Source organism: Macaca fascicularis, chromosome X, assembly GCF_037993035.2.
Source record: "Macaca fascicularis isolate 582-1 chromosome X, T2T-MFA8v1.1".
NCBI lineage: Eukaryota > Metazoa > Chordata > Mammalia > Primates > Cercopithecidae > Macaca > Macaca fascicularis.
The window spans coordinates 114243822-114388000 of record NC_088395.1 but is presented as its reverse complement, the minus strand read 5'-3'; the positions used below and the strand labels follow the sequence as shown (position 1 = coordinate 114388000).

At 45.4% G+C, this 144179-nt stretch overlaps 2 protein-coding genes across 16 annotated transcripts; one reads left to right on the top strand and one right to left on the bottom strand.

The window, feature by feature from the left end:
• Positions 1-24966: 24966 nt before the first annotated feature.
• NCBP2L (nuclear cap binding protein subunit 2 like) lies at positions 24967-42332 on the bottom strand. The gene is made up of 2 exons (XM_015443849.3): positions 42207-42332; positions 24967-26670 (listed from the first exon to the last, which is right to left on the bottom strand). Exon 2 carries the CDS (start codon positions 26596-26598, stop codon positions 26137-26139), a length of 462 nt encoding a protein of 153 aa, XP_015299335.1. The 5' UTR covers positions 26599-26670; positions 42207-42332; the 3' UTR covers positions 24967-26136.
• A 652-nt stretch (positions 42333-42984) lies between these two features.
• Positions 42985-107131, top strand: TSC22D3 (TSC22 domain family member 3). Of its 15 annotated transcripts, none has more exons than XM_045384139.2 (4): positions 42985-43099; positions 44566-44977; positions 104388-104439; positions 105589-107131. In XM_045384139.2, exons 2-4 carry the CDS (start codon positions 44658-44660, stop codon positions 105817-105819), a joined length of 603 nt encoding a protein of 200 aa, XP_045240074.1. In that variant the 5' UTR covers positions 42985-43099; positions 44566-44657; the 3' UTR covers positions 105820-107131. The 15 variants fall into 15 exon arrangements, with proteins under 15 accessions (XP_045240074.1, XP_015299595.1, XP_045240077.1 ...); XM_015444109.3 differs by having other exon boundaries at positions 44552-44977; XM_045384142.2 differs by lacking the exon at positions 42985-43099 and adding an exon at positions 43383-43538.
• The last annotated feature ends 37048 nt before the right edge of the window (positions 107132-144179 follow it).

Sequence of the window (144179 nt, the reverse complement as noted above, 5' to 3'; positions counted from 1 at the left end):
CTCTTTGGTACCAACTTTCTGTATTAGGCCATTGTTGCATTGCTATAAAGAAATACCTATGACTGGGGAAATCAGACATCTCATATGGTGGGAGTAGAAGGAAGAGAGAGCAAACAGGGAAGTGCCATACACTTTTAAAGGACCAGATTTCACGAGAGCTCACTATTGTGAGGACAGTACAATGGGGGAGATGATGCTAAACTATTCATGAAGGATCCACTCTTATTATCCAATCACCTCCCACCAGGCCCCACCTCCAACACTGAGGATTACATTTCAACATGAGATTTGGTGGGGCCACAGATTCAAACCATATCACCTTGCTATTTTTTAGTCTTCTTTGATCTATATTTTGCTATTGCCTTTATCTATTTTGAACTTGCCTGAATTACATTTGTTATAATAAACATGTATGTTGGATAAGTATATTACATTGGTAAACACTTTTCTGGAGTTTTAATGTGTCTTCAACCTAAACCTTACAGCTGGCCATGCCTTCCTAACCAGCAGCACCCGGTCACTTAGAATCTGGCTTTCATGATTCTACATCCTGCTGGTTTTCCTCTCATCTCACTGCCTATTCCTCTGGTTCTGTTGCTTCCTCCTCCTGCTCTTCTATTGTACCCGTGAAGGTTAATGTGCCTCAGGACTTAGTCCTTGACTCTCGTCTCCATCTACACTCACTTCCTAGGTGACCTCCTATAGTCCCATGATTTTAAGTATAATCCATAAGCTTATGGATCCCAATTTTACCTTTTTAGCTCAGATTTCTCCCTTGGGTCCAGACTTGCATATCTACCTATTTTACTTCTCCACCTGACTATCACACAGACAGTACTAACTTAATGCAACCAAACCAGAACTCTTGGTTTCTATTCCTCTCCATTTCAGTAAATGGCACCATCCAACTGCATAAGCCAGATACTGGGATGTCCTTGACACCTTACTCTCCCCAGTGTCCAACATTCAATACATCATCGAGTCTTATTTTGGTCTCTCTACTTCCACTTCCAATCAGTAATGCAGCCAAAGTAATCTTTTCAAATGGAAAGCTGATAATTTTATCCTCATCCCCTGATTGAAACCCTTCAGTTTCAATCAGTAAACTGCAATTAGAGTAAAATTCAAATTATTTAATGTGGTCTATAAGACCTGGCATTAGCTGGTCCTTGCCTCCCTCTCTGAACTCATCCTATTCCACTCTCACCCTTGCTCACTACAATCCAAACACACTAGCCTTCTGACATCCCTTGAACCATGTCATGATCCTGGCTACCCCAAGAAGTTTACATGTTCTTTTCCTTTTGCTAGAGTGCTCTTCCTTCTGATCTTCTCATGGCTATCTAGTGCATTCTCTCAGGTTATACACATCACCTTCTCAGAGAAGCCTTCCCTAACCACCCTATATAAAGTAACCCTTCTACATTATTCTCTAATATAGCACTCCATTCCTTTCCTACAGATCACTTATCACTAGCTAAAATTATTGTATGTGTGCCCATGCACACGCGCACACACACACACACACACACACACACTAAATATACATATCATGAGAGCAACAACCTTGTCTGTCTCTATCACTAGTATATCTCCAAACCTAAAGCAGTACCTGGCTCACAGTAGGTGCTGATATTTGCTGGATGAACAGCAGTAAACAGAGGGAAAAGTACGGTTCAGAGATGATTTTCACAACCCTGATATAGACTTACCCCAATCTTCAATCTGCAGTAAAAATATCACACTCAGAGATGTCCTTTTGGCAGAACTAGTGCATTTACAGCAGGTTCATGCCGGGAGGTCAGACACATTACTCAGGGCCTCAACTCCCTATATACCAGCAATTCTCAAACTTACTCAAGAAACACTAGAGTCCCTCAAGATATTAACTGGTGTTCTGAGGGAAAAAAATGACTTGATCTAACATGTTTAGGGAATGCTGCAGACTGAATCTTTCTCTTGGAGACTCACAGTACACATTAGCATATTAAGGCTCTAAGGAGTCCTGTCAGAAATAAAACGCATTGTAAGTTTGTTTAGCATTTCCCAAACGTATTTGACCATGGAACATTTATGTTCTACTCACTTATTAATATCTCACAGGTCACTAGTGTCTCTCAAACTATAGTTCTGGAAGCACTGCCTAAATATATAGTATAAAGATGGAGATGTGTGTATATGTATGTGTGTGTTTGTGTGTGCATGTGTGCATGTGTGTGTGTCTATATTATGGATATTAATCAAAGTGAACTTAAGACTCGTGGCAATAAATTCCAACTCAAAGATGTCCATGAGATGAGATGGAGGAAATTCAAGTTTACGGTAAGGCAACAATTGGAGATAGTGCATTCAATTAAAAACCTTTTAGGAGGATATTGGCTTATAGTTAGTTATGAGTATTGCTCTAAATTAGTTCCAATATTCTGGCCTGAATGAATTACCCCTAGGCCACTGAGAACCTGTAAATAAGATTGATGAATCCCTGTCAGTGATTTCTGGGGAAATATACAACTGGGAGAAGTATCAGTATCAGATCCCCAAAGACTACAAATGACCAGCTTTCAAAATGGGAAAGGTGGATTCTACAAACAAAAGACCAGTGCAGTGGGCTTAATGTTGATTTGAGACAACATTCATACCACTCTTCCTCTCACCCATTCCAGAGCTTCTTTCTCTTCCTTGATCCCTCTGTGCTCATCCTTGCCTAGGGTTTTTGCATTTGCTGTTCACTTTACATACAGCAGGGATCAGCACACTTTTTCTGTAATAAGCCAGTGGTAAATATTTTAGGTTTTGTGGGCTATATGATCTCTGGCCCAACTACTTAGCTCTGCTGTTGAGTGCAAAAGCAGCCATAGATAATACATAAACAATGAAACTTTATTTTCAAAAACAGGCTGTGAACCAGATTTGGCTCAAGGGCCATAGCTGTTCCATCTGGAGTGTACTTTGCCAGGACCCTCACATGAATAATCTTTTATGTTCATAATTCAGCTCAAACATCATTTTCTTAGATTACATCGCCCAATCTAAAGTAATTACACACTGAGTTGCTTTCAAATATTCCAATTTTAATTATCTCCACTGCACATATCACTAACTGATATTTTGTTGTTTATTGACTTGTTTCCTCCCCACACACAAACCAGAATAATAATTAACATTTATTAAGCTCTTATTATGTACCTGGCATTGTTCTAAACACTTTATATATATTAATTCTTTTCATCTTAATAGTAACCTCCTGACAATAATCCTTAATCTCCCCATTTTATAGGTGAAAAAACAAAGGCTGCGAGATTAACTATTTTATTCACAACCAAATATGTTAGCCTGGTGATTTCAGGATTTAGGTCCAGGCTTATAAGCATTGTTCTATACTACAACTCAATTATAAGCTCCACAAGAACAGAGATTTTGTCTTGTTTACTGATGACCCTAGAACAGAGCCTAGAAGAGTGTTTGACGTATAATAAGTGGTCAATAAATATTTGCCAATTTAATAAAAATTCTAAGACACTCAGATAACTAAAGGGAGACAGTATTTACCAAGAATGAGTCACACTAACCTGATTTCCTTCTTTGATGAGGCTAATAGATACAGGAAACAAGGAAATGGGAATAGAATCCCATTTCTTTGGATTTTAGAAAAGCATTAAACAAGATCTTTCCTGAAATCTTTTTTTTTTCTTTTTTTTCAACTTTTATTTTAAGTTCTAGGGTACATGTGCAGATGTGCAGATTTGTTACATAGTTAAACATGTGCCATGGTGGTTTGCTGCACAGATCAACCCATCACCTAGGAATTAAGCCCAACATCCATTAGCTATTCTTCCTGATGCTCTCCCTCTCCCAGCCCTCTACCCGACAGACCCCAGTGTGTGTTATTCCCTCCACCACCGTGTGTTCTCATTGTTCGGCTCCCACTTATAAGCGAGAACATGTAGTGTTTGGTTTTCTGTTCCCGTATTAGTTTGCTGAGGATAATGGCTTCCAGTTCCATCCATGTTCCTGCAAAGTATATGATCTTGTTCATTTTTATGGCTGCATAGTATTCCATGGTGTCTATGTACTACCTTTTCTTTATCCAGTGTGATGTTGGTGGAAATTTGGGTTGATTCCATGCCTTTGCTATTGTTTTTCACTGCAATGAACATACATGTGCATGTATTTTTATAATAGAATGATTTATATTCCTCTGACTATACACCCAGTAATGGGATTTCTGGATCAAATGGTATTTCTGCTTCTAGATCTTTGAGGAATCACCACACTGTCTACCACAATGGTGGGACTAATTTACATTCCCACCAACAGTGCAAAAGTATTCCTTTTTTTTTCCTGCAACCTTTCCAGTATCTGTTGTTTCTTGACTTTTTAATAAGCGCCTTTCTGATTGGCATGAAATGGTGTCTCACTGTGGTTTTGATCTGCATTTCTCAAACCCTTTTCTTACTAGAACTTTCTTTGTCATTTAATGCTGTTAAATTTATTGCTGTTAAATGTTTAATGCTTTCTTTATTGATTTCCATGACACCACACTTTCCTAGTTTCCTGAACACCTTACTGTTCTTACCTTGTCCTTCGTGTGATCCTCCTTCATCATCAGCCCCTAAAATGTGGATGTTTCCATTTTTACCCTCATCCTGATGACACCTCAATGTATAACTCCAGGCCTGAACTTTACTCCAAGCCTAAAAATTCACACAGGGACTTCAAGTTTAACATGTCCAAAACCAAACTCATGATCTCTTCCTCAAATCTATTCCTTTTCTTATATTCCCAGTCTCAATTAATAGCATCACTCAGTCGCCCCACACTAGAACCTGAAAGTCATGTTTGCACCCTCACCTCTCTCACTCACTCCATATCTAAACACCGACCCAAACTAAATGATTTTTACTTCTTAAATATTTCTCAGCTCCACACACCTACTAGCCGTAACCAACTCTTAACCAGTCTCTCTGCCTCTTGTTTTGACCCTATCCAATTCTCCACACAGTCATCAGAATTTTTAAATGAAAACATGATCATGCAACACCTTATTGCCTACAAGATGGAGTCCAAGCTACATCAGGACCATATAAATCTCCTCAAACTTGCTGGCTACTATTAAAACTGCCTTTGAAAAATTACAACAGCGTGAAAATTATGGTAGTGGAGGAGATCTGATCTGGCCAACCCCCATCTTGCCTTTGACCTTCAAGCTGCCCTTAATTATTTCTGGACTTGGGCCGAGGTAACTTTGGGAAACATTTAGTTTATAGTTTAAATGATAAAAGCACTTCCCCAGAACTCAGCCAACCGCCTTTGTAAAGTTAATGAGAGACCAACAGTTTAGGAGGATAGAGGAGCTTGAATTCTGCTAAGGTGTAGACATAAACAATTACAAGTCATTATTTCAGATGTCACAAGATATGCAACTTACCTAATTACTCCTGCAGATAACATCACAATTGTAGAACCTAAAATCGGTTTTTTGAGATATGTTTTCAGGTTTTTTGCAGATCTGACCACGGATGGCTCCACCTGGATCCCCCAACTGCTCCTGTGGCCCCACAGAGGAGTGACTCAAGGTGCAAGAGGATCATTTCCCACCCCCATATGATTGCATCCCCAACCAACCAAGAGCAAGCACCCATAATCTAGCCACTCCCACCCCCTCCCCAAAACTGCCTTTAAGAACTCCTAATCTCTGAGCTTTCGGTGAGGTTGATTTGAATAATAACTCTGTCTTCCAGGTGGCATAGCTGGCCTCTCATCAATTAAACTTTCTTCACTGTAATGCCATGGGCTCTGTGAATTGATTTTGTTTGTGCAGTGGGCAGGAAGAATCTGTCGGGTTACACTAGTTTACTCACAGCTAATGTTTCCACAATTCCAAACTGCATGCAACATTGCAATTCTCATGTAGGTACTTCTCTGCCTTTGTTTATGCCATAGCTTCTATACTGAGGCTCATCCCAACCCTTACCACTTACTCCCATTTTGCCTGGCTGACTTCTTATCATCGTTTCAGATTGAGCCCATGCACTATCTCCTCCAGGAAGGCTTCCCTTAACATGCCCCATCCTGGGCTGGGTTAGGTGTCCATCTTCTATGCTTTCAAGGCATCCTTTTTTGAGGGGTTGGGGGGATGGGGTCTCACTCTGTCACCCAGCCTGGAGCGCAGTGGTGCAATCTAGCTCACTGCAGCCTCAAACTCCTGGGCTCAGGAGATCCTCCCACCTCAGCCTCCTGAGTAGGTGGAACTACAGACATGCACCACCATGCTCACCTAATTTTTTAAATTATGATTTGTAGAGGCAGGGTCTCATTATGTTGCCCAGGCTGGTCTGGAACTCCCTGGCTCAAGCAATTCTACCACCTCAGACTCCCAAAGTACTGGGATTATAGGAGTGAGCCGCCATGCCCAACCGAGACATTCTAAATTTGCCTTTATCACAGCACTTATTCTTCTGTATTTTTCTTGCCTGTTCACATGTCTGTATCCCTCATTAGACTATGTAGTTCCTGAGAGCAAGAACTATACCTTATCCAAAGTTGTACCCACAGTGTTACGTACAGTACCTGGCACACAGACAGAATTCAATTAATGCTTAATGAGCCAGCTATTTTATGACCACCATACACTGTTGCCTCATTTCATTGACTTATAACAACTTTAATTCTCTTTCACACATGTAATTATTACATAGTGTGGTAAGTACAATGATAGAGGTAAAGCAAAACAACAGAAAAGAGACACCTAACTTGGCCTGAGGTGAGTGGAATGGAAAGAAGAGGAGATACAGAAAATACACTAACTCAAACTTAGGCAGCAGTAATAGAAATAGAGTACACAAATCCAGGGAGGAAACAGTGTGGATCTATCCTGCATGGCCAAACTACACCTGAATAACAGGTAAGTTGGATTATTCGATAAATGGCAGTGGTTCAGAAAAAATAAAGCTAAACCTCAGAAATGGTTGAAGGGGCTGGGTATAGTGGCTCAGACCTCCAATCCCAGCACTTTTGGAGGCCAAGGTAGGAGGACTGCTTGAGCCCAGGAGTTTGTGAGCTGGGCAACATAGTGAGACCGAAGCTGCTCTACAAATAATAAAAAAGTAACTGGGCATGGTGGTACATGCTTGTAGTCCCAGCTACTTGGAAGGCTGAGGTGGAAGAATCACTTGAGCCTGGGAGTTCAAGCCTGTGCTGAACCATGATCTCACCAATGCACTCAGCTTGGGTGACAGAGTGAGACCCTGTCTCAAAAAAAAAAAAAAAAAAAAAAGGGTTGAAGGAACAGGGAAGGTTTAGCCAGGATAAGGGAAGACTGTGAGGTATTTGATGGTTTTCTTCAAATATTTGAAGGGCTGTGTTATGAAGGGAATTGTGTGCCCCCTGCAAAATATGTGGATGTCCTAACCCCCAGAACCTCAGAATGTGACCTTATTTGACAATGGGGTCTTTGCAGGTATAATTAGGTAATAATATAAGGTCATATTGGAAGAGGGTGGTCCTTTACGCCAATACGACTGGTGTCTTCATGAGAAGAGGGAAATTGGGACACAGACATAGAGCGAAGACAGCCATGAAAAGATGGAGGCAGAAATTGGAATTACACTGCCACAGGTCAAGGAATGGGAGCCCCCCTACAAACTGGAAGAGGTAAGGAAGGATTCTCCTTTAGAGCATTCAGAGGGAACATAGTCTTGCTGATACCTTGATTTCAGAATTCCAGCCCAGTCTCCAGAACTGTGAGATAATTAATTTCTGTTGTTTTAAGTCATCAAGTTTGTAGTACTTTGTCATGGCAGTCACAGGAAACTAATATAGGCTGTCATGGAGTGGAGGGAGCAGATTTGTTCTGTGTGACACCCAAAGGATGGGAGATATAGGAAGACAAAAATATTTATTTATGCTGAATGAAAACCTCATAGTCATGCTATCTAAAGATTAAAATGAGCTGTCATGGGACCTAGCAAGCTCCGTGTCACTAGAGGTCAATGTATAGGCTAGAAGTTTCTTTGGCAAAGGTTGCAATGATAATATGATCTGTAATAATAATACAGATACCATCTTTATCCTGATTCAGAAATTCGTAATTGTCATAAACATTTTTCAAGACAACCTTGAAAAGGTGTTTATAACAATTGGGAATTTTATTTTTATATTTATTTATTTATTGAGACAGCGTCTCACTCTGCCGCCCAGGCTGGAGTGCAGTGGCGCAATCGCGGCTCACTGCAAGCTCCACCTCCCAGGTTCCAGCCATTCTCCTGCCTCAGGCTTCCGAGTAGCTGGGACTACAGGCGCCCACCACCACCCCCAGCTAATTTTTTGTATTTTTTTTATTATTATTATACTTTAAGTTCTAGGGTACATGTGCATAACGTGCAGGTTTGTTACATATGTATACTTGTGCCATGTTGCTGTGCTGCACCCATCAACTCGTCAGCAGCCATCAACTCGTCATTTACATCAGGTATAATTCCCAGTGCAATCCCTCCCCCCTCCCCCCTCCCCATGATAGGCCCCGGTGTGTGATGTTCCCCTTCCCAAGTCCAAGTGATCTCATTGTTCAGTTCCCACCTATGAGTGAGAACATGCGGTGTTTGGTTTTCTGTTCTTGTGATAGTTTGCTAAGAATGATGGTTTCCAGCTGCATCTATGTCCCTACAAAGGACACAAACTCATCCTTTTTTATGGCTGCATAGTATTCCATGGTGTATATGTGCCACATTTTCTTAATCCAGTCTGTCACTGATGGACATTTGGGTTGATTCCAAGTCTTTGCTATTGTGAATAGTGCTGCAATAAACATACGTGTGCATGTGTCTTTATAGCAGCATGATTTATAATCCTTTGGGTATATACCCAGTAATGGGATGGCTGGGTCATATGGTACATCTAGTTCTAGATCCTTGAGGAATCACCATACTGTTTTCCATAATGGTTGAACTAGTTTACAATCCCACCAACAGTGTAAAAGTGTTCCTATTTCTCCACATCCTCTCCAGCACCTGTTGTTTCCTGACTTTTTAATGATCGCCATTCTAACTGGTGTGAGATGGTATCTCATTGTGGTTTTGATTTGCGTTTCTCTGATGGCCAGTGATGATGAGCATTTTTTCATGTGTCTGTTGGCTGTATGAATGTCTTCTTTTGAGAAATGTCTGTTCATATCCTTTGCCCACTTTTTGATGGAGTTGTTTGTTTTTTTCTTGTCAATTTGTTTGAGTTCTGTGTAGGTTCTGGATATTAGCCCTTTGTCAGATGAGTAGATTGCAAAAATTTTCTCCCATTCTGTAGGTTGCCTGTTCACTCTGATGGTAGTTTCTTTTGCTGTGCAGAAGCTCTTTAGTTTAATGAGATCCCATTTGTCAATTTTGGCTTTTGCTGCCGTTGCTTTTGGTGTTTTAGACATGAAGTCTTTGCCCATGCCTATGTCCTGAATGGTAATACCTAGGTTTTCCCCTAGGGTTTTTATGGTACTAGGTCTAACATTTAAGTCTCTAATCCATCTTGAATTAATTTTCGTATAAGGAGTAAGGAAAGGATCCAGTTTCAGCTTTCTACTTATGGCTAGCCAATTTTCCCAGCACCATTTATTAAATAGGTAATCCTTTCCCCATTTCTTGTTTCTCTCAGGTTTGTCAAAGATCAGATGGCTATAGATGTGTGGTATTATTTCTGAGGACTCTGTTCTGTTCCATTGGTCTATATCTCTGTTTTGGTACCAGTACCATGCTGTTTTGGTTGCTGTAGCCTTGTAGTATAGTTTGAAGTCAGGTAGCGTGATGCCTCCAGCTTTGTTCTTTTGACTTAGGATTGTCTTGGAGATGCGGGCTCTTTTTTGGTTCCATATGAACTTTAAAGCAGTTTTTTCCAATTCTGTGAAGAAACTCATTGGTCGCTTGATGGAGATGGCATTGAATCTATAAATAACCTTGGGCAGTATGGCCATTTTCACGATATTGATTCTTCCTATCCATGAGCATGGTATGTTCTCCCATTTGTTTGTGTCCTCTTTTATTTCACTGAGCAGTGGTTTGTAGTTCTCCTTGAAGAGGTCCTTTACATCCCTTGTAAGTTGGATTCTTAGGTATTTTATTCTCTTTGAAGCAATTGTGAATGGAAGTTCATTCATGATTTGGCTCTCTGTTTGTCTGTTACTGGTGTATACGAATGCTTGTGATTTTTGCACATTAATTTTGTATCCTGAGACTTTGCTGAAGTTGCTTATCAGCTTAAGGAGATTTTGGGCTGAGACAATGGGATTTTCTAAATATACAATCATGTCATCTGCAAAGAGGGACAATTTGACTTCTTCTTTTCCTAACTGAATACCCTTGATTTCTTTCTCTTGCCTGATTGCCCTAGCCAGAACTTCCAACACTATGTTGAACAGGAGTGGTGAAAGAGGGCATCCCTGTCTTGTGCCAGTTTTCAAAGGGAATTTTTCCAGTTTTTGCCCATTCAGTATGATATTGGCTGTGGGTTTGTCATAAATAGCTCTTATTATTTTTAGTAGAGATGGGGTTTCATCGTGTTAGTCAGGATGGTCTTGATCTCCTGACCTCGTGATCCGCCCTCCTCAGCCTCCCAAAGTGCTGAGCTTACAGGTGTCAGTCACCGCGCCCGGCGACCATTGGGAATTTTTGAATGCTGATTGGATATTTGATTATATTAAGGATTTTGTGTTAATTTTTAGGTGAAAATAATAGTAAAATGGTTATAATGAGAGAGAAGGAGGGAGAGAGAGAAAAAGGGGGAGGGGCTTCATCTTTTAAAGATATACACTGAAGTTTCCATGGAGGAAATTATATGGATGTCCAGTATTTGCTTTAAAATAATTCAGGGGATGCCAGGCGCTGTGGCTTATGTCTGTAATCTCAGCACTTTGGAAGGCCAAGATGGGCAGATTGAGGCAGATGTATTCTTTAAAAGGCATTCAATGTTTGCATTCCTCACATGATACTTTTAGAAATATTTAATTCGTCATCACAATGATATTTTCCTCCAAAACCTTGGAGAAAAATTCAAATGTGTCAGGAGTATGGGCCACATTGTAACTGTGGCTTTTCGTGTCTGCCAGAACATTGCCACATGCTCTGCGGGCTCAGACCCCAGGTGGAGGAGCACAGGGAGTCCCATAACAATGGGCAGATGGTAGAGTATGAGGGGACCACCTGGGAGCCACATGCATATTTTGAAGGCTGCTTTTTGACATAACGCTCAACCCACAAATTTCCATGCACATATGCTGTTTCATCCCTGGCTCCCTCTGAGAGGCATGTGGTGCAAGGGCAGAGCAGCAAAGATAGGTTAGGGGACAGGTGGGCTTGCACTCACACTCCAATGTTATAGGCCACCTGTTACACACAGGTTGCCTGGACCCTGAGCAGCAATTACAAGTCATCTTCTGATGAGTGTGGCTGCATCCATGCCTCTGTTTTCAGGGAAAGTGATTCATAGGTAGGGTTGAAGCCAGGAGTGGTGGCTTATGCCTGTAATCCCAGCACTTTGGGAGGCCAAGGTGGGCAGACTGCTTAAGCTCAGGAATTCAAGACCAGCCTGGGCAACATTGTGAAACCTGGTTTCTACTAAAAATACAAAAAATTAGCCGGGCGTGGTGGTTAGCACCTGTAGTCCCAGCTACTTTGGAGCCTGAGGTGGGAGGATTGCTTGAGCCCGAGTGGTTGTAGTGAGCTGAGATCGCACCACTGCACTCTAGTACCTAGGCGGCAGAGTGACACCTTTCTCAAAAAAAAAAAAAAAAAAAAGTTACCTGCTACCATGTAATGAGCACCTGTGATGTGCTAGGAACCATACTAAGTGCTTTTAAAGCATTATCTCATTTAATTTAATCATAGCACATAAAAAAGACTTCAATAAAAAGAGACATATTCTTGTATTAAAAGACACAGTATTGTAAAGATATTTCTTACAAACTAGTCTGCATAACTAAGATGAAGACAGAGTCCACTTTGTTTGAATTGCTATAATTTTCAAAAGAATATATGTGTGTCAATTTGTATACTTTAAAACAGTCTCCAGGGCAGCTCAGTGAGGCACTATTGTATCACTTTTAGAAATAGGGAAACCGGCTGGGCATGGTGGCTGCTGCCTGTAATCCCAGCATTTTGGGAGGCTGAGTTGAGAGGATTGCTTGAGTCCAGGAATTGGAGACTAACCTGGACAACATACGGAGACCCTGTCTCTATAAAAAATTTTAAAAAGTTATAAAACAAAACAAAGAAAGAAATGGGGAAACTGAGGATGAGACAAATGGAGGAAGTAGGATTTAAACCCAGGTTTCTCTGACTCCACTGTTGTGTGCTTTTAATGCCTTACTATTCAAAATGTGACCCAAGGACCACCAGCATCCTATTACAGGATAGTTTCCCAGAAATGCAGAATATCAGGCCCTTACTCAGACCTACTAAATGAAATTTCACATTAAGATTTCAGAAGAATTGCATATGCTATATTGTTGTCCCTCGGGTAGCGTGGAGGATTGCTTCCAGGGCCTCCTGCAGGTACCAAAATCTGTGGATGTTCAAGTCTTTGATATAAAATGGTGTAGTATTTGTACATAACCTACATGCATCCTCCTGTATACTTTGAATCATCTCTAGATTACTTATAATAACTAATACAATGCAAATGCTATGTAAATCATTGTTACACTGCATTGTTTAGGGAATAATGACAAGAAGTCTGTTCAGCACAGACGCAATTTTTCTCAAATATATTTTTTAATAGAGATGGGGTCTCACTATGTTGCCCAGGCTGGTCTTGAACTCCTGGGCTCAAGTTATTCTCCCACCTCAGCCTCCTAAAGTGCTGGGATTACAGGCATGAGCCACCATACCTAGCCCTCAAATATTTTTGATCTGTGATTGGTTGAATCCACTGATGTGGAACCTATGGCTGTAGAATGTTGAGTGTACTGTTATCTAGGGTATGTAAGCCCTGGCAGGATGGCTAGACCAGCTGAAGGTTTCTAAAAATCAGTTGTTCATTTGGACTTATCAAGGGAAATTTAGAAATACTGGTCTCAGGTTGCATAGCATTGTATCTCTGCGATGGGGCTTGAGAATCTATATATTTACAGACTCTTTCTGATGAACTATCATGTTGGGAAACACTGAAAAATTAGACCAATAAAGGTCGTTTTCAACCCTCGGAGTCCCTAATTTCTGACACATTTTCAGGAGAAGATGAAGAACCCAGTTATGTGTAACTATGAACAAATATACCTGTTCACCGAAGATAATAGTTTCGAAGTGACTTTAAGTTTCTTTCTAAGGAAATAAAAGTTTCAAGGAGTGGAAATGCAGTGCAGATGGACAGAATTAGAGGATTAGAAAATATAGTATACCAAAAATATGACAATTAATATATCAATCTTTTATTTCAAAGAATTTTTAATGTATGTATATGTAATAAAACAAGATATAAGCTTGTGATTCCAAAGCAATTTCATTGGTTCTCCTGGATGCCTTACATAAATCAAACTCGTTATTCTGGAGTTTAATTGTTCAATATATATTGGATCCCTATCCTCAAGGAGCCCACATTCTAGTAGAGAAAAGATAAGTAAACAGACAATTGCAATAAAGTGTGATGAAATACTGAGATATCAATACGAGCTTGTGGATGGTGTCATAACAGGCCACGGAAGTAGCAGAAGGGTAGTCAGGGAAAGATGAGTCCTGAAAGTAGAGTAGCGGTTATATAAGGGAAGAAGGACATTTCAGAAAGATAGCACAGCATGCCCAACAGCACAAAGGCCAAAGAGAATGTAACAACTTCTGATAATATTGTAGGAACATAGGTTGAGTGTGGAGTGCAATGAAGAGAAAAGGTAGATGAAATAGTCAGAGGATAGATCACAAACGTTCTTTATGCCATTCCAGAAAGTATGGACATTATCCAGTAACTATGGATAGAATTATGAAATTCCAAGGATTATGAACGTTATCCAGAATCTTTGAATGGTTTTAAATAAGAGAATGGCACGATGAAATTTTTATTTAAAAAAATTTACTCAGATAGCTGCGGGAAGGGTGGATTTGAAGGGAATGAGAATGAAGCAGGAAAGATGTTGAGAAACAATTGCACTATGTTAAGCAAGAGATAAAAAGGAGAACATATATTTGAAAGAAATGGCCGGGCGCGGTTGCTCACGCCTGTAATCGCAGCACTTTCGGAGATCGAGGCGGGCGGATCACGAGGTCAGGAGATCGTAGCCATCCTGGCTAACACGGTGAAACCCCTCTCCACTAAAAATACAAAAAGAAAACTAGCCGGGCGCTGTGGCGGGCGCCTGTAGTCCCAGCTACTTGGGAGGCTGAGGCAGCAGAATGGCGTCAACCCGGGAGGCGGAGCTTGCAGTGAGCCGAGATCGCGCCACTGCACTCCGGCCTGGGGGACAGAGCAAGACTCTGTCCAAAATAAATAAATAAATAAATAAATAAATAAATAAATAAATAAATAAAATTGTAAAAGTTGAATGGAATTTTGTGACGTATTAAGTGAGGGAAGCCGGGCACGGTGGCTCACGCCTGTAATGCCAGCCCTTTGGGAGGCTGAGGTGGGGGGATCACTTGAGGCCAGGAGTTTGAGACAGGACTGGCCAACATGGCAAAAAGCCTGTCTCTACTAAAAATACGAGAATTAGCCAGGCATGGTGACACATGCCTGTAATCCCAGCTACTTGGGAGGCTGAGGCACAAGAATCGCTTGAACCCAGGAGGCGGAAGTTGTGGTAAGCGGAAATCATGCCACTGCCCTCCAGCCTGGGCAATTGAGTGAGACTCTGAAAATAAATAAATAAATAAATAAATAAAAGTGAAGAGTCAGTTTTCTGATTGGGTACTGGAGGTGGTGCCACTAACTGGGATAGGGAATGCAGACAGAGGAGCAGACTTTCAGAAGAAATGGGAATAGGAAAAAATAAAACTAAAATAAATAGAATTTTAAAAAGAAATGGGGATGGGGAAGGATAATGAGATCAGTTTTGGACATGTTGTGTTTGAGCAGTCTATGGAACAACTAAGTAGAATTGTTGAGAAGACAAATGGTTATTTGAATGAGTTGCTCAGAAGAGAGATAAGAACTAAAGACATAGATGTGGATGTCATGAACATGCACACTGGAATTATGAGAGCAGATAAATTTACCTAAGAAGAGACTGCAGCCAGGTGCAGTGACTCAGACCTGTAATCCCAGCATTTAGGGAGGCAGAGGTGGGAGGATAGCTTGAGCCCAGGAGTTCAAGACCTGCTGGGGCAACATAACGATACTCCATAGAAGTGTATATGATGTATTGTGGATAACAGGAGTCAGGTTTCTCACTGTTGGTGATGAGAGTGAGTGTCTGTTCATGTCCTTTGCTCATTTTTAAATGGAGTTCCTTGGTTTTTGCTTGTTTTTTGTTTGTTTGTTTGTTTTTTGTTTTTTTTTGAGACAGGGTCTCGCTCTGTCGCTCAGGCTGGAGTGCAGCAGCATAATCATGGCTCACTGCAGCTTCAGCCTCCCAGGCTCAAGTGATTTTTTCACCGCAGCCTTCTGAGTAACTGGGAATACAGGTGCATGCCACCATTCCCGGCTAATTTTTGTATTTCTTGTAGAGACGGGTTTTCACCATGTTGCCCAGGCTGGTCTCAAACTTCTGGGCTCTCAAATGCCTGCCTCAGCCTCCCAAAGTGCTGGGATTACAGGCGAGAGCCACTGCTCTGGGCATGTTGAATTGTTTAACTGGTTTATATAATAGATTCTGGTTATTAGACCTTTGTTGGATGCCTAGTTTGCAAATCTTTTCTCCCATTCTGTAGATTGTCTGTTTACTTAACCATTCTGAATCCATGTTTCATCTTTGTGAATACACACTTAACTCCCTTGCCCAATTCTCCATTTTACTCCACTGGCAAAGCTCCAACACTATATGAACTTTGTAATTTGTCATTTTGGAGCCTGCACCCAAACTGCTGAATAGTGCAGGAGAATATCACACAATTGAGCTGATTGGTTTCATTTTAAGTTAGATCCATGAGAATGGATCTTAAGTGTCCCTTACAGTCCATGAAACACAAAGGTCAAGAGTTCCTCGATTGTGCTCTGAATCCCATCCCTCTTTTTCTCCTCAAGGAATCTGTTCCTTCAGTTATCTTCTTTCTCTTCTGCAATAACAATATCTCCTTCTCCTTTGGATCATTTCCATCAGAGTTCAAGCAAGCTCTAGTACTGCTAATCTTAAAAAACAGTCTCCCTTGACCAAGATAAATCTACCTCCAACTTCTATCCCATTTATTTGTTCCTCTATATTACCAACTTCTCATATATAAAATTGTCAACATATGTTGTCTCCACTTCCTGCTGTCCCATTAAATCCTCAATCCATTTCAGTCAGACCTTCACCCCCTTACCATTTCACCAAAACAGTTATTGTCACCAATGACCTACATGTTGCCAAATTGAATGGGCACTTATCTGTCCTCATTTTACTCACACTGTCAGCAGTATTCAGCACGGTTGACCACTCCTTTCATTTTGAAGTACACTTTCCTTTTGCCTTTCTTGACACCATAATGTTTTGGTTTTTCTCCTAACTTCTTAACTACTCCTCACTCTCCTTTGCTACCTGTTCTTCCTTTACCTTATGTTTAAATATTAGTATTCTTCAGTGATTTGCCCTATACCCTCCTCTTTTCACTCCACATTCTTTCATTGGGTGATCTCATCCATTCTCACAAATTTAATGCATTTATTTATTTATTTATTTATTTTTATGACAGGATCTTACTCTATCTGTCAGGCTGGAGTGCAGTGGCACCATCCCAGCTCCCTGCAACCTCTGCGCCCTGGGCTCCAGAGATTTTCCCACCCCAGTCTCCTGAGTAGCTAAGACTACAGGCACGTGCCACCACATTAAGCTAGTTTTTGTATTTTTTTGTAGAGATGGGGTCTCACCATGTTGTCCAGGCTGGTCTCGAACTCCTGGGCTCAAGCTATATGCCTGCCTCAGCTTCCCATATTGCTAGGATTACAAACCTGAGCCATCATGCCCAGCCAATTCTCATGGATTTAAATGCCATTTTTGCCACTCTAAAAGGAAGCCTTGGCATGGTGGCTCACACCTGTATTCCCACTACTTTGGGAGGCCAAGGTGGGTGGATCACTTGAGGTCAAGAGTTTGAGGCCAGCCTGGTCAACATGGTGAAACCCCCTCTCTACTGAAATAAAAATTAGCCTGGTGTGGTGGCAGGTGCCTATAGTCCCAGCTACCTGGGAGGCTGAGGCAGGTGAATCACTTGAACCCAGGAGGCAGAGATTGCATTGAGCCGAGATTGCATCACTGCATACTCCAGCCTGAGTGACAGAGTGAGACTCCATCTCAAAAAAAAAAGGAAGCCTTATACTCATTAGTGGTCACTTCCTCCCCTATCCCCACCCCTGGCTCCTGGCAATTATTAACCTGCTTTCTGTCTACAGATTTACCTACTCTGGAAATTTCACATAAGTGGAATCATACAATCTGTGGTCCTTTTTGACTGCTTTCTTTCATTTAAGATAATATTTTAAAAGTTTATCCATTTTGTGGCATGTATCAGTATTCCATTCCTTTTTATGACTGAATACTATTCCATTATATTGATATATCACATTTATTTATCCAATAATCAGTAGATGGGCATTTGGGCTGTTTCCACTTTTTGGCTATTATGGATAATGGTGCTATGAACATTCATGTACAGGTTTTTGTGTGGCCATGGAATACCACACATCCTTTAAAAAAGTGAAATCATGTCCTTTGCAGCAACATGGATGCAGCTAGAGAACATTACCCTAATATAACTAATGCAAAAACAGAAAAACAAACACCACATGTTCTCACTTATAAGTGGGAGCTAAACATTTGGTATTAATGGACATGAAGATGGCAAAAATAGACAATGGTGACTTATCAGTGGGGGGAAGGGTTGAAAAACTATTAGAAACTATGCTCAGTACCTGGGTGACAGGACCAGTTATACCCCAAACCCAAGCATCATGTAATATACCCAAGTAACAAACCTGTACATGTAACCCCAAAATCTAAAATAAAAGTTGATGTTATAAAAATAAAAATGAAATAAAAAATTTTTGTGTGGACATTTTTTTTTCATTTCTCTTGAGTATATAACTAGGAGTAGAACCGTTGGGTCATATGGTCCTCCATGTTTAACATTTCAAAAAACTGCCAGGCTGTTTTCAAAATGCTGCACCACTTTACATTCCCATCAGCAGTATATGAGAGTTCCAATTTCTCTACATTCTCAACACTTATTATCTGACTTTTTAGTTACATTTATCATGTGGGTGTGAACTAGTATCTCATTGTGATTTTGATTTGCATTCCCTGATAGTTAATGATGTTGAAGATCTTTTTACGTGTTTATTGGCTATGTGTATGTCTTTTTTGAAGAAATGTCTATTCAGACTCTTTTCCCATGTTTAAATTGGGTTATCAGTCTTTTTATTGTTGAGTTGTAAGAGTTCTTTACATATTCTAGATACAAGTCCCTTAACAAACATATGATTTGCAAACTGTTTCTCCCATTCTGTGGGTTGTCTTTCTACATTTTTTTTTTCTTGAGATTGAGTCTTGTTCTGTCACTCATGCTGGAGTGCAGTGCCATGATCTCGGCTCACTACAACCTCTGACTCCCAAGTTCAAGCCATCCTCCCACCTCAGCTCCCGAGTAGCTGGGACTACAGGCATGTGCCACCACACCTGGCTAATTTTTGTATTTTTGTAGAGATAGGGTTTTGCCATGTTGCCCAGGCTGGTCTTGAACTCGTGAGCTCGAGCAGTCCACCCACCTTGGCCTCCCAAAGTGCTGGGATTATAGGCATGAGCCACTGCACCTAGCCCAAGATCTTGAAGATTTATATCTACGTTTTCTTCCAAGAATTTTATTGTATTAGCTCTTACATTTAGCTCATTTATCCATTTTGGGTTAATTTTAGTATATGGTGTGAGGTATAGACCCAAATTTATTCTTTTGCACATGTGTATCCATTGTCCACCCTGTGTATACCCAGTTGTGCACCATTTGCTTAAAAGGTTCTTCTTTCTCCCATTTAATGGTCTTTAACACTGTTATCAAAAATCAATTGACTGTAAATGTGAAGGTTACCTCTGGATTGTCAATTCTATCCCATTGATCTACATGTCTATTCTTATGCCAGTTCCATGCTGTCTTATGTATTGTAGCTTTGTAGTAAGTTTTGAAATCAGGAAGTGTGGGTTCTCCAACTTTGTTCTTCTCTTTCAAGATTGTTTTGGCTAAGCTGACTATTGTATTTCCATATGAATTTTAGGATCCGCTTGTCAATTTTTTTTCCTAGTAGTTTGAAAAAACACTTAAGAGCCTATCAATTCCTACAAAAAAAAAAAAAAAAGCCAGCTGAAACTTTTGATAGGAATTGCATTGAATCTATAGATTAATTTGCAGGTTATTGTCCTCTTAACAATATTAATTCTTCCAATCCATGAATATGGAATATCTTTCCATTTATTTAGGTCTTCTTTAATTACTTTTGACAATGTTTTGTAGTTTTCAGAGTATACGTTTGGCGCTTCTTTTGTTAAACCTGTTTTTAAGCATTTTGTTCTTTTTGACGCTATTGTAAATGAAATTGCTTTCTTAATTTGATTTTGGATTTATTGCTAGTGTATAGAAATACAGTTGATTTTGTATATTAATCTTGTATGACACATTGCTGAACTATGAGCTCTAATAGACCTTTTTGTGGATGCCTTAGAATTTTCTATATACAAGAGCATGCCACCTGTAAATAAAGATAATTTTGCTTATTTTTTCCAATCTAGGTGTCTTTTATTTCATTTTCTTGCCTAATTGTCCTAACTAGAACCTTCAGTACAATGTTGAATAGAAATGTCTTCTTCCTGATCCTAGGAAAGCTATCAGTCTTTCGCAATTGATGATGTTAGCTGTGGGGTTTTCAGATGCCCTTTATCAGAGTGAGGAAGTTCTGTTCTATTCCTAGTTTGTTGAGTGTTTTTATCATGAAAAGGGTATTGAATTTTTTCAAATACTTTTTCTGGGTCTTTTGAGATGACTGTGTGGTTTTTATCCTTTATTCTATTGATGCACTCAGCACGATTTTGAAGAACATATTGTAAGAACTACTGGAGGAGTCTTCTAGTCACACAGTAGGAAAGTCCCTTTACTTAACCAAAAATATGTTTCACAAGACATTGTTAAAAGCTTTTTCTGAGCCTAGGAAAACAATTGCTCTTCAGGAGCAATCCAAGTGGACAGCCACTAGAAACAGTGGTTGAAAGATACTCCAATATACCCCTCAAGAAACACTCTGTGATAACAACAAATTTTAGTTGTGTGACTTTGCAAACCCCTTTTTTTATTTTGGGAAAGTTACAGAGGAGAGATACTCAAACATTAGTAAACTCCATTACTATATGCAGAATAAGCTAAATTGGCCAGAAATACAGTTAGATGTTCTTCCTTCTCCCACTAGATTGTGGAGTCTGAGTGATTCTGGATGTCAAGGCAGAAAGGAGAGCACAGTTAAGAAGTTTGCTTGAAGGAGACAAAGCTCAGATGCAATATAGTCAGTGGGATAATTCCCTGAGAAAAAGGAAACTCAAAGAGAGGCTTGCATTTACGGCGTGAGTGAAGGAAAGGGAAAGAGACAATATAGTACCTTGATTAAGGGCACCAGCTTTGACACAGACTCCTTTGGTTTGAATCCCAGCTCTGCCACTTCCTAGTTAGTGACTTTGAGCAAATTACTTTACCTCTTCAATCCTCAGTTTCCTCACCTATATAATCGGCACAGAGTGGTTAAGAATAAGATATTGTGTTTTAAAGCCTCTGGCAAAATGCCTAGCACATAATAGTTATTCCATAAAAATTGACATTCCAATTCCTCCCTGATTCAGAAAAAAAAAGTTACTGATAAGAGAGAATTAATTCAAGTTATAGAGTAAAGGATTCAGGAGCTAGACATTTATTTTTTCAAACTTTCCAGACAAAAGGTCATGAACCTGGAGATACATGCTTGGTTTCATGCGGTATCAATTTAGTTTCTTTATACAAGGATTAAGCTAAAGGGAAAGTGTGTAAGTCTTGGTATCAGAGTGCTTTTTTAAAATTTAACTTAATTTAATTTTAAGTTCCAGGATACATGTGCAGGACGTTCAGGTTTGTTACATAAATAAATGTGTGCCATGGTGGTTTGCTGCACAGATTAAGCCCCACATGCATTAGCTGTTTATCCTGATGCCCTCTCCCATCCCCCACCAACAGGTCCCAGTGTATGTTGTTCCCCTCCCTGAGTCCACGTTTTCTTATTGTTCAGCTCCCACTTATAAGTGAGAACCTGTGGTTTTTGGTTTTCTCTTCCCGCGTTAGTTTGCTGAGGATAATCGCTTCCAGCTCCATCCATGTCCCTGCAAAGGACATAATCTCATTCTTTTTTTTATAGCTACACAGTATTCTATGATGTATATGTACCACATTTTCTGTATCCAGTCTATCATTGATGGACATTTGGGTTGATTCCTCAGAGTGCTTTTGACTGTATGTTAACAGAAAATCCTGCCACAAGCTGGCTTAAACAATAAAATATAATGTATCATCTCATATACAGAACATCCAGACATAGTGCATGCTGCAAGGTTAGTTGACTCAGCAACTAGATAATCTCATGAGCAATACAGGTTCTTTGGTCCCTCTCTCTGCCATCTAAAATGTCCTATTCATCCTAAAGCTAGTTTATTTTGTGGTTTTAAGAAAGCTGTCTGCAGTAATCACTACATGCATGCTTATTCATATCCAATAGGAAGGAGAGATACAGCCTCTCCTTCATGCTAAAACTAAAAATCCTTCATTCGAGCTCACTGGGGTCTCCATTGGTCGTTGTCCATCCCTCAACTTATTAATATAACTTTAGAATTGTCCACTTCTGATTGGCTTAAGCCTAGGTTCCTAAACCAATCACTAGCAAGAGGGAGAGGATTATCATAACTGATTTACACTAATCAGGACCATGAAAATTAGGGAATTAATCCAAAATGTCCAGTATCCAGCTAAGAGGGGTTACAGAAACAGCAGAGGAAATGGAAGGGAAGAAACTACAAGTAAGTGATCCGGGGCTTAAGATTTAATGACTGTCCTACTGGGTTTCAGACTTGCATGGGACCGGTAGGCCCTTTGTTTTGGCCAATTTCTTCCATTTTGAATGGGAGCATTTATCCGATGCCTGTACCCACATTGTATCTTGGAAGTAATTAACTTGTTTTTGATTTTACAGGCTCATAGGTAGAAGGGACTTATCTTGTCTCAGATGAGATTTTGGAATGTGGACTTTGGAGTTAATACTGAAGTGAGTTAAGACTGGGGGACTATTCAGAAAGGATGATTGTATTTTGCAATGTGAGAAGGACATGAGATTTGGGAGGAGACAGGGGTGAAATGACATGGTTTGAATTTGTGTCCTGTCCAAATCTCATGTCTAATTGGAGGAGGAGGCCGGGCGCGGTGGCTCAAGCCTGTAATCCCAGCACTTTGGGAGGCCGAGACGGGCGGATCACGAGGTCAGGAGATCGAGACCATCCTGGCTAACACGGTGAAACCCTATCTCTACTAAAAAATACAAAAAACTAGCCGGGCGAAGTGGCGGGCGCCTGTGGTCCCAGCTACTCGGGAGGCTGAGGCAGGAGAATGGCGTAAACCCGGGAGGCGGAGCTTGCAGTGAGCTGAGATCCGGCCACTGCACTCCAGCCTGGGCAACAGAGCCAGACTCAGTCTCAAAAAAAAAAAAAAATAATAATAATAATAATAATTGGAGGAGGGGACTGGTTGGAGGTGACTGAATCATGGGGGTGGATTTCCCCCTTGCCGTTCTTGTGATAGTGAGTTATCATGAGATCTGATGATTTAAAAGTGTGTGGCACTTCCCCCATTGCTCTCTCACTCTCTCTCCTACCCCACAATGGTAAGATGTGCTTACTTCCCCTTCCCCTCCTGCCATGATTCTAAGTTTCCTGAGGAATCTCAGTCATGCCTCCTGTTAAGCCTATAGAACTGTGAATCAATTATACCTTTTTGCTTCATAAATTACCCAGTCTCAGGTAGTTCTTTACAGCAGTGTGAAAATGGACTAATATAGGAATAAACCACAAAAGGGATAAACACAGGATCCATGAAATAGTCAGTCCAATTCAGGACTACAGTGAAGAAAAATCTCTGGATGGGAACTATTGCCGAGGGCAGTGGTTTGCAGCCAGTTGTGATTTTGCCTCCCCACTGGCCTGGCAGAAACAATTGGTAATGTCTGGAGACATTTTTGGTTGTCACAAGTTGGAGTGTGTGTGTGTGTGTGTGTGCGCACAAATGTGTGCTACTATATTTAGTGGGTATATGAGGCCAAGTATACTGAATTCTACAATGCACAACACAGCCTTCCACAACAAATAATTCTCTGGTCCAAAACATCAGTAGGGCTGCGATTGAGAAATCCTGGTCTAGAGAGTAACAAATCCAGATCAGAATAGGAGAACAGACAGATCATGGAGAGGAAAGTAGGAGAATTGTCAGGCGCGGTGGCTCACGTCTGTAATCCCAACACTTTGGGAGGCCGAGGTTGGCGGATCACTGTTCGAGACCAGCCTGGCCGATATGGTGAAACCCTGTCTCTACTAAAAAAATACAAAAATTAGCCGTGTGTGGTGGCACGCACCTGTAGTCCCAGCTACTCGGGAGGCTGAGGCAGAAGAATTGCTTGAACCCAGGAGGGAGAGGTTGCAGCGAGCTGAGATCGTGCCACTGAACTCCAACCTGGGCAACACAGTGAGACTTTGAAAAAAAAAAAAGTAGAATATCCACGGAAAGCTTAATTTTTTACAGAGTTTGAAGGAAATTAAGGGGTGCAATAATGGCAAATAAAAGAAATAGAGAATGGTAAATAAAATTTCCAGAAGAAAAGATACAGTTGTTAGACTCTCCCTGGCTTTGCAGGGAACTTTATTTATTTATTTATTTACTTATTTTTGAGATAGGGTCTCACTCTGCCAGCCAGGCTGGAGTGCAGTGGAACAACTTCAGTTCACGGTGACCTCCGTCTCCTGGGCTCAGGAGGAATCACTATCCTACTACCTCACCCTGCTGAGTAGCTGGGACCACTGGCACATACCACCATGCCCAGCAATTTTTGTATTTTTGATAAAGACAGGGCTTCGCCATGTTGCCCAGGCTGGTCCTGAACTCCTGACCTCAAGTGATCTGCCTACCTCAGTCTCCCAAAATGCTGGGATTAGAAGCATGAGCCACTGCACCTGGCCAGGGAACAATATTTATATAGTCACAGTAATAAAATACTCTTTACTAATTGTAAACTTCTGGAATTAACAGAAAGACAGAGCACAGACAACTTTATCATCAACTTTGACAATGTAAAAACACAAATGTAGATGAAAAAAGCCAGAAAGTAGAAGGGGGAGGAGGAAAGATGAAGAAAAGGCAAAAGGACATTAACATCTTCATCTTACAAAGTGGGGAGTACTATATGGTGGAACAAAACAAAAATGGAGTTATATTTGTATATATTAAAGTTATAGGAGGACCTGTAGTAAACTGTATAACTCATCACTAATATTCAGGGTCTCTTCCTACAGATCCTTCTCCACTCCCTCAGAATCAGTTTTGACAACATGTTTTGAGAATGGAAATGTGAGCAAAAGTGATGGATATCATTTCTGGGTGGAAACTTGAGGAGCCAGGACATGATTTGTCACTCTGTTTTTCCCTCTGTCACCATCCTTCCAGATAGTGATTATACTATTAGCCTGGGCCCCAGAAGGAGGACAATCATGGCATGGAGCAGACCCCCGCACCATGTAATCAGCAATGGGAATGTAGTGGGAGGAACAGAGCTTAGTAATTTTAAGCACTAAAATTTTTTGATTGTTTATTACTGCAGCATAACCTAAGTTATGCTATGTAACAATAAAGAAAGTAAGTACAGATGCTCATTGACTTATGATGGGGTTACATCCTGATAGGCTCATTGTAAATTGAATATATTGTTAAGTTGAAAATGCATTTAATGCATCTAACCTCTCAAATATAGCATAGCATAACTTACCTTAAACGTGCTCAGAACACTTTACATTAGCCTACACTTGGGCAAAATCACCTAACCCAAAGCCTATTTTATAACAAAGTGTTAAGTATCTCAAGCAATTTGTTGAATACCATACTGAAAGTGAAAAACGAAATAGTTGTATGGGTACCTGAAGTATGGTTTCTACTGAATGCATATCACTTTTATACCATTGTAAAGTCAAAACATTGTAAGCCAAGCCATTGTAACTCAGGAACTGTCTGTAAAGTGTTGTGAACTACATTGAGAGGATGGAGAGTAGAGAAGTGCAAATGGGGGTGTAAGTGAGCTAAATCCTCATCTCTGAAAGCAGGAAGTCAGTAGATAGCATTTAAAAAGAAAGTAAGCAGTCATGTTATTTGGAGATATGGAGGAAACTACAAAGAAACAAACAAACCAAAAACTAATAAAAAATAATTAAGCGTTATCGTCCAGGGAATAGGCGTAGGATAGGAAGAGGTGGGGCAGGAGGATTTTTGTTTTTATTACAAATTCTTCCAGACTTTTCTATGTTTTCAAATAACAGTGCTTGTGTTTCTCTTGATAATTTTTTAAAATTTCCAATTATTTAACTGTGTTTTATGCAAGCTCTTAAAAAAATTATAATTTCGGGCTGCAGGAACATGGCCATAGAATCCTATGGAAATCTTCTTAAAAGGGAAGTTGTGCTTTGGTTGACTCTGATCTTACATACCTAATTTGTTCCCGAAAAACACTTCACTTTAGACCACCTAACAGTCAAACTGGTAATCTGAAAAGCACCTTCAAAATTCAGACAAAAGCAAATGGATTTTTTTTTTGTTTCTGCCATTTAATAAATTTTCAGAGAAAAAAATACATCAATAATAAGGTAATTTAAACTTGAAATTGGCTATTTGCAGACTTGAGGTTGGTCTATAACACACTTTTCAAGGGGTTAGAGTTAAAACTTTTTCTCTATGGATTGTTTTAGATCTGACTCTGTCTTCCAAAGCCTCCTCTACCAGAATGAAAATCTTCACGAAACTCATCCCTTACCTGACCGCCAGATTTACCGCGACCATACTGTTGACCTTCTCTAAAACCTATATCCCAATCAGTGCAGATAATCCATTCATCTAGGCAGGTCCCATTTAGAAACCGCATGGCATTTTCAGCATCAGCTCTGTTATGGCATTCTACAAAGCAGAAGCCACATGCTGTTTTCTTTATTTTATCCAGGCCCATAAAGATATTCCTGATATCAGATCTACTAAAGAGCTCATGTATTTTCTCTTCGGTTGTATAAAATGAAAGGTTCCTCATATTCATTGTGGAGCTTTCCTTCAGTAATTTTTCCTGCTGAAATTTACTGCCACTGAACTGATGGTCCCGGCAGCAGCTCAGCTCCAAAACAGGGTCTTTACACAGAATTTTCAGGCCTTTGGACATGGTGCTGGTTGGGCAGCATGCAGATGGCCATTTTCGGTTTAGCTTGGAAGCAGTGACACCACCACTGAAAACCTAAGTTGAGTTGAAAAAAAGAGGGATGTCAAAAGGAGGGAAATAGAAGTATAAATCTGTGAATATTTAACATATTTGTGTTCAGATACAAGAACACTTCAGCTCCTGACCATAAGGATCATGTTAAGGCACACTAAAAATAGACAGCTCCAGTCTCCAAAACATGGTCATAAAATCCAACTTGTCAAGTCTTCCTGAAAGGGAAGTTGTGCTGTCCTTGGTTGACTTAGATCTTATATACCTAATCTATTACCAAAGAGCACTTTTAATAACAGCATGCTCTTAGAAAATATGGCATAAAACAGTTAAATGGATCAAATTTGCACAGAGAATGAGCACTGACAATTCTGATTAAGAACTAAACATCAGATAAATCACATATAATCAATGTTAAAGCACAAGTATAGTTTGGACATACTCTTTCTTAATTTGCAATTCAAGTCTATAACATGGAATCAATATATTGTATTGTTGGGTTACACAAAGGGTCCCTATATATCATCAAATATACAAGTAACGCTATAAAAATGAAAACTCTCTGGCCGGGCGCGGTGGCTCAAGCCTGTAATCCCAGCACTTTGGGAGGCCGAGACGGGCGGATCACGAGGTCAGGAGTTCGAGACCATCCTGGCTAACACGGTGAAACCCGTCTCTACTAAAAAATACAAAAAACTAGCCGGGCGAGGTGGCGGGCGCCTGTAGTCCCGGCTACTCGGGAGGCTGAGGCAGGAGAATGGCGTAAAAACCCGGGAGGCAGAGCTTGCAGTGAGCTGAGATCCGGCCACTGCACTCCAGCCTGGGCAACACAGCGAGACTCCGTCTCAAAAAAAAAAAAAAAAAAAAAAGAAAACTCTCTGGTATCATAAATTTGACCTCAATTAAGATTAGATTTTATTAGCAATAATTCCACTTGTTCAACAGGTAAAAATTCTTTTTTCTCTTTTACTAAAATTTGCTATAGCATTCAGAGGCATTAAACATGATTTAGTTGGTTTTAGCTACACTTTTCAATAATAGGCATTAGGTCTCCCTATTTCTATTCTGTTTTGCAGTGGTTCCCAAATTTTAGCATGAAAGAAATACCGCAAAACGAGATTAAAATACAGATTCTTACAGCCCACTCTTAAGATATTCTGATTCAGTAGACTTGGAGAGGGAACCAAGAATTAACATTTTAACCTACACCCCTCAGTGATCCAGATGCAAATAGTCCAAGGATCACACTTTGAGAAACTCTGCTGAGGAAGTGCATTCCTTGAACAAACATTTACTAAGCACTCTACTTGCCAGACACTGTGACAGGTGCTATAAGTACAACAGTGAAAAGACACAGTGAAAATACAATTTTCAGAAATCACTGTGTCCCCAGCACCTACATGAACAATGCCTTGTACACCATAGACACACAATAAATATTTGTTAATGAGTGGATGAACGAATGAGCTCATAATTGAGTAATGAAGGCAGACAAGTAAACAAGAAAATACCATATGGTGTAATGAATACTATTTTAGAGACATTCATGGAGGAAGGGGAGAAGGGAGTTAACATTTACGGGGAATCTACTTTGTGACAGGCACTGTGCTCGCTTGCCACTACAACACCCAGGAGGAGAAGCAGTTACCTCAGTCTGGGGACAACAGAGAAGGCTTCTGGAGAAGGGACTGCATGCACTGATTCTCAAAGGACAAGTAAGGTATGTGTATGTGTGTGTTGTGGGGCCAGGGTTGTAGTTTAGGGAATGAACCAGGCAGAGGGAACATATGCAAGGGCAGAACACAAAGAAAAAATAAAAGCCCGGAAAACTGAAATGGAAGATTAAATAAAACTAGATGTAAACAACAGTGCTGTGCAATTCAAAGCAATGAAAATGGGAGTCCCTATTTGATGTCATTTGAAGAAAAGTAGGAAGCCCACTGGCCAAAAATCATCTTCCTGACAGCCTGTCAAGGATGTCTGAAAGTATACCACTGGAAACTCATTACTTTAAGTCATTGACAAATTGCCCCGTTAAAAAACAAATATCCCTCCTAGACTTCATTTCCTTTTTTTTTTTTTTTTTTGATCTGGTTACTAGATAAGCTATCAGAGAATGTGATAGCTATAGTGGATTTCATTTCATCCAGGCATTGGACAAAGTTTCCCATAATTCCCTTGTAGATGATATGGCAAAATATAAGCTGGATGCTTCAGGCATTTGTTGAGATGAGCCTATAACTAGTTGAACAACTATAGCCAAAGAAGCGAACAAATGGTTTGGTGTCAGACTGGAAGGAAAGTTCTAGTAGAGAGCCAAAAGACCCTATTATTGGCCATGTCTTGTTTGGCTCATTTATAACCTGGCTCACTACAAACAAGAGCTTTTAAAATGGTCAGAGCAGTCCGAAGACAATGGGCTGCCTTGAGCTAGGCACCCAGTAGTCAAGCAGTGGAGATGTCCCTTTGAATCAATGTAGTGTTATGAATCAAGCATGAATTTTGAAGTCAAAAGACCTTGGTTCAAATCTCAACTTCACCATTTACTGGCAATATCACCCAATCACTCAGCTACTTGGAAGGCTGAGGTGGGAGGATCTAGAGCCCAGGAGATCGAGGCTGAAATGAGCCATAATTGTGCCAGTGTACTCCAACCTGGGTGACAGAGTGAGACTCTGTCTCAGAAAATTTTTAAAAAAGTATAAATGTAAAATATTATTTTAAAACTCAACACATGGCAAAAGGACAGATTGATGGATATTGGGAAAGATAACTGACTTGGGAGCTTTGTTTTATAATTTGAGGCATCCCCTACTTTATTCCTCTCTCCACTTGTTTCTCCGTTCATTCAATAAACATTTATAGAGCACTATGTTAAATTCTGGGGAAACAATAAAAACTAAGATGCAGCCCCTTCCCTCAGGTAGCTCACAATCTGAGGAGATGGACAACTTCCATATAAATTGCAATGCAATGTAATTATTCTAATCACAGGAGCACACAGTAGGCCTGGAGGTAGCACAAAGAAGGTAGTACAAAACTACAGAAGAGAATGAGGAGGGGAAAACAACTTTCTAAAGGACCTGATTCCTGAGCTTTTTTAACAAAAAATGTACATAGTATTTACTTTTTTGAATAGTGAATTCAGATTTGTGTTACAAAATACAGAATGTACAAATAGGTGGAAAAAGTAAGTCTTATTCCCACTCCTGTGCCCCAGCCACCCAATCATTGTCACTAGTTTCTTGTGTATCTACCCAGACATACTGAGTCCAATTTTGAAAGCTGAATGAAGATTTGACTGGAAGACCAAGGGGTCATTCTAGGCAGAGAGAACAGTGTGTATGAAGGCATGAAGGCATAGTGGGGGGTATTCAGTCTGACATTATTTGGGCAAAGAAAATAAGGAAAAGATGATAGGAGATAAGATTGGAAGGGTAGACAAGGCCAGATTGTGAGGGGCCTTGTAAGCTTTGTGGAGCAGCATGGACTGTACCAGTAAGCAGTGAGAACCATGATAGGGCTGCAAGCAGAGGAGTGATATGATCTGATTTGCATTAGAGAAAATGCATTCTATCACAATGTGAAGGATAGGCTAAGGGGGAGCAGGCCAAGAGGCAGGAAGACCAGTTAAGGAGCTATTTGAATAGCTAAAAAATGAAAAGATGATGGAAAGCCTAGTCTAATAATATGTTGTAGTAACATAAAGGAAAGACATATCAGATAGATACTTAGAAGATAGACTGAACAGGTCTTGGTGACTGGTTGAATGAGAAATTTAGGATGACTACCAAGTTTCAGCACTGTGTAGATAGGGGTCAACTGTGTAGATAGAGGTCTGAGTCACCATGGTGTCAGTGGGCAGATAGAGGAGGAAGGGCAGATTAGAGTAAAAAAGAGGCATTTGGAACATACTGAGTTTGGTCTTGAGGTACCTGTAGGATGTGCCATATTATACCTGTCAAGTATCAACTAGTATACAGGTTTGGAGCTCTCAACAGAGGTCTGGGACTACAGACACATATTTGGGGCTCAATAGTATGGTAGATAAAACAATGGGTATTGATGAGATGATCTAGGGGAAAGGTGAGGAATGAAAAAACCTGGGAAAGACTGGCATTTAAGGGGTGGCAGACGAAGAGTCCACAAAAGAGCATAAGGAGTAATCAGAGAGGAATGAGGACAGCCAGAAGATGTGCAACATCACCAAAGCCAAGGAGTAGACACTTTCAAGAGATTCATGAGGACAGAAGTAGGGTGAGAGCAATCAATTATGTTAAATACATCAGAGAGAGGTCCAGCAAAATAAAGACTTAACATTGTTCATTAGATTTGGCAATTAGGATGCCATTGGTTTACTTAACAAGAGAAATAACAGTGGTGTTCTGGGAACAGAAAAGCCATAGTGGGGGCTGAGTTTTTAACAGGAGGTGAGGAAATGGAGAGTGTCTATACTTTAGAAAAGATTCCATAACAATAAAAGAAGAGAAATAGGGCAAATGCCAGTTGGGGATAGAGGCGAAGGAAAATTTGTTTGTTTCCTTTTTTAGGAGTGAAAGTTGATCATGTCTGAAGGTTGATGGGAAGCAGTTAGTAAGCAGAGAAGGAGTTGTTGAAGATACAGATGAGAGGAGGGATAACTGATGAAGTAAGTCCTCAAGGAGGTGAGAAAGAATGGGCTCCAAAGCACACGTAGAGAAATTAGCTGTGAACTGGAGAAGCTATGTCTATTTCTGCAAGATCAAAAAAAAAAAAAAAAAAAAAGAGAGAGAGAGAGAGAGGTTAGGACATGTAAGGACACAACTATGTGGCAGGGTGGGGTGAGGGCAGGAAAATGGGTGTTAGCATCCAATGACCTAGATTTTCATAATGGAATGAGAGGTGAGATCATCTGCTGAGAATAAAGTGGATCATTGAAAATGGTTGGTGAAGCAGAGTGGAGGTAAAATGATTGAAAGGATGAAGCTTATGGGTCACTTAAAGGAAGACTATCAGTGAGGAGGTGAAGTCCTCAATAAGTGAGAGTTCTAAAGTATAGCAGATGACAGTAGGAAGGATTGGAAGAGGGTGGCTGTACCATCTCCAGGCCCCATGCAGTAAGAAAGAACAGAGAACCTCTACCACTGAAAACGGAGGTTTCTAGTAGATGTTAGGTACCTGACCCAAAGTAGGTACTCAATAGATGTGAAGAAGTGAGTTACTTCTTCTTAAGCTAGCATGATCATAAAATTGCATCAGACCATCACAAGAAGAGGCAGTCCCAATGTACTCCATGCTGGTCAAACTACACAGTGAGCAGTATGTTCCATTTCGAGGTACCGTATTTTAAAGTGAACATTTATAAATCATAGTGCATCTAATGTTTATTGAATGAATGAAGGGTCAAGAAGTAACTGAGGACTGGTTAGAAATTGGGGATGTTTAGTCTAGCAAAGAGATGGTTAAAGGAGGATATGACAAATGTCAGGAAACATTGAAAGCGCTATTTCTGCTTCATATGATAAAAGTTAAAAGTAAGATTAATGGATAGAAGTTAAAAACAGATTACAATTCTTTTTTCGCAGAGTTTTAAATTCATCCAGTGATAGAATGTGAACTTACCTAATCTATTCATGTGGAGGCTGCATGAACACCTACCTGCTGAAGGTGTTAGAAGGGTCACCCCCAAGGTTAACCTCCCCAAAGGTTAAAGAGAAGATAGAAAAGCAATCCAATTGCCAGGGACCACAGATCATCAAGTTGATCTGTAAACACTGTGAGAGAATATTTCCTACCTAAAAAGTAGAGCTTGGTTGGAGTGGAAAGCTTTCCTTGACTCTTGCTACTGGGGAAAATTAGTCAGAGAGTCTAAAAATAGAAGAAAAACATGAAGAATGGCTCAAAATGATCAGTCAAAATCCTAAGAGACGGAGGAGAGGAGGTGGCAAAATAAAGTAAATAATCTTCCAGGAAACAAATTTCACTGGGCTTTTGGAGTTGGCAGGACTCTGCAAAGAATCTTTTCAATGATTGCCTTAAACTAATGCTGGGATTGTTTCAACTATGTGAAAGAAACAAGGATCTGGACTCTTTAAAAAGCCAGGCTGCTTCCTGCTCCAGATGAAGGCAATAGCTCTGAGAAAGGAAATTAGAAAGCGCTGGGACAGTAGTGTTACTACATGCCTTACCTTTATAAGACTGTTCCTAATGGGAGAGAGAGCCGAGAGCCATTGTTAAGAAGTGGAACCCTGTGGCCAAATACCTACTTTGTGCCAAGAGAAACTCATGTTTGATTGAGACTGCTTAGTACTCAGAGTGACAGAAGATGTTCATATGTATTTAACACCTGTATTTAAATGAGTAGTTAAACATAAACATGTCATGGGGGTGAGAGATGAGAAATTACTTAATGGGTACAATCTATACTGTTTGAGTGACGGTTACATTAAAAGCCCAGACTTCACCACTCTGCAATATATCCATGTACCAAAACTGCACTTGAACCCCTTAAATTTGTACAAATAAATAAATAAATAAACATAAGCTGAAACAGACTGGCAGAACTAAAGTGGAGACAATGCCCTGAGACAGCCTACAGGAGAAAAGAGGATAATAAGTGACTGTTTAGTGTAGAAGCTGATCTGGATTAAATTAGGAAGCAGGTGTTAATGGGTGCTTGAATGTTTTTGTTCATCATTTGCACTATATGGCCTTACTGTTTAAAGTGTTGTCCATGGACCAGCAGGAGCAGCACACCTGGGAGCTTTTTAGAAATGCAGGATGTCAGGCCCCTCCCTAGACCTGCTAAATAATGATCTGCATTTTAATGAGTTTTGGGTGCTTTGAGTGCACCGTACAGTTTGAAAAACATTGACATATGTGGCTTCTTAGTTGAACTTTTGCCTAACAAAATTCTCTGTTCCTTCCTCCTTCCTTCTCTCCCTCGTACCACCTCTCCTAGTTTCCCAATCTTTGTTTCCTTGTGATCTGGCAAATAACTCTAATCATGGCTGATAGCCCCAAAAGTGGTGTTCCCGATATACCCAGATAAAGAAAAGAAAAGAAACGAGTCATCAGATATATATTGTAAAGCACAGGTTTGGGCAGTAGGAAACCATTGACTTGGCCTCTAATTGTGCTGTCTGTATAACTTTTGTCAACTTAATTGACCTTTCTGAGCCTCAGTCTGTAAAATAAGGGTCTTTATAGTATTTACCTCATAGTGTTGTTGTGAGAATGAAATGAAATGAGGGGAAGGTATGTAAACTGCCTAGCACAGCACCTGACACACAGTAAGTGCTCAGTATATGGTAGTCATTATTATTGAAAGCCATAAGTTTTGAAGTAAACTTAGAACTATGTTATGATTCCACAGACTTTCAAAGTCCCCATGAGTCTTTCTGGAGAGCCTCCGGAAAGCCCTGTGTACCTCATCCAATTCAGCTTTCTTGACTCCGGTGCCAGTAGCCAAGCAAAAGTATTTCTTATTCCCTTGGATTGTCTTCTTGTTTTTGCTGAATTACCAAGATTTCTTACTTTTTCATTGCAAATGGCCCACATTTTTAGTACATTAAAGCTAAAGAAGTCTTTTGTGGGCTGGCCTGGAAATGTAGTTCAATTTATAACAATTTTTTTCTCCTATGGAAAAATGCACGTCACCTTCCAAACAATTGACTTGAGAGTGAACTTTGAGAGCTCAGCCTGTCTGTAAGTTGGAGGCTCCCTGTATGTCAATATATGGAGTGGTCACAAAGGCTAGGTAAACCAAGTCCAGAATTCCAGAGGTGGCTGAAAGACAAATGAGAATGCTACCAGGAGTGGAAAGTAGGGCAAAAGGATCAATCTGCGTACACAGTATCAAGATTTAGAAAGCTAATACAGGAAGGGAGATATACCTCTGGAAGGATATTAAAAAATAGCCACAATGACAACACAAACCATTTTTTTTTTTACTGTATTAGGTCAGGAGCCCCTAATCGGTAGCTTGGGATCTGCAAACAATATCAAGGCCTTGCAAGCTAACTCTCCAACATGATCGCCCTTCTCCTGCCCTGCTCTCTGCAGTTTGCCTGGATTCTCAGCTCAGAGAGGAAGACAGTAAGCAGTATCTCCCCAATCCTCTTCACTCCCACACCCTGACAGCCAGCCCCCAGATTCAGTCAACTTCCTTCTACCCTTAATTTCCCTCTTCCCAGGGAGATCAAGGCATCAGGAATATACAACACAGTTTTTCCTTACAAAAAGGATGAGGACTCCTGTATTGGGTAAAATGAGATGACTGGTGAAAACAGGGCCCCCAGGATGGAGAGGGCTGGAAAGACAGTAACATAGGACCATGAAAAAGCAAAGGACTTTTGTGCCTTCTCCCTGAAGTCGTTAGCAAGAAAACCAATTGTATCTGGGGGAACTCCAGGTTAACATGGCAGCAAGATAACACAGTCTGATACTCACCATCTAGGAATGCCCATTAAAATATCCATGAAGCTCTGCAACAAAAAACTAAAACTTGCACTAGCTACAGAAACTAGGGGAAAAGGGACTGTTGATTGCTAATGGAGAAGGAATTTCTGCTAGCTGTTGTGGGGAGATGGGGTTGGACTGAGGAACATATTTATAACCTACATACACTCTACCCTCCTATCTAGAACAGCAAAAATGCAAAACAAAGTTGGGGAAAGCTTTTGATTCACTTCTACCAACTGTCCTTAGATTGGAAATACAAAGGCTGATCAGAAAACCAATGTCATCCCTTTACTATACAGAAAATATTTTCAGAGGCAGCAGCAGCTCTGTTCTACTTCTTCTACCATCAGTTCCTCTATTTTATTTTATTTCTTTTCTTTATTTCCTCTTTTTTATTTTGTTTTTGTTTGTTTGTTTGTTTTTGAGACAAGGTCTCGCTCTGTGGCCCAGGCTGGAGTGCAGTGGCACAGTCACAGCTCACTGCAGCCTCAACCTCCCGGGCTCAAACAATCTTCCCACCTCAGCCTCCTGAGTAGCTGAAACCACAGGTGCATGCCACCACACCTGGCTAATTTTTTTTTTTTTTTTTTTGTAGAGAGGGGGTTTTGCCATGTTGCCCAGGCTGGTCTTGAACTCCTGAGCTTAAGTGATCCACCGGCCTCAGCTTCCCGAAGTGTTGGAATTACAGGCGTGAGCCACCACATCCACCCAGCTCCTCTATTTTCTATATGCCTTGTGGAGACTACAACTTGAGAACACCACGTGGCTGGTGATGGTGGTAGCGGTGGTTGGGGCCAGAGATTGTCATCGGGAAAAGTTCTGAACATAAGCATGCTTGCAGACATTATATCTGAAAAAATGTTATGTGTAACATGAAATTTCATATTACATATATAAACATGTAATATGTAATTTTGTGTAATATGAAATAATGTAACATGTATAAATTGCAGAATTGAATGACCCAAAAGATCAGAGATGGAAGATTCCATCTATCTTAGTCCAGTCAAACCTAAAAATAACGATAGCAGCAACAATAACACTATCAACTGCCACCATTTGCTGGGCAATTATTATACGCCAGACACTATATTAAGTACTTTCCATGCCATGCATTATCTTATGTATTCCTCATAGTAAACGTAACTTACCATTCATGTTTGTTTGAAAAGGTCAGGTAACAATAATGACGTCTACCACATATTGAGCTGTGACTATGTGGTAGGTACTAAGTGTTATACATCCACCATCTCATTAGATGAATGCCTACTAGGCACTAAAAATGGGCTTGGATAAGCACTTTGTCCTTCTCAATTCATCCTTCAAGCCATCATCTCCTCTAGGAAGCCTTCCTTTACCCTTCCAATCTGTGTTTGGTATGCCCACTCTTTGTTCCTTCCATCACCATTCTGTGCTTCATTCCATGACAATCCTTTTCATATATACTGTGATTGTCTCTTTACTTGCCTGTGCTCCCACCCTGGACAAACACACACACACACACACACACACACACACACACACACACGCACCAGACTGTGAGCTCCAGAAGAAAACACTGTAGATATTAGGATGTAATAATATATGGCCTCCGTGAAACAGTTCTACAAAGACAGGTTGATGTATATATTAATTAGCTTGATTGTGGTAATCATTTCACAATGTATATCAAAACATCATGGAGTACACCTTAAATATATACAATTCTTGGCCAGGTGCAGTGGTTCACGTCTGTAATCCCAGCACTTTGGGAGGCCGAGGCAGATGAATCACTTGAAGTCAGGAGTTCAAGACCAGCCTGGCCAACATGGTGAAACCCTGTCTCTACTAAAAATACAAAAACTAGCTGGGCATGGTGGCACATGTCTGTAATTCCAGCTACTCGGGAGGCTGAGGCAGGAGAATCACCTGAACCCGGGAGGCAGAAGTTGCAGTGAGCCGAGATCGCGCCACTGCATTCCAGCCTTGGCGACAGAGTGAGACTCCCTCTAAATTAAAAAAAAAAAAAAAAAAAGGCACGTGCCACCATGTCAGACTAATTTTTATATTTGTAGTGGAGACAGGGTTTCACCCTGTTGGCCAGGCTTGTCTTGATCTCACCGCCTCGGCCTCCCAAAGTGCTAGAATTACAGGCGTGAGCCACTGTATCTGGCCCCCAAGGACAGCTTTTCAGTTTCCCTCAGTTCCCCATCTTCATATTTTATTTCCCCTTGGTTAATCAGATATTTATTAGGTATCTACCATGCCCAAGCACTGTGCTAAGAAAGCTTGTGGAAACAACCTAAGTGTCCATTGATGGATAAAAATGAGTTTTTATCCATTCAATTTCCAAACTAATTTCTAACTTTTTTCTAAAAAATTCAATTTCTAAATATAGAAATTGTGGTGTGTATATATATATATATACACACACACACGTATGTGTGTGCATATGTGTATATGAGTATATATGTATATGTGTATATATGTATATTATGTTTATATATGTGTGTATATTATGTGTATATATGTGTATGCATGTATATATATAATAAAATATTATTTAGCCTTAGAAGGAAATCCTGCCATTTGTAATAACATAAATGATCCTGGAGAATATTTTGCTAAGTGAAATAAGCCAAACACAGAAAGAAAAATGCTATATGATCTCACTTATATGTGGAATCTAAAAAAACTGAATTCATCAAAGCAGAGAGTAGATGGTGGTTACCAGGGGTAGGGTGGGGAACACATGGGGAGATGTTGGTCAAAGGGTTCAAAGCTTCAGTTATATAGGATGGATAAGTTCTAGAGATATAATGTACAACATGGGGACTATAGTTAACAATACCTTATTGTTTACTTGAAATTTGCTAACAGCGTAGATCTCACTGCACACACACGCACACACACACAAAGTTAACTATGTGAAGAGATGGATATGTTAGCTTGACTGTAGTCTATGTGTGTATATATGTGTGGGGATATACCTATATCTATATCTATATCTATATCTATATCCAGTCATGATGTACACCTTAAATAATATACAATTTCGATTAAAATGTAAAATAAAAACAAAAAATCTGTGGTTGAGAACATTAAAGCTCCCAAACCTGGCTACCTTTAAGAATCATCTGGGGACCTTTTAAAAATACAGATCCCTGCTGGGCGCAGTGGCTCACACCTGTAATCGCAGCACTTTGGGAAGCCGAGGTGGGCAGATCACCTCAGGTCAGGAGTTTGAGACCAGCCTGGCTAACATGGTAAAACCCCGTCTCTACTAAAAATACCAAAATTAGACAGAGCGAGACTCTGCTTCAAAGAAAAAAAAAACATATATGTATATATGTATGTATATATATGTATGTATATATGTGTGTATATATGTATGTATATACGTGTGTGTGTGTGTGTGTGTGTGTATGTAGAGAGAGAGAGAGAGAGAGAACGATAGATGGATCCCAGGCTGGGCGTGGTGGCTCACGCCTGTAATCCCAGCACCTTAGAGGCGGAGGCAGGCGGATTGCTTGAGCTCGGGAGTTCAAAACCTGCCTGAGCAACATGGCAAAGCCCCATCTCTACAAAAATAAAAAATAAAAAATAAATTAGCCAGGCGTGGTGGTACTCACCTGTAGTCCCAGCTACTCAGAAGGCTGGGAGGGAGGACCTCTTGAGGCAGGGAGGCTGAGGCTGCGGTGAGCCGAGATCATGCCACTGCACCCCAGACTGGGCTGCAGAGCCAAACCCTGTCAAAAAAAAAAAAAAAAAAAAAAAGCTGGCCTTTGTGGCTCATGCCTGTAATCCCAGCACTATGGGAAGCCCAAGGCAGGCAGATTACTTGAGCCAGGAGTTTGAGACCAGCCTGGGCAAAATGGCGAGACCCTGTCTCTACAAAAATTAGCTGGGCGTGGTAGCACACGCTTGTAGTCCCAGCTACTCAGAAGGCTGAGGTGGGAGGACCCCCTGGAGCCCAGGAGGTCGAGACTGCAGTGAGCTGAGATTGCACCACTACACTCCAGCTCTGGGCGACAGAGCAAGATACTGTTTCAGTAATTATAATAATAATAAGGCGGGGCTTGGTGGCTCCTGTAATCCCAGAACTTCGGGAGGCCAAGGCGGGTGGATCTGAAGCTCAGGAGTTCAAGACCAGCCTGGGCAACATGGAGCAACCCCGTCTCTGCTAAAAATACATAAATGAGTCCTACGTGGTGGTGTGTGCCTGTAATCCCAGCTACTCGGGACGCTGAAGCACAAGAATCGCTCGAACCCGGGAGGCAGAGGTTGCAGTGAGCCGAGATTGTGCCACTGCACTCCAACCTTGGTGACCAAGCGAGATTCTGTCTTTAAAAAAAAAAAAAAAAAAAGTGAACTTACCAGGTGATTCTAATTCTAATGTAGCCATCCTGGTGCAGATCCAAGGCCTGAAGTTTGGGTGGGGCTTAAGTGACACTGACTCAGGGTCAAGTCCCATCTCTGCCCCTTACCAGCTGTGTAACCTTAGAAAACAATTCCATGTCTCTGAGAGCCATGAAAACAACGTTGCCTCACAGGCCTGTGATGATGAGTCAGTAGAAAACTGCTGTAAAGCTTTTAGCACAGGGCTTGGCATATAGTAAAGGCTCATTCATCTAATATTGTTATTAATATTATAAGGAGGTTGGTCTAGAACTCTTCTCCCAGGCTGGAGTGCAGTGGAGCAATAACGGCTCACTGCAGCCTTGACCTACCCGGGCTCAGGTGATCCTCCCTGCGTAGCTGGGACTACAGATGCATGCCAGCATGCCCAGGGAATTTTCATACTTTTTGTAGAGATAGTGTTTTGCCGTGTGGCCCAGGCTGGTCTTGAAATCCTGGCCTCAAGGGATCTGCCCACCCCGGCCTCTCAAAGTGCTGGGATTACAGGCATGGGCCACTGCACCCGGCCTTAGAACACGGACGCTTAAAAATTCAGGGGAGGCTGGGTGTGGTGGCTCACACCTGTAATCCCAGCACTTTGGGAGGCCGAGACAAGTGGATCACGAGGTCAGGAGATCGAGACCATCCTGGCTAACACGGTGAAACCCCGTCTCTACTAAAAATACAAAAAAATTAGCCAGTCGTGGTGGCGGGCACCTGTAGTCCCAACTACTTGGGAGGCTGAGGCAGGAGAATGGCATGAACCTGGGAGGCGGAGCTTGCAGTAAGCTGAGATCATGCCACTGCACTCCAGCCTGGGCGACACAGCGAGACTTGGTCTCAAAAAAAAAAAAAAAAAAAAAAATTCAGGGGATAGGCTGGTCACCGTGGCTCACACCTGTAATCCCAGCACTTTAGGAGGCCGAGGCTGTTGGATCATCTAGGTCAGGGGTTCAAAACCAGCCTGGCCAATGTGGCAAAACCCCGTCTCTACTAAAAATACAAAATTAGCCTGGTGTGGTGGTGGCGTATGCCTGTAATCCAAGCTACTTGGGAGGCTGAGGCAGGAGAATTGCTTGAACCTGGGAGGCGGAGGTTGCAGTGAGTCAAAATCGCACCATTGCCTGGCCTGGGCAACAAAAGCAAGACTCCTTCTAAAATAAATAAATAAATAAATATTCAGGGGATAAATTAACTCAGATGGGAAAATATTACATCTTTGTTTTCACCAATCTCTAACTGAAATTTAGATTTCCTTCAACTACAAATGCAGAGAACAGATCACGATAGTGTTAGCAGTACCTGTGACTTTGTCCCCAATAGAAATCACAATTTTATGTCACATTACTGTTACTACAGGTATCTTTAAATATGTTTACAATTATCATTACTTTCAAGTTGCCATGGTTATGAGAGTTGCTTCTATATCTTGTTATTTATTACATTAATAACAAGCACTTCTATAACTATACCAGCTTCCATGTCTTACATTTTATTCTCCAGTAACACTGAACTGTTTTGTAATCCACACCCAGATATCAGCATACACACTGTTCTCAGCCCCAAGCCTCTGTTCACTAGTCTCTCTACCTAGATTGTCCTTCTCTTCTGCCAGAGCTAACCCTTCCTCCACACCCTCACAAGACATGCCACCCCCCATTCTCCTCACACACACCAGGCCTCCATCACCACTTAGTATTTGTACTGTTTTTGTCTGTCTACATCTCTTTCTCCAGCCTGACCATGAAGTTTTTGGGAGCTTGGGCTGTTTTGTTTACCTGTGAATCCCCACTTACACTATAACCAGCACAGGATAAGCGCACAGTGACTGTTGAATGAGTTCACCTGAGAAAGAGATGCCCCTTATACCCTCTTTCTGCTCCACCCAGAAAGCTACCAGCTCTATCTGGAAGTGGCCCCCCACCCCCTGCTTTCTGAGTTTATGCAAGAACGTTTTGCTGCTTGGAGTCTCTCCATCCAGCACAATATATGTCAGCAAAGCAAGGCTTCACAGAAAGGAGCCAAGGTGGCCCTGCCCAGTCAGCCTTCCCCCGAGGAGGTATGCAATATGTCAGTACAAGCTGGACTTGTATGCAAATACATACCAGCTCCTGAACGCTATCTCTGAACTATCTAGTTTTTTTATATCTCAATTATATTTACTCTTGATCAGCCTGGATATAGTATGGAAAGCTATACTGAATTATTAACAATACTGCTTGAGAGCAAGGACCACAACAAGGGAAATGTCAAGGGGACAGACTCTTGAGTTTAATGGTGACAAATGCCAAGAAGGAAATACTTCTACCAGGGCCTCATCCCAAGGTTAGGCACAAAGATAAGAGGACTCAGGCAAATATAGAAATAAAAGTCCCAGCAGTTCACGAAACACAACTTAAATAAACATTTATGGATCTAATATATTTTGTTATAACGTTTAACATGAAATATTTATAAACAAGGGGAAAAACATAAACACTCTAATTAAAAAACAATTTAGTAGACTATAAGTATACACAATGCAGATGAAATTTCATATTCTACTACCTCCTCTGGCTTTTACCCAAGAACATAAAAAAAAAAAAAAGCGAAGAAGAAGAAAAAGGGAAATTAATACATCTAAAGGGTTTGCTTTTGAGAGGAGAAATAGAGACTCCTCAGCAGTCTGTTAGAACAAAAGGACCATACTCTCAGTTTTGCAGGTATGGTCAGTGACCCCCAGCACCTCTTTCACCTCTGACCTTGGGATCCTGTCAAGAGCTAGAGGTACAGCTTTTTTCTGACTTTCTGGCTGCTACAGCATAGAGACCACAACCCCACCTCCATTTTCCCCAAATTGCAGGGCACATATAGGACCCACGGGGCCTTGAGAATAAGAATTATAGTAGTTGGTCGCTCTTTGCTCTTAATCACAGGGCTGATGTTTGTGGTACCTGGAGGAAGTTTCAAATCTATGGAAGTCCAATCTCCATAGATTTGGAGGGACTCAGGCCAAGTGAAGCTCCACTAGAAAAAAGGACGGCTCTGGCCCTGATTGGTGTTCCTGCCTATTAGCTGGAGCTCTCTTAGTGTAGGAGCGTGTTCCTGCCTATTAGCTTGGCCACGGAGCTGTCATTGTAGGAGCTCCGCCTCCTACGCTTCTTCCCTGCTGCTCTTAGAACCAACGCACTGTGGGTTCCACCAGGAGGCGCCTCTGGTGCCTCTCCGAGCTTCTGTGACGCAGGCAGAGAACGTTCAATGTCTTGGGCACTAGATGGCAGTATATACTGCCCTATTTCAAAGGCCGGACTTGTGAATGAAGGAGCCGATGGGGGGTGGGGAGTACTGACTGAAACGTAAGTCAGTTTTACGTGAAAACTGAACATCATGAAAAGTTAAATTTTTTCAGGCACTAATAATTATTTAATCCTATACATTTAAAGTATTCCAAGTCTCTGAGTCCTGAAACACCCTGGAAACCCACTTGCCCAGCCCGAACATCCCTCCATCTTACAGAGCTGGGGTACGCCCCTCAGGCCTGTGAACATGCAATCGCTACATCTATTGAAAGGGTAACGACAGACGGAGATCAACTAAGGTGGCAGGTGAGGTTCAGAAAAGGAGAAGGAGAGCAAATTTGGAGAAATAGGAGAAGGTAAGTGAAGTGAGGAAAAAGAGGGGTGCTGAAGTAAGAAATGAGGGGAAAATAAAATAAGGGAAATGGCGGGGGGGGGGGAAGAGAAAAAGAGGAAAGGGGAGAAAGGGGAAATGGGGAAATAGAGAAAAGGAGAAAAGAAACAAGGAAAGAAAAGTAAAGGAATGGAAATGGGGGAGAAAGTAGAGGAAATGGGTAAAGAAAAAAAAAAGAAAAGAGAAAAAAGAAGGGAAATAGTGAAATGAGCGGGAGCAGAAGAGCAGAGAGAAGGAAGGGGAGGATTGAGGAGAGACGGCGAAGGGGCAGAGGGAAGCCGGGAAAGGGACTGCCTCTGAGAGGTTCAGGGAAGAGAGGACACAGCGAGCCAGGGAAAGGAGGTGACGATATCGTTAAGTAAGCAGAAAGAGACAGAAACTGAGGAGAGTTTGAGCGTGCTTCTGTGAGTTTTGTTTACAGCATTTATTGGGTACTCCTGATGTGTGCCTGGCACTCTCTCTCTACTGAGGCAACCGCTCTCCTTACACGCCGCCCCCCCTCAAAAAAGCGGGGGGGGACGGATGGAGGGCGGCGGTTTAAGGCTACAACACTTGGGGCTCTCGAGGGCGTCGTCTCTTTTGTAGGGGGACCCATTCGAGGTGAGACTAGAGACATTTGCCCTCACACTGAGCTCGAGCCCCGCGAGACCAGGCCACTAGGGGGGCACGGCAGCCCGGGTGGGCTGCGTGCGTATTTCTGGCGGAGGATGCGCCATGAGCGCTGAAAGAGCCTGAACCGAAGCGTCCGGCTCGCCGAGAGAGTGAGAGCCGGGCCGGCTCCCAGGAGCGCGGGCGAGGGTGCAAGCGGCAGCGTGGGTGCCAGGGCACGAGGGTGCGGCGGGGCGGGGCGAGGGGTGGAGAGGCAGGATCCAGCCCGCTCGGGGCCCCCGCCAGCCCGCCGGAGAAGCGGCGGAGGAGCGTCCTCCGCCGGCCCCTCTAGGGTAATTTACATGCTGTCATATCCCAGTGCTGACTCTCGGGTGTGCAGATCGCTCACTAGCTCACTCGCTCTCAGCTCCTGCCACCGCTCAGCCGTCACAGCCCAGGGGAGCCCGAGAACCGGAGAGCCTGCAAACCGAGGAGGGAGGGAGCAAAGGAGGGAGGGAGCAAGGGCGCGCCCCGGCTCCCCCTCTGCCCTGCTGCCCGCCCTTCCTGCCTCCACAGGTCCGCCCCAATCCCCGCTCACACTTGGGAAACTTGGGACTGCGCTGGGGCCGCGTGTGGCACCTCAGGGGGACGGCCCCGGCCTCAAGAAGAGGGGGAGGAGAAGGAGGAAGAGGAGGAAGTGAGCCCGAAGGATCCGCTCAGAGCTGTTTGTCCAGCTGTTTCTATTCGCACCCGGAGCAGTACAGCCAGAAGGGGGCCGAGCCGAGGGTGGCTGGCTTTAGGCGCTAATTTCCAACTCTTTTCCTCACAGCTTGTCTTTTCTAGGCACCCTGGAGTCCCCTCAGGCCAGCCCGGCGGGTGCGCACCTGCCAGCCGCCCCTGACCTCGCAGGCCAGGCGACCTCCGAGCCTGAGAAGATGGCCCAGTCCAAGCTCGACTGCCGCTCACCTGTCGGCCTCGACTGCTGCAACTGCTGCCTGGACCTGGCCCACCGGAGCGGACTCCAGCGAGGCAACAGCGGGGAGAACAACAACCCGGGCAGCCCTACAGTGAGCAACTTTCGGCAGCTGCAGGAAAAGCTGGTCTTTGAGAACCTCAATACCGACAAGCTCAACAGCATAATGCGGCAGGATTCGCTAGAGCCGGTGCTGCGCGACCCCTGCTACCTGATCAACGAGGGCATCTGCAACCGCAACATCGACCAGACCATGCTCTCCATCCTGCTCTTCTTCCACAGGTGGGTGGCTCGGCACACGGCGGGAACTCAGTCCTTGCTCGCACCAGCCTCTGCTGCACCCTCACCTCTGACAAAAGGGGCAACTAGGAAGTTCACGAGGGTTACTGGGGAGGTCTGACTCACAGGCTGCAGTGACTGGACCTTGAGGTTGCCTGGAGTACCGCGGAGCTGAGGGGAGGCCTGGCAGGTGCAAGCCCTATTCTGAAAGGTGCCTGCAAAGGCTTTCTGATGGGGACGCTGGGCCCTAGAAGGTGGGCAGACACCAGATGGTTTGGAGGTAGCTGAAAGTACCCCCTCCTCAAATGGACACATTTCCATAGCCCCTTTGGAGATTCTGCCATGGGGTCTCCTTGAGTTTCAAGTTCTACCCTTCTCCAAAGCCCATTTCTAAATGTGCAAACGCAGATTGAAACTGCAAGGGCTTTAAAATTACTGAGTGGCCCTGACTGACAGTGAGGGCAAGCAAAATGTCAAGACAAATTAAACTGCTGGTGGTGGGAGAGGGGGAGGGGAAAATTTTTAAAAATCAGAGACTTGTGAGAATTTCTTGAGCCTCTGGATGGGAGGGATTCGCCTCCTTCATGGATCACAGCCTTCAATTTCAAATATAAGCTAAGCGCAACCCCAGAGAGCACCCTAGGACACCTTGAGTGCCTCAAGAACTATGTGTGGCAGGAGGGCGGATGAATCCATGTCGTTGCAAGCATGTGTTGGAGTACGGGTCAAGCTTTCTAGAAATCCTGCTGGGGAGGCAAGGGGAGGACAAGGGAGGGAAAAACACAATGGGAAGACCCAAGGCGGCTGCTGTCCTTCAGTTTGAGACACCCTGGCAAGAACCAGTCTCTGGGAACAACTGAGGCAATTTAGAGGCAGGGCAGACAACATCAGGAAACCCAGCCATGGATTTAGTGTCCTTAGCGCCATCAGGATAGGGCACCAGCATGTGTGTGAGAGTGTATAAGGGAGGATTTATTCTTGCTCAACAACACAGGTTATGTAAAAGAAAGACATCGCCGCTATGGGAGACCTGGGTTGTGGCGCAAGTTATGACTTCACCTGTTTGTATGAGCCTGAGCAGGTCGCCTGACCGCTCTAGTCTCTCTAAGGTTCCTTTTAGCTCTGAGATTCTAGGTTGTAGGCAGGTGATGTGCCCAAAGTGATAAGAAATTCTGAGCACCTACAAAATATTTGGAATGTAAGCAGGCTCAAATAGGAAATTTTAAAAGCAATCGAGAAAGGCAGGCGCTATCCTCACTTAATGCTAAGAGCAGGTTTGCCTCCCTTGCCCCAAGACAAATCCACCATCGCCTCCGCCTCAGCCCAGCCCCAGTGGTTCTGGGCAAGACAAGCAGGGCTGCTAACCTCGTTAGTGTTATTATAACAAGTCGTATTCCTCGGGAATTTTCGACACCATTGAAGCCCTTTCTCATCTATTATTTCACTTTAGGCATCAAATTATCTCATTGTCTAAAATAAACCAGGCTGATTTTTTTAAAAATAATAAAATAAAATAAACCAGGCTGCGGACAGAAAGGTTTTGAGGGAATCTTCATTTCTGGTGAAAGATTACTACAAGTGTATTCAGCCCACAGATGCTGAAATCCTGCGGAGCGAAAGCCCTAACAGGCTCCTAAGGATCCCGCCTGTCTCTGTTGGAGAGTGGCAGCAGGGGAAGGATAGTAGAAAAACCTGGAAAGAGCACTTGTAGCATTTGCATTTGATCAACTGGGAGAGAAAGTGCCACTCCAGGCTTTAGGAAAGTGTGAGAGGAGACGCTTCCTCTGGTTCTGGGCCTAGGAGGATCAAACCTGGGTGAGGGAAGTGTGAAGCTAAAAGCCTGAGATCAAAGTGTTTACTTGTGCCACACGTCGGGAGCATCCTGGTTGTTTGGGTTTCTGGAAAGGGAATACCTCCTTTGTCATCTACTCCACTAATACGAGTTTAGTGACCCTTGGTTTCTGGCAAAGCCTGGAAATGCTACAGGGTGGAGATGTAGGCGGGTGGCGTTATAGGTATTGGTTGAGGGAGAAGCACAAATTGTAGGAAAGATGTGTGTGAGCACCCTGTCTCCTTCGATCAGAGCAACTCACTCAGCGTTCAAAACCACTGAGGAGCTAACCAGCAAGCTCTCAGGCTTTGCTAAGGCTGGGGAGTAACAGGGTCCTGTGGTAACAGTCTTATAGTTCTAAGAGGACAAAGCAATCTCTTGCCTTTTTTTTTTTTTTTCCTGAGATAGGATCTCACTCTGTCACCCAGGCTGGAGTGCAGTTGCGTGATCACAGTTCACCGCAGCCTCAAACTCCTGGGCTCCATCAATCCTCCCACTTCAGCCTCCCAGGTAGCTGGGACTACAGGCATATACCACCATACCCAGCTAATTTTTTTGGTTTTTTTTTTTTTTGTTTTTTTTTTTTACAGAGACGGGATCTTGCCATGTTGCGCAGGCTTGTCTCGAACTCCTGGGCTCAAGCGATCCGCCCACCTCAGCCTCTCAAAGTGCCGGGATCACAGGCGTGAGCCACTGATCCCCTTTTGTTTTCCTTGACAACTGGGACCTTAGAGACTGGGGATTCTGAATTCGGTTTAGGTTTTGCCCAGTATGACATGCTCCATTAGCAAACTAGAAGACCATTATTGCTAGTCATGGGGCTTCTCCAATATGTGGGGTGGACAGCCTTCTCCTAAGTGGACATTTCCCTTGTTATTTCATTAAATTTCCTGGGTTTCTATCATCATACTTCAGTCATCGTTTTTACTTCTATTCAATTTAATGATTTGACATTTCAGGTTCCTGTTGGGTGCTTTTTTCCTTTGTCAACTTTCAAGGCCTCTCCTGCTGGAGAAGCTAGTCTCCCCACCCCTCCTCCTGCAGTCCATTCCTCTGCCGAGAGGCCTCCTATATTCTTAGGAAGAAGGGGGCAGGGCACATTCTTGATTTACATCTGGTTTGTCTGCTTTGACCTGTCCCTGGCTCCCAGCTTCGTTCTTGGTTTCCTTGGAATACAAGAGTATAAGCAATTTGAGGGCAGGCCTGTATTTTACTTGCCTGGTTTTCCCTTGGCTTTTAGTTATACAGCCAATATTCAATAAAGGTTTCTTTAGTTGGATGACTACTTAAATATTGACGTGGTCCCTTGTAAAGATTTTAAAACTTTATACTGTGCTAGAAAATTCTTATTAATGTTTAAAAGTTGTTTTCCTTCCTTTTAACCGCATGCAGTAACTCTCCTAGCCTGATGGAAGTCCTGATAGTATTGTGTATATACATATGAATCAGTGAGAATGGGCATGCAGCCTATTGTTATGTAAATGGACCTGTACAACATTGGGTTGGGGAAGAAGTGTATTTTAAACACTATCCCTTTAATCTTGTATTGTGTAACTAATAACCATAATAGATTAATAACTAACCCTTCTTGAACATTCACAATGTATCTGCATAATCTTATTTACATCAACTCTATGGAACGGGTACATTTATTTATTTATTTATTTATTTATTTATTTTGAGACGGAGTCTTGCTCTGTTGCCCGGGCTGGAGTGCAGTGGCATGATCTCAGCTCACTGCAATCTCCACCTCCTGGGTTCAAGCAATTCTCCTGTCTCAGCCTCCTCAGTAGCTGGGACTACAGGCACATGCCACCACACTCGGCTAACTTTTGTATTTTTAGTAGAGATGGAGTTTCAACATATTAGTCAGGCTGGTCTCAAACTCCTGATCTCAAATGATCCACCAGCCTTGGCCTCCCAAAGTGCTGGGATTACAGGCGTGAGCCACTGCGCCGGACCAAATGGGTACTATTATCATGCATTTTCATTTTATAAAGAAGGAAATTGAGGCTTGGAAAAAATTAAGTATCTTGCCCAATGCATCACAATGAAGAGCAGAGCATGAATTGTCTATGAAGAAAGAATTGTTAAGAACACTCAGTAACTAAACTAATGCTAAAGAAATTATTGGAACACTTCAGAATTGTCTATGAAGCAGAGGTAAATGTGAGCTCAGAACCTTTCAAAATGGTCAAAATGTCCTTATTAGGTAGGGAAACCAACCATCCCAGTCCTGGGATACAGACTGCCTGTGCTCAAACTGGAACAGTCCTAGGGAAACTGGGATGGTTGGTCACCCTATTGTTAGGGGACTCCCCCTTGTCATTTGAATATGTTTCTAATACTGGAAAACTTAGGAGGGAGATAGAATATTCTGGGCAAACAGCAGAAGTTTCCAATTTAAACGTAGCATATGAAAAATCTTCCCAAGTTGACATTTGAAGAGCCTTCCTTAATTTTTCTGACCTGTAAGGTATAACAATCTGGAACGGGAGCTTTGGCAGTATTTGTTGTGATTGTTGTTGCTGTAACCTCAAATTTTTTTCTAAGATTTTACCCAAAACCTCTTAATCAGCTCTATTCTACCTTTGACTCCAGAGCATACCTGGCAAGTGTGATCTGAAATACTCTGAATCCGATTTCCCTTCCGGCTCTAAAAACCCTAAGATTCTACCTTTAAGCTTCTGATCTGGCCCCAGCTGGTTCCCACACATAAATGCTCAGAAAATGATAAAAATAGCAAACATTTCTAATTGCTTTATGTGTGCTAATTCATGTAATACTCCTATTAATATAGTAACAAAGGGGAAGGATAAAGATTCGGAAATCAGGTTTTCAAGAAAAAATTGTGCAAAAATTATTTGTGCTTCTCTAAGTGAGTCTCAGAACAAGTAATTTCATAATGTATATTCCTGGACCTGGCTTCTGAGGTGGTGGCCACTCACACGGCATGATTTGATTGGCTGCCTGCTGCAGTAAAGTGCCTAAGTTCATACTATTTAAGATTCAGTTCTCTGTCCATGTGCCATCTAAAATTCCTCTGCCAGAGCACCGCTGGTATGTAGACCACACTGTGAGAAACCCTGTATTAGAGATTGCAACCCATTGTCAACTAATTTACCATTTGATTTTGAGGATGGAGTTACTTGCTGTAGAGCGGTTTTGGGTTTCTGTGTGGTTAAGCCTGTCATTCTTTGCCTTTGTGATTTTTGCTTTTGGTATCAAGCTTCAAAAGTCCTTTCATAGCCCAAAGTAATTTAAAATAACTATTTCCTGAGTGCCTAGTGGTCTGACAAAGAATAGGCATTCTTGGATTAAGGGACATTCTCCATTAAAAGCACAAATGCATTTGCAAACTTAACATTCATGGTTTGGATACTTCATGAGAACTCAGACTTGTAAGAAACTGTCTTTTTGCTGAGGCACAGATGTGAATCACATGTGTTAGGAGGCTAGTATGTGGGGACCAGTCCTTTTACCAATGAGTGAGCCTGGTGCCCTACCCCACATCTACGTGTGTGTGTGTGTGTGTGTGTGTGTGTGTGAGAAAGAGAAAGAGAGAGATATATTATATGTATATATTGTACATAGTACATATATATATAGTGGTAAAATAGATATAACATAAAATTTGCCATTTTAACCATTTCTAAGTGTACGATTCAGTGGCATTAGGTACATTAACAATGTTCTGCAACCATTATCATTCCCAAAATGCTGTCATCATCCCAAACAAAAACTCTGTACCTATTAAACAATAACTCCCCATTTCCCCATTTCCCCCTCCCACTACCCTCTGGTAACCTCCATTCTACTTTCCGTCTCTATGGATTTGCCTATTTAGATATTTCAGATAAATGGAATCATACAATATTTTATGTCTGGCTTCTTTCATTCAGTATGTTTTAAACTTCATCCATGTTGTAGCATGTATCAGTACTTCATTCTTTTTATGGCTGAATAAAATTCCATTGTATGGATATACCTCTTTGGCTTATCCATTCATCTGTCAGTGGACACTTAGGTTGCTTCCCTCTTTTGGCTATTATGAAGAATGCTGCTATGAACACTGGTGTACAAGTATCTGTTCAAGTCCCTGCTTTTAATTCTTTGGGGTATGTACCTAGATGTGGCATTGCCCAGCACCTACTTTTCAACACAATTTTGTGGTCTGCTTCTCGTAGTCCACACATACGTAGGAACCTGTCATAAAATGAGCAAATGTCTCAGGGCATTCCTTGAGGAGAATGCTCCCTCTCTAAGCCAGCTGCTGGTGCTACTGATTACAATGAAAAGAAAGCTACAAAGTTTAGCAAAGTGATGGTGCTACTTGGAAATAGACGTTTTATGGGAGAAATGACATGCTTTAGAGATTGCATCCATCAGTTGGAGACTGGTAAAAGTTTTAGTGTGTATCTCTCATGAATGGCCAAGGTCTAGTGTACCTTTTAAAAGAGTAACATGTGACACCATTACTTGCCATTAACTACTTTGTATGGATTTGTTTATCAGACCTCCAGTCATGGTGACAGCTCACTGGGAATAGGGTCCTGAGGGACTGGAATGTGGCAAAGCGAAGTTTGGAGGAGAGAGGTAGAGAGATGGAGCTGGAGTCCATGGAAGGCCTAGCTTGGGCTGTTACAGCATGGGGCCTGGACAGCATGAGAGTTCAAAAGATCTGTTTGGAAAGTTCATGCTCTTAAAGAAAGGTGGGAAGCACAGAGCTTGAATTTCATCTACTCCTCAGTTTTTGCCAGAAGTGGACTATAATTTACTGAGTCCACACCTCAGTAAATAATGCTTTCCAGGGTGACCTTAGTTTTCTTCCCTGCCTGAAGAGAAGGTTAACACTCCTGCTTATATTTGCACTTGCAGATAAACCAACAAACTCTCCATTTCAGGTAGAGGGTTGGCTCCTTTCCAGATCAGGTCCTGAAGACCAGGGAGTCTGGGTAAAATGGAGATGGATGTATCTGGCCAAGACTGCCAAGACCTCTAGGTATCCTGGGTGATGGAACTCTGCAGAATTCTTGCCCCCAACTGGTGGGTTGGTTGGGAGGAATGAGGTTGGCCATGTCTGCACCTGGTGGTGGTGTTGCGCTGTTGGCTCATCGTGATTCTGCTCCTACCTGAACTTTCTCTTCTTCTTATGTAAGCCATCCCTAAAGATAACTATAAAGTCATAATCTGCTATGGCTGGCTGGGTTTACATAACCAATTGGTTGGTGTCGTGCAATAGCCTCTTGAGCCCTGGAAAAACCAATGTGCTAAGTTGAGACTAAAACATGGGTTCATTTGATGGGGTATTTTGTGTGCTCAGTGAACTCAAGGGAGAGCATTCCATGACCACAGGGGTCAGAAAGATGAAATTTCGTTTTAAATAAAGAGAGCAGTAATGGCCCAGAACATACTGTGTTCTCCCAAAGTCTGCAATAATGGAACAAGGGTTAGGGCATTGCTGTAGTACCACAGCTTTGGCAGAGAAGGCCCTCCATAGAACCCCATGGGCTAGAAGGAGCCCCATGAAGGCCAGAAGGCTAGATCCCAGTTTCAGGGCAACCTAGGTTTGATGAAGAGTCAGGTCAGGGAAAAAATATCTTTTGGAGGCCACTGTCTACCATGCTGAAATCCAGCTTAACTAGAGTTGGAGTGGGGCTAAGATGCGATCTGTGAGAGCAGAAAACAAGCTTTTCTCAATGCTATTCCAGGCAGGAGGAAATTTTATCAGTAGGCAAGGTAAGTTCACTTGTACCTTCTAGCTGAAAATTCCTGCCCCAAAGTAGCTGTGGCCCTTCTGGAAACTGTGTAAGAGGCAGTAAGATCCCAGCCAGTACAGAAGACTGAATGGGAAGCTTCCCATTGTACAGACACTAGCCCAAGGGAAAACAAGAGCTGGAAGCAGGTTGGATCACTGATGACCCAGGCTCACCATTGGCCTTCCTCTCCTGGAAGCCACTTTCCTCAAATAGGTCCAGCCAGAAATCGGGCCCCTGCCTATGGACAGTGCACCACAGGGACCTTCCCCATCCTTCCTCGAAGGAAGACTTTACTCACAGAATAGCCTTGAGTATTCAACCCACTTCCTCTAATCTTCTCTTCAGGGGAGATGGAGAGCAGCTGTTCACAGCTTAGGGGTCTGGCCAGGATTCCCACTCCATGCTATCTAGGCTGTTGATTGGCTAGAGCTATCCCTAAGGAAGAAGGGGGTGAGAAGTGAGAGGAAAGGAAGCAACTCCAGCAGCTCCTTCCTGGCTTACCCCACTCCCAAGACACCCCTCCTTCAGTGCTGCCGTTTAGCCTCACTCCCAGACTAGGCTGGGCCTAGGCCAGCCTGAGGGCCCTGACTCATAACTAGCATGTCTTATGTAACAGAGCCAGGTTACTGAGGCATCACACTTCTGCTTACTCAGTGGTAGGCTTCCCTGGGGGCAGGCATTTGGAAGCCTGCTGGGGGTCCAAGTCAAGCTCATCATACTTCCCAAGGAAAAGCCTACTCTCCCCAGTGTCAGGCAAGCAGTCTGCTCAGAGACAAATGCCAGGCCGCAAAGCCTGACCTGGCCCCACACTCAGCCTCCACACTCAGCAGTAAATGTAAGCAGACAGGCAAGCTGGAGTGGACTTAGTTTGGCTTGAGGCATTTTGGAGGTGACAGGGAGGAACCTACTATCACCTGATAATGCACTGCTAAAGAAACTGCGTGGTGCATGGAAAGGCCCCAGAACAGGTCGCAGAAGTCCCTCTTCCTTTTGTATCTGCTTGTTGGTTCAGAAACTATTGGGTGGGCTGGGGTCGGGGGGGTGGGCTGGGGTGGGGGGGGTGGGCTGGGGTGGGGGAAGTTGTGGGGGGTGGGGAGTGGAAACTCCAGGCTGACTGACACCAGGTGAAAGGGTTTACCGGAAGCTGGAGGGGGTTTACCGGAAGATGGAGGAGCTGTTTAAAGGAAGGCCTTTCAAGAGCCAATTTCCAGTCCATGCTCCATGAAGTCTCAAAATCCCCAGGTTGACCTGAATTCACAATGATTCTTAGCTCTCTGCCTGGCCTATTCAGAAAATTACATTACCGGCTTAGTGGAACTGAGCCCCCAGTGAAGTCAGTATTGCCAGATTCTATGATAGATTTCTCTAATAACGAATGTGACTATCTACAGCACAGAATATCCCCATCAATCTAATATTCCACTAGCTCAAGGTTTGTGACTAAACCAATAGCTCCTCTTCTTCTCTTCCTTTGTCTTTGCCCCAGTCTGTCTCACATGTGTTGCCATCAGGTAAATGGCTCACAGGTCGTGAGTAGGTGGGGACACTGCTCTCCACTCCAAGAAAGAGAAGAGAAACAGGGAAACAAAGTCAAAAAGGTGGTGTGGGAATTACCAGCAGGCATGATTTGCATCCAAAGCTGAATCATAAGTTCTTGAACAAGCTTAAGACTACCATCTCAGGGCTCAGAAGAGCTTGGCACCCCTAGCCCCCCAGATCACAGAATCCAGTGAAAATTAGGGGACCTGAGATGCAGATGCAGAATTTTCCTTCGTGGGACTCCTCCCAGGCTTCCAGCCCCTTTCTTCTCCCTATCCCCTCTGCCCTTTTGGTTCATAGGCTGTAGCAGTAAAAAAGAAAAAGAAACAAAGAAAACAAAACAAAGAAATAAATAATAAGAAAAGAACTGCTCAGTTTTAAGGCAACATAATCTGCCTGCCCAGGTGCACAGATAAATGAATGATGGCAGCACCTCATTCGACCTTCTACCAAAGTGACCAAGTACTTCAATTAATCAATCCATCATTTATTAACTAAGGGCCTGCTATGTATTGAGTACCGACTGGGGATTTATTGAATGCCTATCCTGCTAATCACTGTAGAGGACACAGGAGACGTCAGAGGCTAGGACAAGGGCCCTGAGGAGCTGAGGGTATAGCAAGTAGGAGTGGAGCAGCTACACCCAAGTTCAATGGAGAACAAAGCACTGGCATGACCGCAGGCCTCTGCAAACCTGGTCCAGCCTCCTGCTCCTTAAGGGAAAGGCCTTAAGCTTACTGCTCCCGGGGTCCGCAGGTCTGGAGCTTGGATGGTGCCAAAGCAAACTAGGAAGGGAGAGTCTCTTTATGGCGGCAGCTTCCAGCAGGGCCTCAAAGAATGGGTTGGCTTTGGCACGATGGAAAGCAGCAGGGCTTTCAGATTAGGAGAAGGGAGGAGAACCTCGCTAGTCCAGCAGGGCTCTTGAGTAGGAAGGGGCTGACCTGGGGTGGGGACACTTTTGATTCCTTCCAGGCTGGAAGCCAGAGTCACCACTGATTCAGGAACAAGAGAGAAAGGCCCACTCTGGCCCTCCCCTCAATGCCCCTCTTTGACACAGGGCAAGCCGGACCCTAGCACCCTCTCCTTGGCAACCTGGGCTAGCCCTGGGGAGGCAGAGGCCTTCGGGGCCTATGAGTAGGGAGGCACCTCCCCTTTATCCTGGAGAAAGCCCAGCAGAACAAGGAGAGTTGAGTTGGGTAGAACCAAGGGGTGCAGTCGAGGGTGGGCACCAGAGGAGCCTGGAGGCTGTGACTTCCTATCTGTGCATCTCTGGCTTCGGTCTCCATGAGGCCCCTTCTGAGGTGGGTAACAGAAGCAGGGGTGTGTCAAGGTGCTACCATGAGAATATATAGACAATCCACCCAAGTATTTCTGGAAAAAAAGTTGCTGATGGCCCTGCAGGGTGGCATTTTAACCTTGTTTGCACCTTGGTCAAACCAGCTTCCCAGATACCCTATAAATGAAAGCCTCAGGGTAGGGTTGAGAAAGGTAAGAAGCCTCAAGCTGACAGGAAGGGAGACAGAACTAGGGTGGCAAAAGGAAGCAGTCTCAGGTAAACTGGGGAAAAAAGGTGTTGTTCATGGTCAACGTTTCATCCTCACTCTCTGGGACCCTCTCCCCAGGTTAGTGTCTTGCACACACCTGTGCCCACATCCTTTCCCACCAGTACTCTGGAGAATTCATGTTTAAGTTCATGAATAGCTTCAGTCAATAACAAATATTCATTGCACACTTTCATGTGCCAGACTCAGTGGCAGGTACTGGGGATATAATGGAAAACCCACGAAAACTGTCATAGAGTAGTCCACGGAGTGGGGGAGATAGGCATTAACCAGATAGTCACGCTAATAAAGTATAGTTACAAACTAGATGCCAAGAGAGAAAAGGAATAGACTTCTGTCAAAGAGTATAACAAAGGGTCAGAAAAGCCTTCCTGGAGAAGTTACATTTCAGCTAAAGAAATGAGTCTCTAGCACTGAAATTCTAATAATCAGACCCAGGCCAAAGGTGATATTTTCAGATGGAAGACTTTCTGAGGAACCCCTGAAGCCATACCACGTAGGTAGTTCTCACACCCCTGGAAATATCTCTAGGCCATGAGTAGCCAGCAGGTCCCAAAGGGGAGGACTGACAATTTTCTGACAAGAGGAAGAGATGAGTTTGAAGCTCATGGGGTAACTAGTATTTAATGTCATCCTTTGCTAAAAATAGTCCATGACAGTATGGAAATGTGTAAAGGCTAGCCCTGGGGACCAGTGATAAAGTGGGTATAGCCTGTGGGAAGGAAAATTTGTTTTTGTAAATTATTTACTGTAAAGGAAAAAGAAACGGGGGGTTGTCTGGGTTTTCTTTTCCCTTTGCGGGCTTCCTTCTGAGTTATGAATGCTTCTCATTGTACAGAGGCAGTGGGGCACAGAGCTTCAGGCTGCACTTTTCTGGGGCCCAAGGTGTAAATTTTCTGGGCTGCAAATATCAGATATTTATCCAGGCTGAAAAACAGCCTGAATGAAGAAGGGGAGGAAGGCTAGACTTTCTTCTGGGAAGGACAAATAAATTGATCAAGGGGCCCCAAGGAGTGTTCATTTGAGAGAGGTAGCCCCTCTCTCAAATGGTGGGTATGCCCTCCACAATGGCAAAGCAGGTGATAGCTAACAGCCCAGTGTGATCCAAGGGAATCTGATTGTGAAGTGTCAGGAAAAGGCCAACAGGACTTATTTAGCCAACAGGAGACAAACATGGGACTCCAGGGACCTGTGGGGCAAAGCGAAAGGAACTAAGATATTGATCTACGAGAAGTTTAAGGGTGGGGTGGAAGGTGGTAGAGAGCAAGAAGAGAGGTCAATCTTCAAATATAAGAAAAGTACGGGCCGGGTGTGGTGGCTCACGCCTGTAATCCTAGCACTTTGGGAGGCCAAGGCGGGTGGGTCATGAGGTCAGGAGTTCGAGACCAGCCTGGCCAACATGGAGAAACCCCGTCTAAACTACAAAAATTAGCTGGGTGTGGTGGTGGGCACCTGTAATCCCAGACACTTGGGAGGCTGAGGCAGGAGATTCGCTTGAACCAGGGAGGCAGAGGTTGCAGTGAGCCAAGATCATGCTATTGCACTCCAGCCTGGGAAACAAGAGCAAGACTCCATCTCAGAAAAAAAAAAAAGAAAGAAAGAGGCCGGGCGCGGTGGCTCAGGCCTGTAATCCCAGCACTTTGGGAGGCCGAGACGGGCGGATCACAAGGTCAGGAGATCGAGACCATCCTGGCTAACATGGTGAAACTCCGTCTCTACTAAAAATACAAAAAACTAGCCAGGCGAGGTGGCGGGCGCCTGTAGTCCCAGCTACTCAGGAGGCTGAGGCAGGAGAATGGCGTAAACCCGGGAGGCAGAGCTTGCAGTGAGCTGAGATCCGGCCACTGCACTCCAGCCTGGGCGACAGAGCGAGACTCCGTCTAAAAAAAAAAAAAAAGAAAGAAAGAAAGAAAAGTACATGTGCAGGTTTGTTTTTTTTTTTTTTTTTTTAGTAAAAAGCAAATACAAGAAAAGTCACAACTCAGAGATGGTGACTAGCTGTTTCCCATCTACACTGGGAAGAGAACAAGAGGAAACAGGCCTACATTGTAGCATAAAGAATTGAAATTAGATAGCAGAAAGAACTTCCTGACTACAAGCATTCAGAGGAGCTGGACAAAATTACCAAGGGATGTTGTATGTAATTTATACATATGGGGAAGGTGATGACAGTAGTGATAAAGAATTGGATAAAAGTGTGAGAGTCCTGGTTTTATAAGGACCATGGCCAAAAGTGGACAGACAGGTGGGGAAAGCAAAGAGGTTAGGAGCAGGTGCTTATAAGAAAAAAGAAAGTGTATGTGTGAAAGGTGAAGGTGTTTTCATGAAAATACTTTTATAATAAAAATGTCAATGAAGTTTCCACTGGAGATAAGTCAGTAAAACTAGCATACATTCTCCTGTAACTGGAAAAGTGTGGGAGAATGGACTGAGGAGCTGGTAGGGCCCCTTGTAGTATCCTTCAGCTCTCTTGTCTCCTGGATAAATTAGTCTCAAGGGGGTCCCCTATCTTTTACATTTTAACAATTTTAGAGCACACTTCTCTGCTGGGGGCATTGGAGTAGGGCCGCCCACTCCAAGTACTTGTTGCAGAGGAGAATGTTTTCCTCTTCATGCACACAAACAAGATTAGACATAGGCGATACAAATTAAATTAAATTAAATTAAATACAAGGAGTACAGTGGCAAACAACAAACCAGGCAGGATCCCTGCCACAGGAAACTTACAATTTGGTGGCAGAGACAGACATCAAATAGTAATTACACAAATAACAACATCATCACAATTGATGGTAATGAAGGAAAAGTGCAGGAAGTCGGGAGAACACAGGCTAAGGGGACTTCACCCAGAATTAGAAAATCCACAAAAGAAAATTCATCATGTAAAGACATGGGGCACTGCAAGTACCCTGCTGTGAGTGGTTCTTGCCCAAAAATCAGTAGTGGAAAGGCAAAATGAACTCAGTCACTGCTAATGCCCTAAGATGTGGATTTTGAAGCTCCTCCGGCTCACTGAAGCCCTGTCAGATAGGAGCAGGGAAATTTTCTCACTGCTAAGATCAGGCAGCCTTGATTTAGGCAAGTGACTCTCTAAGGGTCATAATGGCTCATCAGCTGAAAATCAGGATCAGGAAGACTGTGAAGAGCTCATCACTTGCCAGGTGTACAGGATGGAGGTCAGTGAAGAGAAGAAAGAACTAATGAGTGAAAATTGCACTTGAAATTGACCCCCAGCAGTGGCCATGTCTCCAAAATTCTATGTCCTCCGTCTCCTCTTTAAATGTGGTAGGCTTTCCTGGTATATTCTAGTATTAGCTGCAAGGTGTGCCCCAGGGCCTTTGAGCAGGAGCCCAGTCCTGGGGAGCCAGGATCCTAGAGAGGTGGGGCCCCACTCTGTTTTTCCCTGTCAGAGGGGCAGGAAGTTCTAGCCCTTGTGGGGAGCTAGGATGGGCTTCTCTGCTCTCACAAGGCCCTGGAGAGGCCACCAAGGAGCAGAGGACATTAGCCAGTATGCAATCATGAAGCACAAGTGCTTTGCGTCTAATAGACAACATCTGACAGACTGTGACCTTGGCAAGTGACAATCTCTCTAGACCTCAGTTTCCTCCACTAGAAATTGGTGGTGATGTGGCTGGGAAAGTGAAGTGAGACGATGCTCCTAGAAAGCACTGAGTGTCTCTTTATTAGTATTAGCCAAGTCAAATGTGGTACCAGAACAAAACCTTATCTGACTGGCCTTGCCTCCCTCTCTCCCGAAATCCTTCTCTCACCAGTCCTCTTCTTGCTCTGTCACTCACATACCCTCTTCTGCACAGAGCCAGATGACATCTGAAACCCAGCCTGGCAAGCTTTCTCCCTGTCAAGGCTTGCTCTCTCAACTTTCTTCATTCACACTTAGGTATAAATGACTGAGAACACTTCTGGTTTCCTTTCTTCAGGGAGGGGAGAGTGGGGAGCTGTGGAGAACTTTGAAATTTTTACCAGAGATCAAAACCTACAGAAAGCACGAAGGTGCCCTACTGGCATTGCTAGTAACTAAGGAAGATCTCAGAGGACAGTGGGCCCGAGGACGTTCTCTTCAAGCTCCTGAGCCTCTCCCTTTTCAGGGTTGGTGACCACACCTTGTACCTCCACATGCACCTTAGATGGAGACGCAGAGGCTCAGTACTGGTAGGAGTTTTCTCAGCCATCTGCCTGACCCTCTCCCATTACAGATAAGGAAACTGAGGCCCAGCGTGGGGTGGGTACCTGCCCCAAACCAAACAACCAATTAGTGACTAGCTGCAAAGGGAAACCATGTCTCCTGATTCTCTGATCCAATGATCTTCTGACTTCTCGTCTCTAGACGGCTGTGCAGCATCCCATCCCAGTAGGTACACAACATCTCCATGCCAGGAGACCAGCTTTGGGTACACCTGATGCCAAAAATGGTGACTTTTTTAAAATTTGATTTTGTTTAATGGAATTGACCAATGGTTTGGGTGTTATGAAGCCCCAGCCCTGGAATCTTGCTTCTGCTCGGGCTGGGGCTGCATGCCACAGCCACAGTCATGCAAGGGGGACAGAAAGGCCTGCTGTTCGGGTTGGAAAAGAAATCAGTTGCTGAAACATTGGTCTTTTTGAAAGTTCCAACCACAGGGGCTGGCTGGCAGAGCCGCCGTCTGGGCTCTCCCGGAGGATCCGGCCCTCCCTTTCAGTCTGAGAGTTAGTTTAGGAAACTGGCCCGGTCTCGGCAGAAGATCCCGAGGGCAGCGCTTGCCCCAGGAGCTCCAGTCTTCCCTCAGGGCCTGGGAGCTCCTGAAGACACTCAGGACCGTGAATTTCCTCCCGCCCCAACAGCCGAGCCAGCCCAGGCTGGCCCTGAGGCTCCCTGAGCACTTTTTCTTCTGAGCCTAGAGTTCCAGTTGTCCCGCCCTAACCCGGCAGCTACAGAGAAAGGGAGAGAAGGCAAGCAAGAGAGAAGAGAGCCAGAGCGTGAGAGCACGCTCTACTAAAAGAAAGGAGGGAAGCAACCCCAGCCAGGTAATCAAGGCTTGGGCAGCTGTGAGATGAAGGTGGAAAGGCTGGAGGAGCCCCAGCTCGTGGAGGAACCCCAACTCGGGGAGGACCCAGAGCTTGGGGAGGAGGCCCAGTTCCTGGAGGAGCTACAGCTCGAGGTGGTAGAAAGTGGGTCAGATTTGGATCCAGAAGATTTGGGTTCGAGTCCAGACTTTGCCACCAATCTGATGCTTGAGCTTGAGTAAGTAACTCCTGCCCTTCTGTGGGCTGCTTTGCCTACTTACAAAATGGGGGAGGGGAGAGACAGGATGGTCTGTAGGGTCTCTTTCAACGCAGATATTCTGGAAGACTATGTTTCTAAAGTCTTGATATGTGAGGATGGGATGCATGGAAACTTGAATGAGTAAGTCACTGAACCCCAGAATGTCAGAATGGTATTGTGCAGGGAGAGGGAGTTCACATAAACAAGACAAAAGAAAGAGAATGAGAAGGTAGTACATAGGTAAGAGTCATGACCCCAAGAGGGGGTCCCGGCTGAACAGAACATTAAGGTCTATTTTCAAAACTCAAGGATGGGCTGGGCACAGTGGCTCACGCCTGTAATTCCAGCACTTTAGATGGCCAAGGCGGGCGGATCACCTGAGGTCGGGAGTTTGAGACCAGCCTGGCCAGCATGGTGAAACCCGTCTCTACTAAAAAAGAAAATGCAACAACTAGCCAGGCGTGGTGGCCTGTACCTGTAATCCCAGCTACTCGGGAGGCTGAAGCCGGAGAATCACTTGAACCTGGGAGGTGGAGGTTGCAGTGAGCCGAGATTGCGCCACTGCATTCCAGCCTGTGCGACAGAGCGAGACTCCATCTCAGAAAGAAAAAAAAAAAATCAAGGATGATGGGCTTGGAACCAGTTAGTAACGAAAATCTAGGTGTTTGGAAGTGTCATTAATGTGCAGTTGTTAATAAGGTCCTTAACCACATGTCTCCCAGTGATCCCATGTGCCCCAAAATGCAAGCGCTGAATGCAGAATGCATTTCTTGAGTTCTTTATGTATGTCTTTGCAGAAATTCTCTGTTGAATTGTGAGGGATTTTCAGATAGTGATGTCCAGATTTAAAAAGCAAATCTACAAAGAGAGACTGGTCTGGCCCTCTTTCTGAAAACCTCCTTTCTTTGTAAATCCCCACTCTCACCAGACCCACTGTTGCATGACTCAGTGCAGGTCCCTTTGAGAATCTGACTGCTGCTATATACAGCTACTCTCCCCCAAATAATGCACAGATGAGCTACCAAAAGCCAATCTGCTTGGTGGGTGTTGATATCTGGTACATTTCACTGCATTAAAATTCCATCAAAATCAGTCATCTCTCTCTGGATTACATGGTGAGAGTCTCTTAAACCATAGCAGGTGACCTTCCACTAACCAGAGAGTGCCTTTCCAGGCTAGGCATGATATATCAGGGCTCCCTATATCACAGATCATCTACAATGTGCTCCTCCAACCACATAACCACCAGTATCTAACACTGCTGGGCAAAGTGTGATGGTGAGAGTGAGTAGACGAAGAACCTTCCTACACCTGTCCAGACACCTGCCCACAGTCCTAGTGTGCTCATTACTGCACAGTCTCCTCCCTCCCTGCTAGCCCTCCTTCTTCTTGGCTCTGTTCATTCTTTCAACAATAATTTCTTGGGTGATTTCTGGCCACTCAGTTAATCTTTTGTTGTTTTGTTTGTTTGAGACAGGGTCTTTGCTTTGTCGCCCAGGCTGGAGCGCAGTGGTGCAATCTCAGATCACTGCAACCTCCACCTCCGGGGCTCAAGCAGCCTCCCCAGTAGCTGGGACTGTGCACCACCACACCTGGCTAACTTTTATTTTCTTTGTTTTTTTTTTTTTTTGTAGAGACAGAGTTTCACCATGTTGCCCAGGCTGGAAGTTAATCAATTATAGATTCCTAAGGGAGAGGATCTTAGAATTCCCTCAGGACAATGGTTTTCAAAGAACCCTTAGGGTCCTCCTTGGCACCTTAGGGGCTGTGGGAAAGGGGGGGGGGAAGGGGGAAAGGGAAGAGAGTTTGGGGTATGAGAGCAGAGGCAAAGGTGAATATGAGGGAGGGAAGGGGAAGGGGAGAGTGTGTGGAGGACAAAAAGAGGAGAGGTAGATTGTGCCACAGCCCTCACCAAATATGGGCTACATATGGAAACAAGGTTGCAAATAAGATTCTATATGTTTCTTTTAAAGTTTGTAGGGTTTTGTTCATCACCTGGCTTGTATTTCCTCACCAGAGAATTTTCAAGCCAAGCTCCTCCTAACTAGAAGGCATCTCCAAGTGGGTGATGGATGTTTGGGGGAGACCTGTGGGCTGGGTGGGTGGAGCTCCTGGCCTCAGCCCTGCCTCCTTCAGAGCAGTTCCACTCCTGTAAGGACTTTGTATCCAGAGACCCTGAGACCTCCCACATTAGACCTGGGAGTGGGGTAGGGATTAGGGATGATTATCTGTTAAACAACAACAACAAACTAAGTTGTAAGCCACAGAAGGATGTTAACTTCCCAGCTGCTACAAGAATCTCTTCTAAAGCACTCCCAGAGGGTGGACAGGCTGCTTCAGCTCAAAGGCAATCTACATACTTCCCTTGTTTGTTGGCCCTGATTGTTAGACTGTCTGTCTGTTTAGTCAAAATCAGCACACATCTTGCCCACAGAATGCTTTGGTCCCTCCTCTCCTGTTTCCACTGAAGGCCTTTTTTGTCTCCTGAACACCGGGGAGCAGACTCTAGAAGAAGGGGAGTGGCCCCTGGCTTCCTGGGGAAGACCAAGTTCCCAACTGGGGGCACCACGTGCTCCAAGGGGCCTATGTGAGCTCGGCGTGGACAGGCAGGTCACTGATGTGGGCATGGGGCACTCCAGCCAATGCAGCCCCTGGGGCTAAAGCAGAGGAAGTCCACTCCACAAAGGGCACTGGCCGAGTTGAGTGAAGTGTAGTGTGGAATTCTCGGCAAGGGAAATAGCTCGAGGGAAGGAACACTTGACCAGGAATAAGGGCCCTGTGTTCTGTTGCAAACCCCAGCCTTGGCTGGGGCTGTCACCTGAAAGGAGAAAAAAAATAACGGCCAGTGCCCTGGCCCTGAGAGGAAGGAGGGAGGGAGGCAGGCTCAGGACCATATCCTGGCCATTTGGAGCAGTCTAAAGCCCTGCCGGCTTTACATTGGAGAAAGAAATAAAGCCGTGCTTGTTGGCGGTGGGGACCATCTGTGTGCACTATACAGAGAGCACTGTTTCCCCAAGTGTGGTAAACATACGCTGGTGGTGTGCAAGATGATTTTAGATGGTATGTGGACTAACTTTTTCTATTTTTATAGCTATTTATTTATTTAACATGTATTGGGGGAATATATAGGTAACACATACACTCCATGATTTAAAAAAATATTATTTCTAAGGATGAGGCATTTTTTAAAAAGGGAATCTGCTTAAAGTTAATTTACAGTAAATATTAAGTAAATAACAATACTCAGATATGGCAAAAATCTTGAAAGTGGTAGACAAGTAACTGGAGTCAAGGACATGCTATTACACTGTGTGTTAGCAGACGTGTGGCAAGAGGGGCCAGAGGATATGTAACAGGAGCCGTATAGTATGGTTTGAGATGGTCTTTTCCATGTATACCTAGCTTGAAGTCCCCGTCTGACAGCCTTCTTCCAAGTGTAATAGCAACCTGCTATTTTTATATCCCCAGTGTCCTGCTCTGCCCCATGACACTCAACACTCCAGATTAGCAGCAGGCCTTTCCTTTGGTTGAAGGCACTGTCTCTACCATGTTCCTGGCAGACATGGGGAAATAGGCACTGGAGAATTGGTGGGTCTGTCCTCACCAGCCTCCATTGATTTCTTCTTGGCATCGTTCACAGGCTTTATTCAACCCAAATTAAGGGAGGTATTTCCAGGAAGCCAATCAAGAGGTTACAATATTTCTTTGAATGCACAAAGCCACAGTAGAAGGACAGGAAATATGTCACTGTGGCAATTTCACATGGACTTGCTCTGATTTCCTGACAGATTCGGATAAGATTTGGTGGGAAATATGTACAAAATCAGACTATACAAGAGGGTTCCCACTTCTACCAGGAGTTTATGATAGGTTGTGTGTAAACATGTTTGGTTCACTTCTTTCCATTCCCTGTGATACAAAACATGATTATTAGTCCTGCTACCTCCCAGGGCTCACCTTGTGGATTTCACGAAGGCGAGCCCTGGAGGGAAGCACAAAGGCGATGAAGGTTCTGGGTCTGGTCTCCTGCCTTCTGGCTGAGTTACACCTTGGGAGCCTTGTGTGTCTTTCCTATGTTAGCCAGTCCCTTGAACAGTCTTTAGCAAAAGCCTCAAGCAGAGGCAGTTGATCTTCAAACACCTCCAAGAAAGGAAATACCACAAAGTCCTTTGGTCATACATTCCAGTGTTTAACAACTTCTGCTCTCTGACATTATTCCTCCTAATTCTGTCCTCCAGCTTTCCTATGCGCAATAAATTTAATATGCTTAAATTGTAGTTATTCCGTCCCTTGTCGGTCTTATTTTCCAAATTAGCTAAATCCATTTTTTTTAAAAAGAAAAAACTTTGAACTAGCTTTCATTTCTCCATCTTTTAGATAATGTCCAAGTTATCCACCAGAGGTTTCATTCTGTCCTCTGTAACAGCTGAGATTGTGACATGAAAACCTTTGCCCTTAGCCAGTCACCCCAATCCGTCCTCTGATCAGTGACACACATTTGCAAGATAGCAGGTTAGGAAAGGAGCAAAATTAACCCATTTGTGCCTGGTGTTCCATTATTGGAACACTAAGCTTGTGGGAGTTATTTATGTCCTACTGCTCAAGGTTATCGCCAAGGTCTGATTTTTCACACACACACACAAAACATCACAACCTCTGTCATAAATGGGTTAACTGAACTGCAGAGGACCCAATCACCTGCCCTAACCCCCTGAGCTAGCTGTTTTACAGGAAACTGTAGCTGTGTAAGATTTCATTAGTGGCCAATGACCATGGAATAGAGAAGGAAGATGACCTCATAGTTCCTACAAGCTTCTTTCATATTTAGAGCATCCAGGATCATGCTTGTTCCTTAATGATACTAAATTGTGTGCTAGCGACTCATTGCAGCCTCTGCTGCTAGCTGCCTACCCACATAGCCCCATTCTTGTATCTGGGTAGAGTTTTGACTATTCCTATATTTATTACTCATTTTGTGGATTATCTACAGCAATCACAAAATTCCAGGCTGCCCCCCACCGACCTTCTAGCTAGTTTCTGGGAACTCTGGGGTGCAGGATCACTTTAATACCAGCCCAAGTAGTGCATAAAGATAGTTTTTTCAAAAATAAATTACCCATTCACACATGGATTCCAAATCCAAGTATGGCTGAGTTTCACATGGCTAGGGTGACATAGGTCACGTGGCATGGATAATCCAAAATAAGAGATAATGTAGGAGAAACGTCATGTCTAGCTAGCTTTGAAATTGCACCATAGTGAGCCAGGTGCAGTGGTTCACGCTTGTAATCCCAGCCGGTGAGAGGCTGAGGCAGGCAGATCATGAGGTCAAGAGTTCGAGACCAGCATGGCCAACATAATGAAACCCCCATCTCTACTAAAAATACAAAAAAAAAAAAAAATAGCTAGGCATGGTGGCACACTTCTGTAATCCCAACTACTCGGGAGGCTGAGACAGGAGAATCGCTTGAACCTGGGATGTGGAGGTTGCAGTGAGCCAAAATCATACTACTGCACTCCAGCCTGGGCAACAGAGTGAGGCTCTGTCTCAAAAAAAAGAAAAAAAGAAAAGAAAAGGAAGAAAAATTGCACCATGAGTTTGATATTTTTCAGTAGATCTCCCTTCTTAATTATTTGGGCTGATATGAAAATAAGCTTGCACCCCTGGAGTATACAGAAACTAGAAGAAACTGGATGTAGGGAGAAGCTAAGCTGAAACCAAGTATTGCCACTGCTGTTTCACAAAGTGGAGAAGCCACCTGGAAATACTTGGGAGTTGATTTTCAAGCATACCGAAGTCATTTCTGTGTGTCTTTGGAAAATGTCATATAGTTGTGTATGCTGTGGATTTGTCCATGAAGACCTAAGGGACCTGCGTAATGGTACCTAGTTTGACTTGGGGAGACAGATCCAAGGAGTTCCCAGGAAAACGATAGTTCCCTTCTTCCTCACTATAACCTGATGGCTGTATCACAATGCCTGGTCTGATCATCTGACCCGTGTGAATCTGAAGGAGGTGGCGCAATTCATCTGAGGAAAATCACATCTGAGACAGGAAGGGGCACGGCAGCCTCTTCAGCAAGGATTTATGTATCTGTCACAGGAGGGAAGTGTGAGCTGAGAAATGACTCCCAGAAGTGCTAGAATTGGAAGAGGCAGCACTGCTACCTATCATAGGCAGCAGTGTATTCATGGGGAATCTATGCTACCTCAGGAGGCCAGCATCCTGGCCCTTCCTCCCTTCCCTGAGTCCATCCTCCCTCCTCTCTCCTCTCTGGCTCAGCAAACACTTAAGAAAACAGAGCTGAGCTAGCCAGGTGCACCCTGCCAGCGGCCAAGCAGTAGGTAAAGGGAAGGATAGGAGAGGCTTGTAGTGCTCTTAGCCTGGCAGTTAGAGGCCCGAGGGACAAGTCCCAGACCTTTGAGCCAGCCACAGTAGGCTTGCAGCTGATGCCATGTCACCATGGCTGAAGCTAGTGGCAACCTGAGTGGATGGGGCTTCTCTGGTTCTTGCAGCCCACAGAGACCAGCAAGTTCACTCAGTTGGGTTCTGTCTAGACTTAATTCTTGCTGTCTTTGTGAATTGATTTTTACATTCTGGCCTGCTGTGTGTATCTTGGCTATGGGATCTCTTGCTGAGCCTGGGACGGAGTCTTTTCTTCATGCCCCTTCTCCTCTGCAAGGCTGCTGGACCAGCTCCCTTGGCAACCTCATTAGGCTCCAGTGGTGTCCATGGGGAATCTAAACTGGGCAGCAGTGCTCCATCTTTAGGGCTCTCATCCATCCAGGTGGCTCCTAACCTCTCCAGTGCAAAGGGACCCCAGATGAAAAATCAAAACCAGCCTTCTTTAGGAGCACCCACTCATTGTTTGAGACAGGCTATGAGAAAGTCCACACCTCCAGGCATAGCTCTTTGCGCTTCCCTTCCTTGCTCTTTGTCTCCAGGGCAGGAAGCTTGGCCAAGGAGGCAGATCATCCCCCAACTCACCACCCATAACAAAGAACTAATGACTGTTTTCACCATTCCCCTCCTCTGGAAGCAAGAGGTGGGTCATGCCGGGCCTTGAAGTTGAGTAGGGAAAGTGAATCCCACCCAGGCTGCAGACCTAGTTTCCTCCTCACCAGCACATGGTCCCTGTATTACGTGGGAAGAGGTTAGTATGAATTCTGAGTAAATGTCTCAGTCTGGAGAGGAGATTGTGTCTCCCTTGTTGTAAACCTAGCTGCCAAATCAGAACCACTTTCAGCTTGGATAGAGGAATCAAGCTCATCCCTCAGAAAACAGATGGTGAACAGTATAGGCTTTGTTTTTGATACTCCCTTGTCTCACTCCTTCTCCCTTCTAGCACAAGCTCTTCATGCTACCCCCCGCCGCTGCTTAGGACTCTCAACTATAGGATGACAGCTCATGTTCCAAAACTTTCCTGATCTCCTGCCTCTTAACCATGGCCTCGAGGTCTTACTTTCTGCTAATGCTAATGTGATATGATGAATCCAGCTGAGGTGTAAACAGCTTATAATAGCTGAATGTGCTCCCCTTCCCAAGGTGCAATTTTATTTAAACCTGGACCTTCAAAAGGAGTAAGCAAAGTGAGGATTTCAGGCTCAGTCCAGGGCAAGTAGAGTTGAACTTTTGGGGCATGGTGCCTTTGATCTTTATCCCCTCAAATCATACCATGCAGGCAGCCACCCTGTCCATCTATGTGTAAGGCCATCCCTGAAAATGTGGTTAACTTAAGTAGAGGGAACTGAGGAAATCCTATCTAGGTGAAGTCCCCAGTTTAGCCTGCAGAGCAATAGCTGAATTCTACCTAGGCCTCTGGTCCCTCCCCTGACCAGCCAGGCAGGCACTTATGGAAGATGTAGGGAAGAAACTGGAAATCCTCTCTTGTGCGTACCTGACTCAGTTGACTTTTTAAATATCTGAGAACACAAGCATGAGGCAATTACTTGTAATAGCAAAACCATTCTCGGTTAAAGGGAGGAACTCTAACCACTTACAGAATAAGAGTTACAGTCCTTCCGAATGGTCTGTTGAAAAGCTATTTTTGGCTCATTTGCTCTTCTTTCCTCCTTGAGTTCTGTTCCCCTCTAGGCCCCTCAGGAGCCTCTCTCCCCACCTCCTTCCCGGTGTCTGTGCTCACACAGCTTACGCAGGGGAAGTAACCCCTCGCCAAGTGATTCTCTCATCCAACACATTTTCCAAGATGGTCCCATTGCTCCTTTCCAGAAGAACAGGGACAAAGACTGTCTGGGTCAACATAACGACCTCTTCCCCTCCACCCAAGCACACCGGAATTCCAAATGCTCTTGTTTCCTTTGAGCATAAATGGCTTTTGCTGCTGATCCTCTACTCTGGGTTACCCATTTCCTGCTCAGCCTTGGCACAGCAAACATGTCTCTGGAGCAGCTACCTCAGGGTAATTTGAGAAGTAGCTCTAGGCCATCACATGTGGAAAAGGAATCAGGGGAAGACACATGTGGAATAAGAATCTCCTAGAGAAAGATGCTGGGTTTTTGTAAATGGCTTTAATAATATAGAAATACCAGCAGCAGATGTTTCTAGAATGCCAGCATAATTTACTCTAAGGTGACCTTAGAATTATGATTCTGTCCTCCCAGTTTCCATGACTTTAACAAAATCCCTGACACTGTGCCATCTGCCTCAGGGAGTCAGCTACCACCCATCTCCTGCCTATGTGAAAGTCTTGGGCACACATACCCCTATCCAGCTTGGAGCCTCCAATGAGTACCTACCTGCAATATCTGATCAGTTTCTGCCTAGTCAGATGTGCCCTGTTGCTGAGCCTGCTTGGGTGGGGAGGATGGGAAAATGGGGCAAGTGCTTCATGAGGGAACTGTTCTCAGCCGCCCCCTCTCCCAACTCCCCAGCTCTCTCTCTTTGTTCTGTCTCCTGTTTCTGGGTTCTAATGCTGGTCAGGCCCAATGCCCCTTGCCCGTGATGCTGGGTCTGCAGTTTTGCTTGCAGTCCTCGCTTTGCCGTCTTGCCCGCCACTTCCAGCATTTCTCCTCTGCTCAGCTTCTGAGCTGGTGTCAGGTTTCTACCTGCCTGGCCACTGAGCCCACCTGAAGATGTCTGGCCAATTCCTTTTGGCCTCTGCCTTCTCACCATGCCAGGGATGCTTATTCTTGGTGGGACCACAGGTGGAAGGTGCTGCTTCAGCGGACTCACCCTAGGGAGCAACTGCTCCCCATTCCGCCACACCACCAAAAAAAAAAAAAAAAAAAAAAAAAACCACTAAGCGAGAAAGCAAGAGTATTGCTCACGTCCACTTGGCCCACAGCTTTGTTTAACCCGTTTCTGAATCCACATTTTTATTATTATGTTGCTATGTTGCCCAGGCTGGAGTACAGTGGCTATTCACAGGTGCAGTCATAGCATAAAATAGCATCGAACTCCTGGGCTCAAGCAGTCCTCCTGCCTAGCCTCCCAAGTAACTGGGACTACAGGCGCATGCCACCATACCCCTCTTGGATCCACATTTTTAATAGGCTTTCCAGTACTGATCGCTAAAGCTGCAACCCCATTCTAGGGTAACCGGAGAATGTAGGCCTATTGTGGGGACACTCGATGAAGCTGCATAACTCTGTCTGCCTTTCTATAGCATTCTTCCCCTTCTTCACTGTGCCCTGCACCCCAAGTCCTCCAGTGTCGAGGCTGTGGCTGCCCCCTGGAGATGCCTGGGAGCACCAGGTGTTAAGGAAGGGCTCCTGCTCAACACTCCCAATTACACTGTGTGCCACTGGAGTGATCACAAGGACAAGTGGAGGATCCAGCCAGTGGGACCCCATGCCCATCACCCCAACTTCACCCTGAGTAGCTCTGCTTTTGTCTGTTTTATAAATTGGATTTTCTATGTGAGATTCTATTTTAAATCTGCCAAGCATGGTGGCTCATGCCTATAATCCCAGTGCTTTGGGAGGCCAAAGTTGGAGGGTCGCTTGAGGCCAGATGTTCAAGATCAGCTTGAGCAACTTGGCAAGACCCTGTTTCTAAAAGAAAAAAAAAGATCACTACTCTAGGCCTTTCTCTCTCCATATCAGAATTAACCGCCTCCTATCCTTCTGTCCTTTTCTTTTCTTTTTTTGAGACGAACTCTCGCTCTGTCGCCCAGGCTGGAGTGCAATGGTACGATCTCAGCTCACTGCAACATCTGCCTCCCAGGTTGAAGCAATCTCCTGCCTCAGCCTCCTGAGTAGCTGGGATTACAGGTGCCTACCACTACGCCCGGCTAGTGTGTGTGTGTGTGTGTGTGTGTGTTTAGTAGAGACGGGGTTTCACCATGTTGGCCAGGCTGGTCTTGAACTCCTGAGCTCAGGTGATTCACCCGCCACGGCCTCCCAAAGTGCTGGGATCACAGGCGTGAGCCACCGCACCTGACCTGTCCTGTCCTTTTTTCCTCTTCCCTCTGGCTCTGCCCTCTGCTAGCAGACAGAGTCCAGTGGGGGAGGATGCTAAGCAAATAACCGTCCCTACTACAGGCTAGCTATAGGCTGGCAATGCCAATGCCTTTACCCAGTTAAGATGGTAAGCAAAGCAGGCAGGTTGGCACTCTGCTTCTCACATCATGTGGCTGCCTCCTCACCCATCATTAATAATAATCCCTCGCATTTGCATAGCACTTGACAATTTCTAAAGCACTTTCACAGACTTTATCTTATTTGATCCTCTGGAAAGCCTGTGAAGGCCGCCAGGGCAGGGGCTATTATTTACATTTTACAGACTCGGGAGACTCTTGAGACCATTTAATTGCTGGCCTTTCTGAAGAGTTTGCTAAAAAGAACTAGTCGGTGTGAGCTGATGGGCTAGTTAAAGGGAACAAGAGTTGGAACAAGGGTTGTAAAAGGAATGAAAGGAGAGGGAGATGAGGCAGAAGGGAGGAAGATCCCACTGTGCCCCAGATCCACCAGCCTTATTTGTGAATCATTTCAGAAGCAGTATGGAACTTTGGGAAGGGCTGACCCAAGGAGGCAGCGATTTTTCCTTCTCCATGACTGTGGCTTCTGGGGCTTCCGAGCTGACCACTGGCCTTACCTTATCTCATCCCCACTCCACAAATCTGATCTTGTCACAGCTCCCTTGAGTCTCATTTCATTCTGAGGAGCAGAATTTCAAGTACTAGAATTGGAAAGGCTCATAGAGATTATCTAGTCCAGCCCCTCATTTTCCAGAAGTGGAAATAGAAGCCCAGAGATAGAAAAAGTCTTGCCCAAGGTCACACAGAGAAGGAGAAGCAGAGTTGGATTGAAACCCGTGTCTCCTAACTTGCAGTCTATTGAGTTTTCCACTATTTACATACTGATCCCTCCATGTATGTGCATGTGTGTGAAGGAGTGTGTGCAGGGGTGTGTGTGCAGGGGTGTGAAGAAGGCTGTGGGCAGTGCCTGGAATGCCTGTCTGGTGAACTGCTGTGGCTTGGACCTTGGACCCATATGCAGTGGCTGGGAGTTAAAGCCACTTATAGGGCCTGGGGTATGATAGGGTGTGAGAAAGACAGGGTTCAGGGTTTCTCTCTCAAGGGGATTCACCCACATAAACTGCTCCAGGTAATTAAGATCCCAGAAGAATTGGCAGCTGCTTGCTGAACAAATTAGAATCTGCTGTTATGGGCATGTTCTGTGCTGGAGATCAGAGGGCCCTCCCTGATGTTTGGTTCATTAGTCATTGTTCCCTGTCAGAGCAAGCACTCAGAAAATTGGATGTCTGGCAACAGCCTGTATTTAGAAATTCAATAGCAGAGCAGCAATGGCAACAGTCGAGTGTCTGGGACAGTGCTCCATGCACAGTAGGTGCTTGAAAAATGCTTGTTAGCTAACTAATGAACTAAGTAAAGAAAGCCTTTAGTCCTCTGTGCTATTCAGAATGAAACAGTGTCAATAACAGATCTGATTGCTTTTCAGCCGAGCCACATTTGAACTTTTTAATGGGCAGGCTGGTGGGACTGGGTAAAAACTCACTGGTCGCTAGGTTTTCTGTGCAGACTGCACTGCGTAGATCACAGTGCCCACCACTTAGATGTCACACTACATTCTGCTTAGATCTGACAGGCCCACTTCTCTTTCTGAGCTTCCCCATGACTTCCTTCTAGTCAAATCCAAAAGTCCTTTTCCCAGCTCTAGGCCTCTATGGCCAGAACAGAGTAAGCCTGGCAGGGGACAAGATGCGGTCCCAGGGCGTGTGTGATAAGGGGGAGTGAGCAAGCTGCAAGAGGACACACAGCAGAGTGGGCTTTCACATCAACTTTTCTTTCTTTACCGTCTTGCCGCAGGCCAGGCCTGCTAATTTGGACAGATATTTTCATATTATTCTTAACTATCAGGGAAAGATTTTGTTTTGGTTTTGTTTCTTATACTAAATGTTCTTAGTTTGGAATACCCAAGATTCCTTGCAAAGGTCAGCTAGCATAGCAGGACTAAGAGAATCTTAGAAGCTTTTGGCAGTCACTAAAGGTTACCACTGGTGTCTTGTCTATAGGCCAAGGGAGTGAACTCTGTGAGGGATTTCAAATGTCCTTGATGGACTTTTCCATCATGCTAAGAACCATTAGAAAAAGTATTTATCCAGTTCACCTAGCTGTCCAGTCACTCCTCCAAATGTAATCCACCAAAGAAGAAAGAACAAAGAACGTATTGAGCGCAGACTCCTTTTGCCTTTGTTGGGAAGGAGGACACACATGAATGTGTGTATGTGTAACTCTGTACATATGTCAGGACTTGAGTGGGTGGAAGGGACTTGAGGAGTGATGAGGGTGTACGTAAAAAAACATCTGTTACGCTGTATGCAAAAAGGTATGGAAAAATGTATGGTAAATATACTTATGGGGGCCTACCAGTATTTGTGAAGGGACAGCTGGAAGTATAGCATCTGGGAGGGTTGGTGTTCTTGTGTATGTGACTCCATCTGAGTCAAATCCTGTGTATGGAAGTAGTACTCCTTGAGAGTCAGGATGACCAAGGAAGCGAAAGAGGTATGTGTACCTGCCTGTGTATGCAGGCATGAGTGTGTGTGTATGTCTGTGTCTGTGTGTGTCTGTCTTGTCTGTCTGTCTAGTGAGAGTGTATATGTCTGGACTGTCCTCAAGTCTTGGACCTGCCTGGGAGAACCGTCCTGGCCCCTCTTCCCTTTTCTGCACTCCCAGACCTCCTTAGTTCTTTGCCTCTGCTTCCTCCTTCTTAGGGAGATATTTTGTACCATGTGTCCCTCCTTTCTCTTTTTCATAAGATACAGAGAGAGGTGCCCCCTCTCCCAGGCCACCTGCAGTCTCTTCCAACAAAGTGGGGGTGACTCCGCCAGTGAGAATTGCAGGGCTCAATGATTGGGAAACAATCTCCAAGCCAATGAAATGTCTGCCTAAAGATTGTTCTTGGATCAATGGGAATCCTGTGGGTCACCCTTGGACAGATTAACGTCGTCAAGAAATGTAATATAGATATTCAATCCTAGAATTTTGGTGAATTAATTAAATCCTTGTTTTTAGTTCTATTGAGAAGGAAAATCATTTATTATCTTTAGTCTGACCCTGTGCCTTCAAGAGAACTCTTATTCTGTGAAAATAAGGGCTGAGGTAGGCAATTCACACATACTTGTGAAATCTAAGCAGATTATCTCACCAGTGGCTATAACTGTAATAAACTAAAGTGACCTTGGTTTAAGCAAACAGATGTTTGGAGCTGACAATTGAAGTGCAAACATGACCCTAATTAATGACTTGGTTAATAGTAAGTGGTTCTCTCTTTCAAGATATTAGCTAAATTCTCAGTCTTTAGCTATAATATAGGTCGCAGGCTACTTTTGTATTCTTCATGTTAAAAATTTAAAATTTCAAGCTACTCAGTCTGTAAAGCTACTTGCAAAGCAGAAGAGAAGTACAAACTAGAGACAGTTCTGATTTGAGGGGTATTTTAGGTAAAATATTCCTAATTATTCACGGCTCCCATCCATAAATGTGTGTCCACCATCAAAACCAGCCTCCTTGTATTTTCTCATAGGTAAACCCATAAACAAGGTATATGTTAATACACATTAATGAACAAACATGATATCTAGTATCAAATGATTTCCTATCAGTAACTCTCTTTGGATCTGATGTAGTCACGTGGCCAGATTCAGGGAGACTGCCACTTCTGGAAAGGAACCTAGAAATCCCCCTAAAATCCTGTTGCCAAAGAGATGGATGAAACAGAGGAGAGGATGCTGGGATGGAATGAAATGTCCAGCTCATAGGCTTAATGGCTGCTTGGTGTGAGGCACCCCACCTTTGTCCCAACTACTTATTTGTTATTTCATCAAGATGGGACAGGGAGGGGGTGGTTAAGTCTACTGACATGCTGGCTTTGGGTGTCCCTCCAAGAATAGCTCTTTCTTTGCTGCAACAGATACATCCAGCTGCAGATTTCCGTCATCACTGGATGCACTTTGCAGATGAATTCAGAAATTATACTGGTCTCCCCAATTGTTGTTACTGAGTTGAAAAAGCACCATTGAGACCATATTCTTGCCCACACAACTGTACTTGGTGCCACAGGAGAAGGGAGGAGGGGAGTAAAAACAAAACACCAAAAGCCTGCTTCCCACCCTTCGGAAGCTTTGGGTCAAGTTAGAGAGATGGGATACACATGGAAAAAATCACTCAAGAACAATTATAAAGGAATATATCCACAGGAGCAAAATAGCACAAATCCAAAATATCCTATAAAATGATGGGCTCTGGCATTAGGAGGAATTAGGTGGCAGTTGCAACTGTCTGGAATCTTGGTGCAGAATTTCATGTGTGGAAGACCAAAGAAGACCTTGTTCTAAATGTTGCATGTATATCACAGTCATCAGCAAGAACAAGAATACAGGTGGTTAGAATAGGTTTCATAGCATGTGTGTAAGTATGGAAAGTAGTAGGCATGGTTTTCTTTGATGCTGGGCTTTTTAAAAAATTTTCTTTTTTTTTTCTTTTTCTTTTTTTTTTTTTGAAACGGAGTCTCATTCTATCACCCAGGCTGGAGTGCAGTGGCATGGTCTCAGCTCACTGCAACCTCTGCCTCCTGGGCTCAAGCGATCCGCCCACCTAAACCTCCCAAAATTCTGGTATTACAGGTGTGAGTCACCACGCCCAGCCTGAGCTCTTCATTTTAATGGATTTTCTCCCAGATATCCAGGTCACCCTATCTCAGAACATAGTGTGCTATTTCCACACTGGCTATAGTGAAGGGTTAGCGGCTGGCAGTATTGGAAGGTTGGCCATGTCAGAGAGGGCAGGACAGCAGTATCAGTGGCTTCAGCTTCAGCCCTGGCCCGTGGCTTGAGCATATATTAAATCAATCGACCTGATTGATTTAATTTTGGCCTGGGCATACCTGGGTCAGCCTAGTGAACCTTGCCATCTACCTACAGTCTGGCCATGGAGTAGGCTTAAATGTCAAGAAAGTTTCCCATGGCTTATCACCTTCTCAAAGCTGGTGGGCACTCCCACCCACCCACTTCTCTTGTGCTCATTTCAGGCTACACACTTGGGCCTCAACTGGAGTATTACTACATCTAGACTGGGAAGGAGCAAGGTGGGATCTGAATCCCAAAGGAGTGGTAAAGGCTACAGACATGGGTTTGTTCCCCTGTTGATTCCCCCCTCACCCACAACCAGTGGAAAAACTAGGGCCATGCTTCCCCTCCCTTCCAGAGATTGAGCCCTGGGTAGGAAGAGCACTCTAGAAAGAATGAGGGCAGGAAAGAGCAAAGGTCTTCAATCCAGCTCAGGCTTGACATCGAGCCCCACATGTGATGCCCACCTGGTCCAGCAGTGTCAACAGGCATGTCTATTGACAAGTAAAGGGGTCTAGAGTGCTCCCTGCACCACACAAGCGTCCTGGCCATCCTCAGCTCACAAGTCCAACTCTGGAGCCAGGATTACTGCGTCTGGGGCCCGAAATACCTGCTTGGGCCTCAGGTTGGTATATCTTCTTTCAACCATGGCTAGGACCTGGAAGTGTTTGGGGAAGTGCCTTGACTTCTACTGCCAGTTCTTCTGCTAGCCAGCAAAAGTCTCTTCCTCACTGTGGGCCTCAGTTTCCCCATATGTAAGATGAAAGGGTCAGACTAGATGATCGCCCTTCTGGCTCTGCTGTCTGTTCTGTGAGTCTAGCGCCCTCCCTTTCTTCATGAGGTAAATACTTTTATTGGGGGGTGTGGGGGGTTGTTTGGAACAAGGGACGTTTGAGGCCTTCCAGTGTGGAAGCTGGTGCAAAGTTCCCAGGCTGTGTTTGTCGCTGTGCCGTGTTTGCTTCTTTTGAACTGGCTTCTCCCATCGCTCAGGGCCAAGGGCCGCTCTGGCTGCAGCCTTGGACGGGCATGGTGGGGCAGCGGGTCAGACGGGGCAGTGTCCAGGGTTATCCTGGCAGCCTGGGCTGGCAAGGGGAAGTTCTGTCGCTTCTGCTCGTGTTTCCTGCCCGGCCACAGGGCCCTCTCCCTGGGCGGCCTCACCACTGACTCTGGGAGGTCACCTCCCAACCACAGGTGCTGTGGGGCTGGCTGCCTGTGGGAACGGGCGCTGCTCTCGGGGCTCCTGAGGAGCAGAGATCTCTGGGGGATGATGTGAAGAGCCCATGCTGATCCCAGGGTGGGATCAGGTTCCTCTCAGGAATCTGGGAAACTCGCAGGGAGGCCCTGCGGGGGCTGGTTAAACTGTCTGGGGTCTGGGGGCGTTGGGTCATTGGGCTGTAAATGCAGGGAGTGGGCAGGCAGACTTGCCACATTGCAGGCTCTGGTCCCTCCTAGGGACCTTGGGTGCCTTCAAGTCCCCTTGCTCCTTTTATGAAGGAGGGGGAAGGGGGAGAGACGGGCTTCCACAAAGCCAGAAGACCAGAGGGCAGAGATAAGTCTTGTTGTTCTGCGTGATCATGTGACACGGGGACTCCCTCTATTTCCCGGGCCTTCCAGGGAAGCATTAGTGAGCTGAAAGGAGCCTCGGCAGGGAGAACAGTGCTGATGTGCCACACAGAAGGCAGCATAAGCCACAACAAACAAGCAGAGCCTCTCAGACACACACAACTCAGTCTCTCTCCCTCTCTCTCTCTCTTTCTCTCCCTCCCTCCCTCCCTCCCCCCCCCGCTCCCTTCCCCTTTCCTACACACTACACACGCACGTGCGCGTGCACACACATAGACACGCTCCCTTACATACATGTGCCTGAAAGTATATGCTGAGACTTAACTGCACACCCATCCCAGGCCCTTTAACATGGCTCTGTGGCACTGACTTTCTGTGAAGGCACCAGCCCACATCACCTGCTGGTGCAACTTCACTTTGCCCAGGTGCTGGGGGAGGGACAAGGTTCCTTGGGAGGGGAGGGGCCTTTTCTAAAGCTTAAAAAGAGGAAAGAAAGAAAACAAAGCAAGGCTGAAGTCCTCCCACAGGCAGGCTCGTGCTCCGGGTGTGCTTTCGCAGGCCAGAAACTACAGAACTGGGAGTACTGCCAAGTGCTTTATCAAAGGAAACAGCCCTCCCAACAGCTGGAGATGGGCTCTTGCCAGCTGTGTGTGCCTCTCAGTCTCTCCTTCTCCTTTTCTCTCCCCTTTTCCTATCTCCATCCATCCATCTCTTGCAGCCTTGCACTTTGCACTGGGCTAGCCCTACAGACAGACTTCCTTGGACCACAGAGAATACCCTTGATGCTGAGCAACTGAGCAGATTGCTGCCCCAGCTGGATTGGAGGAGGCCGTTCTTGCAAGGGGATGTGTTACCCATGAGCTGGTCTCCAGGCACTGAGCAAGGGTCTGCTGGGTCGTGGGCACTTCTGCTGCAGCTAGAGCCTTAAGGAGATACAGTCCAGTAGTTTCTCCTTAGCCTCCTTTCGCCCATTGTGGGAAGCGGGTGTCTGGCTGGGCTGTGTGTGTTGGCGGCAACAGGGTGTTTTCCAGCAACCTCAGCAACTTTGCCATCCATATTCATTAATTAGTTAATTACTTGGATTCATTTCTCTAAGCCTTGGGCTTCCCAGAGTGGGAGGAGACAATGTGGGAGTGGGGGAGAGCTCTGAGGAAAGTTGTTCTCTGCTTGCTGGGGTGTGGTTGAGGGGGCTTCACTGCCAGACACTAAGAAAGAATGGGAAAGGGGGATCTACAGTGGCTTCACCCCTTCTCCCAGTCCTCACTCATTTCAAGCTCCCAGTTTGCCAGCTAAAGTGGCCAGCATAGCCCCAAAAGGCAGCTCCAAGCTGCGTTTGTAGAAGCAACCCCATGGAGAAAGATGCCACTGGGGCTGCCTAGTTCTGTGAGTGGCAGTGCTGAGTTCTGGGAGCTGAAGGCAACAGCCCCATCCCTCAGGAGGTCTAGGGGCTTCATTCTCTTCCCTAACTATAGCTCATACCTCAGTAGACCCCTGGAAGTGACTTAGGCAAACCTAACATCTCCCCTGCCAGCCTGGCCACACCTCAAGGGCAGGATCCTTGTGATGTTCATCTCTCTACTCCCAATGCCTGTCATGTGCTTGGGGCTTAAGTAATGTCTGGTGACCCGGACTCTGGGGAAACTCACTTTAAAGCTCGGGTCTTACCAAGTGGGAGGCGGTAACTTGGTCTGTGTGTATTTCCCAAGGTTGCCATGTTGAGCTTATTCATTCTTTAGCAGAGTTTGACTGAATGAGTACCAGTGAAATGGCAGACACCAGTTTTGGTTGCTATGGGGGTTACCAAGAGGGGCAAGGCCACAAACTTACATAATGCTTAGCTTCTGGCATCTGCTGGGCACTCTGCTTCCCATCCTTCCTCTGTGGTACACCCACCCACTGTTTCACCATCATGGTTCTTCAACCTCAGCCAAGCTCTCGGATCTTCTCTCTCTCTCTCTCTGTTTTTTTGTTTTTTTTTTTTTTTTAGACTGAGTCTTGCTCTGTTGCCAGGCTGGAGTGCAGTGGCACGATCTTGGCTCACTTCAACCTCCACCTCCCGGGTTCAAGCGATTCTCCTGCCTCAGCCTCCCAAGCAGCTGGGACTACAGACGTGCGCCACCAGGCCTAGCTAATTTTTGTATTGTTAGTAGAGCCGGGTTTCACCATGTTGGCCAGGATGGTCTCGACCTCTTGACCTCGCGATCTGCCCGCCTCGGCCTCCCAAAGTGCTGGGATTACAGGCGTGAGCCACCACGCCCGGTTGGATCTCTCTTACTGTTCTTTCCTTCCCTGAGGTTTCTTCTACAAATGGGCATGCTCATATGCTTAGTCATAAGTGGCCCTGAAGTGTAATGAGCTCAGGCTTTGGAGGCAGCCAGACATCAATTTGAATCCCTAGTCAGCCACTTTCTCTATCCGGTATGACTTTGGGTAAGTTACTTTGCCTCTCTGAGCCTCAGATTTTCCCTCGGCAAACTGGAAGTGATACAAACAATATTGACCTCCTGAGTTGAGAAAGTTGATTGAGATAACATATATACTGTATATGAAGTGCTTTGAGCCACATTTGGCAAAAAGCAGGTGCTTAATGTCTGTTAGCTGCTGGTGTTCATTCCCGTTGCCCAGTGTATATGTGATGATCAAGCATGTCGATCACACACTAATGGGCTGATAGGACTGACTATGTTAGATCAACCATAGACAGATCAAAGACCCCGAGCAGGACACTAAGAAGACACTTCAGTAATTATGTATGTTCAGCCCTGGCAATTACAAACCTGGGTGGAATGAGGTGCAGAAGTCAAGAGCCTGAGGCAGAGCTCAACCCATTATCCCTGATTCCGTCCCTCCCAGGTAGAGCTTCCCCTCAGGCCATGGGACAGAGTAGACTGGCCCTTGGGCATGGGGCTAAATAAGTGTCTTCTGGGAAGCTCCACCTTCCCCACAATTTCTCCAGACTCTGGCTTCCTTGCTTCCCTCATGTGGGGTCTTCTTTTTCTCACCTGTGCACCTCACCTATGCTCCAACACACATGCCCTTGCCACATTTTCCCCAGCGTGTGTGAGGTCAACCTTGAGTATATCTGGAAGGACCAGGCCAGGACTGGAAAGGACCATTTTTATCACAGCCCATTTATGACCATTTCCCTGAAAGGGTGCATGTGTGTGTGTGTACACGCCTGTGTATGCGTGTGTGTGTGTGTGTGTGTGTGTGTGTGGAGCCTGCAGCATTGAAGTACCAGTTAACCTCGTGACATCAAGATTCCTCATTCCTAGTCCATATACCCATTGCTCCACCTTCCCTCAGCAGCAGCTTCTGAGCGCTGGGCAGTCAGGAGAATGCTGACGTGGGCATTCCCGCAATTTGTGATGTAGGTCTTCACGAATGGAGGTTTGTGGGGCTTGCCCCTCCAGTTCCCTCGCAAGGGCACTTCCGATGGTTGGCACCAGCAGCATGTCAGCTGCAGGGAGCAAATGGTGTAAGGGAAGAGAGTCCAGGTCTTCTTTGGCTACGACTGATTCCTTATTTCCTCTCCTTTCCCAGTTTGGGAGCATTTGTTGCTGTCTGAAGGGCCGGGCAGTGCCAAGACCACAATAAACAGCTTGTCCAGTACACACAAGCTCTTTGGACCCTGAAATGTCAGCTGGCCAACTGGCTCACAGCTAGCCCCTGCTGCGTGCTGTTTGCATCCGGCTCTGACAATGCCACTCAGCACTTGTAGGACCATGTGTCATGGCAACAAGGCTGGGGGTGGGGGGACCCCACAGTGACCTGGCCCTAGCTCTGGGAAGCCAAGCTCATGGGCCACACTTACAGCCCCTGGTAAAAATTACTGCCTTAAGGGCCCAGCTCTGCTGGGTAGCCTACTCTCCCCCTCCCTTCACCCAGGCCTGGCCCCATGGGTAGCAGAAGGCCAGACTCCCTATGCCCCATATGGCTGAACTGCCAACTGGTGTTGAATAGAAACATCTCGCCCATGAAAACTAGTGGGATGTGGGGCATGCGCCTCCAGAGGGTGCAGACTGGGCACAAAGGGCAAGAGAGGAGAGGGAGCGGCAACAGGGTCTGGTGGCAAGAGTGCCAGGCCAGGATCCAGGAAACCTGGGCTGTGCTCCCAGCCTCTGCCACCAACTCCCTTGGTGTCCTTGAGCAAGATCACCCAGAGGGCAGGGTTGGGGGAGCAGGCACAGGGCCAAGACCTTGCCTAGGAGAGGATGAGCTGCAAAATCTTGTTCATGCATTCAAGAGGTAGGGATGGGGTGTTTAACCAGGAAACCTTTCTGCTGAAGAGCTACCTAATTGCCTTTAAATGTCTTAGATGCGTCTTGACCAGCAACGGAACCAAACTCAGGTGCCCAGGGGACATATCAAAAAAGAGGGGGCTGCGTCTCCCAAAATGCCTGTCCCTTGACTTGCTTGGGAGGCCAACAGGCAGTGATCCCTGCTGCTAGGACCAAGACCAAAGGACACAGTTGTTTCTTAGCTATGGAAAGCCCTGGAATTGTCCTCACTTCTGCCCCTTGCAGCCAGCCAGGACAACTTCTCTGGGGTGTAGTGTTTGTCCCTGGTCTTAGGAGTTCATATGGAAAGGGCATCTCCCAGCTCACCACCCCAGGCACCCATACATCAATATCCCAGTGTCCAGGGACCCACACCATGGCACACACTTACTCCCAGAACCTAAATTCACATCTCTGCTGAGCTTTCTCTGCCTGGTAGCAACAAATCTGCCATTGATCTGGCCCTGTTTTCCCAATGGGAACTCATGGGATGCAATGGTCTTTGATAGCACAAAACACTGTTGAGAGAAGCTACCAGTGTCTGAGACAAAGTAAGGGCTCAATAAATTTTTGTCAAATGAATCCTGGTTGGAATCAACTCACAATACTCTCATATGAAGGACTTCATTTAATGGGAGAAAGTACAGGCTCTGCAGTAGGATCAGTTTGGGAGCAGGAAGAAGCTTGTTTGGAAAAAAAAAAAAAAAACAGCATGGAGGCAGCCACCCTCTTTGTGCGTGGCGGGAAGGTAGAATACACCCATGGTGTGTAGTGGGGAGGATGTCTGGGAAAAGAGCCAACATCCACTCCAGTCTGAGAACCTCAGACACTTCCCAATGCAGGAAGGCCCCATGGTGGTGTCTAATTGGCTTTCTGGTTGTTCTCTTACTTAGTGAAACCCCTGTGTGGCAAAGCTGGGGCAGGGATGAGCTTCCAGAATCTCTACTGGAGTTTTGAGTAGCTCCTGGTTATTTCCAACCAGGTGCCAGTTGCTAGGGAGGGCCTTGAATCTGAATAACATTGCCTGGGGGAATAAGGAGGGATTTGGCCAGGGTCTTCACAAGTCATTTATACCTCAGCATGCCCCTTGTCCCCCATTGGTCCAGGGGCCCTGGGAGCTGTGGTCTGGCCTTTGCAACTTCCCTTGCTGGATTCCTGTGTTGTCTGTGCCTTCACAGTAGGGTGGGTGAGAAAGACCGGCCCAGGAGGAAAAAACAAACAAAGGAAAGGTCTCTGGGTCTGTTGACGTTTTAAGTGCTATTGATTTAACAAGATTTTTCCATTGAGAGGACAGTTAACTGACCTCGTTTTGCAGCCCATTTGGGCTTTGACGCCACTGTCTAGGCCATGAACTGAGAATTGGAGAGGCTATGACTTTATCTCAACACATACTTGATAGTCACCTCCCTCAGCAAGGCCAAATTGGGCTTCCCGGGGTGGGATGTGAGAGGATGTGGGTGGTTCCGGGCCTCTCAGCTCCTTCTACTTTTCCCCAGGGACATTGTGTGACCCTGGGCCCAAGCACTCTCAGATCTTGCTGGATCTGGTCACGCCTGGAAAGGGGCTTTTCAAGCAAGAACGGCCAAACAAATCAAGCACAGTGTGCCACTATTGAGCTGTGTGATTTCAGGCACTCTGTTTTCCCTCTCCTGGTCTCAGTTTTCTCGTCTGTTAAGTGACAGGCAGAGGTCCCTTCCAGTTCTAAAATCCAGCAGGCTTGTTATGAAAAATGCAGAATTTAGGAATGAGAAGAAGAATATAAAGAAGAAAGGGACAAGATTGTAAAATTCCACGACAGCACAGAAGGGGGAAATGGGGAGAGAAAGAGAGGTGCGCTGCATTGTGGTGTAGTGGGAGTGGCCCCAGGTTGAGGCTTGGGGACCAAGATCCTGTTCCCAATTCTATCACTAATGAGCTGTGTGACCTTAGGCAGGTCACTTCCCTCCTCTGTACCTCATTCAAGTGAGAGGAATGAGTTAGCCCCTTACCACTCATACTGCTTTGTTGTTAGGAAAACTAGATATACACATAGCAAACAATTAAAGAATAGAATCAGTGCTCAGTGGTGTGTCATGAAAAAGAGGTACACTTGGAGAAGGGGATGGTGATGGTGGCTGGCGAGCCAAGGCCTAAAGGCCAAGGGAGCAGAGTAAAAGAGCAGAGGCTCTGGAATTACACGGGCCTGGTTGGAGTACTGACTCTGTCCCTACCTGTCTGTGTGACCTTGGGCAAGTCATTGGCTCTACCCACATTTCAGTTCCCTCACTCCAAAAAGGGAGAGAATTGGACCAGTTCATCTTCAGAGTTCCTTTCATCTCTTTGAATATGTAAAAAAACAAAACACAACAAAAAGAAGCCAGAAGATGCCAAGTAAGCCAAAAGGGAGAACTGTGCATTCAGGGAAGAAGCCAGTTGGTTGGTATGGGTCAGCTACATATGTCAAGAGTGAAGGAGAATGGCATTCTGAGAGCAATAGTCAGCTGGGGAGGTGGGTGCTGAGGGGAAAAAGGAGAAGAGGAAGGAAAAAGCAAGGCAAGGACATCTCAGAGGGGTGATTAGAAAGGACATTAACGCATGTTCAGTGAGAGAGGGCTTGGTTGGAGGGCATGCTGGTGAGGAGCCGTTGCCTGGCATGGAGGTCTTACTTGGTCCTGGAATCAAATGCTGAGGGTGGTGGTGAATGCTACAGCAGACTCATGATTTCCAAGTGGAAGGTGGGGAGCTGAAATGCTTTCAAATTGCCAGGCCTTCTTCCACTGGGGAGAGTGAGGTCAAGGGCCCATCACTAAGTCTTTGATACTGTTGAATTTTATACATCACTGATCCCTGCCCAGGACCAAGAATAGCGCTGAACAGGTGTGGAAACCAAGGCCCTGAGAGGGCATTCAACCTGCCTTGGGTCACATGACAATTTCATGGCAGGACCAGGGGCAAAGTTGGTCTTTCTCCTGATTCAGAGCCCAGTACTCTTGCGTGATTCCTGCCCCATCTGTTGGATGCTATTAAGCAAATCCCTCATTGGTATGTTGGCCTCTTAGGGAGAAAAAAATGGAGTGAAACAAAACAAAACAAAACAAAACAATTTCAAGTAACTGAGGCTCCAAGGGCCTTGAGAGGCCAAACTGTGGTGGATGGTGCCTGGTGAGCCCTTCAGTGACGACCCATGCTTGGGGCAAGGACAGTGAGGGTTGGGTAAGGGGGAAGAGTGTGGGTTCTAGAGTCAACTGGATCGTCAAATCCCAGCTCTAACTGTGACCTTGGGCTGGTTACAACCTCTATAAGGTTCTGCTTCCTCATCTGTCATCTGCAATCTTTTTTTTTTTTTTTTTTTTTTTACATAGAGTTGTTGTGAACAATAGATAAAATAATGCGTGAAAAGTGTTTGGACAGTGCCTGGTATATAATAAACTCTCAATAAGTAGTAGCTATTATTATTGTTATTACTCTTACCATTACTGGTAAAAAAAAAAAAAAGTGACAATTTATGATCTTTCTTGCCAACCTCCCACTTCCCTCTTCCCTCACTTGCTTCAGAGTCTTCACGTTCACCTGCCTGAGCCTTGGTCCCCCAAGACCACCTTTTTCGTCTCCATTACAGGACCAGCTTCCCCAGATGGCCTCTCCAGAGAGTCCCACCTCCTCCCAACTTGCCTGCCAACATGAGGCCCCAGCAGCAGACAGAGGGAGGGAGACAGACAGGTGGCAGGGGCCAAAAAATGAGGCCATGCGTTGCCACCCTGTCACCAGTTCCCTGGCAAGGTCTAGCAAGGTCACCTTTTGCTTATGATTTCCTTCTTTGCAAAGAGGAGGGTTGAAATGCAGCCTGGAGGGAGTATTTGGATGAAAGCAAGGGCTTTGCCTGCACAATTTGGGAGACACACTCTCCCCAGTGTTTTTCAGAGCAAGAGACATTCCAGCCAAGGAGAATATCATCACCGTGTATAGGAGTAGAGCTGTTAGATACACACTGTACTATGGTGGGCCCCATTTTCCAGCCCCTAGGTCAAAGCCCAAAACCCTCAATTCTGGGAAGGGAAGCCCAGATTTCTTCAGGTGAGAAGACTCTTGGGTGTGGCCCTACAGAGGGAGCTGATTGTTTGTGCTGGGAAATTTAGAGGGTGCCCCAGACTGCTCCTTAGCTTGTCATCCCTGGGGGAAAGGTGGGGAGACCAGAGAAACTCAGTGGCACTAGGCCAGGGAGGATTGAAATCACATTCTAGTGTGCAGGTCCTAGAGATGAAACAGCCCAGCCTATTCTCTGGGTTGAGAGGTGAAGGGGAAAATGGGTGGGAAGATCAGATGGGCAGTGCCTGCCGAACCTAGAGGTGAGGCAGGCAGTTGTCTATCTGGCAAGATTTCAGGAGCCCCAAAGCAGACTCCACCCCAAACATCTTCCCCAGCGCAAGTAACCAAACAATGGTGTGTTTTTGGAGCACATGCTGGGTGTTCCGCATTGTGCTCAGTCTCTGTAGAAAATTGTTAGGTTCAGTCATTACCCCCCAGAGTCCCTTCCTCTTTAAAGCTTTGATGGAGAGGGCCCAAGGTCAGGGCTGTAAAAGCGGGGTCATTCGGCACAGTAGCAAGAGAAGGAGACAGCATGGCAAGAAGCCCTCAGCTGGTGGAGGAAGGCTTGAGGGGACAGGATGAGTGGTGAGGGGGATAAGGGTGGGGTGGGAGATGTTCTTAAAGCAGGGTGGAGGTGTGCAGGAGACCAAATGTGGCTAAGGGCCAAGCCTTGGGGGAGGGACAGAAATTGGGAGAGAAGAAAGAGGCAGGCCTAAGGTACACTGGCATTTTTTTGTGAAGAGAGCTCTACCAAGTAACCTAAATGAGTACTTCAAGCACATTGCAGTGGAGGTGGGAGCGGGGATAATAATCCCTAATATTTGTCCAGGGTCTTGCCATGTAGAAAGTGCGCATGCTTTCTCTCTGTGTTATGCATGCCTGTGCACTTGTGCACACACGCATGCACACATTGTCTCTAATTTTTGTAACAGCCCTGCCAAGGTGGGTATGGCAGGGGTAATTACCCCCACTTGACAGATGAAATTCAGACGCAGAGAGATGAAGTGATTTGCTAGAGGTTACACAGAGATTTTTTTTTTTTTTTTTTTTTTTTTTTTTTTTTTTTGAGACAGGGTCTCACTCTATCACCCAGGCTGGAGTGTAGTGGTGCAATCACAGCTCACTGCAGCCTCGACTTCCTGGGCTCAAGGAATCCTCCCTCCTCGGCCGGGAGTAGCTGGGACTAAAGGTGTGCACCACCACGCCTGGCTAATTTTTAAAAATTCTTTTGTACAGACGGGGTTTCATAATGTTGCCCAGGCTAGTCTCGAACTCCTGACCTCAAGCGATCCTCCCGCCTCGGCTTCCTAAAGATCTGAGATTACAGGTGTTAGCCACCACACTCAGCCTACATAGACTATTTTAATGGCAGAGGTGGGACCAGAACTTCAGCCTTCCAACTCCCAGGGCAGCAAAGTCCAGAACTGGCCTAATGAGTATCTAGAGTGGGTAACTATCTCCATAGTGTTATGTCAAGAATACTGGGAAGGAATTCTGCCCCATAAATCTCTCTGTCTCCCAACTCACTAATACTTAAAATTTCACCCCTGAAGATTCACTCTTTTGGATTGGAACTGCAGCCCCTGTTATAATGTGAAAGGGTGCTGCTGAAGGAAAGAGTAGGGAGGGAAAGGAAGAACATCTTGGCACCTGAGAACAATGTCTGGGAGTGTCCCTAGAGGCTTGGGTGATGGAGTAGGCTGGAGTAGGGCGCGGGCGGGTTGGGAGGGGGAGGTGTTTGAAGGGGAGGAAGGTAGCGCTGGCAAAGCCTCCTTCCTTTTGCATAAGGAGGGGAGGAGTTATGTCAGAGTGTGAATGTGGGCAACACTGGGAAGGCGGGCCAGTCTGCCCAAAAGCTGGCCTGGCCTTGGAGAGCTCTAATGGGTGACTGCACTGGGCCCCAGTGCTGAGTCCTTGGAGGGAGTTTGGAGAAGGGCTTCCATGTAGCCTTGGCAGAGGGAGGGGAAGGGAGGGCGGTGGAGGCAGTGGCTGGACAAGGAAGCAGATTGGCCTAAGAAGCTGAAATCCTGGAGGGGCAGGGTGGGGGTTGGGGGAACTATTCAGGGAGCTGGCCTGGAGCCAAGGGCCAGTCCCAAGGGAGTGAGCAGAGGCTTGAGAGCTCTGGGCCCCATTCCAGCTCCTGACCTTGAGTCACCATGCGACTGGGCACTTTTCCCTACCTCAGCCCAGACACCCGTCAGGTCTCTGTTATCTAGGTTTCCCGTTTTACAGAAAATGTTGTAAAAGTTACTCCCCTGGCTCCTCCTCCTGACCTACCCTGCCCTTCCTACAGCCCTCTCCCTCCCCCGACCCCCATCCAGCATCCTGCAAGCCTTCCGCACCTCTTGGAAGCTCTTGCTTGCTGCCTTTGTCTCAGATCTGTTTATCCCCAGCTCAGGCTGCCCCTGTACCCCATGGGGGCAGACATGATCTGGTCCTGAGGGCAAGGGCCTGAAGACCTCACCCAGCTCTTTGCCAAGGCCTCTTGACTCAAGAAGCATGGTTGCAAATAGCTGCATCTGAGGAGACTGAGGCTGAGACTATCAGAACTGAGCAGTCACCTTAGAAGTCACTCTCGCCATTCATTCATTCATTTCACTCAACACAATCCATTTATTGAGCACATGCTATATGCCAGACACTGTTGTAGGAAACTTTGGATATAGCTCCCAGTCTAAATAGAGGTATCATTCATCAAAAAAGCACCCAAATAAATATAATTTTACAGCCTCAACCCTCTCGTTTTATAGTTAGGGGAAATGGGCCCTGAATGGTTCTGGAACTTTTCAAGGTTGTTGTTCTGTTCTGGTAGTCAGGGGCAAACTCAGACCAGAACCCAGGTTTCCTGACTACCATTCCAGTGCTCTTTCCACTGTGCTCTGGAAAGAATACGGCACAAGCTAAGAGCATAGTATTCATCCCTGTACATTCATACAGCCAGCCTTACCTAGAGTCACAGTCAATTGTGGCCAACTTGGCAAGATTTGAACATCACTGATAAGCAATCTTTCCCCCACTGTTGTATCTCTCCAGCTTGTTCTTTCCCCACCACCCCCTACGTATGACTAAAATTATAGCATTGACCGAAATCTTTGGATTAAAGCCCCTGTGATCTGACTGAGAAAAACCTGTTAAGCCATTACCTAGAATTTACACAAACAAATTTCTTCGATTTGTCCTTTTAAATGCCAAAGGCCATTTACGTTTGATTTTTGTGAAGAAGACTGGGAGTCTCTCTTAAAGAGGGCATTGCTAAGGAAGGCAGGTCCCCTGCTGCACCCCTGAAGCTATGGGACCCATCAAACTCCAGGCAGCAGGAGGGCACAGGTGGCATAAAGGAACAGACAGGAGGAAGGTACCCGAAAAGGAAGCAGGAAGGTTCTGAAGACAGACTCATACTTTCACAGTTTACCCTGGGGGCCAGCCCTGCACAGACCATGATTGGTGACATTTTGTTTCAAAATATGTGTTTACATTCGGTTTTTGCTTATACTGGATTATACTGGTCTTTTGTCCCCTCCCCAGCCTGCTGTCTGGTAGTTTGTACTTATTTGCAGTTACTGAGTGGCCTGCCCTGAGACTGGTCAAGCAGCTGCCCATAAACAATCTGCCAGTCCCTGAATTGAAATGGAGATGATCCATCCCATCCTGACATTCCAGGGGGGCTTACTCTTCCAGGGAATTAATTGCCTTGGGAGTCCTTTAGTCAATTGAAAGAAACAGCCCCCACCCAAGGCCTTCCCCACCCTGACCCTGATAAGGACCCTTTTCAAATTCCTCTGCAGCTGTATGAAGAGAGTTCAGTGGGAAGGAACACTAGTGCAGGTTCCAGTTACTGCCTGGAGTGCAGCTGGGCCTGGAACCCTCCTCAGAACAAAGCACAATTCCAGCTAGAGACAGCCCAGTGCTTTAAAATCACACACCAGGGAGTTTCATCTGATCTCTGCCACTTGCTTGCTGTGTAGCCCCAGGCAAGTTATTTAACCTCTCTGAGCCTCAGTTTCCTCATCCACAAAACAGGTCTAATGATAAGATAATACCCAACTCCTAACAGTGTTGACAAGATTCAAAAGGTTAATGTATCTAATGTCTTTAGCGCAGTGCTCACTAAGCAATCAGTACATGGGAGCTGCTGATATTATTTGGACCCGATGACGCTTTGAGATCTCCCAGAGGTAGGTCAAGTCCTAACAGCTGTCCATCCTTGTCCTCTTGTTAAGTTAAAATTTTCATAATGTCAGATTTGCTTAAAGCAAGGCCCACCTGCAGGGCATTCCCTGCACTGGTGATTCATGAGTGGGAGGCATTCCACCCATTTATTTTAAGCTGTTCTACATTTTCTTCCCCCTGACATGGATGTGTTTACACAGGGGAGGACGGTCCCAGTCAAAACAAGATGAAAATACACTGCTGGCTGGGAGCCCCAGGCTAACTGGTTTCAGGTCCTCTCCCAGCTGTCAACACCTCACAACGGGGCCCTGGGGGTGGAGGGGGGGGATGCCCAGCCCCACTCTCCTGCCTCCCTCTATCGGCCCAGCTCTACCTAGTGTCAGGCAATTGGCTATCACCTGGTCAAACTAGAGGGAGCTCCAGGGCTGAGGTTTTTCCAGAGTTTTACAAGGGCAAGAAGGAGTGGTGATGAGGGGCAAGGGCTTCCCTCGCCAGCTCTAGTGTCAGTATTGTGTCTGCTGCCAGGGCTGACTGGTGCACAGGCTGAGAAGGCCACTGCCAGCAGAAAGTGGCAGAAAATGGTCAAAGAAAGCTCCTTCAGCGTCCTGCCCTTCTGCCTGGAATTTCTCCCACTAGACTCATTCCTTTGGGTTCACAGCAGGCTCTTGGTAAAAAGAAATTACCCCAGGGATTAAGAATCCATCAACCCCCAGCAGCCACAGACTCTTCTGGGGGTTAATTTCTCAGCTATGCCACCATATAAATGAGGCAGTAGAGCTGGAGGAGGATGCGCCCGGGGAGGATGTTTTGATGAGCAAGCAAACGGGGTCTCCCAGGCAGGGAGCGCTGAAGATTAACATCCCTAATATGCTCAAGGCAGCCTTGCTGCTCCTCACGACATCTTCATAACAGCTTGCTTTCATTTACCAAGAACAGAAGGAGAAAACAATCTCCTTTGCCCTAAACTCTACTACTCTTAAAGCTGCCCACTCAGAGGCAGTTTGGTTTCTTGCCAGTGAGTCTTCAATATTTGGCCACATTTGCCTGTCCCCTGAAATCCCAAGGCCACCAGATAACCAGGACCCATTGTGATGCCCCACCCTAGGCAGCACCCCACCAGTCTATACTTAGCCAGCCTGGGTTACTTCTCCCAGAAGCCCCTCCCACTATTCTGATCAAGCTGAGGCAGGTCATCACATCCCTTCCCTGAGAAAAACTAAACAATTCCCCTTCTGAGAAAGACTTTCCATTTTAACAGGGCACCTCAAGACTTCAAACCCAAGGGTGACATTAATGGTGAGAATTTCCTTTATCTTAGTGAGTATCAGGGTATTTTTAGTCCAGATGGTTTTTGTCCTCCCCCCACTCCAGTCATTCCAGCTATATGGCTGCCACTCACTCAGAGCGTCAGGCCTGCTAGCCCTAAATCCCTCTTTGATACTGGTGCCAGCTGAGACTTGGCCACCCTGCTCCTGGGCTTTATCACCCTCTACTGCTCACTGTGGGTGACCTGTTCCCAACTGACCCAGCCCCTTTAGCTAAAGATGGAAACTGACCAAAGTCCTAGCATTAGTGGAGAACCAGGAGCACACACATGGGTGAATTATCCCTTTTACTTAAGTGGTTGAGCCATGCTTCCAGGTCATTAGCGGCCACTTACTAAATTAAACTATGTTTGGGTTTCCCAAGTATGTTTGATTTTCACAGGTCTTTTGTGTTTGTAACTGCACAGTTTCTCTCAAGCAATGATTGTCCCCAAATTAAAGTGTTAACAGAAGACTAATTCATGAATGTGCCTATAGTTCTCCACGAGGCCATTAGCAAAGTCCTAACACATAGACAATCTTTTTTTTTTTTTTCTTACTAAGCATGTATTTACTGCATTTGTACTGCGTGCCAGGCACCGGTCCAAGCCTTGCTTGTACAGTAGTAAGTAAGATAAGCCCCTGCCCTCACAAGGTTTATCTTCTAGTGTAGAAAGCCAATCAGTGCTCACCTGAGACCTTGCATGACCCATTTTCAGTCATGGTCTTGTCTGACTGTGCCTTCAGTACTGCTAGAAAGAATAGAGGTCCTACTGATTACTGATTGTTTGTACTATCAAAGTGGTTCTTGGGGTCAAAACGTTGTGCAAGTTAGAAGTTCTACATACAGGGAAACATTGCTAGGACCTTCAGGAGAATAATTTAAATATGGACTCCATTTTAACAACAACTTCTCGAACTACCCCCTCCCTGTAGCAGTATATGTAAAACCACGAGAACAAACATTGAAATCAGACAGAAAGTTAGAAAGATAAATTTGAAACAGTGTTAAAAGGGCTGCTCACTTGGGGAGCCATTTTGCCAGCAGTGTTTGGGAACCAGAGTTTTTACTTTTCATAGAGTTTGTCACGTTCTTGTAGCCCTTTTTTTCACTCTCCAAAGAGCTCAGTTATGCTTCCTACAGGGTGTTCATAAAGTCCATAGGTAAATATTTATAAAGTCATCAAAGACATCTTTGATCTGTAAAAAGTAAAATAAAATTATATATTTATGTTTCCAGACATTAGGGTATCCATAAAACACGCACACCTTGTGTGGCATTACTTCCATTTCAGGGATGCGGGTCTAGCAGCATAGAGAGTTTAGAGGTCTTCCATGAAGTCTCCAGCTGGCTAGCAGCCAAGGTGGAAAAAAAACTCTGACCTTCGGACATATTTTCTTCCCACTTGAACAAGTTCATTTAAAATGGGAGCTAAAGTGATGTTTCTTGGGGCATAACTCCCTTCACAAATGCATCAGGGGAGTCCCTCTCAATTTTTCATCTCATTACTGTCTGTCTGAGAGCTCAGTACCAGCTCTGTAGGCCAAACCCATCATTGCAGCAGCCTATCGTTGGAGAGAAATCACCCAGTGACCTGACAGATGCCTTCTGGGTCATCTCCCAATCATGCTCAGTGCCCGGTGCCCCAAGATGTCCAAGGAGTATCCGTGAAACTCTTGTCCTCTCAACTGCTGAGCTAGTAACTGTCTATACTTGGCTGTTCCTCGGTTTCCATATTTACTTTAGCTCTTCTGCAACTCTGTCAACAAACTCCATGGTATTATTAGTTTTAGCAAATAACAGGATGTCAGAACTGTTGACCAGGATTCCTTAGTTTGCTGTTAGAGCTCTATCCCTAGGACATAGGGGCTAGTGTTCCCCTTATTTTTTAAGTTGTATGAGCTTTGGCAAGAAGTCTTCTTGGTCAGGCCCACCATGCTCTGGTGTCTATAGGTCTTTAAGGTTGCTCGTGCCACAAAGGCCCCACCCACAGAGACCCGGGCACTTCTGTCTTTGCTTGGTGGTACAAAGACATCTGTAGAGTAGATTTAAAAAAAGAAGAAGAAAGAAAGAAAGAAAAGAAATCAATGCTAATACTTTGAACTTTCCATTTTTGTGCTTTATTTTTACAATCTTGTTGTGGGCTTAAAAGCCGCCTGTCCTTGGTAAGGTGGCTTCAATGCTTAACATTCATACTGTCGGCAAGTGCCAGGGATGGTATTTTAGGCTGGCACTAAGAATTTCCAGGTTTTTGACCCTAAATATCTTTTTCTTTCAACTCCACCCCAACACTGAATGTCTCAAGGAACAAGAGAAGAGGTTAAAAGGGTCACCCTGTTGCTGGCAGGCAACCAGGAAGTCTAGGCCTTGGGGAGAAGCATAGCTTTTGTTTATTTAAGCCCCAAACCTAGCAAACAATGTAAATTAAACATAAAAATAAAATAAAATAAAATAAAATAAGGCCAAAAGACAGGCCGGATGCATACCACAGAGAACAGTAAATTCCTCTCCTGCTCCCCCTTGGAGAGAGGAGTCAGTGAGCAGGGGAGATGGCCTTGTTGCCAGGGAGGGGCTCACAAGCAATGGGATTGGGTGAGGATGGTAGGCAGGGGTGAGTTCCAGGCTTGGATCAGGGTGGGGACGGGCATGTTTGCAGAGATCCTGGCAAGACTTTATAGTCAGCCCCAGCAGGTTCTTGAGGGGGGAATGAGTCACACCCCTTTCACCTGGGAATTGACCCAGGTTTGACCGGGCAGTGACAGCCACAGGGCTGGAGAAGAGCTGGTTCCTGTAGAAGGGAGGTTGGGCCAGTTCATTGACCAAACTATGCTGTTAGAGAAAAATCAGCCCCTTCCCCTTCTCTATGCTGGGTTCTCTCTTTCCCACAACGATGCCCATCCCTCCCCCGCCGCATGTCCCTGACCTGCCAGACTGAGAGTTTTCACTGACCACTGTGAAGTGTCTTAAAAGGCATCTGTTCCTCTTAACAGGCAGGCAAAAATTGCCAAAGATTTGGATATAAATCAGAGCATGTTCAGGATCATCTCTCTAATAGTAGCTCTCACTCACATTCTGGTCAAACTTTCAGGAGTGAGAGAAAGAAAGGGCAGAACAGACAGCAGGTCTAGAATATGCCAAGCCTCGTCTGAATGTGTCACACGAAGTGGGTCTCAGTGCCCCTGGCACCATAGGGGCTCTTCAGATAGATCCTTTCTTGGCTCTTACCTTTAGGCCAGCAGTTCCTAAAAGCAGTTCCATGGACTACTGTCAAAAGAGCTGCATCCAAAACACCTGAGAAATACCCTTCTCCTGCCCCACACCTATTCCACTAGACGTGCTAGGGCTGCAGCCCAGGATGCCTGCATTTTCCACAATCTCCCTTAGGCCCACTGCAGCCCACCATCAAGGTTTACCTGCTGTGTGTCCAATTGTCTGCTGACGCTGATTGGTCACTGACTACTCTGTTGAAAGTAATACTATAATTTAGTTCATACTCAAGTATTTGAACTGATAGTGGCTGAATGTGGCACCTTCCCAGGGCTTTTTGCATTGGAAAAGAAGCTGTTCTCATTCCTCAAAGTATAAACGAAGAACTCCAGGAGAGATCATTGGAACCCAAAGGCACGATTCTCATGGTGGCATTTGTAAGGACCACAGTAGCGGTCTGGAAAACAGCTGACTGAGAGGGATATTTTTTTTTCTCACCGCCCTTCAGATCACACTTCTCAGGTCACAGAGGGCCTCTATGCCAGGACTGGCTCTAGTTAGAACTGTCCTCAAGAGGAGCCTGTGGGAATCATTTCTTAGGCGTCCATATGATTGATTGTGCACAAATGGTACTTGTTTTTATTTCTCCTTCATTTAAAAGAGCCCATTATAATGCATGATTGACGTCTTTGAAAACTGTGCTTCTGGCAGTGCCAGGACTTCCTGTTTGCAGTATGCAGTGTGAGGCTTCAAATTGGTTCCCCCTGTGTCCACCTGAATACCACCTCAAGCTTCCCCTAAGACCCTGTCACCTGTCACCCTTGCACAGCACACAGCTAGCTCTGGATGTCAGAGAGCGCAGAGGCCATGACTTTTGACATTCTGGCATGGTCTAGAGTGTCCTACCTTGCTATCTTGCTATGTCTTATGGCCTTACTACTCCTTTGGGGTCATGGGGAAGGTGAAAACATCGGGGAAGGGGGGCAGATGCCCCTCTCTGCCTGGCTGTCTGTGAATTATTAGACTGTGTGAAAGGCTGGAGAGGGTGTTTGCACAAATGCATGTGCTTCCGTGCTACTCTTTCTTCCTGAGAAGTTGTGTGTATTCCTTGTCAGTGATTCTCAAACCAGGCCAGGAGACCTTCCTTAAGTCCTTCCAACACTCCTTTGAGATTCCTGGTGCTGTTCCCATGGTTGGGGGGCCCTCCTCAGGGAGAAGCTGGCCCTGTTTCTCCTTTTCTTTCTGTTCTGGCAGTAGTGTGCCCCTGCCTCCTGCCACTGCCCCCACCCCAGCTAGGCTGCCTTCTATCCATCCTGGAAGGTGGGAGGCAGTGGGTGGTGATGGCTGGAGAGCCAGAGGCCCTTTGCAATCTGCAGAGCCCCTCTTCACATGTGATAGAGTCCCACAACTGAGAATCAAGGAGCTACCTCAAATGAGCTCATGGTGAATAGCTCTGCTGTGAGGTAAGCAAGGGCCCTAGGAGGCATCATAGCCAAGGAACTAAAGAGCCCAGCATTATTAACCATCCTTTTGTTCCCTAGAGAACCTGTGCCACTTCAAAGGTCACCCATTCTATAGTGGGGCCCACAATGGAGACAGGTGCTCCTGCCCTCTTCATAGGCCCCTCGTCTGCTGCACCCCCATCCCCAACAAGATCCTCCTGGTTGCTGTCTTCCAAGCATTGCCAATAGCCTCCGAGTCCTCCACATGCTACTCAAAGTAACCCTGGCAACTGCCAGAGAAAATGGCTTGGAATTTCGGCTCTTGGAACTGTTCCACAGAGCAGAGTGGATGGAGAGAGGCCTTGCCAGTGTCTCGCTGGCCTGGATAGACTGGTGGAGGGCTGGTGCAGACGCATAAAAGTGAAGAGTGGCCATAGTCTTGCTGCTTTCTTTCCCAGCCCCTGGGAAGGCTGCAGGACACTGGGATTTCCAGAGGATGGGCTGTGACGAGGGAGCCTGTTTGTCTACCTGAAAATGCTTGCCGGTCTGTAGGAGAGGGCAAGGAACCTTAGCACCTGCCTGTGAAAGAGGTGGGACAAGTGTAAGGCTGAGAGGAGCTGGTCAAAGGACAAAGATCAAGAAGTTGGCAGGGAGAGGTGAGCCCACGCTAAGCAAAGACCCCCGTCTTGGAAGAAAGGGACTGGCAACTCAGAAAGCAAATACTTGTGCCTTGTTCCCTTGCTTTACAAAGCCTTAGGGTTAAGGAAGGGAACAAGGGTGAGAGAACTTTCCTGGCACTGTCAGCCACAATGTTAAAGGAATGGTAGATCCCACAGAAACCCCAAGTTTCGTGCTGCTGCATTATCCTATCTAGGTGGGCACCAGTTGAGGGGCAGGGTGGGGAGAAGAAAAGCACGCCTCATTCTGCCCCATGATGCCCCAGATGGTAGTAGCATGGTCCTTCCCAACCCCAGGCCACCCCCCAACCCAAGCACCCCCAAGCCTGAGGCTTTTTCCTGAAGCAAACATTTCACTAAGGTCTAACCAGTAGGAGACTTCTGAATTGGCCACAGACCTAGAATATTCTGGAAAGAAGCACAATTTTGGACTTGTACTGCCAATTTACTGTTTTAAATTTCCTTGAAATGTGCCTTGCGCTTTGAATAAGCATTCAACTTTGAATTGAACTGATTTGAATTGAATTAAATGATAATGGCAACTAGTGTGGGTAGGGGAAAGGAGGACAGTGACTCCATTTACCAAGGTTAGTTTTACCAACCGCCTTTTTCAGGGATATCTATTTCCTACTTGTAGATGGACAATGGGGAGGGTGGAAAATAAGAGGAGGGCTTGGAAAAATTATGGAGGTAAATTTTACCAGCTGCAAGGCATAAGGGGAAGGGAGACAGGCATAAATATTGACACAAGGTTCATGAAATTTAAGATCCACTGAGCTAAACTGCATTCCTGGATAAGTCGCCAATACTTCCAGTCCTGCTGACATGGCAGAACAAACCACCCCCCACCATCGTGAGCTACCAAAGTTAGGGTGACGAAGGTGATTTGACAAGAGCAGTTTTTTACTTCTCTGAGTGAGGGCAGGAGGGGTAAAATGCCTTGTTAAAACAAGGTTTGGTTGTGCCTGTCGTCCCTAGTGTCACTCAGAGATTGTTTGTGATGCTCACATGGGACCTTGGACGGGAGGAAGCTGAAAGGCACAATTCATTGCCCCTGCCATCATTCAGTGCCAGAGTTTGCCCCAAATCAATTGCTAGAACTGCTTTTCCAAGACAGTGTCCATATCTCCGCCAAGATTCTCCTTGGGCTCCCTCCCACTCGTCATCGCCTTCTGCATCTGCATCTGCATCCTCCTCCCCATTTTCCTGCCCCCGAAATTCAGAGCTCTGGGTCCTGGCCATGCAGGGCAGTTCACATGATCCACAGAGAACAAGGCACTTTCTCTTTCTCCGTCTTTCCTTCTTGCTTCCCTCCTTCTGGACTTTGGGGATTTTCCATGAAACCAAAGTAACTATGTAAGTGGCAGTGGCCTTCCTGTCTATAGTCTCCCACACTGGAGTGGAACCAGAAGGGAAGAGAGAAGATAAGTGAGAAGCAAGGACAAATTAAACCATGGCATTTCAGCCTCCTTATTCCCCCAGCCTCTTCAGAAAAAGGGACAAGTAAGTAATTAGAACTAGACAGAGCTTCAGATGGAAGGGGCCCGCGGTGGAGGAGTAAGTGGGGAGGGATGTTTTTCAACCATCCCATTAACACTGTGTTAACGCTCTAGTGCTCAATATCCTTTTTGTATTTCCTTTTCCAGCTCCTAACCCAATGTTTGCTTTGTGGCTTCTCCCGCACCTCTCGCATCATGTCTTTTTCCGCTTCTTCTGACACAGGACCCTGTGTTTTGCTGGCAACATTGCCGAATCTTTGGGTGGAACATTCCCTGTAGATAATAAGGAAGACTTGCCTATAAATAGTTTCCTTCTGGCTGTGTGGTACACAGTACTTCAAGTGTGACAAAAAGGGAAGTGAGATGTTCCCCCTCATCACCACCCCCAACCTACCGCACCCACCCTGAATCTGCTGTCCAACCGCTATCAGGGCTCTGAGATCCTGCCCAGGGTTATGCCACCCAGACTTTGCTCAGTCTCTGTTCTACTGTCCCATGGGAACCTGGCACAGGAAGGGCTCTTGTCCTAGAGAGTCCAGTCTGGCTTTTGAAGGGGAACAGATGAGTAGGAAATGCTGAGGCACTTCTTTCAGCTCAAAGGGAATATGCTGGCTTCTAAGGCCTCCTGAAATGAAGGGAATTGGCACTGTCCTCGTTATGCCACCCTCCATCTAGAAGGTCACCCCTGAGAAAGGTAGGGTCAGCTATGTCTGTTTTGTTGGTATGTCCCATTAAAACTACAACTGAGAGCCAGCAAAGGGCCTGGCTCCTCAGTGAGGCACTGTTGCCGTATTGGCTCTGGGTTCAGCCTACATTGTGAGTTATGGGATGTCGGAAAGAGAATTTGGCAACATTTGTTAATGTTGGGGTAGCTGGGCCATTGAATGCCTAGGCAACTGTTTCCTGTTTGGGGCCCACTTCCACGGGACACAAGGACCCTGAGAGTCTCAATATTGGATCAGATCATGGATAGGTACAGCACAAATTTCCACTCACTGCAAGGTGTGGAACAGCTATTCTGCATGGAGAAATTTTCTGGTGTGCTGAGGATTAAGCAGAAAACTCTTTGGGTTCCTCCTCCTTCCCCCACCCCCACCCTTCCTACCCACCCTTATCTCCCCTGCCCTTGTTGTTGGAAAATCTTTTTTTGTTTTTGTTTTTTGTTTGTTTTGTTTTGTTTTTGACGGAGTTTCACTCTTGTTGCCCAAGCTGGAGTGCAATGCCACGATCTTGGCTCACTGCAACCTCCGCCTCCCAGGTTCAAGCGATTCTTCTGCCTCAGCCTCACGAGTAGCTGGGATTACAGGCGTGCGCCACCATGCTCAGCTAATTTTTTGTATTTTTAATAGAAACAGGGTTTCACCATGTTGGCCAGGCTGGTCTCGAATTCCTAACCTGAGGTGATCCACCGGCCTCGGCCTCCCAAAGTGCTGAGATTACAGGCGTGAGTCACTGTGCCTGGCCAGAAAATCTTTCTACAGAGACATTTAAGTCCATATTCTTCCTTTAGGGAGCTAGTGGACCCTGGGATCCATTCATTCTTTCCTATTGGAGGATCATAAGGTCTCAGGGTGATCACATCTCACTCAACAGAACCAGAGATGTAGAGAGGATGAAAGCTTGTCTGAGTCTGGGATGAACCTGGGACCTCCTTTCCAAGTCTTTTTTTTTTTTTTTAAACTAAATCTTTGATATGAACCTTGTTTTCTTATTGACCTCATTTTCCTAAAAGCTGAGCACAGCTGGAATAGGAGGAAAAAGGAGTTAATTAAGGGTGCCGGTGAGTGGGGCTTCAGGAACTCAAAGTTTGACTGGATTGTGATTGTGCTGCCAAGACTCCATACTTGATTTGGAATATTGTACACCCCAGGCCTACATGTTCCATTCTGGAAGCCACCCTGTTAGATTAATGTCTCCTATTTCCCAAACAGATAGCTTTCTTTGAGGATTGCTTGGCTGCCTTTTGGAATGATGTGGGTGAGCATGGCCGTCTCATAAAACTTATTTGGACAGTTGGATATTGTTCCAGTCACCCATTGCAGCTCTCCTCTGCCTCACGTGTTAGAAAAGCCAAGGCTCGCAGAACTCAAAGGCAGTCTCTGGACCTCTCTAACAGTAGGACTGCTGCTTCTCACCCTTTCTTCCTCCTTACCACTCTCTGGCACCTCCAAACCCCCTACCAACTTCCTCAACTCACTCATTCAAGCCTCTACCCATTCAACAAACCTATTCCCTGCCTCACTGATCAGTGCAGTAGGAACAAATTTGATCTCTGGGTCAGGAAGACCCTGGGCTGCAGTTCCAGCTCTGTAATTTATTACCTTTGCCGCCTTGGGCAAGGTAGCCTCTCAGACCCTTGATTTCTTCATCTGTAAAATGATAGTGACAGTGCCTATACCTTGGGGTTGGTGGCGCAGCCAGCACAGTGTCTGCCCATAGCTGATGCTATATTAATAGTAACTACAATTGTCAGTGAGTCTCAGACTCAGTTTGCTTTCATAATTGAAGTACAACTAATGAACAACTCAGACGAGATCAGGTGTGTTCAGGGAGGTATGGCCCTAGACAAATTAATGATCAATTCAAATGCAGCTTTGCTGGGAACCTTAACCCTTTTGCCTTCCCTTCCCATGCCCCCTGGATTTCTCTGCCTCTGTCTCCACATAAGGGAGTCCCTGTTGAAGGAGCTGTTTTACTTCTGTCCTGTGCCCTGTTTCCCTGGTGGTGTTTTTCCCCTGACAGCCCAGCTTATTTCTCTGTCCCCTTTTCTTCTCATCATCTTCCTTGGAATCTTGAGGGGAGGGGAAAGCAATAGTTGAGGAAAAATTAACAAGCCAATGAAAGGTCAGCTCGGAGACTTTCTGGACCAAGAAAACTCTATGTGGTGCGGAGGGCAGATTAATACTAATATATCAGGGAATTCTGATACTAGTTAAGCTCCTGATTTAAGAAGTTTTTTTTCAACGAATGCTCTTGATGATCCATAAGTATAGTCTGCACTTTGTTCTGTCTACTACACTTGTCTTAGTGAAACGCCATGTTCAGAGAGCTTGCGTCTTAAAGTTAATGGAATGTCCTGAGATCGGGATTGTCTCCTACCTAAAGTGAGATGAAGAAAAACACCATCCCGGGCTAGTGCAGCAGATTTACTTAGTTTATTGGTCAGCACTTTGCAATATAATGGCTCTTGTACACATATTATCACCACTGGAATCCACCAATAGAGCACCACACCATAGCCAAAAATGTTGGCTGTTCAGTGGCATAACTGCCCTGGAAGCCGGGAGGAAATCAAGGCCTTCAGACTGGGCTTGGCTGGGGCCTTGGCCAGGGTGTTGGTGCCAGGCACCTGGTTAAGATAAATGTCCTGAAGCAAATAATAATTACCTTCTTTGCTGATAAGAGGCCCCAGTACTTTTCCAATAGCATGATTGCATTAGGATCTTTCTTTGGACCACAGCCTGTGGAGCACTGATTCATGGGTACTGGCCTTAACTTCATCCAAACTATTGTATATGTGGTGGAACCCAGTGTTCTCCTTTGGTCCTGGGTTTGTGTAAATAATATTCCCGGTTCCATCACCTGTCCCTGCCCCTCTTGCTCCTTCTGGTGGCAATCCTGCTTCTGTCCACCAGGTGGCCTCACTTAGGAAGAAGCAGAAGAAAAGGACCTCAAGTCTCTGGTGCTTTTGGTTTTTTTTTTCCCCCTCAGCTTGAGGCTGAATATAAAGAACATATGTTTTAATGGAAACGTGTAACTTTTATTATGGAACAATCACCTCATCTAGTTTATGGTTTGGAGTCTGTTTTTCCTGAAGTACCCTCTAATGCTGTGCATGGCTGGGCCCATCACAGGGCAGGTGTTTTCCTGGGATTGTTTATATATATTTATACCTTTGGTTTAGAGTGTTGTCATTCACTTTTTTAAAGAAAAGTAACAAAGTTTTGTTTTTAAAAAATAGAGACACGGGATCCTGGATAATGTTTAATGTATTTTATTTGAAGAGTAGAATGTGGTAGACCAAAGAGAAAAGGGCTGGCGTCTTGTGGTCACTCCAATGCTCACTCCCATGCCCTGTCTCCTCCTCACCTCCTCTGTCACCCACCTAGCTGCTCTCCCATACATGTTCACCCACTCACCTCAGCTCCCGCACACCATACATATGCATCTGTAGATTAGAGTGGACCTGTGCATGCATTACATGCATGTCACAGACCTGTACATGTGCCAGTCCACAGACAAGTACTCCCACACCTGAACTTTCAGAGGAAGGGGCAAGTGGATGAGTGCTGGGGTTCAGGGCAGGTCGGCATGCCAGCTGGCTGGTGAGGGGAAAGCTGGGTTGATTAGAAAGTGAATGTGCAGGTGACAAAGTATGTGTGCAGGGGAGAGACTGAGAGGGCAGTGACTGGGAAGAAGGTGAGGCCGTGATGGTGAGGGCGGGTGTCAGGGAGTATGACATAGGAGAGCATGCAAAGCCATGGGGGCATGCTGGCTGCCACCTGAAGAAGAGCTTTTCAAACTAGCGCTGTTCTCTACTGAATGCCCTCTGCCTCTTGTTAGGGCATTTGTATTTCTTATTTCTCTAGAAATCAGCTCCAGTTTGGATTTTATCAATCTCTAGAGCCCTCTTTGGAGATGCCAGTTGGTACAAGAAAGCGCTGAACTGTTTACAGTCTCAGCCTAAGGTTCAGGGAGGGGATGTGGTTTAACTGGGCCACAAAGCCCGGTACAGGACTCATTTGCATGGCCCCTGACGCCATGTGACGCAGCCGGCTCCTCCTATATAAAGAAGCAGGAGCCAAAATATCTCCGAGTCTGGGTTGGACTGGCGGCCGCGGAGTTTGTGACACACGAGGTGACACCCCTCGAGTCACTTCCCTTCCACTCCAGCTGGAGCGCCTGCCTGGCTTTGGGTTCGTTCTGCAGCCTTCGTCCCGCTCCTAGCCTCAGGGCCGGACTCCAGCGCAGAGCCCAGCCCAGCGCAGCCTGCCAGCAGCCGCCCAGCAGCCCAGCACGGCAGGAAACCCGGCCAGAGCTCCCCAGCAGCCCGAGTCATGAACACCGAAATGTATCAGACCCCCATGGAGGTGGCGGTCTATCAGCTGCACAATTTCTCCATCTCCTTCTTCTCTTCCCTGCTTGGAGGGGATGTGGTTTCCGTTAAGCTGGACAACAGGTAACCGCTGACTCTGGAGCCTACCGAGCCGGGGCGCCGGCCGGAGCTGGGCTACCAGCCCGATCTCTGAGCGAGCTGTGCGCCGCTGGTCCCCGTTCCCCGCGGTGCAGCATCCTGGGAAGGGGCGGGGGTAGGGGACGCAGGAAGGGGGGGGTCACCGCCGCTCTGGGATCCGTCGTCGAAGCGTCCCTGCGGCCGCTGCGCCGTGAAAACGAGCTGCTGCAGCCGCAGAGGCAGCCGGAGGCAGAGGGGCGGCGGGCAGGGCCAGGCAGGGCTGGGCAGGGGGCTGGCCGAGTGCCGTGCGCCGCTTGGGAGAAGGCCGGAAGCTTACCAGCCGAGAAGGAATTCCTAGCTAGCTTTAGAGCCGGGTAGGTTTGCCCGGGACCTTGTAGGCCGACGGTGGGGTACTCCCCGGGTCGCACCCCCCATTGTTTGCATATCGTCTGAGCAGGCCACGGTGGCCTGTGCGCCCCAGGACTGGCACGCAGCTCCGATCGGTTGGAACTCGGGGCGGAACTCGGGGCGGCGGCAGCAGCGCTGAGCCGGCCTCGATGAGGAGATGCAGCTTCCTGCAGGGGCTAAGGAAGGATCTGGGGACAAAGTGTCCGGAACTCTGGGCCAGGGAGGCGAGAAAGAGAGAGAGAGAGGAAGAGCCAAGGCAGGTGGAGGACTTTGGCCACAACTGCCATGTACTCAGAGTAGAACCGAGTGGGTAATAGGTCGCTTTGCTTTTTGTCTTGGCAGTGCCTCCGGAGCCAGCGTGGTGGCCATAGACAACAAGATCGAACAGGCCATGGTGAGTGGCAACACTGCGTCATTCTCATCCCCTGACTTAGCTGCTGCTTATGTAACTCTGGGCAGGATTGAGGGAATGGGTGAAAAAGCCGTTAGCCAAAACCCTGAGGAAGCCGACAGCCTGCCTCCTATCCCCACTGGAGGTGGAGTCTGATTACAGTGACACTTTTTAGGGCATTTCCAGTCTTCCCTTCCCAGGCTCCCTCCTTTCTTCCTCTCTCCTCCATCTCAGGTCTTTGCAGCAGGCTCTGACTCTCTTCTGGGCCTGTTGCTGGGCAGGGAGCTCAGATTCTTGCATTTGTGTGCATCGTGCAGCTAGCAAGGGGCAGAGCTCATTGGATGCAACAGCACTGCAGTGCCTCTGCAGAGCCTGGACTGGGGTCAGGAGTTGGGTGGAAACAGGAAGCGAAGCACCTCACCCCTGTCCCTCTCCTTACCAGGTAGAGGTCATACTCCAAGGAGCAGCCACAATGGCTGCAGAGGGTTAGGACTTCAGCGGTTGGGAGCCACTTAATTGTGCCCTGGAGCTTAAGGACACCTTCCCTGCCCCCATTGCAGTCATCAAATTCAGAGAGGATGCAGGAGTTCTGTACCTTTCCCCAAGGCCAATGTCCTGCATGCTAACTGGCCGGCTGCAGGACAGCTGCAATTCAATGTGCTGGGTCATATGGAGGGGAGGAGACTCCAAAATAGCCAATTTTATTCTCTTGGTTAAGATTTGTACAGCAGACAAACAGTATGGGATGCATTGCAGGTCTCCCCTTCCCCCAGATCTGGATCAGCAGCAGCAGGGGCTTATGTAAAATGGGGGACATAGCAAACCACCGGCAACCAGCAGAAGTGTCATCCCAAAGGCCCCTCAGCAGCCAGCTTTGAAAGTCATTGGAAACTTGGAGGGGAGAACCTATCTAGTTCAAAGCTGGGCTCTCAACTCCAGCATGAGCCAAATCATGTAGCTCTCCTGAATGAGGGTTTAAGTGCTTCAGAGAAAGGTGAACGAGGAATTGGACTTGCCAGACCAGTTCACTGAGGGAAGGCTGGAGGGCCCTGGCATTAAGGACAGCACAGGCACACCAATGGCAGAGCAAAGGTGCTGCAGAGGGTCCATGATGGCTAAGGAATGGCTTTGTTATGATTCCCTCATTGGCAGGATCTGGTGAAGAATCATCTGATGTATGCTGTGAGAGAGGAGGTGGAGATCCTGAAGGAACAGATCCGAGAGCTGGTGGAGAAGAACTCCCAGCTAGAGCGTGAGAACACCCTGTTGAAGACCCTGGCAAGCCCAGAGCAGCTGGAGAAGTTCCAGTCCTGTCTGAGCCCTGAAGAGCCAGCTCCCGAATCCCCACAAGTGCCCGAGGCTCCTGGTGGTTCTGCGGTGTAAGTGGCTCTGTCCTCAGGGTGGGCAGAGCCACTAAACTTGTTTTACCTAGTTCTTTCCAGTTTGTTTTTGGCTCCCCAAGCGTCATCTCACGAGGAGAACTTTACACCTAGCATAGCTGGTGCCAAGAGATGTCCTAAGGACATGGCCACCTGGGTCCACTCCAGTGACAGACCCCCTGACAAGAGCAGGTCTCTGGAGGCTGAGTTGCATGGGGCCTAGTAACACCAAGCCAGTGAGCCTCTAATGCTACTGCGCCCTGGGGGCTCCCAGGGCCTGGGCAACTTAGCTGCAACTGGCAAAGGAGAAGGGTAGTTTGAGGTGTGACACCAGTTTGCTCCAGAAAGTTTAAGGGGTCTGTTTCTCATTTCCATGGACATCTTCAACAGCTTCACCTGACAATGACTGTTCCTATGAAGAAGCCACTTGTTTTAAGCAGAGACAACCTCTCTCTTCTCCCCTGCTTCATGAAGGCAGGGGACACAGATGGGAGAGATTGAGCCAAGTCAGCCTTCTGTTGGTTAATATGGTATAATGCATGGCTTTGTGCACAGCCCAGTGTGGGATTACAGCTTTGGGATGACCGCTTACAAAGTTCTGTTTGGTTAGTATTGGCATAGTTTTTCTATATAGCCATAAATGCGTATATATACCCATAGGGCTAGATCTGTATCTTAGTGTAGCGATGTATACATATACACATCCACCTACATGTTGAAGGGCCTAACCAGCCTTGGGAATATTGACTGGTCCCTTACCTCTTATGGCTAAGTCTTTGACTGTGTTCATTTACCAAGTTGACCCAGTTTGTCCTTTAGGTTAAGTAAGACTCGAGAGTAAAGGCAAGGAGAGGGGCCAAGCTCTGAATGCGGCCACGGATGCCTTGCTGCTGCAACCCTTTCCCCAGCTGTCCACTGAAACGTGAAGTCCTCTTTTGAATGCCAAACCCACCATTCACTGGTGCTGACTACATAGAATGGGGTTGAGAGAAGATCAGTTTGGGCTTCACAGTGTCATTTGAAAACGTTTTTTGTTTTGTTTTGTTTTGTTTTGTTTTGTAATTATTGTGGAAAACTTTCAAGTGAACAGAAGGATGGTGTCCTACTGTGGATGAGGGATGAACAAGGGAATGGCTTTGATCCAATGGAGCCTGGGAGGTGTGCCCAGAAAGCTTGTCTGTAGCGGGTTTTGTGAGAGTGAACACTTTCCACTTTTTGACACCTTATCCTGATGTATGGTTCCAGGATTTGGATTTTGATTTTTCAAATGTAGCTTGAAATTTCAATAAACTTTGCTCTGTTTTTCTAAAAATAAACTTGGTGTCTGACTGAGTATAAACGGACTGGGTGGGAGAGGCCCCTCAGCCAGTAGGGGCTGTTTTGCTGACCCCCTGAATATCCCTTGAGCACCCTGTCAGTGCCCGGCCTATGCTGCAGCCGTGATCTCGTGTCATCTGCACAATACCCATATGAAGGACATGCTCTTTGCCCTCACTGTCTGGATAAAGAAACTGAGACTCAGTGAGTTTAAGTGACTTGCCCGAAGTCACATGACTATTATGGGAATTAGGACTCAAGCCCAGATCCTTCCTCTCTCTCCTGCTCTGCTTTCATATGAGAGCTTCGGAGTGAGTGGCAAGGTGACTCATAACACACAACCGTAGCTTGAGGGGATGATTTTGGAGAAAAGATACCCCCAGGAAGGCCCAAAAGAAACAGGCAGGGTATACATAGGAGGGAGCGAGAAGAGAGGAACCAAATCAACAGGCGTGGGCCTCCTCTCTTCTGAAAACATCACTGGGGTCACTTAATGCATTCTCCTTAATACCAATCCACATGTGACACTTGGCTTGGCAAAGGAGCTAAGAAGGCCCTAGTAAGAGAAGGAGGGAGAATATATGAGGAAGCAAAACCACTCCCCTTTCCTTTGCTCTTCCCCTTACTTCCAGCCAAGGAAAGATGTCCTCAGTCCCTGCTCAAAGTTCTCAGGGACACTGCTGAAAGTTCTCTCACCAAACGCACCAACCACTTGGGCAGGGCCAAGTCTAAGGCTCCCGACTCCAGATTCCTTCATCCACCTCTCTTTGGGGTTCATTATCACCCATCACCCTTTCCCAGCTCCATGTCCCCAGCATCCAGAGTCCTAGCAGTTCTCTGATCGGTTGTTGATGAGTGCTTAGTGTCTCCTCTACCACGCCCTAACCTGAACTTCCTCTGGACTCTGAGCTGTGTTCTAAGCCCACTATGTTCCCAAGGGAAACTATCACCTCTCTTTAAGTGATTCCATTCCATCTCAGCTTCTGGTAGCATATATAACTATCCTTTTCCCACTTGAAACTGGGGAAACAGAATTCCTTGATTTTCCTAAGCCACAAACCTCAAGGTGACCAAGATGTCTTGCCCTCTGCCCCTTACATCAACCACTGCCTAAATGTAATCAAAATGACCTGCTTCTTCCTCTGTAAAGGTCATACACGTTGACATTTTGTTTTTGTTTTTGTTTTTTCGTTTTTTGTTTTTTTATTGAGATAGGGTCTCACTCTTGTTGCCCAGGCTGGAGTGCAGTGGGGCCATCACAGCTCACTGCAGCCTCAACTCCCTGGGCTCAGATGATCCTCACCTCAGCCTCCTGAGTAGCTGGGGCTGTAGGTGTGCACCACCACTCCTGAATTTTTTTTTTTTTTTTTTTTTTTTTTTGCATTTTTAGTAGAGATGGAGGTTTCGCCATGTTGCCTAGGCTGGTCTTGAGCTCCTGGACTCAAGGAACCTGCCTGCCTTGGCCCTCCAGAGTGCAGGGATTATAGGCATGAGCCACTGCACCCAGCTGACCTGTTCTTTTCTAATCACCAAAACCCTTCAGAACATTGCAAACTCCTCCTTGCTGGCTTCTCAAATCCCAGTTTCCCCACCTGCTCCCAACCTTGATATTCATAATGCCATGTTCATTGTCTATACCTGCCAACTGGTTCATGGCATGCAGATTGTACAGCTGCTGGTACAGATACAAACTTCGAACGAGTGCATTCAAAGCCCCCTGGCAGCCATTTCTCACCCTGACCAATTCTCCCAATCACCACTTACTCCCAAATCCCTCCCCCTTTCAAAACTAGCTTAGAGACTTTGTGGCTATTTGGTTAATCTTCTGTAGACTTCCCACGCCAGACTTCCAGCTGAACAAGAAAAAGCAGATGAAAAAAGGAAACCTAGAAAATAGCCCAGCAACGCCCCAAACCTCTCTGGTCATCAAGCCTTTCTCTACAAGAAAGGGGAAAAAACTGGCCCCACAGTCACGTAGTGGTAAAGAGAGAACAACTTTGTTTCCTAGGCAACGCTGACTAAACAGAGACAAACACTGCAACTTCTGAGGCCACAGCAGTTACTAGGCTAGATAAGAGGAAGTTTGTAGATGTTTCTTAGTCACATACAGGAGCAGCTCTCTGTTGTTTTTTCTCCACAGAAAAGCAACTAAGGGTGGAGAAAGGCAAAAGAACACGTTGCTCCTGGCAAGGCTTCCATGGGTTTTAGGCTTCTGGGCTCAGCTGGTCCAGCTGGACCCAGAACGAGGAAAATAATAATGAGGCTTGAAGCAGTACGCATCCCCTGCCTGCATTTGCCACCTCTGCATGTGCCCTCCCATCTATTCTCTCATCTCATCCTCATGGAGGCTTCCCAGCATAGCAGCAAGGATCACAAGATCACTGCTCCCTGGCCCCACTCCTGAGTACAGAACACTCTGTTTCCTGCCCTTGGAAAAACAGGCAGTTATGATTTACCTCCATTTGACAGACGAGAAAACTGAGAGCCAGAGAACTTAGTGCTACTCCCATGGCTCCCACATGTCCCACGGGGCAGTGGTTCCCAACCTTAGTGACAATAAGGGCCCTTTTTTTATGTCGAAAATACTCCCAAACCTCCCCCAACTCTATAGTACTTGAACTTTTGGTATTCATTGAGAGAGAGAAAGAGAGATGCGGGTGGGCTGGGGGGAACACATAATTACAAACACTGACTGTGAATTCAGTGGGCCTTAAAGGAATTAATTATATTCACTACAAAATCAAGGACATGGATTTGAAAGCTAAAACAACAACACATATATTAATTAGCTAAATTGAGCCATTCCACAATGCGTATATATTTCAAAACATCACAAATGCATATAATTTTAGTTGTGTCTGTCAATTTAAAGAAAAAGTAGACTAGAACAGAAATGTGGGTGATGGGTTATTTCCAGACAATGACTGCTTAAGACACAAAGTGAGAGGCTTTCAAGCTGGGGATGGCCACAGGGGAGGGTGTTCTAGGAGGGCTCAGACAAGAAAGCTAGGGGCAGGGCCTCCGGGACCTGGAGTATCAGCAGAAGGACTCCAGAAAGACCATAGGAAACAAGATGCATGATCCACTGTCCCTTCAGGTATTGTGAAGTTGGCTGGGTGCAGTGGCTCACGCCTGCAATCCCAGCACTTTGGAAGGCCAAGGCGGGTAGATCACCTGAGGCCAGGAGTCTGAGACAAGCCTGGCCAACATGGTGAAACCCCATCTCTACTAAAAATACAAAATTAGCTGAGCATGGTGGCGCATGCCTGTAATCCCAGCTACTCAGGAGGCCGAGGCAGAAGAATTGCTTGAACCCGGGAGGCGGACGTTGCAGTGAATCAAGATCATGCCATTGCATTCCAACCTGGGCAACAAGAGTGAAACTCCATCTCAAAAAAAAAAAAAAAAAAAGGTATTGCGAAGTTGCCCTCACAACGTCAATCCTATTTATTCTGGAAAATCTTACTTTCAAATCTCAGCCCCTTTCCTCCTACTTGGTTAGAAATTAATGGACATAATTACAGCTTTGTAGACAGCCCAGTTCCTCAGGTTATCTCATGTACAGGAGCTTGTTGAAACCCAAACACTTAATACTTAACCGCCTCCACAAGATCAGGCAAGGTTTAACAGAGAACTCCATCTGTTAGCTATTCCAAGAAGACATGGTTTCCAGAGAGGAGCTGGCTGGAAGAGGAGGTGATCATACTAATTACCAATAGTAGCTAACACTTTACATGGCACTTACTTTATGCTAGAAACCGTCATAAGACTTTTTACATCTGTTGACTCTTAATCCTGTCCACAGACATATGAGGTATGCCCTATTGAGATCACCATTCTACACATGAGGACATGAAAACACTACGGCACAGAGAGGTTCAGCAACTTGCCCAAAGTCATACAGCTGGTGAATGGCAAAGCCCACAATGGGGGAAGGCAAGATTAATGAGAAGCAGGATAGAGAATCTGAACAGTTTTCACAATTCCTCCAACGTAATCAGAAGTGTTCCAGGGCTCATTGTGGGAAGGGTGAGGTAGAAGAAAGACCACCCCAAACTAGCAGAGGGACTAACATAAGGAAAATAAATGACTAATGAGCACGGGAGGGGTGGCAGTGAACAGAGAAGAAGGTAAGCGGGAGGGTGGGAGGCTCACTTGGCTGGCTTCCAGCCAAGTGACTTTAGATAGAATCTAAGAGGTCTCAGGGAGCCATGGTAGGCTTCCGAGCAGAGAAGTGATGTGATGCAAAAGATATTTGTAGAAGATGGGTCCTGGCAGCTGGAGAGGCTAGAATAGGGAAAGGCTAGTGACGGACCAGCTGTTGCTGTAATCCAGGTGTGAGGTGATGAGGGCCAGCCGGGGCAAGGATAGGGGTAGTAGAAGGAAGAGGAAGGGACAAAACCGAAAGACACTGAGAGGCACTATTTCTCCAAGTGCAGTCTGCAGTCCACTCACATCAGGTTTGTTGGGAAGTTTAAAATGTAGATTCCATGCCCCACCCCTACACCAAAGAGGTGGGTAGGACTTGGGAATTGATAACTCTAACAAGTCCCTAGTGGTTCTGGAGTATGGAAAAGTTTGAGGAATCTCCACTAGGTGAAAAATCAGAATGACCTGGTAGCAAAGTAAGCTGGGGAGAAGAGAGCAAGGTAGCCACAAGTCAAGGATGACATGAGTTTTGGGTTTGGGTTTTTTTTTTTTTAATTGTGGTGAAATAGACATAACACAGAATTTACCATTTTCACCCGTTTCAAATGTACAGTCCAATGCCATTAATTATGGTCACATTGTTGTGTAACCATCACCACCATCCTTCTCAAGAACTTTGTCATCATCCCAAACTGGCACTGGGTACCCATTAAACACTAACCGCCCCCCAACCCCATTTCCCCCTCCCCCAGCCTCTGGTGACACGGAAGTTTTGAGTCAGGAGGATTGGTGTACTATGGAAGCCCTGAAAGAAACAGAGGGGTAGAAAAAGGTTGTGCTTTGCATAGGGAAGATGAATTCCAATTTTGATCTCTGGCTGAGTGAGGCATATTTACATATGGAAATATCCTATAGAACGACAAATGTGAAGGTAAAGTTGAGGGCTAGAGCTCGAGATGCGGGCATGTCTGTGTGTCGTAGGAGCTGAAGACGTGTGCGGACAGATGCCCCAGAGAAGTGGCTGCAGAGGAGGATGAGCAGGAGCTCCAGAGCCGACCCTGGGAGGCTGTCCCCAGGGCAGCCTTATGTTCCAGGGAGTAGGAAGACAGGCAGGCTGTGGAGGTGGCAGGTAAAGGGCTAGGGAAAGCTGGAGAGAACGCTGAGGCTTGGCAATCTCCTGTTTCCATCATTTGGTCTATTCTTTTGACATTTTCTTTTCAGAGTCCTTACCACAAGCCCTGCCATCTTATAAAATTAAACTGACAGGCACTTTGAGGAAGGCTGAGGGAGCGGAAGTATTTCAGGAAAAGGCAGTCAGGAGTTCTGGGCTGTAGTCCTAGTCTTTGGCTAGCAGACTACATGACCTTGGACAAGTCATTGGCATCTCTAGACCTCGGTTTTCCAATCTGCAAAACAAGGTGGCTACACAGGATCGTTTATAAGTCAAGTGCTTTGTGAGTACTGGGGCCAGGAGGAGTCCTCTGGCTGTGAGACTCATATACATTACCTCTTTGCTCTAGGCCTCAGCTCTGCTTCTAGCCCCGAAATTCTATCCATCCTCATATCTAGCTCTTGTCCAGTAACCCTGGTTGAAGAATGCTGAGGAAATAGCCACTTTTAAAGATGGATACATGGCACAGCACCCTCAAGACTCCATGCAATTTTGGAGAGGAAGAGAATCACCTACAGCCTTATTTCTTCCCTTTTTATTCCCCTTTCTTTTCCTTCCTTCCTTTCTTTCTTTCTTCCTTCCTTCCTTCTTTCCTTCCTTCCTTCCTTCTTCCTTTCTTTTTTTTATTATACTTTAAGTTCTAGGCCTTCTTCCTTTCTTTGAAACACAGTCTCATTCTGTCGCCCAGACTGGAGTGCAGTGGCACAATCTCAGCTCACTGCAACTTCTGCCTCCAAGGTTCAAGCCCGTTCTCTTCCCTCAGCCTCCCCAGTAGCTGGGATTACAGGCCTGCACCAACACGCCCAGCTAATTTTTATATTTTTAGTAGAGATGGGGCTTCACCGTGTTGGCCAGGCTGGTCTTGAACTCCTTACCTCAGGTGATCCGCCTGTCTTGGTCTCCCAAAGTGCTGGGATTACAGGCATGAGCCACTGTACCTGGCCTCCCCCGTTTTTCATTTCATGAGCCACTTCTGATTGCCCGCATTGTGACAACACACTTACAAGCTCTGGGGTACCAAACTAGAATGGGAGGGAGGTGGGTGGATTGCACGGGTAGACAGAAATAATAGGCTTGCCTTTGAAAGACTTGTGATTGATGCAGATACATGGAGAGGACAGGAAAGGAATAAGAAAGAGATGACTGGGAGGGGGATGGGCAGGGGAAGACAAGAGCTAGAAGAGGAGGAGCAGGAGCAAAGAGGGCAGCCCTAGCTCATTGCAGCTTCCTTAGCTGGGCTCCTCTGTTGTTTCTTTGCTGTTCCACTGGTCAACTTGCTGCCACCACCCAAGGAAAAAACAGGATGAATTAACCACCAAAGATTGAGTCTGTAGGTCCTGAACTCTTCCAAACATCTCTACTTTGCTGTCCACTGCAATCCAGAGCTCTGTCATCTCAAGCACAAAACTAACCTAACCACCATGCAAAGGCATCTTGAGGCACAATTGATGTCCCAGTGAGTTAAGTTCATATCTGGGATCAGAATAGAGAGTAATACACCATTAGAGCTGGACAGGGCTCTAGAGATCATCTGTCCCCACCCCCTCACTTCCCACATGAGAGCAATGAGGGCCAGACAGAGAAATAGGCAAGTCCCAGTCCCACACACAGTCAGCAGTAGGGCCAGGACAAGCCCTCTGATGTAACACCCTCTACAAATAACTTTGCTGTAAAATGAGGGGTTGGACCAGGGCGATAATAGTTCTTCACCTTAGCTGCACATTGAAATCACCTGGGGAGAGCTTAGAGAAATCCTGAATGCTGAACCTCATCCTCAGAAATGTTGATAAAAATTGGTCTGGGATTGAGGCCTGGGCATAGGTGATTCTTGTATGATATGTGAGGATTATTCTAGTCTTGACATCCACATCTGTTTATTAATTCATTCAACAAACATTGGCACCTATTGTGTGCCAGGTACCCTGTGAGGCACAGGGGTGAAACAATGACCAGGTCATACGAGGCCTCTGTGCTCCTGGAGCTTATTTCATGTTTTCCAATGGTGAGAGCAGATGAAAGTCAGAATGGGGAGTTGGCAAGGCAAAACAAAGCACACTGAGAGTTGCCCCCTCCTCTCTCCCGACCTTCTAGGTTCTCTCAGCCTGCAGAGCACACATATTCTGTATTCTGGTCTGCTCTTACAGCCCTGCAGTAACTTCAGTGATGCAGGCTCATCCCCTGCTTGTCCACCTATGACAGGGACAGGATGCCTGAGTCTGTCTAACTGGGCAAAAGTGCATATTAGCAAGTCTGTTCAGCTGCACCCTTATTCCTTTTTCTCCAAATAGCTTTATGATTGCTAAAGGTAATATTTTTGTTTCCTGGCTGGCGTGTGTGTGTGTGTGTGTGTGTGTGTGTGTGTGTGTGTGTGTGTCTTGATTGATTCTGACTTCAGGTAGAAGAAAAGAGGTGCTATTTATCAGTGTCCTCAAACTCCAGAACATTCTACAGAGATGGGCAATATATAAATAATCTTAAGGTCCCTTCTTAGTCACCTTTGCAGGCTTCTCTTCCCCTATTTGGAGTGTCTCTGAGCTCAGCTCTGTCCTCTCTGTACTCTCTCCCTGGTCAGTTCCATTTACTCCCAAGGTCTTAAGTAACATTTGCCATGCTAATGACTCCCAAATTTGTATCTCCAGTCCTAAGCATTCACCTGAGCTCCAGACTCCAATATTCAACTGTCTCCTTGACAGGTCCATTTGTTTGTGTCACAAGTATGTCAATATCTGCATGACCAAAATCAAAGTCCTGACTCCCACCTCCCGCAGCGTATCCCACCTTGGTATTTGGCACCACCATCTACATAGCTGCTTAAACCAGAAACCTTGATTCCTCCCCCAACCTTTAGCTCCTACATCCAATCCATTGCCCAGTCTGGTCCATTCAACTTCCAGAACACACCTTGAATCCCTCCACTTCTCTCTAGCCCCCTTCCCACTCCCTGATCTAAGCCACCCTCTTCTTTCACACAAAGGTAAAAGCCTCATTGGTTTCCCTACCTCCACATTGGACCCTGTCCAATTCCACATAGCAGCCAGAGTGACCTCCTTCTTAACGCAAAATCAGATCATGGCATTCCCTTGCTTTAGGCTTATCAGTGGCTTATCATTGTACTTAGTAAAGTCCAAACTCCTTCCCATGGCCTACAAGTGCCTGCGTGATCTGGCCTCCACTGACCTCTCCAGCCTTTTCCCGTGTCACTCCCCTGCTCTTACCAAGTTCCAGCCCACTGAACTGCTTTCATTCCTCAAATACTCCTCAGAGCCTTTGTGTGTCTGGTTCCCTCAGCCCAGAACCTTCCACCAGCACCCTCCCCCGACTCTTCGCTTGGATGCTTGTTCTAATCCTTGGGCTCTCCTTTCCTCTGAGACATCTTCGCCTGTCACTCTGTCTAAAGAAGTTTTCTCCATCACCTTTGTTTTGTTGCATTTATCCCAGATTGTAATGATTTGTTCACAAATTTTTGTCTGTTTCTGCTTCACCGCTCTGGAATATCCCTGTGGGCAGGACCCATACGGATTTTGCTCACCACTATATCCTCAGAGCTGAACACAGTGCCTGATACTTGCTGATCAAAAAATAAATTTCTGGGTCCAGGCATGGTGACTCATGCCTATAACACTAGCACATTGGGAGGCCGAGGTGGGTGGATTACCTGAGGTCAGGAGTTTGAGACCAGCCTGGCCAACATGGTGAAACCACATCTCTACTAAAAATACAAAAATTAGCCGGGCGTGGTGGCGCACACCTACATTCTCATCTACTCGGGAGGCTGAGAAGGAGAATCATTTGAACCCGGGAGGAGGAGGTTGCAGTGAGCTGAGATCACACCACCGCACTCCAGCCTGGGTGAGAGTGAGACTCTGTCTCCAAATAAAGAAATAAATAAGGCCGGGCGCAGTGGCTCACGCTTGTAAACCCAGCACTTTTGGAGGCCAAGGTGGGTGGATCACAAGATCAAGAGTTCAAGACCAGCCTGGCCAAGATGGTGAAATCCCGTCTCTACTAAAAATACAAAAATTAGCCGGGCATGGTGGCAGGTGCCTGTAATCTCAGCTACTCAGGAGGCTGAAGCAGAAGAATCACTGGAACCAGGGAGGCAGAGGTTACAATGAGCTGAGATCGCACCACTGCACTCCAGCCTGGGCAATAGAGTAAGACTCCATCTCAAAAAAAAAAAAAAAAAAAAGAGAAGAAAGAAAAGAAAGAAAGAAGCTGGGCATGGTGGCACATGCATGTGATCCCAGCACTTTAGGAGGCCGAGGCAGGCGAATCACAAGGTCAGGAGATCGAGACCGTCCTGACTAACATGGTGAAACCCCGTCTCTATTAAAGATACAAAAAATTAACCTGGCATGGTGGCACGTGCCTATAATCCCAGCTAATCGGGAGGCCAAAGCAGGAGAATCGCTTGATCCTGGAAGGTGGAGGTTGCAGTGAGCCAAGATCGTGCCACTGCACTCCAGTGTGGGTGATAGAGTGAGCGAGACTCCGTCTCAAAAAAAATAAAAAATAAAACACACAAAAAACAAACAAACAAACAAACAAAATGAAAGAAGGAAGGAAGGAAGGAGACAAAGAAAGAAAGAGAGAGAGAGAAAGAAATAAAGAAAGAGAGAGAAAGAAAAAGAAAGAAAGAAAGAAAGAAAGAAAGAAAGAAAGAAAGAAAGAAAGAAAGAAAGAAAGAAAGAAAGAAAGAGAAAACAAGAAAGAGAGAAAGAAAGAAAGAAGAAAAGAAAGAAACTTCTGGGAGGTTCACATGCTGTAGTAGTCATGGATTGGGGAAGACATTTTTGGGTAGGGACAGTGGGGTGGGAAAGCTTTCCCAGATTCTTTCATATCATGTAAGTAAACTGGTGGCCTGTTGATTATTTCCATTATGAAAACATTGAGTTGTTTATTCTGTCAATTAGAGTCTTGCTCTGTCACCCAGGCTGGAGTGCAGTGGTGTGGTCTTGGCTCACTGCAACCTTTGTCTCCTGGGTTCAAGTGATTCTCATGTCTCAGCCTCCCGAGTAGCTGGGATTACAGATGTGCGCCACCATGCTGGGCTAATTTTTGTATTTTTAGTAGAGACCGAGTTTCACCATGTTGGCCAGACTGGTCTCAAACTCCTGACCTCAAGTGATCTGCCTGCCTCGGCCTCCCAAAGTGCTGGGATTACAGGTGTGAGCCACCACACTCAGCCTCTGTTAATAATTTTTAATATAGCCTGTCCTATGTGCCAGGCACAAGGCTAAGCACTGGGGATACTGTGGTAAATCTGAGAGACATGTGCTGGTCTTCATGGGGCTTACTATGAAGGGAAATTGTACTATGAAGGGAAATTGCCTACAGTCTGCTAGTATTCCTGTGCCTCTTGACTAGGGATCCCATCCCCTCCATACCTAAGACATTCCAAATGCTTACTTTTCCCTATATCCATATTGTAACCCATAAAACCCTAGACCATTATCTGTATCTGTTTGTCAAGCCATAGTCTCATTCTCAGGGTGGGGGTGACACAGCATGAGTTAGGATTAGCCCTGACTGTAATAACAGAACAAAATAATAACAGTTGCTTTAAAAAGATAGTTTATTCATCTTTCCCATCAGAGAAGTCTGAAGGTACACAGTCCAGAGTTCATAGGGCAGCTCTATAAAGTCACCACATACCCAAACTTCTTCCTAGTTGCTGCCCACCATATTTAGCATATTGCCTCATTGTCTGAGATGGCTGCTCAAGCTCCAGTCATTGTATCCACAATCCAGGCCGCAGAAAGAAGAAAGGGGAAGAAAGATGGCTCCTCCCTTTTAAGAAAGCTTCCCAGACATACTGCATAACACTTCTGCTTATAGCTCATTAGCCAGACTCTAGTCTGCCCACTCCTAACTAAAAGAAGGGCTTTCTTGAACGGAGTACATTGCTAGCCCCAAACAGATTCAAGTTTCTGTTATTAAGGAAGGGAAGAACAGACATTGGAGTAGGCAACCAGCAGTTTCTTCTTCAGGTGTTTGGATGTACTGAGAGATGAAAAGGAGGGAGAAGAAGAAATGAGGAAGAGAGCACAGGAAAGAGCTTCTCAGGCTCTGTGACCAATGACTTCTACACAGAGGGCTATGCCTACTCAAGCAGGTCAGAGCTGGCTGGAAGGTGTGGCCATATGCTTTGGGAAAGCAGTGAAAAGAGCAAATCCCTGAGGGTTAGGGGAATGTCCCTGCTGCTGCAGAGCTGTTTTGCCAGAATGGCCCAGGCAAGGGAGATCTCAGGAAATGACCCCAGAGGCCTCTTACTAAAGAAATTGCAGAAACTGGGAGCCCAGACTATCCTCTTAAATGTCTTTATGGAGGCAAAGGGGATAGTGATCCTTCAGCCTCAGGTCAAAATCTGGGACCCTGATATCCAAAGTCAAAATTCTAGAAAAGATCCTCTTAGTTTTTAATGGCTATAAAAGGAACAACAGCACAGAATCTTCAAATCTTGGAACTGGGAGAGGCCTTGAGAGTCATCAAGTAAACCACTTCCCACTGATCACACTGTCTTCCACCCTGTAGTCTCACATTTAGGACAGACAGGCTGTGTTGAGATGTTAATTTGAGGGAATTATTTTCTATGGGAATGTAGCTTTCTGCAGAGCTAAAAGATTTTTTTGTGGGTAAAAATTATTCAGTAACACCTATTTCCCCAAATGTAGGATTACAGAATCCATTTCAACAGTCTTCAACCTTGCTGAAGAGCAGTTGCTAACCTTATAGAGAATGACATAGACACGTGAGTATCACTGAGGGCCAGATCATTCCCCATAAGTTCTTTCTCCTTCTCCCTCCAAAGGCATCAATATCATCTTGTCAGTGTCTGCCCTGCAGAAGGTCAAAGCATATGTTTTGTTGTTGTTGTTGTTGTTGTTGCTGTTGTTGTTGTTTGCCTTTAGCAAAGGCAAGGGGCCCTTTGGAACTTCTTTGGTCTTGGGGGCTCCCAATTGAACTCTTCTGCCTCGAGATTTTTTGTTTGAAGGTCCTATAGTTTGATTACCTTCAGTCTCCCTCATTGAGCCTGTGAAATGGGACACCAGGGCATTGTTACAAGCCGCTGGGGAAACTAGGACTTAAAACATTTTTTTTCCTGCCTCTGGGCAGGGCTCATGCTGGTGCCAGGCAGAGATATGGAAGTTTGTCACCTGACCTTGCCCATCCAGTGAGCAAGAATTACTCAGGCAGAACACAAACTCTTGCCCCTCCCACAAATGCTGAACATTCTGTTTTTTGCTCTTAGGAAGAAACTGGTAAATAACTGCATTCTCTTCTCCCAGTTGCACACCCCCTTTCTTTGCAAAACCAAGGAATTGGGTCACATTACATAAGTCTATGTGGTTTCAAAGGGCTGAACATTGAGATTCAAACTGTTGTCACACACACATGTTGGAGCACAGCCTGTGTTCTCCTGGATAACACGAAGAAAAGCTGCTGAGTTCCAAAGTTAGGCGAGTTGTTTTTCCATATACTTCTGATCATTCTAATCCATGTGACCTATTTGAGTTCCTCTCCTAGAAGGGCATTAATCTCTCTTAGGAGTACTTAAAACTAGCCCAGACAGGTAACCCATTTGAGTAGGGAAGGGGAAAGTTACCAAAAATCCCTGCCATCAAATTATCAAGGTCAATCCCTTCCTTTTGTAGATTAAGTCATTCAGTCATTCATTTGTTCATTCAACAAATATTTATAGAGAACCTATTATACGGCAGGGTCTTTGACAGATGAGGTTCCTAGTCTCATGGAGGTTACACTCTAGTGGAGGGAGGCAGACAGACAATAGAGAAACAAACAAGAATAACATCATATAGTAAGGAAGCTGAGACTGGGAGAGAGGAAGGAACTCGCGTGAGATCACAGTCCAGGTCTTCTGACTCTCAGTACCTTCCTTTTTTCTCTGAACATATATTAAGCACCTACCATGTTCCAGGCACAGCACTAGACATTGAGTTTATAGGATGAATATGACAAACAAGGTTCCTGTTCCTGCAGAGTTTATAGTACCGTTAGGGAGAGAAAGTGAATAAACAAAACAAAGCAAAAAAACAGAGAGACTTCTGGTTTCAGGTCCAGCATGTAAGGAGGTTAGCAGTTGCCACTCCATCCCAACAACAAGTAAAAAGCTGAACAAACTGAAAGTTTAACAACTCTTCTTAGATCTCTCAGGGGAGTGGAATCACAGGGAAAACTGCTACCTCAAAAATTAGAGAGAAAGGCTGATATAGAGAATCACAACTTTCAAGAACAGAAATCTCTGTGGGAACCAGTGCCAGGGAGAAAATCTGAATTATAATTGACAAATTCCTGGAGGCTCAGTGTGGACAAGCCTGAGACTTAAAAACTCCAGGGGGAACCAGTCATGGTGGGGAGAAGGGAGGTGCCACACTTTTGTGAGTTTTACTTCCATAAGTTCTACATGTCCTTACAGTGAATATCAGGTAGAAATATTATGCTACCTGAAGAAGGAGGGGAAAGGGAACCATTTTGAAATATGCCAGAGCATTCTGTTCTTAAACAGGCCTGCCCAGGCTGGGCACAGTGGCTCATGCCTGTAGCCCCAGCACTTTGGAGGGCCAAGGCAGGTAGATAGCTTGAGCTCAGGAGTTCGAGACCAGCCTGGGCAACATGGCAAAACCCCATCTCTGCAAAAAATACAAATAAATAAATAAATAAAAATTAGCCAGATGTGGTGATGTGCACCTTTAGTCCCAGCTACCCAGGAGGCTGAGAAATGGGAGGATCACTTGAGCACAGGAGGCCAAGGCTGCAGTGAACCATGATGGTGCCACTGCACTCCATGCTGGGCAACAGAGTAAGACCCTGTCTCAAAAAAAAAAAAAAAAAAAAAAAAAAGCCTGCTCTTAGCAAAAACTAAGCCTAACTTGATGGGGTTTTCTCAGAGCCTAACCAACCCAGGGGATGGAAATCTCCAACTGCAGCTTCCTCTAGCCTTCCATGTTAGGAAAGGGAATACACAAATTCAGTCCTCTCTAGCCATCTTGTCCCATCTAAGGAGGATAGAGATTGAGAAGCATTGGTGAAGTTCACTGCCTAGGGGCACAGGCTAACTAAAAGACTAAGAACTAATCATAGGACTAGAGAGCACTTCCCCTCCCCACACAACTTACCAACACATCACTAGAGAACTATTAAACTGGTGCAAAAGTAACTGTGGTTTTTTTCCATTAAAAGTAATGGCCAAAACTGCAATTACTTTTGCACCAACCTAAGTATTTATAGCAGTTACTTTTACCCAGTACATCATTTCCACTCATCAACAGAAAATTATGGCCAGGCGCAGTGGCTCACGCCTGTAATCCCAACATTTTGGGAAGCCGAGGTGGGTGGATCACTTGAGGTCAGGAGTTTGAGACCAGCCTGGCCAACATGGCAAAACTCTGTCTCTACTGAAAATACAAAAATGTGCTGAGCATGCTGGTGTGTACCTATAATCCCAGCTACTCGGGAGGCTGAGGCAGGAGAATCGTTTGAACCTGGGAGGCAGAGGTTACAATGACCTGAGATTGTGGCCACTGCACTCCAACCTGGGCAACAGAGCGAGACTCCATCTCAAAAAAAAAAAAATTACAAGCTATACTTAAAGACAAAAAATATATAGTTTGAAGAGAGTGAACAAGCGTAAGAACTAGAGTCTGGGAGTCTGGGTTGGTCGCGGTGGCTCACGCCTGTAATCCCAACACTTTCGGAGGCCAAGGTTGGTGGATCATTTGAGGTCAGGAGTTTGAGACCAGCCTGGTCAACTTGGTGAATCCCGTCTCTACTAAAAAATACAAAAATTAGACAAGTGTGGTGGCACGGGCCTATAATCCCAGCTACTCAGGAGGCTGAGGCAGGGGAATCACTTGAACCCGGGAGGTGAAGGTTGCAGTGAGCTGAGATCGCACCACTGCACTCCAGTGTGGGTCACACAGTGAGATTTTGTATCAAAAACAAACAAACAAACAACAGCAACAACAAAACAGAGTCTGATATGGCAGGGATGTTGAAATGATCAGACTAGGGATGTTTAAAAACTATGACCAATATGCTAAAAGATTTAATGGAAAAAAGGAGACAACATGCAAAGATAGATGGATATTGGTTTAGCTGCTGGTAAGGAAAAAAAAAAGAAAAAAGAAAAAAGTTTTAAAATTTTTAAAATCTAAAAAAATTTTTTAAAAAGATGGGTAGCATAAGCAGAGAGATGAAAATTCTAAGAAAGAATTAAAAAATGCTAAAAGTCAAAAACACAGTAACAGAAATAAAGAATGCCTTTGATGGGCTCATTAGTAGACTAGACATGGCTGAGGAAAAATCTCTTTATTTTTAGACAGAGTCTCACTCTGTGGCCCAGTATGGAGTGCAGTGGTTTGATTATGGTTCACTGCAGCCTGGACCTCCCCGGAGTACCTGGGACCACAGGCACACACCAGCATGCCCAGCTATTTTATATATATATTTTTTTGTAGAGATTGGGTCTTGCTATGTTGCCCAGGCTGGTCTGAAACTCCTGGCCTCAAGTGATCCACTCATCTCAGCCTCCCAAAGTGCTGAGATTATAGGCATGAAGCACTGCACTAGACCAACCAAGGAAGAATCCCTGAAGTTGAAGATTGTCATTAGAAATTTCCAAATCTGGGCCGGGCACGGTGGCTTATGGCTGTAATCCTAGCACTTTGGGAGGCTGAGGCAGGTGGATCACCTGAGGTCTGGAGTTCGAGACCAGCCTGACTGACATGGAGAAACCCCGTCTCTACTAAAAATACAGAGTCAGCCAGGCGTGGTGGCGCACCCCAGCTACTCGGGAGGCTGAGGCAGGAGAATCGCTTGAACTTGGGAGGCGGAGGTTGTGGTGAGCCGAGATTGCGCCATTGCACTCCAGCCTGGGCAACAAGAGTGAAACTCCATCTCATAAGAAAGAAAGAAAGAGAGAGAGAGACAGAGAGACAGAGAGACAGAGAGAGAGAGAGACAGAGAGAGAGAGAGAGAGAAAGGAAGGAAGGAAGGAAGGAAGGAAGGAAGGAAGGAAGGAAGGAAGGAAGGAAGGAAGGAAGGAAGGAAGGAAGGAAGGAAGGAAGGAAGGGCCGGGTGCGGTGGCTCAAGCCTGTAATCCCAGCACTTTGGGAGGCCGAGACGGGCAGATCACAAGGTCAGGAGATCGAGACCATCCTGGCTAACACGGCGAAACCCCGTCTCTACTAAAAACACAAAAAATTAGCCAGGCGAGGTGGCGGCGCCTGTGGTCCCAGCTACTCGGGAGGCTGAGGCAGGAGAATGGCGTAAACCCGGGAGGCGGAGCTTGCAGTGAGCTGAGATCCGGCCACTGCACTCCAGCCTGGGCGACAGAGCGGGACTCCGTCTAAAAAAAAGAAAGAAAGAAAGAAAGAAAGAAAGAAAGAAAGAAAGAAAGAAAGAAAGAAAGAAAGAAAGAAAAGAAACTTCCGAATCTGAAAAGCAGAGAAAAAGACTGAAATCAAAAAAAGAGAACAGAATATGCAAGAACTGTGCAATAACTACAAAAAATATAACATACATGTAATGTGACTACCTGAATGAGAAGAAAGAAAGTAATGACTAAGAATTTCCCCAAATTAATGTCAGACACCAAACCACAGATCCAGGAAGCTCAGAGAATACCAAGCAGGATAAATACCCCCAACTCCCACAAAAAAACTACACCTGAGCATATCTTATTCAAACTTCAGAAAATCAAAGTTAGAGAAAAAAAATCTGAAAGAAGCCAGATGCGGAAAAAGCACCTTACCTATAGAGAAGCAAAGATAAAAATTACATCTGGACCGGGCGTGGTGGCTCATGCTTGTAATCCCAGCACTTTGGGAGGCCGAGGTGGGTGGATCATGAGGTCAAGAGATCAAGACCATCCTGGCTAACACAGTGAAATCCCGTCTCTACTAAAAATACAAAAAATTAGCCAGGCGTGGTGGCGGGCGCCTGTAGTCCCAGCTACTTGGGAGGCTGAGGCAGGAGAATGGCATGAACCTGGGAGGTGGAGCTTGCAGTGAGCCGAGATTGTGCGCCACTACACTCTCCAGCCTGGGCAACAGAGTGAGACTCTGACTTAAAAAAAAAAAAAAAAAAAAAAAGAATTACATCTGATTTCCCAAAAACCAAGCTAGCAAAAAGCGAGTGGAGTGAAATATTTAAAGTGTTGAGAGAGGACCAAAAAAAAAAAAAAAAAAAACTAACTAACCTAGAATTCTGTACCCTGTGAAATATTTTTTTCAAAAGTAAAGGAAAAATAAAGATTTAAACAAACATTGAGGGAATTTGTAGCCAGTAGACCTGCCTTGCAAGAAATGTTAAAATAAGTTCCTCAGAGACAAGAACATATAGATCAGAAATGTAATAAATGAAGGTAAAATTTTTAAAAAATTATTTTTCTTATTATTTCTAATAAATTGTATTTTAGATTCAGGGAGTACAGATTCTGTTGAACCTATCACCACAGTAATAAACAAAGTACCCAATAGTTTGTTTTTCAATCCTTGTCCCTCTTCTTCCCAACCTGCTTTTGGAGTTTCTAGTGTCTATTATTTCCATCTTTATATGTGTGTGTACCCAGGGTTTAGCTCCCACTTATAAGTGAGAACATGTGGTATTTGATTTTTTGCTTCTGTATTAATTAACTTAAGATAATGGCCTCCAGCTGCATCCATGTTGCTGCAAAGGACATCATTTCATACTCTTTTATGACTGTGTAGTATTCCATAGTGCCTGGCTAGCTCAGTCTGTAGAGCATGATACTCTTATTTTTCTTATTCTTCAGTAATCTAATAGTTTGTTAAAAATAATAATATTAACAATGTATTTTATTTTACATATAATAGAAGTTCTATTGTATAAAGAAGTTCATTAAGTTATATATATCAAGACATTAATAGAATATACATATTCTATTATTAACTTCTATTATACATATAAGAAGTTAAATGGATGACAGCAATAGTACGAGGAACAGGAGGGAAGAATTGGGATTACGTGGTTATTATAAGATATTTGCAGTACTTTGAAGTGGTATAGTGTTGTTTGAAAATGGACTTGATTAGTTGTTAACCCAATATTGCATAAAGGCAGACACTAAAACTGTTTTTAAAAAGTATAACTGATGTGCCAAGAAAGGAGAGAAAATGGAATCATAAAAATGCTTAATCAAAACCACAAAAGTCAGAAAAAGCATGGAAGACAAAAATAGGAACAAAGATAAAGGGTAACAAATAGAAAACAGTAACAAATGTGGTAGATATTAATCCAACTATATCAATAATCACTTTAAACAGCATTGGTCTAAATATACCAATTAAAAGAGAGAGATTGTTAGAGTATGTCACAAACCAAGACCCAAATATATATTGTCTGCAAGAAACTCGCTTTACCTTATAAAGACACATATACATTAAAAGTAAAGGGATGGAGAAAGATGTACCATGCTAACACTAGTCAAAAGAAAGTGGGAGTACCTATATTATTTTCAGACAGAGCAAACTTCATAGCAAGGAAAGTTATTAGGGATAAAGAGAGAGGAATTACATAATGATAAAGAGGTCAATTCTCCAAGAAGACACAATAATCTTTAATGTGTACATGTCTAACAAAAGAGGGTCAAAGTATGTGAGGTAAAAATTGAAAGAACTGCAAGGAGAAACAGATAAATTCACTATTATAGTTGCAGACTTCAACACCCCTCTATCAGAAATGGACAGATCCAGCAGGCAAATAATCAGTAAAGATATAGTTGAACTCAACAACACCATCAATCAACTCAATATAATAGAAATCTTCAGACTACCTCATCCCACAACAGCAGAAGGCACACTCTTGTTGAGAACATGTGGAGCATTCACCAAGATAGACCACATTCTGGAATATAAAACATACCTTTAACAAATATAAAAGAATATAAATTATTCAATGTCTGTTCTCAGACCACAATGGAATTAAACTAGAAATAAATAACAGGAAGATAGTTGAAAATCCTGAAAATACTTGGAGATTAAACAACACACTTCCAAGTAATACATGGATCAAAGAAGTTTCAACAGAAATTTTAAAATATTTTGAACTAAATGAAAATGAAAATATAGGCCAGGTATGTTGGCTCATGTCTGTAATCCCAGCACTTTAGGAGGCTGGGGGGGAAGATTGCTTGAGGCCAGGAATACAAGACCACCCTGGGCAACATAGCAAGACCCCATCTCTACAAGAAAATAAAAATAAAAAATTAACTGGGTATGACGCCTATAGTCCTAGCCAATAGGACTAGCTATGTGCCTACAGTGCCTATAGTCCTAGCTTCTTGGGAGGCTGAGGGAGGATCACTTGAGCCCAGACATTCAAGGTTGCAGTGAGCTATGATTGCACCACTGCACTCCAGCCTGGGCAACAGAGAGAGAGATCCTATCACCCCCCCCAAAAAAAGAAATAAAAGAAAATGAAAATACAACTTATTAAAATTTATTTAATGCAGCAAAAGCAGTGCACTTAGAAGGAAGTTTTATAGCATTGAGCGTGTATTTAGAAAAGAAGAAAGGTTGAAAAATCAATAATCTAAGCTTCCACCTGAGGAAACTGGAAGAAGAACCAATTAAACCCAAAGTAAGCATATGAAAATCAATAATAAAAAATAGTGCAGAAATCAATGAAATTGAAATCAGAAAATGAATAGAGAAAAGTCAACAAAACTAAAAGCTGGTTCTTTGAAAAGATCAATAAAATTGGTAAACCTCTAGCCAGGCAAACTAAGAAGAAAAGACACAAATTACTAACATCAGAAATGAAAGAGGGATATTACTACAATTCCCAAGGACATTAAAAGCATAATAAAATAATCTTATGAACAACTCTATGCCCACAAATTTGATAACCTAGTTGAAATTCACCAATTCTTTAAGAGATACAATCCGCCAAAAGTCACACAAAAAGAAATGGCATAGGCCTATTCATTCAACTAATGAATTCAAATTATTCAGGAGAGTTTTTATCATAAGACTCTCATAAAAATGAATCAAGGCACAGACTTTACACCCTTCCCAAAAATTAACTCTAAATGGATTACAAACCTAAATGTAGAATTCAAAACTATAAAACTCCTAGAAGATAACATAGGAGAAAACCTAGATGACCTTGAGTATGGTGATGACTTTTTAGATTCAACACCAAATGCACAATCCATGAAATAAATAACTTATAAACTAGACTTCATTAAAACTAAAAACTTCTGCTTTATGAAAGACACTGTCAAGAGTGAGAGACAAGCCATAGACTGGGAGAAAAGATTTGCAAAAGACCCATCTGAGCTGGGCATGGTGGCTCACACCTGTAATCCCAGCACTTTGGGAGGCCAAGGCAGGTGGATCACTTTAGCTCAGGAGTTCCAAACCAACCTGGGCAACAGGGTGAAACCCCATGACTATGAAAAACACAAGAAAAACTAGCCAGGCATGGTTGTGCACACTTGTACTCCCAGCTACTTGGGAGGCTGTGGTGGGAGGATCACTTGGGCCTGGGAAGTTGAGGCTGCGGTGAGCTGTGATCATGACACCGCACTTCAGCCTGGGTGACAGAACAAGGCCCTATCTCAAAAAAAAAAAAAAAAAAAGATACATCTGATAAAGAATTGTTAACCAAAATTATATAAAGAATTCTTTTTTTTTTTTGAGACAGGATCTCTGTCACCCAGGCTGGAGTGTAGTGGTACAATTACGGCTCACTGCAGCTTTGACCGCCTGGGCTCAAGCAGTCCTCCCGCCTCAGCCTCCTGAGCAGCTGGAACTACAGGCGTGTGCCACCATGCTCAGCTAATTTTGTTTTTTGTAGAGGCTGAGACTTCTCATGTTGCCCAGGTTGGTCTCGAGTTCCTGGGCTCAAGTGATCCCCCTCCCTCGGCCTCCCAAAGTGCTGGGATTACAGGCGTAAGCCACAAGAACTCTTAAAACTTAACAATAAGAAAACAAACAACTTGATTTTACAATAGGCAAAATATATGAAAAGAAAGCTCAACAAAGAAAATATACAGCTGAAAAATAAGCATAAGAAAAAATGCTCAACATCATGTCATTAGATAATTGCAAAGTTAAGCAACAATCAGACCCCTATTAGAATGGCCAACATTTGGAACACTGACAACACCAAATATGAAGCGATAGGAACTCTCATTCACTTCTGTTGAGAATGCAAAATGGTACAGTCACTTTGGAAAACAGTTTGACGGTTTTCTTCCAAGACTAAACATCCTCTTACCATATGATCCATTGATCACACTCCTGGGTGTTTACCCAAATGATTTGAAAACCTGTGTCTGCACAAAAACCTGCACATGGATGTTTATAGCAGCTTTTTTCATAATTGCCCAAGCCTGGAAGCAACGAAGTTGTCCTTCAGTAGATGAATGGATAAATAAACTGTCATACATCTAGACAATGAAATATTGTTTAGTGCTAAAAAGTAACGAGTGTTCAAGCTATGAAAATACATGGAGGAACTTTAAATGCATATTACTAAGTGAAAGGAGCCAATGTGAATACACTACATGCCATACGATTCTAACTAGATGAAATTTGGAAAAAGCAAAATCTTGGAGAGAGTAAAAAGATCAGGGCTTGCCAGGGGTTAATGGAGAGGGATGGATGAATAGGTGGAACATGGGATTTTTTAAAGCAATGAAATTATCCTGTATGATACTGTACTGGTAGATGCATGTCACCATACACTTGTCAAAACCCATAGAAGGTATGATTGCAAGAATGAATCCTAATGTAAACTAAGGTCTTTCAGTGATAATGATGTATCAGTGTAGGGACATCAGTTATAACCAATGTACCATAGGGAATATTGATAGTGGAGCGGCATGTGTGTGGGCGGGGAAAGCAGTTACATGGGAACTCTGTACTTTCTGTTAAGCTTTGCTGTGAACCTGAAACTTCTCTAAAACATAAAGCTTAAGCTGGGCATGGTGGCTCATGCCAGTAATCCCGGCACTTTGAGAGGCTGAGGCAGGTGGATCACTTTGAGCTCAGGAGTTCGAGACCAGCCTGAGCAAGATGGTGAAATCTGTCTCTACGAAAAAAATATTAAAAAATAGCTAGGTGATGGTGGCTTGCACCTGTAGTCCCAGCTACTCAGGAGGCTGAGGCTGGAGAATCGCTTGAGCCCGGGAAGCGGAGGCTCCAGTGAGCCAAAATCACGCCACTGCACTCCAGCCTGGGTGACCGAGTGAAATCCTGTCTCAAAACTAAATAAATAAATAAAGTGTATTTTTTTTAAAATACAGGCCAGGCACGGTGGCTCATGCCTGTAATCCCAGCACTTTGGGAGGCCAAGGTTGGTGGATCACGAGGTCAGGAGATCGAGACCATCCTGGTTGACACGGTGAAACTCCATCTCTACCAAAAATACAAAAAAAAAAACCAATTAGGCGGGCGTGGTGGTGGGGTGCCTATAGTCCCAGCTACTTGGGAGGCCGAGGCAGGAGAATGGCATGAACCTGGGAGGCGGAGCTTGCAGTGAGCGGAGATCCTGCCACTGCACTCCAGCCTGGGTGACAGAGAGAGATTCTGTCTCAAAAAAAAAAAAGAAAGAAAGAAAAGAAAAGAAAAAAGAAAGTTGGGGTCTCAGGTCCCCAAGGGATCAATCTGTCCACTCCATTTACTTGGTTGATGGAGCAGCTGAGGCCCAGCAAGTGGAAGGTACCTACGCAAAGTCACACAGCAGGCTTGTAGCACAGCCTGGGTCAAAACCAGATGTCTTGCGTCTCTGTCCAATATATGTCAGCCTGCCATGTAGCAAGAGTCAGGCCATTGTTTTTCAGTTAGACAATGACTAGCATGAGCTCTTCTGAAGTAGCTTATAGGTTCTATTGTCTGCAAAGGGACAGAACATCTTAGCCCTAAGCCGTTCTCCCTAGAAGGCAAACACTATGATTGGTGGGCTTCTGCTTCATAAGAGATCAATGCTGTTACCAAGCCCAGGCCTCACTTCTGCCATGAGTTCTGCTGAATCTTCAGGGCTGGGGGAGGCCTCAGAGGGGAGAAACTTAAAAGGAGCCCAAGGCCTTTCTCCCTGTTCTGTTTTTAATGCTCCTGCTCCTGGCCCAAGTCCAGAGCAGGATAGAACCATTAGCACACCTATTCATTAGATCCTATTTATTCATTCTAAAGGCTCATAATTTGTTTTAAGGGAGACTTTTAAACCTTGATTAGTACCGTAGGTTCCCATGCATACATTAAAATGTGTTTGAATCTGTATAAGCACATTTGAAGCAGCATTGTTTGCACGTTCCAGCAGGGAACCAATGTCTCTGTCAGCACTGTCCTCTCCAGATGCCTATGACCAAGGCTCAGGGTTCTATCTGAATCAACACATGATTAGGCCACACTATCCAAGTTTGCAAAAGAAAAAAGAAAAGCCCCAATTCATGCATTGATAATTTAATCTTCGCTTCTTCCTTCACATTGAAAATGATTTCATGAGAAATAACCCTTCAAAGAGAGGTATCCCTTCTCCTACTCAACTCGAACCCCTCTTCTTGGGTTCTAAGCCCCCACCTTCCACTCCCTACATGGCTCCACTAGTTAATTCCTTTGTCTTCTAGGTTTTCAGCCTAGCCTGTCTACTGACTCTTTCTCCGTGGCTAACACAGGATTACTTGTCTCTTACCCTTATAATAAGGACTCTCCTCCAACCTGTCACCCTCCACTCCTCCCCTGGCTACCATCCCACCTCACTCCTTCCCTTCACTCCTCAGTCTTGCAGTTTGGCTTCTGCCCGTGACACTCCCCTGGACCTGCTCAAAGATCCAATGTAAACACCAGACCCAATGGATGTTTTTCCACTCCTATATTAGAGGGCTTCTCAGCCCTGGGCCCTGAGCATACTGAACATGCTTCCCTGGAAACTCTCTTCTCTTCAGCCTTCTCCAACTCTCTTTTCTCCTAGACTTCCTACTGTGCTATTACCACTCTTTTGTAGCCACCTTTACTAAGTCATCCTCCTCTGCCCCTTTTACATGTCAGTGGTCCCCAGGACTCTGTCCTCAGACCTCTTCCCACTCCAGTACATACACTCTCCCATTCTGGCCCCATCCAATCTCATCTTTCCCCCCTCCATCTATATGCTACCACATCTGTGGCCTGAGCCAGGCCTTCTCCCCTGAGCCCCAGATCCATATGTCCAACTGCTAGGTATCCCACTGACATCTCACATGTAACAGATCCAAGACTGAACTCATCACCTTATGCCACGAATTTTGCTCCTTGTTCCCTGTTACCCATCTTGCCAAATGGCTCCATCAGACACCCATCACTTAATCCAGAAATCTGGGAATTAGCCAAGACTTCTTTTTCTCCTTTACCCTCCCTTATATCCAAGCCATCAATTTGTCCTGCTGACTCTACCTTCAAAATATACCCAGGACATGGCCACCTCTTTCCACTTCTACTACAGGTTGAGTATCCCTTATCTGAAATGCTTGGGACCAGAAATGTTTCAGACTTTGAATTTAGGAATATTTGCATTATACTTTCCGGTTGAGCATCCCAAATCCAAAAATCTTAAATCCGAAATGCTCCAATGAGAACTTCCTTTGAGTGCCATGTCAACAAGTTTTAGATTTGGAAGCATTTCAGATTTCAGATTTCAGATTTTTGGATTTAGGATGCTCAACCTGTACTACCTCTCTGGTCCAAGCCACAATCTTCTCTTACCTGGATGGCTATAATAGCTTCCTAACTGGCCTCCCTGCTTCCACTCTCATCCCCTTCAGTCCATACCTACTCTAGAGCAGAGGGATTGATGGAGCATAAACTGGCCCATATCAATCCTGCTGAAAATATCCCAATGGGTTATCATCTTACTGAGATGAAAATGCAAACTCTTTACCATTGCATAGAAGGAAGTCCACCTTCTGGTTCCTGCCTGCTCTGTCCAGCCTTCTCTCACAATAGTCCCCATCCTACCCAATGCTCCTGCCGCTTTACATACCAGGCTACTTCCCCTGTGTGGATCTTTGCTCATAACTGTTCCCTCTGCCTGAAACAATCTCCCCATTATGGTCAGCAAACCTGATGACCACACACTCATCTTTCAAGACAGCAATAGAAACCTTTTCCGATACTCTCAGGCTGAGTCAATCATTCCCTTTGTAGTGTCCTATAATTCACCACCAGGAAATGCATATTAAGCACCTATTATGAGCTGTTCCTACCCACTCCTGTAGGTAACCAATTCCATCAGTTTCTGGTTTATTCTTCTTGTGTCTCTTTTTGTACAAATGAGCAGATGCTGCTCTAAATTTTTTTACTTCCCCTTCCTTCTTACACAAAAGGAAGCATACTACAGACATTTTTGTTTTGTTGTTGTTGTTTGTTTGTTTTCGCACGTGACTTTTTAACTTAACAATATATCCTGGAAATCACTCCATATCAGTGCATAGACAGCATCTGCATTATTTTTCACAGGTGCGTAATACTTCACTCTGTGGCTATGTCATAATCCAACCACTTTTCTATGTATGGACATTTGGGTAGTTTCTAATATTTTGTAATCATAAATGACACTGCAATGAAAATTCTTGCACATATGCATTTCCTTATTGTTGGAGGTGTATCTTCAGGGTAAATTCCTAAAAATGGGATTGGTAAGTCAAAAGATAAATGCATGTATAATTTTGTGAGATACTGTACAAATTTTATTTCCCTCCAGCCACATATGAGAGCCACTTCAGGAGTTTCTGAAAGAGGGTGTTTTCAGAACATTAACTAGCTCGCTTTCCTAGCTGACCTGTCTTTGTCTGTGACTGATTCATCCCAGTGCACACGAAGGCCCCTCAGGCACTCAGAACACAACCTGCCTCTTAAGCACTCACATCCCAGGGTTGGGGTATGGGGAGCAATGGACAAAATCAAGCCTTATGCTGCTGGAAATGCTCCTGCATCGTCTGCCTTTCACATTCTTTGTTGAGGAGAAACAATAAGCAAATTACTCTTAATCCAAGTACACAAGGCTACAGGCCCATCAGAAGCTACCTAAACAGGTGTCAAGTAGCTTGAAGAACACAGGAGGCAAGTACAAGGAAAATTTAGTACTTCCAGGCTCAACACGTACCAATTTGATTTGTTTGAAGGCCTCCAATGAGAACAGGTATCTATCCTGTAGATAAGCAAGCCATCCTATTGAGAAAAATAATCATAAAAGTAATTTACTGTGCTTCAAAGATCACACAGTGCTTTTACACTCATACATTATCTCATTTTACACTCGTACATTATCTCATTTTACACTCATACATTATCTCATTTGATCCTTACGATAGGAGCTTCCATGCTGGAACAATTGCTTCACTGGTCAATCTTTGATGTACATTAAGTGGTTTGTGGACTTGAGCTGTGATTTATCCACCCAGACTTCAAAGAGTTAACTAGAGCTGAACTCTAAACAACCTGAACTTATTAAAGACACAGGGTTGGAGGAAGCCTGGGAGCAGGAAGTGGTCAGGAAGCTGAGTGGGCCCCAGGCTCAAATTTCCCTGACCGAGAGCCTCAGATGAATTATGGTGGAAAACCCCCAACTGCACTGTGTCCTCTCCCTTTAATTTAGGCATTTAATAAACAGATTGCATCGTCCTCCAGAAATGAGGAAGGTTAATAATTTCCTTGGATGGAGAGTTCCAAGCAGCTCTGTGGCTTTGTGTGGACCTTCAAAAGAAGTGCAGACAGAGTCTGTGCAACTTTTTATCCTGGTCTATTAAATTTTCACTAGGCTCCCCTGACCTCATTAATATCATTAGAGTATAGCACTGAGAACCTGTATAGGATTTGTCAGACATTTCAGAACATAAGTTAGGGGATTGTGAGGCATTCTTCCTGCCAACGTTCCCAGCTGGCAGTGCCCTCCTGCTTCTCCCCGGATGCCCAGGGCACCCCAGCATGGCAGTAGATTATTGCCAGGCGATCGCTCTTGGCAATTCAGCTCACAGGATCCAAGTGCCCACCTGCTTCAACCAACATGTCAATCCCACCTTCAAAGTGTGAAACTGGGAGGAAGGGTCATTTTCGCTCCTCGGCCGTCCCAGCTTATCAGGGCTTTAAGGGCAATTTGGATGGCATAGAACCTGTAAAGTCGCGCTTAGGGAAGCAGTTATGAGTGTGGAGTGTGGAATCAGGATCAGACAGACCTGAATCCACATCCTGGCTGTGCCCTTTGCTAGCTGTGTGTTTTGGGGTAAGTCACTTAACCTCCCTGAGCCGTGATTTCCTCATCTGTGACGTCTATGTGTGAGGTGAGGGGCATAATAGTATCTGCCTCACAGGAGCTGTTGTGGGAATGAAATTAAATAAGAAATGTAAAATGCTTAGCCTGGTATCTAATGCATAGCAGCTATTTGACCCTTAGCATGTCACAGCTGGAAGTGACCTTGGAGAGTATTTACTCCAACTCCCTCAGTTTCTAGATGGAGAAATGGGTCTAGAGGGGAGGTTATCCAACTCACCGACAAAAGAACAAGGATTAGAAACAGTTTCCTGACCCTTTTCACTCCACTATGGTATTTTTCTTGTCCAAAGCAGATGGGTAGGTAGTGAACTGAGGCCCAACCTGCTAGAGGTCAGGTTGGGGAGATGGCAAATGCCCCTTTGACTGGTGCAGTGTAACAGGGTACCAGTGCCGTCTACAAGGTAAGGCCTTGGCCGGGCACGGTGGCTCATGCCTGTAATTCCAGCAATTTGGGAGGCTGGCAGGTGGATCACCTGAGGTCAGGAGTTCGAGACCAGCCTAGACAACATAGTGAAACCCCGTCTCTACTAAAAATACAAAAATTATCCAGGCGTGGTGGTGTATGCCTGTAATACCATCTACCTGGAGGTTGAGGCAGAAGAATCACTTGAACCCAGGAGAAGGAGGTTGCAGTGAACTGAGATCGCATCACTGCACTCCAGCCCGGGCAACAGAGAAAAAGAAGAAGGAGAAGGAGAAGGAGAAGGAGATAAGGCCTTGTGAGAAGAGGGATTTTCCTGTCTAGGATTATTTTCACGATTATCTACAGTCTAGACTATTTCGGCAAAGCCTTGGTTGAAAATCCATTTGGTGTCATTTCTCCCTAATTGGTGCTCAACCTGGTCTGCCACAAAGAGCAAATACTTCTCTCCAAGCTTTGGGAAGCAAGGCATTCGTCCTTTGGCTGTAAGCAAGGCGCCTCTCCCCAAGGCCTTTTGGACCGGTTATGGAGTGGAGGAGGGAAGGAACTTCTCTCGCCTGCTCACTTTGTGGCGGGAAGTTCTGTGGCTTTTGCAAGGACAAGTGAAGCAGGGGAAGAAGTGAGCAAGGATACTGTGGCTCTTGTGATTGGCCATCCACAGAAGTGGTGTGTCAAAGAGCAGCCAATCTCAACCAAGCTCAGGTATTCGGACCCCTCCCTCCTGACCTCACATGGCCCCTCATGAGGTTTCTGCTTGCTTGCTCTAAGACCAAGAGAGCACTGGGAGTCCTGCCCAGCTCACACTTCCTTATACTATGGAGGCAGGAAGGAATTGGCCTGCAAGCACTTAGCTCCTGTCTGAGCAATGGCCAGACTAAACAGGGTAGGGATATGTAACTGGGGGCTGATGCCAGCCCACTGCAGCCCCAGGAACTGGAACAACAGAGAACCCCAAATACCAGAATTCTTCATTTCCTTCCCACTCTGAGCATCTGCATCAGCTTCCAGAACCCCAAATTTGCCACAGTGCACCAACAAATTCGTCCTACCGAATTCACTTAGAATTATCTGCTTGATTCTCTGTTAAATTCCCTCTTATGGGAGAATAGGACCAGGAAGCAGGGTGACCTTGGGAAAGTCACTCCCCTTCTCTGGGCCTCAGTTTCCTCATTTGTAAAATGTGTGGGCTCAACTTTCACAGGAGGCCTCCACAGCCACCACCCACTGCCAGGTCACCATCATAACCTCCCAACTTGTCTCTCTGCTTCCACTCTTGTCCCCACCTCAATCCATGACCAACAACACAGCAGCCAAGGGACTCTCTTTAAAACACAAATGAGGTCGGGTGTGGTGGGTCACGCTGCCTATAATTCCAACACTTTGGGAGGCTGAGGTGGGAGGATCGGTTGAGCCCAGGGATTCAAGACCAACCTGGGCAAGATGGTGAGACTCCCCTCTCTATTCACACACACACACACACACACACACACACACACACACACACACACAGTTAAATTGTACCACTCCCCAGCTTAAAACCTTCCCATTCCACTTTTAGTAAAATGCAAGCTCCTTACCATGGCCCACAAAAGCCCTAGTGACCTGGCCCCCAGCTAACTATGTAGTCTCAACTCCTGCCTCTCACCCCTTCAGTCCCTCTGTTCTACCCACATCAGCCTCTTTCATGTTCCTCACACATGCCAAACTTGCAACTGACTTGGGTCTTCACATAGCTGCACCCTCTGCCTGGATGCTCTTCTTCAAGGTTTTTGTGTTTAACTCCTGAGCATGCTTATGATCTCAGTTTATGGCCACTTCCTTGGGTAAACCCTCCTTGAACAGCTCCACTGCCCTCGTGTCAGGCTAAATCGAGTCCTCCTATTATATGCACATTCAGTTCACATTGTTCTTTTCCTTTACAGCACTTATCATAACTATAATTCTTTATGAAATTAATTAACATCCATCTCCCCTTCTAAACTGTAAACACTGTAAGGGCAGGAACCTTGTCTGTTTTATTCACAGCTTTATCTTTGGTACTTTGTGCAGTGCCTAGCACATAAGGGGAACTCACTAAAAATTGGTTGAAAGAATGAATGCAAGAAGCTCCCTGCCAGCTTGGCCTGTCCACAGTGCCAGCCCCACAGCTCCTGACCCTGCTATGGCCTTGGCAGGTCACTCTGTTTCCACCTCTCTGGGGCTTATAAAGCAGTGGTGATGACCTATTAACCTCACCGTCAGGCAAATCTGTTCTCGGAAAAGATCTGGAATGCAGTCATCCTAAAGCCAAATGCACAAGACTTTGATTTATGTTATTCAGGCCTCTTACTGCTCTCATGAGGGATTCAATTCCCTAAGTATCTATCAGGCACCTACTGTATGCCTGGCCCTGTCCTAGATGCTGCTAGTCTAAAAGCATTAGTCTTACCAGACTTGGCCCGGGCTCTTCACGAGCTCACATGTAAACAACCAATTCTCACACAAGTCAGACTGTGATAAGTGCCTGGGAGGACAGAGGAAAAAGCAATTGAGTACTGATTGTCCTGTGGAAATTTAGTGGGGGAAGGAGGAGGGGCAGAAGACTGCAAGATCTGATTAGTGGCAGAGCAGGAGTGTGTTTCCTGGTGGAAAGATGAGCGTTGAGGGAGCATGCCCATGTTGGGAGAGCATTCTAAGGAAGGATCCATTGAGTGGCCCCCAGGGGCTGTGTGCAGGGTGGCAGGAGCACATGCACCCTTAATCCACACTCACACTCTCCACCACAGCAGCTCCCACATTACTGGGTATCAGGACCACCCAGGGAACCTCTGAAACATGCAGGACTGATGCATTCCTTCTACCCAGCCCCGTAGAATCTGATTTAGTGGAGCAGACATGGAGTGTGGCCATCTGCGTGTTTAATAAATCTCCCTATCCACGTGGTTCTGAGGCAGGTGGTCCAAAGAGAATGCTGAGAGGCCCACTGCCGGCCTGGTGGATTGGCAAGTGGCTTATTCCAGTGGGAACTTCAAAGGAAACATAGGCCCACAGTGGGAAACCTAGGAATGAGGACTCCAGTCGCATCACTAATTGATGGGAGGCATAGCTGGGTAGGAGGAGGCGGGTTTGTGGATGAGTGGCAGAGCCTGGGTGAGGATGCAGGTTAATGATATGATAGGGTCCTGAGCTCATGACAAGGGTCCTCAGAACCTTGGTGGCTATCCAATCCCAAGCTCCCCCCCCATCCCTCCACCCCGGCCAAGAATCTCTTGGGTGACCAGGCGGTTTCTGGACCAGAAGGAAAGAAATAAGATAATGGTATCCTGGAGCTGAACCCAGGAACAGCAGAATCTCCAGGCTGCTCCATGCCTCTAAATGGGCAGTGGTGGAATCAAGTATGCTGAGGTTCAAAGGTCTACCCTGTGGGTGATAAGGAGCCACAGAGAGGGAGGGGAGGACATGAATACACTTCATTCAATCATTCAATCGTGTGTTCATTCCACAGACTTGTGCTGAGGGCTAGACACTGTACTGAGCCCTGTGGGGTTTGGTAGTACCACCATCTGCCCACCTGTCAAAGCCAGAAACCAGAATGGCATCCTAGACTCTTCCATCTGTCTAACTTATCCCCTCCCCTCAATCCTTTTATCTACTCTCACTGATTCAACCTCCTAAATGTCCTCTGACTCTCAACCCTCCTCTTCAGCCCCTCTGCCACTACCTTAGCGCCAGAGCTCACTAACTCTTGCCTGGGCCATTGCAGAAGTTCTTTCACTGCTCTCCCCACACTGAGGTTAGCCTCACTCCAATCCATTCCCCATACTGCAGCCAGACTGATTTGATGGTCTCTTATTTTTATTTTATTTTTTTAAGATGGGGTCTTGCTATGTTGTTCAGGCTGTTCTCCAACTCATGGCCTCAAGCAATCCTCCCACCTCGGCCTTCCAAAGGGCTAGGATTACAAGTGTGAGCCACAACGCCTGGCAGACTCTTAATTTTAAATAGATTTACTGAGGTATAGTTTACATATCATCCAATTCAAATTCATACCTCTTAGCCAGGCATGGTGAAGGGAGTGTAATCCCTACACTTTGGGAGGCTGAGGCAGGTGGATCACCTGAGGTCAGGAGCTCGAGACCAGCCTGGCCAACATGGTGAAACTCCATCTCTACTAAAAATACAAAAATTAGCTGGGCGTGGTGGTGCATGCTTGTAGTCCCAGCTACTCGGGAGGCTGAGGCAGGAGAATAGCTTGAACCCAGAAGGCAGAGGTTGCAGTTAGCTGAGATCGCGCCACTGAACTCCAGCCTGAGTGACAGAGCGAGACTCTGTCTCAAAACAAAGCAAAACAAAATTCATACCTCTTAAGTGTGCAACTCAATTACTTTAAGTGTATTCACAGAGCTGTGTAACCATCGCCACACTCCAACGCTAAAACATTTCCATCACCCCAGAAAGGTCCCTCGTGCCCATTAGAAGTCACTCCCTTGTTCCCAACCCTAGCCTCAGACAACTACTAATTTACTTTATGTATCCATGGAGTTGTATTTTCTGGGTATTTAATATAAATGGAATCATATGATATGGGGTCTTTTGTGTTTGTCTTTGAGTGCCTTTCAGTACAGAAGTCTGCTCAGTTACCCTTGAACGGTTTCCCATCATTCTCCATCTGAACACTTCCCATTACTGTTCAAGGTCCTTCATACCTGACCCTGCTCTCGAACTTCCATTGTTCCCTAACACACACCACGTACTCTTTCCTGCCTGCAAGCATTTATGCCTACGGCTCCCCTGACTGGAATGTCCTTACCTTCCCCCTAAGCAGGCACTGCCTCTGCTATGTCTTCAACATCCCATTCCCCAAATTTTGCTTACCACTTTCACCTCTTTAGGCATTTTTCACCTTGTATATGCTTTATTCATTGTACATCTCATGCTGCATTGTAAATATTCACACACATTGGTTTCCCAGCTACATGGTAAGTTCCTTGCGGGGGCGGGGGGGGGGGGGCTATGCTTTTCATCTCTGTAACCCCACACCTGGAACAGATCCTGGTCAAAAAATGTTTGTTAACATTTTTTGTTAACAAACAGAACAGCATAAGACTCTGTCCAGAAACTGCCCTTGAGGAGTTCACAGTCTTGTGAGGGAGAAAATAGCCCATTCATCAGCCAATCTACATTTATTGAGGTTCCCACTGTGGGACGGTGGGAGGAGAGAGAGAGTAAAAAGGATGAGTGAGGCATAGTGCCTTCCCTCTTGGAGCTTACAATTGAGTCAAGAAGATACACTCCATAGATCGATGGATTGCAGTGTAAAACATTACGCAGTCAAATGCTAGGTGCAACAGTGGGGTGTGTCAAGAGTCCAGGGAAAAGAGGGTAGTGACTGTTGTCGGGACACTTTGAGAAAGCCTCATGGAGGAGAAACCTGAGGGGGGGGGAAGGACAGGAGGATTTGGGCAGGAGTGGGCAATGTAAAGAGCATCCTTGGATGGCAGTGAGAGAGTGACTTGAGCTACATCTTGGGGCACAGGGCAGGGTGGTTTGGAAGACAGAGAGCCAGGAAATCAGCTTGGAAATGAGTGACTTCATCAAAAAGAGCGCCGATAAGACCTGAATTAAAGCTCTACCAGTGGAAATGGATATGTAGCTAGAGTAGGGTTTCCAGATGTAATGAATAAAAATACAGGACACAATGTAAGGGACACACTTGAACTAAAACATTGTTGTGTTTCTAAAATGCAAATTTAAGTGGGCATCCCTGCGTTTTCTGGCATCTATCTTGCGTTTTCTGACAGCCAGTTTGGGCCAAACTGTGAAAATCTTGAATGCCATGCTACAGTGTTTGCTTTGTGCCCTGGGGGAAAGGAAGGCCCTGAAGGGTTTTAACTTGAGGACTGACCGGATCAGATATGCCTTTTAGAAAGATGGCTTGGATAGCAGCAAGGAGAATGGGTTGCTGGGTGGAACAAGTTTGGAGGCTGTCACAGCAATTCGAGGGACAGAGGATTTAAGGCCTGAGCCATGGCAGAGGAGCGGGCATAAAGAGGAAGGTGGGATACAGGAGCAACTCAGCCCAAATCAGAGGGTGCTACCTTAATGACAAGTGCTCACTGGGGGAGTGAGGCATATGGATGTTGCTTGCAGAAGGAGCAGCCTCCAAGTAGGGGATAGGCGAGCATCGAGCATCCTGTGATTTTCCTCACTACCTCCTGCTGCCCAAGGGAAGGAGGTGAGGCTTAGGTAGAAGAGCCTGAGCAGCTGCCATAGCTGAAACCTCTCCCAGGCTTTCCCCCAGTCAGTCCTGCACACTTCCCTTTCCCTCTCGGGCCCGGCACCCGTCCAGAGCAAACAGTGCTGTCCCATGCAGATGTGAGCATTCTGGGCTGGATGAATCACTGTCCCTGGACAGAAGGTCCTGCCTGCTGGGGGAGGGGCCAGGCAACCTCAAAGAACACTCCAAACAGCCTCCTGTGCAAACTCTTTCAGAAAGCTTCACACAGGGGGACACAACAGGTGCCAAAGCAATGCTGGTCTTTTTTGGGGGTGACTTTCAGCACAACTGATGAAAAAGATGCCCCACCTCAGCCCTGCTGCTGGCCAGGAGTATCTAGAACACTCTCCTAAGCTCAAGCCTGGTACTCCTTGGGGATGCAAGAGTCAGGAAGGCAGAGCCTGCTTCTATGTGTTGATTTGCTCCACCCTGGCCCAGATGCTTGAGCTGACCTCAAGTCCTGCCCCCATCCTGTGACCTCATGGCTGCACATGGATCTGCACATGGCTTCATCAGGGACAGGAAGAGGCTGATAGCAGGGAAGGGCTCTTCCCCATGGGATGCAAAGGTAGGGTGAGAATTTGCCCAAGATCCTTGCTGTCTTTCTCTAGGATCTGGGAAGCAGTGGTCCCTCGGGGCTTGGGATGGAGTTGCCAGCACCTTCCTTGGTAACCTCTGAGGCCATTATGTAGTTAATGTGGAGGCTGCCTAGTATAGTGGTTAAGGGGAGTGGCTCTAAACTCAGATGCATCTGAGTTCTAGGCTTCACTCTCTCCTCACTAGCTGTAGACCTTGGACAAATTACTCAACCTCTCTGAGCCAGAATATCCGCTACCAAAGTGCAAAATGGTGATAATAAGGGTACATGCTAGGATTAAATGAGATTATTCAGGTAAGCATTTAGCCTTGCATCTGGCACATAGTAAGCATTTAATAAGCGTTAGTTATTATAATTATCCCCCTTTGATTTTATGCCCATCATCCCCTCTTGGTTCCCTCATCCCTCATCAGACTTTTTTCCCCAAGGCCACAGATCAGGACCATCCCCTTCGGGCCACCATTGGCTGGATCCACATGGATCCTTCTCAGACAATCTCAGTCCTTGCTCCACAGATGGCAGTTCTCCCTGGGACTTTCACCCTAATTTGGAGCCACTTGCCCTCTATACCTCAGCACTTTGCCTTTTTTGTCTTGTGCCATTGCAGGAGAAGGAGCCAGAGACAGGGAACAAAGGACAGGGACAGAGAGCAAGCTGGCTAGGCCAGGCTGGGCAGAAGAGATGCTGAGAGTCTGTCCCGTCAATGCTTTTTCCATGTGGGGAAGCAGCCACTGATGGACTGAGCTTTCTGAGAATGTCTAGCTGCCATCTTGTCCAAAGCTGGGCTTCCCCGGGGCCACAGCCTCCCTCCCAGCTGAGTTTCTGGTCTCTTGGGCAGAAGGAAGGAAAAAGAAGCTTAAAAAGCTCAAAAGATCACCTCCTACATAGCCCTCCTGGCAGCCCCCTCAGTCCAGCCCAGCGCTGCCACCTTCTATTGCTCTCTTGAAGGCACCCATGTGCCCCAATTCACACCACACACTGAAAACCCAAAGGGGGAAGCGAATCTTTCCTTTTCCTTTTTTTTTTTTTTTTTTTTTTTTTTTTTTTTTTTTTTTGAGACGGAGTCTGGCTCTGTTGCTCAGGCTGGAGTACAGTGGCAGGTCACTGCAACCTCTGCTTCCCGGGCTCAAGCGATTCTCCTGCCTCAGCCTTCTGAGTAGCTGGGATTACAGGCATGCATCGCTACGCCCCACTAATTTTTTGTGTTTTTAGTAGAGACGGAGTTTCAAGCATGTTGGCCAGGCTGGTCTCGAACTCCTGACCTCAAGTGATCCACCCGCCTCGGCCTCCCAAAGTGTAGGGATTACAGGCGTGAGCCAGCATGCCCAGCCGGGAAAGCTATTCTTGAAAAGAGAGGGGGTTCCTGAGGTTTACCCACCACTGGAGGCAGCGTTTTTTGCTCTTCAAAGTGCCCACCAGGTCTCTCCAAAGGCACTTACTCCCCCTCCACCTCAGATGAGTTATGGAGAGCAAGTGTGAAAATGCCCCTGGTGCTAAATCAATTAGGATCGCCTTGGCAATCAAGCCCTTGATTTGTCAGCTTTATTTCCCAGCTTCTTCTGTACCTTCTAGGTAGAATCTCATTAACTCAGTCCCAATCTCTGGGAAAAAAGCAAGCACCTGAGAAAAAGAGGACACACACAGCTGCATTCAAGCCGCCTTCACAGAGAAAACAGGTAGTCAGTGGGGGAAAAAAATTAGCGATGTTATGCTTAAAACATCTGGGAAATGGTAGCAGTCCTTTAAAAGCAAGCCTGGCTGGGGGGCCTTTCCACTGGCCTTGCCCAGCTGTCTCCCTCCCACTCAGAACGAAATGTTCTGTCTTTTTGTGGTTATAACCTCTTTTCACTTGGAATGACTTGCTATGTCTGGACGTTGATCAGGGCTGCTGCTCTAAGACGCTCTCACGCAATAATAAATTACCCAGTAAGCCTTGGTGTAAGATCTCCTCCCCCGCCCCCGCCCACTTTTTTCCCCTCCCCGTCCTCCTCATCCCACTGGAAAAGTCGCTGTGGTTGGTTCTTAGGCGGCTTCCAAGCCCATGCTGATCAGCATCACTTGCCTCTGGCCACCCTCCCCTGTGACTGGCAGCACATGTCTCCCCACGCGGCCCCGGCTTGGGGAGCATAAGGCATGTGGGCCTCCATGCGGCCGCCAGA

Coding starts and splice junctions, on each gene's coding strand:
- TSC22D3 (XM_045384139.2), top strand. CDS start 44,658: ATGGCCCAGTCCAAGCTCGACTGCCGCTCACCTGTCGGCCTCGACTGC. Junction 44,978..104,387: donor ATCCTGCTCTTCTTCCACAG/GTGGGTGGCTCG, acceptor TTGTCTTGGCAG/TGCCTCCGGAGCCAGCGTGG. Junction 104,440..105,588: donor ACAAGATCGAACAGGCCATG/GTGAGTGGCAAC, acceptor CCTCATTGGCAG/GATCTGGTGAAGAATCATCT.
- NCBP2L (XM_015443849.3), bottom strand. CDS start 26,598: ATGTCCAAAGGCCTGAAAATTCTGTGTAAAGACCCTGTTTTGGAGCTG.